Genomic DNA, 127,775 nt, shown 5'->3' with positions numbered 1-127,775 from the left:
TATCTATGTATATGATTTTGAAAATAAACAGTTTAATCAGAAGAAGGAGGAGGAAGAGGAGGAGAAGAGTAAAAAAAAGAGGTGACTTCAACCAGGAGAACATTATGCATAGTAACAGCAAAATTACGTGTGTAATGATCAGCTGTGATGGATTTGGCTCTTCTCAGCACTTGAGGTGATTCAAGGCAATTCCAGTAGACTTGGAATGAAAAATATCAAATATCATCTGCATCCCAGAGAGAGAACTTTGGAGACTGAATATAGGCCGAAACATATTATTTTTCACCCTTTTTTTATTTGTTTGTTCACTTGTTTGCTTTTTCTTGTAGTTTTTTTTCTCTTTTGGTCTGATTTTTCTTGCGCAACTTGACAAATGTGAAAATGTGTTTAAAAGAATTGCACAAATTTAATCTATATTAGATTGCTTGCTGTCTTGGGGAGGGGGAAGAGAAGAGAAAGGAGAAAAATTTGGAACACAAAGGCTTACAAAAATTAAGGTTGAAAACTATATATATTTTGAAAAAATAAAACACTATTAAGAGGAAAAAAAGGATGTGAGTTCCTAATATCACTTTTCCTCAATGAAACATGGGGACATATCTTTATTATGGTTTGAATGCCTCTATTTCCCTGTCTTCCCTGTCCCCAACAAGTCCAAAATCTGGAGTGCCTGAATTATTTATTTGGGCAGGGCTCCCAGTGTCCTTTGAGTCATAGTATGATGTGATGAACTTATGATAATGAATGCTCCATCTTTGCATTACCTCAGGCAGCTTTTCTTCCTGGTGACCCCAGCATCACTCAGTTGCCAGGAAATTCCAAGAAAATACGTATAATTTTACTAGAAATATTGTGCTGCCCAAGTGGTCTCTCTCCGCAGTCGCTCTCTTAACTCCACTGTTTTGCATAATGGCCAGACATACCTCTCTTTGGCTTGATGCTACCAAGCAGGTTTTTGGTTTTCTGTGTCACATGACAATTTCATGACTGTCCTGTTATTTTTATGCTTGTTTCTGTTCCCTACAGCATAATGTCAGGGTGGAAATAAGAGTTAGATCTGCCTACATATGCTGGTTTTACAAAAGGAAAATCAAAAGACAATATGAATGGTGATTATTTCTTGTGCTGGGTTTTTTGGGTTTTTTAGGTATGGGTTATATATTATCTTTGTGAGTTACATAGATCAAATGAATTTAAATTATTTTGAATGAATTCATTCAAATGAATTTAAAAGAATTTTACAAACCTTAAACCACTGTATGTGTTAGTTATTACTTTATTTATAGCCACATGGGTTTGTCTAAGTTTGATTCATAGGGAAATTTGGTACATATCTTGGGAATCTAGTGTACTTCCCTATACAAATGCTAGTTACACAAAAATCATCATAAATACTGAATAAACTCATTTATCCACACAGATAACAAACAGAAATCAGGGAAGAAGAAGAAGTGAATAAACTCTATTTATCGGGAGTGAGATATCTCAGCTCACCCAAATAGAGATAGTGCCATCTCACCCAAAAGAAAATTCCCCAGTCTTGTTGTGCCAAAGTTCCCTTTTAATGTTGTGACCCAGTTTCTCCAATTGTCCTATTTAGTTATTCTGCTTTAGGTTATAACCTTTCCCTCTTAATGTTTGAGATAAAGGTTTTATAGACATTCCTTCTTAATGTTTGACAAGATAAAGGTTTATCCATTTTAGATGTCATTAGAATATCAGTAACCTAGGTTAGTCATTAGTTATCCCCACTAGGTACCTCCACTATATCATTGTTCTTGTTATTCTATAAAAAGCTTGCTGTCCTGATACTTGGGATAGACTCTTTGAGATGATAGTTTCGTCTAGCCCTGGGATCAAACATGGATCTATTGGTCCCAGTATTTCTCTCCATTTAATAAACTATTGAATTGGTCTCTAATCTCTTATCTTGCTCAGTTTCTCTGGCATTACAGTCTCGAGAAGAAATATGAAAATCAGAGACATACTGGGAAACCTTCTTTATCCTATATGTCTATCTTCCAAAGTCTGTTTTATTTTTCTTAAATTTTCTTCCCAAAGAGGGTCTGGAACTACATCTCCTCTCTTGAGGCAGGGGGAAAAAAATCTCTATTCTCTCAAACTCTTATGCCAGCTCATTCCAACACACAATAGTCATAATTCTATCCATCATTAAGGAGAATCTTATGCATATACTCCAGACCTCAACCTAGGGTTACATAAAATTTTATAGATGTAAAGAAAGACAAAAGCTTTTTGATCAATGAGTGAGTCAGAAATCATTTAACAAAAAAGAATAGAGAGATCTCTAGAAGTAAAGCAAAGTTTATTATATGTTCTCGCGAGAATTGGGCGTCCCACCCACCCAGCAATCGAAGGGAGGAAGCACGATAGGGGGTAGGGTCAACGCTTTTAATCCCTAACTCAAATTCCCCCTCCCATCACTGACCCTCATCCTTATTGGCTGAGGATCTTACATTCTAAACGAGGGAACTACCCAAGAAATTGAACTTGACCAATAAGTGCATAGTTGCCCATATTTGGTTGAAATAGGGAGGATAACAAAAAGGGGACTTAAGTATGCCCTTAGGGGATAACAGGGAGGAGACTTTAAGTATGCCCTTGACTTAATGCTTAAAGTCCTTCAGGCCTACTCAAACTTTGAAATAAATGAAGCCTTACTCGATTTTCACAACTGTCTTGAAAGATCTCATCTTATCTCGTTCAATCAGTATATAGTACCAAAGCAATTTAGGCTTTGTTGTTGATAAATATTTCAAATAAAGACAAGAATGAGAATTAAATGAGGAAAGAACAGTGATCTTGCCTCCTTAAGGTTTCTGTTCTCCCAGCTCAAAGTCTTATGCAACTAAGCCAGATATGATTTTGGAATCCTATAAGACTAAGAAACCATTAAAATGTGTTGTTGTTATTCAGTTATTTTAGTTATGTCTGATTCTTCATCATCCTGATGAGGTTTAGGAGAGTAATTTCTAGTTCCAAATGATGTGTTTGGGGCTTAATACCAAATAATGAGGTGTAGGCACCAAGTGTTAGGGTTCGTCATATAAAAAATTCATTCTCTTTGGTAAAAAGCTAGGTTTATTTAGGAGGTTACAAACAAAATGACCAGGTACAAGAGACATCAAGAGAGATAAATATGAAATAAAGTTGGGAGAGCATATAATTAGCAAGGAAAGGGTTTTTTGTTTGTTTGATTTGTTTTTTAACAGTTAACAATGGAGAAGACAAGTTTCCTAGTGAAAACTAGGAGAAAGGGAACACCCCAAGCTTGGAGTATACCCTTAGCTGGCAGGCTAAATCCTAAAAGGAATTTAGCCGAGTTAGTCAGATATAGGGGGGAAAAAAAAGAAGTATGGTGAGAGAAAGAGGGGGGACACCACATGGCATGGGGCAGGGAGGGGAAAGACCCCAGGAGGCAGAGTGTTACCTAAAAGGGGTTCAGCAAAGAAGGCATGAGCCATGGACAGATTTATAGGGGGAAATTTAACCTCAGGAATTTGACATAATGTTGCCTGTGACCTCTACAGGGGTTAGGACTATGATACTAAATTCATGTCTACCTGTTCTTCCTGTACCCTGGCTACCTGCCTCAGGAAACAATTCCATTTATTATTTATTCTTTGCCAAATGTACCCACCCAGTTACAGAGGATGTCATCAACCCCATTAGGGGTTTTCTTGGCAAAGATACTGGAATGGTTTGCCATTTCATTATCTCCAGCTCGTTTTTACAGATAAGGAAACTGAGGCAAACTGGATTAAGTGGCTTGCCTAGGGTCACACAGCTAGTGTCTGAGGTTGGATTTGAATTCATGAAGATGAGTCTTCTTGACTCCAGGCCCAGCATTCTATCTATTGTACCTCACGACAGCCTATATAAGTAAGATTTCAATCTGTAATTAAAATCTGGGATCTCCAGCCTAGATTTAGGCATGGAAAAGGAAACGTCTTTCACAGGTAGATTCTTTCCCTTTAAGGTTTCCTTTCTTTTATTCTGTTTGGAGTAGCTTGTATATACCTATTTGTTTACACATTTCCCTAAACTCCTTGAGGGCAGGATTTTTTTGTAATCTTTGTAATCTTCAGAATTTAAGGGCATCTGACATCTCTGGACTGTCTAAAACCTAATCTTAGTCTAGGGGTACTCTGCTAGTATTTTGTTAATCAGAGAAGACATCAATAAGTGAAAGCTGAATGGTTCCCACTGGAAGGGCAAAATAGTTTCTCTCTACTTCTAACTCCAAACCAGTAGTACTTCAAATAATATGTCTTGGGACTTTATACAAGAGCAGGTCTTAGTGTTACTCTTACAAAATGTGTCAATCTTGTCTTTGAGTCAGCAGTTACCAATTCACTTGAATGATCTTTTCTGGGTTAAAAGTAAAATATATATATATATATATATATATTTCCTCTTGTGTGGTTCAGAAATGGTGAGGGATCACCATTTTAATAATAATAAAAAAAAAAAGCTGGAGAGATCTCTAGAAGCAAAGCAAAGTTTATTATACATTTTTGCGAGAAGGGTGTCCCACCCATCAAGCAGACAATCAAAGGGAGGAAGCACTGTCTAGGGGCAGGGTCAACACTTTTAATCCCTAACTCAAATTCCCCTCCCACCACTGACTCTCATCCTTATTGGCTGAGGATCTTACATTCTAAATGGAACTACCCAAGAAATTGAACTTGACCAATAAATACATAGTTGCCCATATTTGACTGAAATGGGGAGACGCTGATGTCTTGGGAGGATAACAGGAAGAGGATTTCAATCTTCAAAGTCCTTCAGGCCTACTCAAACTCTGAAATAGATGAAGCCTTACTCGATTTTCACAACTGTCTTGAAAGATCTCACCTCATCTCTTCACCCCCAAAGGCCACACCTCAAAGAGGGATTTCCACTCTAGGTCCTCATTTTCATGCAAGTTACAAGAATCCCTAACAAGAGCCAAATGAAAAAAAAAAAAAAAAAAAGCTTAGACTGAAGAAAGCTATAGTACTAGTCTAAGGAATTTAGAAAAATAGCTTATTATAAAGGTATTTTTAGAATTGAACAATTTCAAATTTGGATTTAAATTGGGCTTGAATTTGAAAAAATGTTTATTTGAGTTGTGAGCAGTAATTGATAGTGTTATTTTAAATCTCATAGCTATGAGGATTACATTCAGATATCAGTATGGAGTAAATATTATTTTAAATCTCATAGCTATGAAGATATAATAATTACTCCATACTGATATCTGAATGTAATCCTCATAAGGATGCCAAAATTGGGAAATATGTACATAGAATGCTTTATATATTAATTCAATTAGATTAATGGTATTAGATTGGTAATAAATTTTGTTTTACATTAGTATTTCATTCATAAAATTATTTTATATTGGTACTCCAAATTTCCTACTTTATACTCTTAGAAAATATTATATAGAGTGTATTAATCACATATAACATTAAGAGGTTAGATGCTCTTTAATCTGAAAATAATGATTGATTTGTGAATAAGAGCTATCATATGGTAGAAACATGTCTGGAAGGCATAGTAGGAGGTTCCATTTTATACCCATCAAATTGGTGAAGGAGAAAAAAAATGACAAATATTGGAAGGATTGTGGAAGGCAGGTTCATTCATATATTGTTGGTAAAACTGAATTGATCCAATAATGGTAGAAAACAGTTTGGAACTATGCTCCCAAAATCTATGCTTACCTTTGATCTAGTGACACCATTAAGTGGCCCAAACTCTGAAGAGATCAAGAAAAGAGGAAAAGGACCATATGTACAAATGGAAGCTCTTTTTGTAGTGTCAAAGAATTGAAAATTTAGAGAGTTCCATCAATGGGGAATGACTGAACAAATCATAGTATATCAATATAATGGCATATTATGATAAAAGGAAATGATAAAAGGAGGGCAAGGAAATAAATATATAGTGCCTACTATGAGTCAGGCACTGTACTAAAAAAAAAAGTTTGTTTGGTTTTTTTAATAATAGCTTTTTATTTTTCAAAATACATGCAAAGATAGTTGTCAGAATTCAAACCTTATAAAACCTTGTGTTCCATATTTTTCTTACTCCCTCCCTCAAAAAATTCCCTCTTCTAAATAGCAGGTAATCCAATATAGGTTAAATGTATCATTCTTCTGAACACATTTCCACATTTATCATGCTGCATAAAAAATTTAGACCAAAAAGGAAAAAAATGAGAAGAAAAAAAAACAAGCAATCAAATAACAACAGCAAAAAAGGTAAAAATACTATTGTTTTTTTTTTTTTTTTTTTTTTTTAACATGTGTGGGACTGCCTGCCCTCTAGGGTGTAGGGGTGGAGGGAAAGAAGGGAAAAGTTGGAACAGAAGTGTTTGCAAGGGTCAACGTTGAAAAATGTATGTGTTTATAGCTATAATAATAATTTTTTAAAAAATACTATGTTGTGATTCACATTCTGTCTTTATAGTCCTCTCTCTGGAAGCAGCTGGCTCTCTCCATCATAGGAGTATTGGAAGTGGCCTGAATCAACTAATTGTTGAAAAGAGCCAAGTCCTTTGCAGTTAATCATATAATGTTGCTATTGGCATGTACTATGATCTCCTGGTCCTACTCACTTCACATCATTTCATGTAAGTCTCTCCAGGTCTCTCTGAAATCATTCTGCTGGTCATTTCTTACAGAACAATAATATTCCATTACATACTTATCCCATAACTTATTCAGCCATTCCCCAACTGATGAGCATCTATTTAGTTTCCAGTTGCTTGTGCTAAACAAGTTTTTACAATTCTTATCCCATTTGGTTTCTTGTTTGATGAATAAACCTGTGAATAAGTGTATAAATTAGTGGAAAATAAAGTGAGTAGAGTCAAAAGAACAATATATGCCCAATGCCAACTAGGAAAACACCTTTGAAAGACTTAAGAATTCTGATCAATATAATGACCAGTCATAATTCCAGAGTACTAATGATGAAGAATCATAAACTATCTCCTGGCAAAGAGGTAATGGATTCAAAGTATAGAATGAAATATAAATTTTTGAACATAAGCAATGTAGAAATTTGTTTTATTTGACTATGCATATTTGATTCAAAAGCTTTTCTTTTCTATTTTGTGGAGGAAGATGAGGGAAATTAAGGATAGACTTCTCCAAAAAAGAAATAAAAATTATTATTTATCTTTCTTTTTCCTTAATTTTTATTATTCTTGAAGACCTTGATCTTTTATAAGACTGGCTCATTTTTGACCTGCTATGGTTATTCTTTTACTATTAGATTTGAAATTGTACTTTAGGCAACACAGTGATTACTTTCAGGCACACTGTAATTGATTTCATGCCAATGCTAGATAAGGAAATGTTTTTCTTTGTAGAAATGAAATGGATATGGTTTAGGGTGTATGTGCAGAAGGCAGCCATACTCTTATCTAATGTCATGCATCATTTCCACAAAAACATGATACTAGGTTATAGAGTGCAGTTAATATCAGAACAACTAGGTTAAAAATATGTAATCCACTGAATGAGGTTATGGCAAGTATTGTGACTTTAGGGTAGAGTTAATGCTATTATTATTGATTTTAATGCAAAATGTCGCTAGATTTTGCAAAATAATGTAGGACATTATTCAGGAAATACTCTTGAATATGGATAATCCTCAGATTATTTCCCCTATTTTTGTTTGATTTTTTCCTCCCACATCTTTCTTTTCAAATATGTTTCTTGTCAAGGACATTTTCTAAATTAGATCCTTCTGATTTCCTACCAGTGATAATCGCTAACATTTATGTAGTACAGTGACTAAGGTTTGCAAATGCCTTTATAACTATTATATCATTTTACACTGACAACTGCTTGGGATGAGTGGATCTATTATCCCCATTTTACACATGAGGAAACAGACAGAATTTAAATGACTGCCTTGTGTTCTACAGGTAGTAAGTTTTTGAGGATGAATTTGAATCTAGATCCTTTTTTTAACAATAGATTTTTATTTTCAAAATATGTGTAAAGATAGATTTCACCATTTACTCTTGCAAAACTTTGTGTTCCAAATTTTTCTCCCTCCCTTCCCCCTACTCTCTCCCCTAGACAGCAAGTAATCCAATATATGTTAAATATGTGCAGTTCTTCTATACATATTTACACATTTATCATGCTGCACAACAAAAATCAATCAAAAAGAAAAAAAAGCAAGCAAACAATAACAAAAAAGATTTGATCCATATTCAATCCCCATAGTTCTCTCTCTGGATGCAGATGGATCTCTCCATCACAAGTCTATTGGAATTGGCCTGAATCACCTCATGGTTGAAAAGTGCCAAGTCCATCAGAATTGATCATTACATAATCTTGTTGCTGGGAACAACGTTCTCTTGTGAATCTAGGTCTTTTTTACTCCAGATCTAGCACTCCATCCATTGTACCACCTAGTTGCAATGAGTAAAATTCATATTCAGCTTCATTATTAGCATTTTTATATTCTGTTCCTCTGTCTCAAATGATCCCATTAATGCTCCACACTCATACCTAGCTCCTTGAGACAAGGTCTGTGTCTTATCTGTCTTTGTATTGCTACAGCTTAGTTGTTAACATTGTAGGTGTTTAATAAATGTTTGTTTTATTAAATTAGATTAGTAATCTCTTTTTATTTCCCAGTTAACTCCCTAATCTGGGTTCTGATCAGCCTTCTATCTAGCTTCCCTATCTACAATCTAGTGCCTTTGCACACAGCTACCAAAACAATCATTCTCCAATATTATTTTCATTATGTAATGCATCCTCAAAAATTTAATGACCTTAAAACCCCTACTAGAGAGTGTATATGTTTATATGCAATGTACATTCATCTCAGAGTACCATTCAAGATATTCTAACACTTACCCTCTCTACTCCATCCTTGCATTACTTCTAAATTAATCTACTTCTTTCCAGTGAAGGCCATACTCATAAGCAAGCAGGTATTACAATGGATTGAGTATCTTAGACCTGGAGTCAAGAAGACATCCGATTACAACTTAGCTTTGTGATATTGGGTAATTTACCTTCTCTAAGTCTCAGTTTTTTTCATCTGTAGATGAAAGGTAGAAGGTTGGACCTGATGTTCTCTAAGATCTATTCCAACTCTAAACGTAAGAGCCTCCTCCAAATCTCAATCTTTTTTGACATTTTGTCTTCCTTCCTCTATGACAATTCTGTTATCATATAAAACCAATAAAGATAATTCATTTCTATCTTTCCTAGAACTCAGTGCAGTACTGTTAGGATTATTGGAAATAAGCAGGAAGTGTTGCATTTTGAAGTCATGATATGATCTCCCTGTCTGGGAATTGGCAAATAGATCAAATACAGAAGTTAATTCTATTCAGTATGTGATAGGTCACATAAATTAACTTTGGTACAGAATTGGAATCCAAGTTGCAATTTTTATTTTTAAAAAAGTAATCTAACTTAAGAGGTGATTATATTTGTTTCAACAGATATTATTAAATACTTGGAGTCTTAGCACATTAGACTGCCAGTATTTGTGCATTTCTTAAGAGGACATTTGGTCAAAAAGTATGATTTGGAAGAAAAGAGAAAATTAACTTTAAAAAGGAAGTGAAGAAACCCCTACCATAGAAATCAAGGGTCCTTTAAAGTATTAAGATTTATTATCAACTATCCAATGGGAAATCTGGAACTATTGAAGAATATTTCTATATATGTGAGGAAAACTGCCCAAAGGTGGCAAAGAATTAGAAATTGAGGGGATACCCATCAATTGGGAAAATGTTGAACAAAATGTGGTATACAAATGTGATGTAGTATTTTTGTGCTATAAGAAATAATAAGGGGAATGTTTTCAGAAACACCTGCAAAGATTTATATGAACAGATGTAAAGTGAAGTGACCAGAACCAGTAGATCTAGTTGAGTTACTATACTGGCCTAGTTAATTCTGACCAACAGTACAACACCATCAATACTTGTAGATTCCTTTTAGTGTTGTTTTCTTTTTTAATTAAAACATTTTCCCCAAGTATTTATTTTTCATGTTCACTTTTAAATTCTGAATTTCAAATTCTTTTCTTCCCTGAATCTTTTCCCCTCCCCATTAAAAGGAAATCAATATGATAACCATTAATAATTTGAAGTCATGAAAAACATATTTCTAGATTAGCCATGTGTTAAAAAAATAAAGAAAACAAAGAAAGTGAATAAAATGTTTCAATCTGCACTCAGAGTTCATCAGTTCTCTCTCATATCTAGCAAATCTGTTAATCAAAGGCTATTTGTTTATCCATAGCATAAGGAGGATAGTCAATAGGAATATTCATTAAAAACACTATTGATTCTGTTGCTTCTGAGATGCTTATGACGGTCTGTGGGTCAAGCATGAGGGACTAGTTGGAACTGCTTGGGGCTGTTTATACTCAGGCAATTAAGAAGCCACATTTACAGCTTGAGCCTTAGTCATCAGAACCAATTAAATCTCAAGACTGTTTCACTGCCTAATTAAGGATACAGTTCCCACTACATTTGTGACTGGTGGCATCTTGAATAAGACGATGAAATAATCTGTGCTTAGTATTGCAGGAGCTTGTGGGGTTTTCAGATTGTTGGTATAATTAATTGCTCCAATATTCCCCCAAATTCATGAGTCTGAAAACCAGAATATGTACCTAATAATTGGGCCAGTGGAGTATATTTCTGTAACTCTCTGCCACATTGGAAACTGAGTAAAATCTAAAAGTAGGCCACTTGACTATTATGTTATCATTTATCAAAATACTCATTGGAGCTGCTTTTCAGAATTGCTTTCAGAGCTATTCAAAAAACTACTGTACCATTCTTGGTTTTACTATTTGGTGATCAAGTTCTTTATGTTCTTTATTAGGTTTGGCTACAAATGACTTTTCTCTATTTCAAAAAATCAAATCCATTCTCATATATGCAAATATGTATATTGAAGTTTCTTTATGTGCTATTATCTCTGAAGACATTTTCAAAGGAGTAATTCCTAAAATGTTTCAAATAATGGCAATATCAATGAAATGTGTATGTCCTCCCAAAATGAATTTGTTTTTTAAAAAATGATTTTTACAAGCACTTATTATCTCTGCCTCCTACTGAATCAAAACTGAACAATTAATAAACAACAACAAAACCAAATACACATGATCCAGCAAAATAAATTTCCATTATTAGCTATGCTCCAAAACATATGTCTGATTTTGCATTTTAAGTCTGTTACCTCTCTGGTAAGAGGTGGATAGCACATTTCATCATTTGTCCTTTAGACTCCTGGGTCATCATTACTTTGTTTAGAATTCTAAAGTCTTTCAAAGTTGTTTTTCTTCACAATTTTGTCATTGTATAAATTGTTCTAGTTTTACATATTTTCATTTGCTCATTTTCATTTCTCCTCTGAGATCTTTGCAGTTTCCTAAGAAACTATTCATTTTGCCATTTCTCATGACACAATATTCCATTACATTCATAGACCACTATTTGTTTAGTCATTCTCCAACAGTTTCCATTTTGGAGCTACTATGAACTAGTAAGGAACAGCTAGTATGGTATGTACAATTTATTAACTTTTTGAAATTGCTTTCTAATATGTCTAGACCAATTCACAGCTCTGCCAACAGAACACAGGTGTATCTGTTTTCCTGCCTTTTTTCCTCTCATCTTTGCAAATTTAATGGTTGTGAAGTGGGACTTTAGAGATGCTTTAATCTGCATCCTCTAATTATTAATAATTTGGATTATTTCATGGGTAACTTGGATTTCCTACTTTAAAAATTATCTGTTGACTATTGACCTATTAGGCAATGGCTATTAATCCAAAGTGATTTCTTGGAAGGAGAAATCTTCATTTAGATTATCTATATACCAGAAAGTTCCGGGTTGTTTTTAAAAAGTAGTTGCAAGAAAGGATGCATTGACCCACACCTAACACCATATACCTAGATAAGGTCAAAATGGGTTCATGATTTAGACATAAAGAGTGACATTATAAACAAATTAGAAGAAAGATAGGATGGGGGAATAGTTCATAAAAGGTGAGTGGTTTGAGGAATTTAATGTTTATAACATTTGAAGGAGAATCAGTATACATATTGAAGTCTCCTATTATGGGGACAGGAGTTGTGGAGGAGAAAAAAATTGTAAGCCAGGTATCAAACTATTGAGGAAGGAAGGGGAGAGACCTGAGGATCTATAGACAACAACTACCAGAATTTTGATTTAGTAGTAGATATGAATGGCATGAATCTCAAAAAAAAAAAGAAAAAAAGGTTACTGAGTAATGGAGGAAGGGGGAGAACTTAAAAATGAGGGCAAGGAGTATTCCAACTCCCCTATTTTGACCAATCAGCTGAGAAGTATGAGTGAAGGTGCAGCCAGTTCTGGAAAGAGTGGCCACAGAGATTGTATCAACAGGGGAGCTCAGGTTGTAGAAAGATCTAGTAAATGGAAGGAGTTAGAGAGGAATAGATTTATGATGATGGAAAGCTTATTGTCTACGGAAAAGGCTTTCCAGAGGGCACAGTGGAAGGAATTAAAAATTAAATTTGGGGCTAAGAGGCTTGAGAGGGAAGGGAATGAAGAATCAGATATTAGAGAGAAATGTTTGAATGATGATCTATAAGAGTTCAGAGTCATTGGAATGTGAAGGGGATGACGAAATGTGAAAATATGGCAGAATTTGGGGCCATTACCTAATAAATTTAAGAGTGTATTAATATGGCTATAACAACATGCAACTACATTTTTTGTTTTGTTTTGTTTTTTCTTTTAATTCCTTTTATTCATGATTGGTACAGTATTTCATATAATTGATTATAGTTTACAATTCCTTTGGGAACTATCTTAGAATCCTAGTGTTAACTCAATGGAATTGATAGAAACAATGTTTATGTAATTGGTTCACACATTAGAGCTCACACCTTTAAGAGAGTTTATACATTAGCTCACACATTAGTTCACAAGTTGGGAGATTTCAGGATTCAGTATGAGATATTCAAATTTACACCTCCCACAATTGCACTCTCTCAGAGGAGGTAGTCAACCTTTGGGTTCACACCTTTAAGAACTCATATATAAGAAGCTCTCAGTCTCAGCAAGGGTCATTTGAAGATATTGAGAGCTACAAATCAGTGAAGATTCAGTTGAAGAGACTGAAAGCCAGAATAGTCAGTTGAGGGAATTGAGAAGCCAGGAGTCAAGAGTTGAGCTAGAGGCAAAAGACTAGCAACAAGAGCTCTCTGAACGAAAGCCAACTGGGTTTTGTTTTGTTTTGTTTTAATTTTATAATAACTTTATATTGACAGAATCCAAGCCAGGGTAATTTTTTTTTTACAACATTATCCCTTGCACTCACTTCTGTTCCGATTTTTCCTCTCCCTCCCTCCACCCTCTCCCCTCGATGGCAAGCAGTCCTATATATGTTAGATATGTTGCAGTATATCCTAGATACAATATATGTGTGCAGAACCGAATAGTTCTCTTCTTGCACAGGGAGAATTGGATTCAGAAGGTAAAAATAACCCGGGAAGAAAAACAAAAATGCAAATAGTTCACATTCGTTTCCCAGTGTTCTTTCTTTGGGTGTAGCTGCTTCTGACCATCATTTATCAATTGAAACTCCAACTGGGCTATTTTGGAAAAGACAATAAAAGATTGGATTTTAACTCCTGGCTGTATTTGAGATGATTATTACTTTGAACTGAACCTAAGACTGCCTCCAGAAACCTCCCCAAGAAACCTGCTCCCAGAGAGAACCATCATATTTTAGAAAAAGAAGAACACCACAGAACTATTCTTTTTTTTTTTATTAAAGTTTTTTATTTTAAAAACATATGCATGGATAATTTTAAAACATTGACCCTTGTAAAACCTTGGGTTCCAAATTTCTCCTCTTTCCCTCTTCCCTTTCCCCTAGATGGCAAGTAATCCAATTTTTGTTAAACATTTTTGAAATATATATGTTATATATTAGATTACATGCCATCTAGGGGAGGGATGGGGGAAGAGGGAGCAATTGGAACACAAGATTTTCAAAGCTCATGTTGAAAAAAATTCTTGCATGCTTCAGTCTTCTCCCCCTTCCTATCTATCTTCCATTCAACTATTCTTGAAATATAGGTGCTATCAGGGCAGATAGGTAGTGCAGTGAATAGAGCATTAGCCCTGAGGACCTGAATTCAAATCTAGCCTCAGACACTTAATACTTCCTAGCTGTGTGATCCTAGAAAGTCACTTAACTCCAATTGTCTCAGCAAAAACAAATAAATAAATGGCAAATAAATAAATAGATAAATAAATGTGTGTGTGTGTATGCGCGCGTGCACACTTGTGCGTGCCAGACTGTCTAAGCACTGTTCTCCTAAAAAGAGCAGGCTGCCAGGGTCATACTCACTAATCTTTGGAGCCCACCTGGATAAACACAGAGACGATCCCATCGGGAGGTGCAAGCAGTCTTCTCTTTAATCAGAAATCATCTTAGCAAGTGAGGCAGGAAGCAAGAGAGTGAGTTCAGCTCAAAGCCATCTATTTAGACTTATTCTCTTCTGGATTACCTGTGCCAAGCCACTCGGCATAATGCCAACACAGGGAAGGAGGTGTGTGGAGTTGATGTTGCACCAAAGGAGGAGATCTAGCAAGAGGACACGTCCCTCACCCCCTCAAGGAGCCTATCAGGTTCCTATATCCCTGCATGGCACAACCTCCTGCCTCAGAGCCATACCCTTTCTAATTCCTTAGTCCTACCCTGCCCAAGCTGAGAGGCTACTTGGCTAATCTCAAAGAGAGAAATGTCCCTATCACTCCCCCCTCTTTAAATATTGAGATCGATTGTTCTCATATTTACGAATGAGAAGCTCTTAAGCACCTTTATAGAATTTCTAAGAATACGTATGCAAAAGCAGGCAAAAGCAAAAGAAGCAATAATACAAAAAGGGCAATATAGAGCCCATGAGATATAATAGAGGGGATGGGAAAAGAAGTGTGTTTGATCCAGTCACTAAGGTATTGTACTCTGTCATCAGATTTATGCTGGCGCCAAGTATCTGGTACTTTTTTTTTTTTTGCCACATCTATTAGTATTCTTAGCTCCTTTAGCTCGTCCATAAAGTTTGTGGCCTGTGTGGTGGCAATGGTGCAAGTGTCATTGCACCATGAGGGCTTATATTTATGGTACTTTTTCAGATGTTTCCTGGATCATCTCCATCTCCAGGATCATGCCCCTGATTTAATGGGGGCAAGTTTCCTTGTTCTTGAATCCAGTGGCCTTCCCCAACAGGACCTGCAAGACATAAATATCCCAGCCTTCTCCATAATACTAAGGATGGACCTTGCCAACATCCTTTCTTGTCCTTCCAAAGGACCTTTTGAATGTTCTCTGGTGCTTGAAGGGCTGTTTTCACAGGGCCTAGTTTTCCATCCTGTCTGTAAGATTGTGCCAAATGTATCATCCCTAGGGAGAGGCCAGTATCCATGTCTAGGCACAGAAAATTATAAGTATATAAGGCCTTATCCTCCTGTGTGGGTCATTGGGGATTCTCTCTACTTCCTCCCTCTTTCTGTTTAACAAGGGTGCCTTCAGAGTATGATGGGCTCGTTCCACTAGGGTCTGACCCTGTGGATTATAGGGAATCTCTGTTACATGTTTAATGTCGAATGTGGCGAGGAAGGTGGCTTAGAGAGATAAGCTGGACCATTGTTGGTCTTTATGGTATTAAGAATCCTGTGAGAGAAGAAGCAACTATACAAATGTTTAATGACCAAAGGAAATATTCTCATGGGAGGCCACTGTGGCCCAAAGGAACTTAGAAAAGGTGTCAATACAGATGTGGATGACCACAAGGCTCCCATGTGTCACATCCACTTGCCACAAATCATTGGGGAATAAATCCCGGGGATTAACTCCTTTACTAGGGGAAAGAGGGAGAAACAGAACACACTGAACACACTGCTTCCCTATCTGTTGTGCTTGTTCCCAGGTGGGGCCATAAAGGCAACGCAGAGAATTACAGGATAAGTGGAGAAAATCATGGGCACTTTCAGGAGGTGAGGGCAACCGTGAGAAAGGAGCATTGCAAAGGACAGTCCGCCACCTTATTGCCCACAAATATGCCTCCCACACAGCATTGGTGAGAGTATACATGCAGCATTTAAATGGGATGTTTCCTAGTCTGTAAAATCAGCTGCAAGTTAGCAAGAAGGTTAGCAATTGAAGAGTTCTAAGGTTGTAGAATGGCATTCTCAATGCCTCTGAGGACTCGGATAGCATATAAATTATCTGATATGATGTTAATGGGCTCAGGGTATCTTTTACAGGCCTGGAGATTAGCAAAAAGCTTATTCTTTTGGGTGGAATCATAAGGAGTCTCTAATACCAGAATCAATTGTCTTACAAGAGGGCTGTACCAGAATATGGGACAGCAAGGAAAGGAGAAAGCATGTAGAATGGGGGCTTAGTGTAGCCCATTGAGCACAATATGCCCATGACCAATAAGTTTGCATCATGACTTCTCTAGCTCCTGGTTCAAAGAGTAAATACAGTAAGGATTTTTTCCTGTTAAATGAGAAGCTCTCTTCACCATCTCAAGGGCAATTTCAGTTAGTTTAGTATTTCATTATGGTTTTCAATATGGTTTAGTAATATCTTCTGTGTACACATATTCCAAAATTTTACTACCTTGATGTAATACGCAAAAGGACTTTGTTGGTCTACTAAAGAGACCTCTACAGGACACATGGGGTCTCATTTTACCATTCCAGAGTTAGAAGCAGGGGAAATGATCTTATAAATTGCGTCCTTCGTGGAGGAGGTCCATTTACAAGGAAGGTTTAGATCAGACTCTCCTTTTAGGATGTCATATAAAGGCTACATTAAAGAAATAGGAATAGGCGCACGAGCCTTTAACCATTGAATTTGTCCAACTGGTTTCTGAATTAAGTTCAGAGTATTCACCTTGTCTAATTGTAAGTTAGGTATCTGATTAGTAATTATAGAAGTCTTCATGTGGAGCTCCAGGTAAATGATAGATAGTTATGTTGGATCTTTTCTGGGGCTGCTACCACCAGTTCATGTTGAGCTAGAGCACTCATGATCTTTTTAAGCAGGGCAGAAAGATCTTTCCCACTGCTTATCATCCATATAATGCAGTATCATGGCATGAAGCCACGCCTTCCTAATTGGTTCTGGCACTTGTGCTATGGACACCTGACACAAGATGGGGCTAAAACACATCCCTTGGGGGAGAACTTTCCATTGGTAGCAGATCAGGCCCTGCATTGTTTATAGAAAGAATGGTAAAAGCAAATCTTTTTTTATCCTCTGGGGCCAGAGGGATAGAGAAGAAAGTATCTTGTATGTCTATTACTGTAACTGTGGCCAGACAGTGGGTACTAGATTAGGAGATAGCATGCCAGGCTGTAGGGCTACCATAGGTCCAATAGTATCATTAACGGCCCTGAGGTCCACTAGCATTCTGAGTTTCCCAGATTTTTTTCTTTATAATAAAGACAGGGCTGTTCCATAGTCTGGTTGTTGGTTCTATATTTTCGGCCTTTAACTATTGTTATGATAAGAATAAAACTCTGTATGACCAGAGTGAGTCCTGTAAAATTATGTAAAATCACAAAAAAAAGTCTCCTTAGATCTACAAACCCAAATGGTCTTGCATCCTCTCAGAACAAGATAAGCATTTTTTGGTGGAAGTCACAACTCCAGGCAAGATTTCATATTCACCTAAGATTTCCCTTAGACTCATGCATAAAATGGGTCTTCAGAAAATGACTTTTTATAGATCACTTCTCTCTTGAGAATAATATGCCTGCAAAGAGAATCCCTCTTGGTATTTCTTTAACAATAAAGCTCTTTTACCATAACCTTTGGGTTTAGCAAATTCCTTTGCCTGAACCTGCACCTTGGAGAATGGAACCCCACCCATTATTCCTGCCTAACTTCTTCATCAGTACCCTCATCCTTCATCAGTTGCATAATTTCACGTAAAGCTTGGGCTTTGTCCACTGAGAAAGGCCATTGGGTTACCCAAAGTGGGGTGTTAGATTTCCATGTTAATGTGGATGTGATATGAAAGGTCGTGTCCAAACACCCAATGACCCCAATTAAAAATTCTGTGGAGCTAGTATATAAACTGAGGCCCCACAAGTCTTCAATATGTCCTTGCCCCATAGATTGTACCTGAGATCTGTGACCACCAGGGGTCTGAATACTCCCTGTTTATCTGCAAACTGTCAGGGCAGGTCTTCTGCTGCAACCCATTCCTGCTGTGCTCCTCCCACCCCATTGACCATCATGGCATCTGCACAAACTGGCCACGAAGGGGGCCAGGAGAGCTGTGTGATGACAGACCTATCAGCTCTGGTATTGAGTAGCCCTTTAAATGCTTTTCCTTTGATATATATAGTTGCCCAAGGCTTGCCATGCTTGATATGCTGCATCCAATTAATATCAGACTCTGGCCCATCTAAGAGAGGGAGTGCCTTTGCTGGACTTTTATCTATGAATGCTGGCATGTCATGTGGATTAGTCACCACAATCTGAGGTTGTTCTTTCACAATTACTGTGGTGTGAAGTACAACAGGGGTATAGGATGTCAAGCCCATCACTAGCACCGCATCTGAGTCTAGCCCAGTTACAGGTACTAAGGTTGTATGTCCTGGGTTGATTTGGAAATTTCCCCCACTGTAAAGGAGAAACCCAAACCACTTGGCAGAAGCCAAAGGTACTCCTGCTGTAGTCCTCAATGAGTTGCTGGAGTATGCCTTTCCTCCACCTGATAAGCTTGTTGCAGAGCCCCTCACCCCGTTTCCTGACTTATTTTTGCAACAATCTGTCCTGGTTTATTGCAATTATAGCATGTCACCTTTGGGTGAGTTCCCCTGCTTGCCTGGTGGCACTGGGCCTTGAAGTGACCAGTCTTCCAACATTGATAACATATCTTGGTTTCCCTAGTTTTCATTCCCTCTGTAACTCCTTTAGAAATTGCAGCTACGAGGGCATCCATTTGAAAGGCACTGAAGCCAACATTCTCACATTTCTTTATCATCTCAAGGTTAACATCCCCATCTAAGGAGAGCATGGCTTTCTGACAGGAGGCATTAGCATTTTCCCTAGCTAACTTCTGGATAAGGAGATCAGCGGCTTCTCCTTTGCCCACTGACTTCTCTACCACTGCCTATAGGCAGGCCACAAAATCAGGGAATGGCTCCTCTGGTCCTTGTTTAATCTTAGTGATTGAGGGCCTCTGCTTTCTGGAAGCCTGAATTTTGCTAAATGCTCAGTGAGTACATTGGGATATAGTCACATATTCTGCTGCATCATATTGCATTTGGTCCTCATTCTTTTCATACCTTCTAGCTCCTACTATTTTGTGGAAATCATCTTGAGGAGTGTGGCTCTGCATGTCTCTTACAAAAGTTTTTGCCAAATCTTAAGAGTCATTCATTGCAGGGACTCCCCAGGTTTAAGGCAGACTTTGGCAATAGTTTTCCAATCATTTGGGGTTAGTATATTACTGGAGGCTAAGAGTACTGCTAGTGCCTTAACATATGGATAGTGGTCCCTATAAGTGTTAAATGTCTCCTTCAGTTCCTTAAATTTCTTCCATTCTAATGGGGCCCCCTTCTCTGTTGGCTTTGAAATATGGGGCAAGAGTCTAACCAGACCTTTCCTTCCTTGTCCCCTTCTCTCACCTTCTGTAGCATACATCCTAAACTGGTCTGAGAGTACCCAAAGCCTCCATAAGGGGGTGTATAGGGGGCAGATGGGAAACTTTCTTCCTCAGGGAAGGGGACTAAAGCGGGGGAGGGGAGAGGAAGTCATGCCTCGGATGCAAAAGCAACTTCTTTCCTTTGTTTGCTTTTTTCTCCCTAATTTTTTTCCACCTTCATTTTTTCCACCTCCTCCCATGGTGTTGCTTTTTTTTTTTCTCATTGTCACATTCACTTCCTGATTCTTCATGTTCACTTCCTGATTCTTCCCCACTGCCATTTTTTCAGAGTGGTTAGTTTGTACTATTTTATGGGCACCCTTTTCTTTGTTTCTCAGTTTGAACTCATTATTGATCTTCATAAGGTGCTCCAAATCACCTGGAAAATTAGGTGGTGTTTTTTACGGGATAATGCCTGGACTCTCTTGGTTGTAGGAGGCCATCTGATTTCCTACCACCTTCCACTTATTTAAATCTAGCCCATTATATTGTATCCACGGGCAACAAAGTTGGATAGTGTCCACAAATGCTTGGGATATTTTTATATCAATCTCCACTCTTGCTTTCTTTACTGTTTTCCCAGCACCTCCCAATCCAGGACCTTAATTAAAGCTTGTCCCATCCTACTTCCCAGACCAACTATCAGTCTTGGGGTCTTGTCTCCCTTCTGTGGTAAGACCAGCCAGCCCATGAAGTCCCTGGCCTCAATCCTCTGCCCCAAGTTGGGTGCCACTTGTGCCTGACTGTCCAAGCACTCTTCTCCTAAAAGAAGCAGGTTGTCAGGGTCATACATACCAGTCTCCCACCCAGATAAACACAGAGATGAGATGATTGGGAGGTGCAAGCAGTCTGTCTTTATTCAGAGATCATTTCAGCAAGTGAGGCAGGAAGCAAGGGAGTGAGTTCAGTTCAAAACTGTCTATTTATGCTTCCTCTCTTCCAGGATTACCTGTGCCAAGCCACTCGGCATAATGCCATAGGTGGGACACCGGAAAGGAAACATATATATATATATATAGAAAAGTAGGAAGAAGGAAGATTATAAAGGGATTTGAACACCAAATAGATTATTTTGTACATCACATTATAGAAAGGCACTAGAGCTTACTGAGTAAAATACGACATAATCTCACACACACACACACACACACACACACACATATATATATATATATACATATATATACACATATGTATATGTGTATATATATGTATATATATACATATATGTGTGTGTGTGTGTATATATATATGTATATATATATATATATATATGTATATATATATGTGTGTGTGTGTGTGTGTGTGTGAGATTGTCGTATTTTACTCAGTAAGCTCTAGTGCCTTTCTATAATGTGATGTACAAAATAATCTATTTGGTGTTCAAATCCCTTTATAATCTTCCTTCTTCCTACTTTTCTAGTTCTCTTACTCCCCAACAAATACTCTTTTAATTCAATGACACTGGCCTCCTGGCTGTTCAGTGAACAAGAGATCCCATCTCTCCATTCCAGACATTTCCCCATACCTGAATCCTCTGACAATCTTGAAGGAAGTTAAAACTGTTGGCTAAAATGAGGGATGGCAGCAAAAGAACTTTGGGAAATGAGTTGAACATAGCATTTCTAATCCCTCTATTTTTGTCTGCTTGCATTTTTGATTTCCTTCTCAGGTTAATTTTACATTATTTCAAAGTTCGATTCTTCTTGTGCAGCAAAATAACTTTATGTATATGTGTAGATACAGATATATAGTATTTAACATGTTTTAACATATTTAACATGTATTGGTCTACCTGCCATCTGGGAGTGGAGGTGGGAGGAAGGAGGGGAAAAGCTGAAACAGGTTTTGCAAGGGTCAATGCTGAAAAATTACCCATGCATATAACTTTTTTTTTTTTCCTTAAAGAGATTTTATTTTTTTTTAAAATTTTTTATTTAATAATTACATTATATTGACACTCGTTTCTGTTCCGATTTTTTTCCCCCTCCCTCCCTCCACCCCCTTCCCTAGATGGCAAGCAGTCCTTTATATGTTGGATATGTTACAGTATATCCTAGATACAATATATGTTTCATGCATATAACTTTTTAAAAAAATATTTTATTTTATTTTATTTAATAATAACTTTATATTGACAGAATCCATGCCAGGGTAATTTTTTTTACAACATTATCCCTTGCATTCGTTTCTGTTCCGATTTTCCCCCTCCCTCCCTCCACCCCCTCCCCTAAATATGTTCCATGAATATATCTTATAAATAAAAAGCTATATATATTAAAAGAAGAATTTTGATAAAAAAATTTTTTAATAAAATAAAATGAGGGGTGGGAGATTATGATGAAGTCAGTGAATTGCCCATTTGCCTACGCAGAATGCACTTTTATGGAATCACCCAAATTAAACTAATACTTATTGAGTAGTTACCATATAGAGATTTATTGTTCATGTAGGGATTTATTGGCAGATCAAATAGAATATCCTTGCCCCAAAGGAATTTGTTTTCTAGTTATAAATAAGGAATATATCTAGAAAAGATATAGAATAATTATAAAACAATAGAATAAGTTCAAAGTGATCTGATATACATTAAATTAATAAATGCTGAAGGTAAAGAATGATAGGTTGAAATTAATTGTAAGAAGGCTTCTGTAGCAGATCAGTCTAGAAGTCAGTGATGAACATGGATTGTCAAAAGGAAGGAGCATGTTCTAATAGGAGAATGGCATGAGAAAAAGTATCAAATAGAAATTAGCAAATTAAGAGGACTGCAAACAAATTGACTTGACTGCAAAGTAAGGTTTTATTTTAGGAATAATGGTAGAAAAGTTGAAGAGAATTGTTGGAGATCCTTGAATGTGAGTCTGAGTTGAGTTTACACACATACACACATGTATGTATACTTGGGATTCTGGGGACCACTATAGGCTTTTGAGAAGATGCATTTCCTAATAAAAACACTTTTTGAGAATATTTTTGGAGCTGGATGCAAAAGGAGTAGATTGTAGAGAAGCAGCCTTGTTAGAAGGCTACCAAAGTCTCCCAGACATGGAACAAGAGTCTGGATCATTCATTAAGCACTTAACTATATTCAAAGCTTTGTGCTAGGGGTTACAAATGCAAGAACAGATAAACCACAGAGGACTCTAGTCCTAGTAAGTTAACCAATTTCAGTAAGATCCACACTTACTCCAAGACCATACTAAGTATGAAGAGTGAAAAGGGACTGGTCACTGAGGCAAGAGCAAGATAAACTGGCAGATAGGTAAGTTGCAGTCAGATTATTTAGAACCTCGATTGTCAGCATTACTAATTTCTGCTTTATCCAGTTGGCAATAGAGCCATCAAGGATTTTTAAGTAGAGAAGTAATATAAATTTATATGAAGAGATTGATTAGAGAAGGTACAGAATGGACAAAGAAAACCAATAAGGATGTTATGATAGTAGTGGAGTGTATAGATAAGATGAGATGGAGGGTGATTATAATGATTACTGGAATTGATAATACAGTGAAAGTATTAGAATGACTGGGGAATTCTGAAGGCTCTGAAGATTAAGTACATGCACAAATAGATTTTTTGTTAGGTTTTACCAACTTAAAATATTTTTAAATTTTAATTTTAAATGACTTTAAATTTAAATTTAAAATTAAATATTTTATTCCATAGTGAAATTCACTTTCCTTAATTATTACAGTACCACCTCATTTTCACTGATAAAGTGAGTCTGCAAAGGAATAGCCATAGATATCCTGAAGCAAATAGTCTTTCTGATATCTATCTCTATCCCTAAACTATCTGATTTACTATCATATCTAACTAGCTCAGTGAATTTCTTTACTCCAATATTCTTTTTTAGACATATTAAAGACCATCTTGTTCAATCACAGAAATTCTTCAGGGCAAATATTCTAAATTGAGAAAAATTAACTAGCTCTATTTGCAGAATATGAAACTTGTATACTCATGCAGATAACAGTCTACATTTCTTAAATCTATGTGTTCCTTCTCAATATACCCTATATTTTGTTCCAAGTGGGAATAGTTACTTCCTTTCTTAGATTTATTAACACTGTTTATCAAAAATCCTTTGGCAAGGAATATGTTTTACTATGTGATTTGCATTAAACCCAATATGAACTATATGCCCAGGAATTATTTTTTAATTGAAGTTTTTTATTTTCAAAATATATGCAAGGATAATATTTTTCAACATTGACCCTTGAAAAACCTTGTATTCCAATTCCCCACCCCCTTCCCCAACCCCTCCCCATGTTAAATATGGGGAAAATATGTTAAATCCAAAATAGGCATAAATATTTATACAATATTTTTGCACAAGAAAAATCAGATCAAAAAGTAAAAAAAAAAAAAAAAAAAAAGACAATAAAATTCAAGCAAACCACAACAAAACAAGTGAAATGCTATGTTGTAATCCACCTCAGTTCCCAGTCCTCTCTCTGGGTATAGATGGTTGTCATTATCAGAAGATCATTGGAACAGGGTGCCCAGGAATTATTAAATCATGCTGAACTTTAGGAATACTTTCAAAATTACTCCACAAAGTAGGATGGTCAAATTTCCATGATTTTGGTTTTCAGGACTGGTTAATCACTGCCTCTTCTTTTTCCTTCTTACCTGGAAAAGTACAAATGTACAATTTAACACAAAGGCCAACATTTCTCTTTTCTAATGGTCTGTCAATTCCAGATTTAGGGTTCAGAAAGTAATGTAAGTCAGAGCTCCTTACCAAAGAGGAGCTCTCTCAGATTTTAGTAGCCAATATGCTCTTAGAATAGATCTAGCACAACAGGACAGAGGGAATATTGAATTTCTTGATATAAGATTATTTTGTAAAAATCTTTGTGAACTATCTTTTGTTGTCCATGGGTCTATAATGGTCAGAAATTGAGCATCATAGGAATCCAGAAATGCTGATCAGAACCCTATGAAATCAAAAACCTTAGGAGTATCTTACACTTACGCTAACCCTTGCTTCCTTCAATAGGCTTTGATAAAGAATAGTTGCAATGAAGCACCAAAGATTGCTCTAATCAGCTCAGATCATGAAACAAAAGGGGTAGTATGAGAACTGCTTACTGAAGATTGCTTGAGCTCTCAGACTGTCTAACTTTGACTTTTATGTTTGATTTGGAGGGAAGGATTATATCTACACCAGATGTTTCTCTAGTATTTACTCTACTCTCTGGGACTGTGTTCTAGAATTGGAGACTTCCTGAAAACTACTTTGCTACTTCTGCTATACATGAGAGCTCTTGCTGTTCAAGTTGTGTCTCTGTGATCGCATTTGGGATTTTCTTGGCAAAGATAACTAAAATGGTTTGCCATTTCCTTCTTCAGTTAATTTTTCAGAGAGGAAATGAAGGGAAATAGGGTTAAGTGATTTGCCCAAGCTCTAATAAGACACTAATAAGTGTCTGAGATCAGATTTGAACTCTCGGAGCTGAGTTCTTTCTAAATCCAGATGTGGCACTCTATCCATGTCACTGAGCTGCCTTATGAACATTTCCACAAAGTCTCTATCAACAAGCTTGACAGCCAGTTCTTCAACTTAGGCATACAAGAAATATGATTGATTCTTTGATGAAGGCAAACTAGGCCATCTTTTGCTTCAGTTCTTACCTAGTCTTTAATTACTGAATGGGTGTTGCCTCAGACAAACTAAGACCTAGGAAAGACCCTAACTTAAAAAAGCCAAGGTCTCCCACTGCTTCCAAAGACATTGTCAATCATCTTGACCAATGTCTTGCCACTGGATTCTAAAGATTTTGGAAGAGAAAGGAAGGCTGATGAATTTGAACAGCATTGCCTCATTTAAATTCAATTCACTTGCAAGTCAAAATATCACCTTCCTGATGCCTTGGTCCTCTTCCAGAATGAAGGAAAAACTAAGAATGTCCATGTTATAGTGCTTCAAATATTTTCAAGTGCCATTTTGTAGAAAATGGTGCAAATGTCCAATAGAGCTCCAGAGAGCAGACCAGGGACCAAAGAGTGAAAGTTCTAAGAAGTTCACTTTAAGGAAATCCTAAAACTTAAGGAGTTGTCCAACAACTGAATGGACTGTCTCATGAGATTAGAAATTCTCTTAACAATGAACATGTAGAAGGACTTTTTGTCAAGAGGAAATAGGAAGAAATTGTGATTACCATGAGCTTTTCCAATTTTAAGAATCTTAAATTTTAAGTGTTCCACAAAGAAGGAATTTTGTTCAGGTGGCAAGCTATAATAGAAAGAGTAATAGGAGTCAGTACATCCAAATATTGATAATTGCTAGCTATGAAATCAGGACAAATCATTTAATATTTTTGAACCTTGGTTTGCCTCACACATAATATAGGGCTATCCTTCAATTTTTAAAAATAACATTAAGCATCTTTTCTGTGAAGACCATTTGTTGGATTAAAGATAACAGAAACAATCCTCACCTTCAAGAAGCTTCCATGTACCCAAATATGTAAAGCACTTTACAAACCTTAAAGTATAATATGAATATGAATTATTAAAAATTTATTATAGTGATTCTTGATCATGAAGTACCAAATAAATACCCATGCTTCATTTTAAAATCTAAGCTTTATTCCCATAAGATTTACACCTTCTGCTTGATGAAAGATCCACACCATATGTCTCCGGCACTTGGATAGAAAAGTAAAGCCAGATAATTATCAATAAGCCAAAATCCAGGTGACTGTATGCTGCCTATGCGTATGGGGTAGGGATGGGAGGATTTATCAGGCCTAGAAAGGAGCCAGCAAACTGCACTGGAGAAAAAGGCTGAGATGTTGTGTAATCTTCCAAAAGCAGCATTAGGAATACTAAAAGACTTTTCCAAGGGGCAACCCATCTGCCCAAAACATCTTCTCAGAGCGTGGTTAGCCTCTTCAGTTTGCAGTTCAGCTATTAGAGATTTTCAAGCCTTGTAAACAGCCTCCATTTGCCTGCTAACACATTTAGCTGAGCTTAGGCCACCCTAATCATCTTCTGGTAGCTCAGCCTGGGTCTTTCTGCCCTGAGGACAAAGTCCTACAATCCACGCAGTCTCTGGTCTTTCTGTCTCACAAAGAAATGTCACTTATATTCATCCTTCAATCAGCTATTGGCTTTGTGGGTGTCTTGGAGCCAGCGCAGGACACCTGCCAAACCAGTGCCATCCCGGGCACTGATTTCTGCTGTAGTGATGCACTGCTTGGCACAAGCAATGATATCTGGGAGTCTGATTAAGGATTTCATCTCCTCCAAGGTCATGTAACAGGGCATATCACTGTAGCCAAAACAAATAATCAAAATCAAACCCTTGAGAATATTGCATCTGATTGACAATGGCAATCCTACCTCACACATTCTCAAATATTAACCTGCCCCAACCTTCTCTCTTCACCCAAACATCCTTACATCTTATTGAAGAGGATCAGGACAGATGCATCAACTAGCTGTTCTGCAGAAAGGAGACCCAGGAGCTGGACACAGGATAAGGACAGTTGGGTGGGGTCAGAAGCATCAATCATGAACTGGCAAAGAGGGAGAAACTATTAGTGACAATAACACTCAAGCAGAGAGGACGATGTGGCCTCTGCCAATCACACAGAACCAGGAATGGGCTTAGAACAATGAGACAAAAACTATGACTCAAAGAAAAAATCAAGGCTTTTTAGGATTGTCTTTGTTTTGAAGACGTCTTGGAATTCCAAGGAAAGGCTCCTTGAGTTTACATCACAGACTGGTACTTCCTCAGGCTGGCTTCATTCAGTGATGGGAACACCAAACATAAACTTGCATTGATGGCTGAATAAAGCAGTAATAAAGATTTGATGGATGTTCTCAATCAGAAAGTTTTTAACCTTTTTTCATGTCATGGAACTCTTTCTTAGGTAGGCTTATGGCCCTCTTCTCAGAATAATGTTCATAAACACATAAAATAAAATGCAAAGGATTAAAAGGAAAGAAATTATATTAAAAACAAAATATATTTTTCAAAAAACCCAACAAGTTTATAGACCTCAGGTCAACAGAACCTGGTCAAAATTCTACTATGATTTCATCTGTGTGGAGCAATCTTAAGTACATAAATCCCTTTTATTATAAAGATGTACAACTCCTCTATAACTTATAGTTTTACAGAGTTGCCTGGGATACTGAAAGGTGTGGTCTGGGAACTACTAGGGATTCTCAAGAACCTTTCATGGGATCCTTAGGATAAAAAAAGATAATTTAATTTCTAACATGGTAAACATTGATAATGTACATAAACAGAAGTTCTTTGTTGTTTTGCAGAGAGGACAATTCTCAATAATTTTTAAGATTAAAAAAAGTTTAAAAACTATTTTGTTATAGGCAGGACTATCTAAGTCTTTTCTCTAAGATGATATGCAGTCTCTCATTCTTTATACATTTTTATACAGACACACAAACACACACGCACATATATATACACACACATATACATACTTGTAGTGGGTACATATACATACACACATGAATAGCTTGAGCTCTAAATCCTGCTGAGAAACAAAAAAATTCATATTTTCCAGAAGAAGAAAAATTTTACATAGACTGTGTCCTAAACCAATCACCAAAGCATCTGAATTCCATTCAACATCAGTCTGAAGATGAAATCAGAATGAGGATATATATCTCTAAAGGAAGTTTAACAGACTGTGACCCACCAGGACACAGCGGCAATCTCCATAATAACTGGACCAGATGGGACCCATGCATCCCCCTAGCTCCCTGATAGTCATTTTTTTCTGCGTCATGATGTCAGTGAGATCAGTACCCACCTGTGGAAGAAAAAAAAGTTAAAACTCACAATACAAAAAATGGGAGGAAAAAGCAAACAATTTTCAATTGTTTGACTCCATGGGATACTATGATGCAAACTAAACAGATATGTTCATATACTCTGAGGGCTTCAGTCATCTTTGCTGGCTCATCTTTGCCATGCTCCCTAATTGTAGGTATCCCCATGTCTCTGTAATAGGTCCCTTACTTTTTTCTCTTTATAATCTCTCACAGTGACACAAAGTTTCCTTCTACAATTCATTTAATAGATGATGAAACTAGCATACATGTGTATACACAATGTATACGCTCACATGTAGACATACACATAAACATATGTATAGGTACAAGTATAACATGTGCATACAACATACTTATAAATATGTATCTATAAGTGCCACATATGTATATATTATAAATATCCACAAACATGTGTGTATACATGTGGGTACCAACAGATCTATAAACATGCATATACACATACATATGTACGTGTATGTCTTCTACTAAGTGACCTTATTAAATATTCCTTCTTTTTTATGATGATCTGGCAAAGGGCTTGGTAAATAAATGCTTACTGACTGGCAAATAATAGGTCCTCAATAAATCCCTGATTGATGATTTCTAATAATAACATCAGACAATTAGAAGGGTGAAAAGTATCACACTCACTGATTTTTACAAACACTTTGGGAGACAGATGCTGCTACTGTTTCCATTTTATAAATGAGGAAATTGAGGCAAACAGGATTTTTTTTTTTTTTTTTTTTTTTTTTGGCTAAAATTGCTAGGCAATTGGGGTTAAGTGACGTGCCCAGGGTCACATAGCTAGGCAGTGTTAAGTGTCTGAGGCCACATTTGAATTGAGGTCCTCCTGATTTCAGGGCTGGTGCTCTATCTACTGCGCCACCTAGCTGCCCCGGGTTTTTTTTTTTTTTTTTTTTTAGATGACTTGCCCAGGGTCACAAAGCTCACCAATGTCTAAAGTCACATATTAACTTAGGTCCAGGTTCAACATTTTTTTCCCCCACCGCACCACCTAAGTAAGGTCCCTTCCAGGCGTGCTGATCACCTACCGTGGGCTGGGTGGGGGGTGGGTCACCAAGGTCACTTTTTCCCTCACGGGAGCTCAGCTGTGCGGGTTGGATTAAGGAAGTATATCTGGAGGCGGTACTGGGGAAGGAAGGGGACCGCCCCCAGGTCCCCTCATCCAGAGCCCAGGGCAACTCGCCCAGCCCCGCTCCTCTTGGGTCCGGGGCATCACCCGAGCCCTGAATTTATTTTTGGCTCCTTCCCTCCCTCTGTCCCTGACGCTCGATAAGGATATTCTGTAGCCGCTTCACCAGCAGAGTCTTTCCGACTCCAGTGGCACCCAAAAGGAGACACATCTCTGGCTTGGATGGTTCGGCCCACCCGAGTCGCCGTAGTGACCAAATTCCCTACATCCCGCCCCACCCCGTCCTACCCGCTCTCATTGGACTTGCGTCTCTCTCTTTCGTCTTCTAATTGGTCCTCACCACCGACCATCGTGACAGGTAACCAATCAGCGGGCTTCTCGTTTCGCTTAGGTAGAACGTCTCTGCTCGCTCTTCGATCCCCGGAAGCTGCTATTCCCGAGATTCCAGCGCCTTCTTCGCGGTCTAGTCGCCGTCGGTCTGTCTGTCGGTCGCTCTCTCCGTGACGTGCGCGCTCCGGTGGAAGCACCCGTAGACGGAAGCGGAAGCCGGGGGGCGCGCCTGCTCCGAGTTGGGAGAGCGTCTGTGGCTGCGGGGTTGGGTCTGAGGTCGCCATGGGGAGAGGTAGCGGCACCTTCGAGCGTCTCCTAGGTAACGTGGCCCCAGACGGACAGCTTTCCCCACCCCATCCCCCTCCCCTCCAGCGCCGATCTGGGGCTGGCCAGGCCTGCCTCGTATGCTCTGGGGGGGCCTCGCCGCCCCAGCTCGTTTTCGCCCCTGAGGCGCTGAGTCAGTCGGGCCCCTGGAAGGAGGTGGAGACACTAGAGGGTGGGGTCACGTATGGGGTGGGGGGCGTGTCTCCCTTCCTCCTTCCTCGCCGTCTTTTTTTTCCCCCCCACCCCCCAATTGCCTGCCTCTACCCTCCGCCTTTCTTCCCACTGTCCCATGGGCTGGTCTCTTGAGGTGTCGGAGAGGGGCGCCGCTGTCAGTGCAGCCAAGCAGTATTGGGATTTGGCAAGAAAGGATTGAGGACCCTTCGTTTGCTGTCGTCCCCTCTTGCTGGGACTTTAGCCTCTAACAATTTTCCTCCTTTGGAATTTGGTATGGCATGTATATGCTCAATAGGATCAGTTTCACATGGGGAGCTTTAAGGCATCAATTATTTTTAGGAGTCTTGTGAGAATTGCCAGAAACTTAGGACAGTTGGATACAAGTGGCATCCAAGGAAAGAAGTACTAGAGATTCTTCATCCTCACTGTTAGGTAGCTCACACATGCCCCATTACTTAAAAATTACTTTGGTCTAGCATCTGACAGGTTGGACCAGCAGCCAGAAGTCCTGCAAGAATTGGTGACTAAGTCAGATAAGAATATCGTTTCACCGGAAAGTGTAGTTTGCACTAGGCATCTAGATTGTGATGAAATTCTTAGTTCTGATTCTCTTTAAGCAGTGGAACCAGTTTTCTTCTTGGAATCTACGAGGGCTCTCTAGTGCCGCCATCTTCGGAAAACAAAATAACCTTTTTAGTCTGAGCCCTTACTAACCTTTGCATAACAGACCTGGAGTGCATGCCCAGGAAACCTCAATGGAGAAGAGAGAGATGTTCCCTTCCTTTGAATAAGAGGGATTCAATTTATACTAATAGCTTTATAACTTAGGAACACACATCTTAAGTAAGCAAGTTACTTGATCTCTCTGAGCCTCAGTTTCCTCATCTGTTTTTTTTTTTTTAAAAAGCAATTGAACTATATAATCTCTGAGTTCAAAGATTTTGTTCCTAAGACCCTAGTAAACAATGTATTATATCCTGCTTAGATAGAATGAGAGGTCTTTTTTGGGTACAGTTAATTGTTTCTAACCAACAGTCACATTCACAGTTATTTTGTTTTGCATACCATTTTGGGAGAGATTATACATCTTGGTAATTACATACATCAGTTAAATTATATCAAAAAAACATTGGTGTGATTAGCAAGTTATATGAACCATTTAAAGTGATTCTGCTCTTAGCTGGCTGACCAACATTATCTTTCAAAATGTAATTTACATGTTAACTACCTAGTCAATATTGAAAATGAAGATTTATTATATTACTTTATATATCCCCAGAGAAAATTATACTCTCAAAAGCAGTGAGACGTTATTGTTCCTTCTTGAACCAATATTTTAAAAGGAGTAGAAAAATTAAGTTATGATTCACATGATATAAAATTAATGTCTATGCTATTCATATAGATTGCTTTAGATTAAGTAACCAGGAGTTTATACTATCATTTTTTTATTGTCTCATGTCTACTTATCTTCTAGTTTAATAAATTAGACATTTGAATGAGGAGGTAGTTGAAAGGGTTAAGATGACTAAATTATCTTCTTTTATCATATTTCCTTGCTCTTTGTACTTTTTTTTCTGGGCGGGGGTGGGGAACAGGCAGTTGGGGTTGTGACTTGTCCAGGGTCATAAAGCTAATAAGTATTAGGCTCCTAAGGTCAAATTTGAACTCAGGTCCTCCTGACTTCAGGACCAGTGCTCTATCCACTGCTCACTATCTATCTAGCTGCCCTTGGTCTTTTTTTCCTTTTTGAAACAGGGATAATACTTTCTCCATTTTTTTTTTTTTTTTAGGATTATTGTAGGATTTGGATCTATGTTAAAGTTGCTAAAAATTATAAAAATAAGTCAGAATTAATTCTCTGATCTTGTGACTAGCTTTAGCTGAGATAAATGATCTGATACTTGCTTAAATCCTAGTAAATTAGAGTGAATTCATTTAATGGTTGTTTTTTCCTTGCAGACAAAGCTACCAGTCAGCTCTTGCTAGAGACAGATTGGGAGTCTATCCTTCAGATCTGTGACATGATCCGTCAGGGAGATACTCAGTAAGTGAGCAATGTTTACTTTCATTATAAATATTTTTCGAAATCTCATCATTTTTCAGGATATTGCTTGTCAGTATGATGCCTTTCAGCTTAGGCTGGCACAGGTTGCCTGTCTCAATCCTAGGTTCTGTAATTCTGACTAAATTGGAAAAAACTAGGACTCTGCTTCCAAATCTTTGTCTATGAAGCTCTGACTAATATAGTATCTTATAAGATGTTTGCACTTCATCTGAAAAGTCGGGGGCTTTGGTCATAAAAGACATAAGATTTTATTACATAAAATTAAGATCTTTTGCATGTACTTAAAATTCCTAATAAAACAAAAAAGAAAAACTTGAATAAAAAAAGAGAAAAATGTTTGTATTAAATATCACTAATTAATCCTGATATCTAAGCACTTAGACAGTTGATGCGAATATGTAAGACCAAGAGCCATTTCCCAGTCAGAATATATGAAAGAGTGAAACAACATTTTATTAAGTATTTATTATATGCCAAGAATTATGATAAAGATTGAGTATACAGATATTTTTAAAAATAGACAAAGTCCTTACCTTCAAGGTGCTTACATTCTAATAAAGGATAACAACTTGTTTTGAGGAAATGGAAAGTTGGGGGATGGCTCATGGTAAGATAGTCTGGAGGATTAGTTATGAAATCAAAGCATGCTTGGATATATAGGGTCAGCCTGTAGAGAAAGTGCCCTAATTTGGTATGAGTGGATTAACTTCCCTAGGGATTGTGTCATGTATTCTTAATGAGCTAGTTAAGGTTTTAGGTCTATTTGTGGGGGTCTTGGTCCAGGTGGGGTGATGACTTAGGTAATTGGCTGGATGGGATATGAAATTAAAGATTCAACAATTAAAAAAAAAATTACAAACTCTTCCACAATCACAAAAATGTACTCCAAATCATTATGGAGAAATGCAAATTAAAATACCTCTGAGGTCTTATATCACACCTGAAAAATTGACAGATGAAAAGGGAAACAATCCATGTAGGAAGACTTAATGCAGCAATTCTGAAAAACAATTTGGAGTTATTCAAGGACACTTTTTATATCGAAATTCTATTACTGGACATATACCACAAGGAAGTCAAAGACTGAAGGGTCCAATATATTATCAAAAAAATTATCGCAACTTTTTTTGTGCCAGAGAAAGGTTGATAGTTTATTCTAGAGATGATAGAAAATCAACAGAATCTGTTGAGGTTAGTGACAGGATAAGATCTGCACTTATACAAGATCACTTTGACAGCTTTGTGGAAGATGGTTGGAATAGCGAAGAGACAAGTCTGTGAGGCTTAATTAGGAGACGTTTATAATACTTTAGGTAAGATTGATGAGAGCCTGAATTTAGGAGGTGACTATTCAAATAATGAGCAAGGCAGAATTTTGAGAGGTGTGGTAGAGGTAGAAATAGCAAGATTCCATAACTGACAACCATAAGAGCCTGGAAGGAGGTTGCTTCTGTCAAAGAAGAAAGCTCAGAAGAGAAATGTTAATAATGCAGGCCTTGCACTATGGAGAGTGACTGGAGCTAGATGGGAGTAACCTTCACTGAGACAATAATTAAACCTTCAGGAGCTGGTGAAGTCACCAAATAAAAGTCCAAAGAAGAAAAGAAGGCCCAGTGCAATATATTAACACTTAGGAAGCATAAAACAGATGAACTGGCAAAAAAAAAAAAAAAAAAAAAAAAAATGAAGGACTAGTAAAGATTCATGTCATAAAAATCCAGGGAAGAACTAGTATTCAGGAGGCGATGTTCCTTAGTGTCAGATGAAATACATAAGTCAGGGCCATCAGATTTTATATTTAAGAGATCATTGGTAACTTTAGAGAGAGACAGTTTCCTTTCTGTGGTGAGCCAAGTGGCAAAGATTTGAGGAGTGACTAAGGACAGAATACAGAGACTTATGAACTGAAGTAGAGTGAAATGAACAGAATCAGAAGACAAATATACATAACTACAATTCTGTGGCCCACTTCCTCTTTCCAAAATGGCTCTTCCAAACCTCTTCATCCTCCCTCACACCTCCTATGATTTCTACTCCCCCACTTTTGTCAGCTAAAAAGTTGCCTCATATTTTGCATAAAAAATTGAAAACATTTGCCACAAATTCCCTCTTCTCTCTCTTATCTGTCACTCAGATACCTTCTGTCACTATCTCTTCTCACATGATGAAGTGGCCTTATTCCTTATCAAGCCTTACCCCTCTGTACCTGAGCAAACGATTCCCTTTCATTCCATCTCCTCCGAAAGATTACCTCTTTGGTTATCCTCCCTCTTTCACTTATTTTCAATCTCTTCCCCCTTTACTGGTTTATTTCCAGCTGCCTACAAACATGACTATGTCTTCCCAATTCTGAAAATACTTTCATTTGACCTTTTAAAAATGTCCATTTTTATCCTATATCTCTTCTGCCCTTTGTAGTTAAACTCAAAAAAACTGTCTACACTGGTTGCCCCCGTTTTTTCTCCTCTCTTTCTCTCTTGACCTCTCTTAGCCCAGCTTCTGACCTTATCATTCTGTTCTCTCCAAAATTACTAATTATCTCTTAGTTCTCCAAACCAATGGCCTTTTTAAAATCCTCAGTCTCATTGACCTTGTGCAGCCTTTATCACGTTGATCACTGTCTTTCTCCTTTGATATTTTCTTTTCTCTTATATATCTGATCATTCTTTCTCTGTCTTTTTTAATGGATCCTCCTCAAAACTATTCCCCATAACCCTAAGAGTCTCTTTAGGATTTTGTCCTGGATCCTCTTCTTTTTTCCCTCTATACTACTTCACTTGGTGATCTCATCAGCTCTCAAATATTAAATTAACATCTGCGTGCTGATAATTCTCAAATCTACCTGTCTTGCTCCAAACTCTGTTGACCCCCGATTTTACATCTCTACCTTTCAAGCATTCTGAACTGAATTTTTTAACTTTAACATAATCAAAACTGAATTTAGTATCATTTCCTCTAAACCAGGAGTAAGGAACATCTGCCGTGAAATCATTGCCCTGGTCCTACCAAAGCAATCGCAGGCAGTGATGAGTTGAAAGCTAGCTACAACAGCCTCTCACTGCTTGAGTTTGTAAGTTGATAATTTTGTATGGCCCATGATGTTATAAATATCCAAATGGCCCTTAGCAGAAAAAAGGTTCCCCACCTCTGGTCTAAACTCTTATTCTGCTCCTACCCTCTCTATGACTGTAGAGGACACTATCCTCCCAGGCTTCAGGTTTGAAGCTTAGAAGTTACCCTGGATGCTTTCTCCCTCTTCCCCTAACCTCCCTTCTCTCTGTCTCTCTCTCTCTCGTCTGTCTCTCTTTCTTTCCCTCCCTCTTTCTCTTTCCCTCTTGTTAAAGCCTTTTAATTTCCCACTTCTCTAAGACTGTTTTTCCTCTAGTCTAGACTCTCATCGTCTCATACCTAACTTATTACAATAGCCTACTACTTACTAATGGATCTGCCTACTTTATCTTTTTCTCCACTCCAGTCCATTTTCTATTCAGCTACCAAAATGGTTTTCGTCTGACCAAAGTACAGGTCTGACCAAGTCATTCCTCTATTCAGTAAACTCCAGAATCAAAGATAAAATGCTCTGATTGCCGTATAGAATTCTATATAACTTAGTCCCCTCCTACCTTTCCAGTCTTCTTACCTCTTACATCCTGCTATTTGATCCTCCATTTAATGAAACAGGTTTCCTGGCTGTTCTAAGAAGTCTCTACACTTTAGATATTTTCTCTGGCTATTTCTTTTGTCTGGTTTGTTCTCCTTCTTCAGCTCTGCCCACTGATATCCCTGGGTTTCTTAAAATTCCATCTTCTACAGGAAGCCTTTCCCCATCCCTCTTAATTCCAATTGCTTCTTTCTCCAACATTAGTTATTTCCTACTTAGCCTATATATTGTTTGCTTTGTATGTATTTATTTGCATGTTGTCCCCCCCTTTATGGCTTAAGCTTTTGGAAGTCAGGGAATGTCTTTTGCTTTTTTTGTATCATTAATGCTTCGCATAAATATTACTGACTGATTTACTGACTTATGTAAAAGAAAGTAACACTAAAAGGAAGCTGGATTCATTTTAGTATTAATAACAAGTTTTGGTCCCAGAAAATTTATGATAAAATATGCACAGAAGACTATACAGACAGAATATTACTTATTTTTTCATATATGATGCTATTTTTGTTATTTTTGGTCAACTATTTGTTTCAAAGGGAGATCTGTTTCTTGAGTTTGACAAGAAGTTGTCAGTCCAGAAATGACTTATAAAAACAAAGATATCAATGTTTTTATTATTTAATATTTTTTCAAGTTACAGGCAAAAATAATTTTAACATTATTATTTTTATTTTATTTTATTTTTAAAATTAGTATAGCTTTTTATTTACAAAACATATACATGGGTAATTTTTCAACATTGACTCTTGCAAAATCTTTTGTTCCAAATTTTTCCCTCCACCCCCTCCCCTAGATGGCAGCTAGTCTAATACATGTTAAATATGTTAAAATATATGTTAAATCCAACATGTGTGTGCATATTTGTACAGTTGTCTTGCTGCACAAGAAAAATCAGATTTAAAAAAAAGAAAAAACCTGAGAAGGAAAACAGAAACGCAAGTAAACAATAACAGAAAGAGTGATGCTATGATGTGGTCCACACTCAGTTCCCACAGTCCTCTCTCTGAGTGTAGATGGCTTTCTTCATCATTGAGCAATTGGAATTGGTTTGAATAATCTCATTTCAATATTGTTTTTGAAAGATTTTAAATTCCAGATTTTCTCCCTCTTTTCCTAAGATGACAAACAGTCTATTATAGGTTATACAGATATAATCATGCAGTAAACTTTATTTAAAAACAAAACAAAACCTCATGCTTTTCTATGCTGGTGCAATTAAAATATTGGGACAGTTAAAACTAATTCTTCTGGTTTTTAGCAACACTGATGAAAACTATAATTGTATTGTAAACCAGGTAGATAAATGTTTCTAGACTGTTGTTGCAATTTCTTTAGTTGCTAAGAATTTGGAATTTTTTTTCTTATTCCTGTTCTACTTACTTAATGTCCTTTTCTTTCAGAGCAAAATATGCAGTAAGTTCCATCAAGAAAAAAGTCAATGATAAGAATCCACATGTGGCCCTCTATGCTCTAGAGGTAAATAGAAATAAATATACCTCAGTGAAGTCTGACCTAGGCTTTTTAACCACATACAGTAAGATTTCTTCTTATCTTTTGGAAGGCACAGAGATGAGAAAAGCCTTATGTTTGCTTCATTGTCTCTGCGAGGCCTATAACAGAAAGCAGTTTTTTTCATGAGCACTAAGACATGCAGGAAAGAATAAGTTCTGATCTTAGCACTGCCACTTACTTTGAAACCTGCAGGGAGGGGAATTATTTTCCTTTCTTGTTTTCTCCAGATATAACTTGTAAATAACAGGCCTGTTTCTAGTAATAAATACCTATGAGTTGATTCATGTGGGTTTTCTTGCTAGTACTATAGGGAATCAGTGAGAATTCTTGCAGACATCGTATGACTGCTGAATCCAAAGGAATAAAATTACTGTTTTGGCCTCTCACAAACCTAAAGAAAGAGGATTGGTAGGAGTTTGCCTTTCAATCCACTGGGCCTTCAGGGGAGGAATTTTGTGGGTTTTGTCTTAATGAAATATTTCCTTCCCACTTATGGGGCTTCTTTCTCATGACAGGTTATGGAATCTGTTGTCAAGAACTGTGGTCAGACGGTTCATGATGAGGTAGCCAATAAACAGACAATGGAAGAGCTCAAAGAGCTGCTCAAGGTAGGAGCTTCCTTGAGAAGTATTGCTAAAATGGGTGCCCTGTTGCAGGACCTGAATGCTATAACTTTTTATAAAGGTTTTTATGGCAAAGTTTTTAGCAGGCTACCCTGATAGATATTCTTTGTAGTCAAGTATTCTACTTCTGATGATAATTACTATCTGACTTAGAGGAGAGAGGGAGGAGGCAATTGTGCATTGTCTGAGTAGCAGTTCCCTGTATACACATGTGACATGTAGGTAATCTGTATTCCACTTTTGTGACTGATTCACAACCTCCAACCTAGAACTGGGCACCATGCTAACGTAAACTGGTGGCAGCTGAGCTCTCGCTGCAGTTCACTTAACATTTGGTGAATATTGTTTACAAGGCACTTGCATCACAAAGACAAAAACAAGACAGGGAGCTTATGGTCTGTAGGAGAGAAACTACACTTACAACCAAAGAATCCATTCAGTTAGTCTGGCAAGAAGAGGTTACTAGTAACTGAGTATGAGAAAGGCCATTTGTATGTAGGGATAATAGTTAAGCTCTCCTTTGGAAGAAGCCAAGTTTCGATTTCTGTGGGGTTTTGGGTTTTTTTTTTTCCTTGTCAGTGTTGTGAGGAAGAAGTGCATTCACACCTAGGATCTATCTGTGCAGAAGCACAGTAGTAACAGGTACAGGGAACAGCTGGCAGGGCAGTTTGACTAGGACAGAGTCATTGAAAATAAGACAGGAAAAGTTCTTAACCTGGTTTTTATGAACTTTTAAACAATATCTGGACAGTTGTGTTTGGTATAATTGGTTTCTTTTGTAATTCTGTATGTTTTATGCATTTAAAAACATTCTGTTAAGGGGTCTGTGACACTAAAGAGGTTAAGAACCCTTGTCCTAGATGTGATGGAAAGACACTCAAGACGTTTTCATTAGAATTACAGAGGCATATATATGTTTTAGGACAATCAATTTAGTAGCTGTATAGAGGATGAATAGGAGAGGGAAGAGCAACTTGAAACAAGGATACCATTTTTGAGCCTTTTGCCCAGACCTGAGTCTTTGCTACCTCCATTTATGATTACAGTCTTATAATGATAATGCTTCGGACATTTTTGATGTTATCAGGTTTTGATTTGGTTTAAGAGACTGGAGTTTTTGACTTGACTCTTCCAACTAATTGTGTATTCTATTTGCATTGAGTGTCACCTAGTAAGTTTGTATACGGAGGATTTTCTTACTGAGCTAAGAGTTTCAAAGACTGGGACCCAGGTTGAGGTTTCTTGTAGTCCCTCCTTGAAGCCATTTCTCATGCTTCTTCACTGCTTCAGAATTTCAAGCTAGAAGCATCTCCTTGATAGTTATAGAGACTGAAGGTTTGGCTGTGCTGTGTGACCTGGTTGAAATTGGAGCTCTCAGCACTTGGCACTTGTTCTGTTTCCTGGGGGAGTTTCCAGAACAGCTGGTCATGTGGTATGCAGTGATGATGCCAGGATCAGCTGATGATGGCAAAACCTCTGTCTAAGATTGGCTCTGACTAGAGGGAAGTAGGAAAAAAAAACACTGCTAAGCACTCCGGGATGTGGAAGGCTGTTGATCCTCTCTCCTTGAAGCTAGCAGCTCAACCTTGGAGGTTCAGTTTTATTGATGTAAAACTTGGTCGGGTTGGAAAACTCTGTGTTAGAAGTCTGAAGTGGTGAAAGATTGTGGGGATGCTGATGAACTGAGAAATTTTAGTGTCTGGGCAGGATCCCATTGGAAATTTCATGATTGACTTTTTTAATGACTGAGTGCTGAGATCCGAAGAATTGAAGCAATTGTTTGGGAATTGTCTTGCTGTTTGAATAGGATTTGGATACTTGTCTCCTTTTTATATATTCATAAGACAAACCCTGAGGGAAGTGCTTAAAACAACTGGACATTTCTTGTGATAACTATCTGTCCCACCTTTGTTAGATCTGTAGGAAATCTCCCTTCCCCTTTCTTCATTTGTATAGTTGCATTCATTTGGAATATTGGATTTCTCATCTACTTCTCTTCCCTGAAGCTTCTTCCGTGGCATGCTTCATTTGTGTTGCTTTTACTGATCTCTGTCTCCTCTTTTCTCTGCAGAGGCAAGTGGAAGTAAATGTTCGTAATAAAATCCTTTACCTGATCCAAGCTTGGGCTCATGCCTTCCGAAATGAGCCCAAGTATAAGGTGGTGCAGGACACCTACCAGATCATGAAGGTGGAAGGTAAATGATTATCAGGAGACGTGTGGAGATTTAGATTAAAAGATTTTTAATTTGGGAGGTTTAAGAAAAGTGGGGATACATTCCAAATTAAAACCACTGGGAGGAGGAAATTTTGGAATTAAAATGATATGGTTGTGGGAAGGGGATATGGGGTGCACAGTGAAAGCAGAAGAGTCTCTGTTAAGGAGCAGTGGGAGAACAGGTAGGGTGGGCTGGTTTATGAAAGGTCTTGAATTGAGGTAGAATTCAAATATGATATGGTGATTTAGCATCTGTCATAAGTCTTGAGTCACTTTTCAGTTTTGATATGACAGTCGTGTTATGAAAAATAGTCTGATAGTGATTTGCTGGAGAGTTGGAGGGGTGAGATCCTGGAAGAAGGAGGAACGGTTTATTATAAGGGGAAGGAAGAGAATAAGCATTTTATAATTCCTTTAATATGGGGACTATTTCCCCATTTTACTTTTGAGAAAACTGAGACAAACAGGTTAAGTGACTTGCCCAGGGTCAGTATAGAGGCTGAATTTGAACCTAGGTCTTCTGACTCTAGGCTCAGTGCTCTCAGCATCATTCATTATAAAACAGAAACCTAATTAATGCCCATAGAAAACTCTTTGGGCATCTATGTCACACATGCCTTCTGGAATGGGGTACTAAGTGACCTAATTAGGAGAAGTGTACCCTCTATATGCCAAGGGCAAGAACAAAAGAAGGACTCCCAGCACACTCAGCAGGATCATGGCAGGAGCTGAGATGGAAAGTGACTTACTGTAGGTCACACATAATATAGCAGCTCATGTGGCAAATCTTGGTCTTCTGATCCCAGCCTTTGCTCCATAAAGTTACTGTTGGGGTGTTTGGGGTGGGGTACGGGTAGGGGTATGCAATATATATTCTCATTTCTGCAGGTCACGTTTTCCCAGAATTTAAGGAGAGTGATGCGATGTTTGCTGCAGAAAGGGTGAGTTCTCATATCTAAACCTTGGCTGGATTGAGAAGTGTTGACTCTTGGAATTGGGAAGCAAAATGGGGAGTGGGATGTGTGTGTTGCTTTCATTTATTATTTAACATGTATTGGATTACTTGGTGTCTAAGGGAGGGAGAAAAAATTTGGTGCACAAAGTTTTGCAAGGGTGAATGTTAAAAATTATCCATATATTTTTAAAATAAAAAGCTAAAAAAAATTTCTAAGAGCTATAAAGAATATTAAGGAGAAGCAGATACCTTGGCCAAATCATAATAGAACATGCAGCTGTTTTAATCTCTTTATAGCAGTATAATAAAGAATTATGATAAGATACCATACAGAATCTATGGCTCTTATGAAATTGTGGCTAGTGGTATTGTGGTCTGGATTCTAAATTAAAATTTACTCAGAGCTCTAAAATGTCTTGAATTTCTAATTTTTACAAAAAGAAGGAATCTTTTGAATTTGGTTTTTTTTTTCTCTTCTAAAACATAATTCTTCAGGCCTCAGCTACTCTGCCTTTCTCCTTAGGCTGCTGCTTTTAGTTGGCAGTAGTAAACAATCCTTTTGCTCGTTTAACTGCCATTTCTGCCTATACTCTGAATTTTCCACACATTCTTTTCTAACTTTATTAGGAATTAAGAGGTTTCACCCAGTCCTGTTATTTTAACATTGGGTGCTAAATTTGGTAGAGTAGGAAGAGGGATGGGACCATCTAGTTTTGTCACTAACTCTTTCTTCTTTCCTAGGCTCCTGATTGGGTTGATGCTGAAGAATGTCACAGGTGCAGAGTGCAATTTGGGGTGATGACACGTAAAGTAAGTGTGTTCTCAGCTGAGAAGATGGCCAATTTGTGCTTTTGTGTTGGGTAAGATAGGGAAACACATTTCTGATGTTCTCCTCCCCTCTTATCTGTACAGCATCACTGCCGGGCATGTGGGCAGATCTTTTGTGGGAAATGTTCCTCTAAGTGCTCCACCATTCCCAAGTTTGGCATTGAGAAGGAAGTACGTGTGTGTGAGCCCTGCTATGAACTGCTGAACAAGTGAGTCCCCCATGTTCCTATGTGTCATATTCTCATGAATTTCTTCCTTCAGTAAGCTGTTATTAGACTTTGAGAGTCAGTTTTTGCCTAGAACTTGGTTTTCCTCCACAACAATATTATGGAAAATCATGAAAGATCCCTGAGGCATCACCTAGTTTTAACTCAGTGTCCTCATTTTATAGGTGAGGAAACTGAAAACAAATTGCTACTTCCTGCGAAAGGTGTTTTCATCTTGGCTCTCAGGAACTCTCTGAAACTCAGGACGGGATTGCCTGTATTTACTGTAGTTGAACAGCATGAGGCTTATAGTAGGGAAGGCTAAGACTTTCCTTGGAGCAGAATCCCAATTCTAAATCCAATTTTAAATCACCATTTACCAACCATTGGCATAGTTTTATCCCTCTAGATGTGTCTGGCTGAATGTAGCTTAGATTTGTTTATCTAACATTGTGTATCTAAGATTGTGTTTGTGTGACCTACCCACAGGGATTCTGTCCTGTAAAGGCTCAGAAAGAGTAGCCCTGGGGAACAAAAGCAGAAGAGTTAGATCAAGGTGTAGAAAGAGCCCCTAGACAGAATGTTAGAAGACTTGGGTTTTTGTTCCAATTCTGCCACTAACTTGGTGATGCTGATGAATTGAGGGAAATCTTAGTGGCTGGGCAAGTTCTTTTAAGAGGTTTAATGATCAATTCTAATAACTATGAATTCTATTAGTATGACCTGGGATACATTACCCTTTTGCCCGTTTCCTCATCAACTGTCCCTGTACCAACCACTCAAGTGCAAAATGAGAGAGTTTGACTTGTTCTCTAAGATCTAGATCTTAGGGTCTTTTGCCTCAACTTGGTTTTTAATTCTCCAGGTAACAGGTATTTTAAAAAATTATTAATCTGTCCCTTCCAATGCCACTAACACGTCCCCATTTGCCTCCCAACTGAGCAAATTTTTTAAAAAGAAAAGAAAAAATAAATAAATTCCCTAACAAACATCTATCTGGTCTGGCAAAACAAATCCCCACATTGGTCACATCCAAATTTGTTCTGATATAAATTATTCTTCTTATAACGTTCGCTCTGCATCAGTTTATAACTAGTTTCTTTGACATTGTTCATTTCATCATTTTTTATGGCACAATAATCTTCTCTTCTTTTGTCACAATTTATTTAGGAACAGACGTAAGATACTATGGAAGTATAAGATACACAATTCAAAATAGTAATATTATTCTAGTTATTCTTTCATGTACAGCTTGTTTCTCCCAATAAGACAGCCCCTTAGTTTTAAATTTTTGATGACCATAAGAAGGCTACTATAGATACTGTACATTAAAATCCCTTCATTCTTTTTTTGATTTTTTTTTGAGGGTATAGCTACTGGTATAGTTGAGTCAGGGTAGGTCTGCATATTGTGAGAACTTTGTGGACTTAGTTCTGAATTGCTTTCTAGAATAATGGGATCAATTAATTCTCATTTTCACTAGAGCCTTGTCATATATCTGTATTCTCACAGCCCCTCCAACATTTGTTCTTAAATATGTTTTTCTCTGATTTTTAGTGAGATCATTTTTTCATGATTTTTGATAGTCTTGATTTCTTCCTTAACAAACTGCCTATTCATATCCATTGACTTTTTCTTTTAGGGAAAATCTGATAGAGTTGAATTAGGTCCTTATATATCTTGGAAATGGGATCTTTATCAAATAATTTTTTGAAAGGATTTTTTCCCTCTTTAGCTTCTTATTTTTATTACATTGTGTATGTGTATAATTTTATGTAATCAATATTTTCCATATAACTTGTGTAATACTCTTTATTACTTGTTTAGTCCTGAACTTTTCCCCTACCATTGGATCTGAAAGGTCATTTCCTTCTTCCTCTAATTTATGATGTGACTTTTTATATTTAAATATAAAAAAAATTTTAATTATATTTAAATAAATTTATATCCATTTGGAGCTTATCTTAATTTTTGCCAGGCTATTATCCAGTTTTAGTGTCAGTTTTGTCAAGTAATGAATTCTTTCCTTAATAACTTGGTTACTGCATTTATTTGTTTCATTATGTTTTTCAATTAATTTTATCTTTTTTTTTTAAACCAGAACCATATTGTTTTAGTGATTACTGTTTTGTAGTTTGAGATCAGTATATTACTGATACCCCAAATCATTAAAATAATTGAAATAAAGGTACTTTGAAAAACTGTCACACAGTAACCATATCCTTCAGCAAATCCATTATCCTTTTAAAATTTTAGACTTGAGAATACTTGTTCTGTGTGTCTTCTGGATTGTTGTCAACAAATAATATAATGTATATAAAAGCATGTGAACAAAGGTAAAATGCTCTACAAATGTGTAAGGTAATTGCTGTTGTTCTAATTATTCTTCTGTGACTATAAAGTAATGAGTCCAATTGTCTTGAAGAATCTGTTTCACTCCTTTCTGATCTTACCTAATATAACTGAAAACCCCTAGGAAATATATTGTTGGGAATTTGGTTTTAGGGGTGACCCCATCTTAGAAGTTAAGGAATTGCTACTTTGAAGAGTGTCACATAACATTTTTATCACCCAGTAACCTTTCATGCTATTTTTCACTTAGGAAGGCTGAAGGTAAATCTAGCTCCACGACAGAACTGCCTCCAGAGTACCTGACCAGTCCCTTATCCCAGCAGTCTCAGGTACAAAGGTTCCCCAGTGGCACCCTCTCTTGACAACCTGGACCTGGGAAGCAGCAGAGTTTCTTCCTCCCTTCTCTACCCTCCTTCCCTTCTCTCCCCCCTCCCGCCCCTCTTCCCCCCTTATTTCCCTCTGCTTTCCCAGAGATCTTGTATGGTTTATCTACCCTGGACATTAAATGTCTCTTACTAAGCTCTCTCTTTGCTTAGTTGCCTCCCAAGAGGGACGAGACAGCTCTGCAAGAAGAAGAAGAGCTTCAGCTGGCTATCGCCCTGTCGCAGTCAGAGGCAGAGGAAAAGGAGAGAATGGTGAGTGACTGGCAGAGTCCTTTACCTTCGAGGCCCTGCTTTGACACAGAAAAAAGGAGGCACTGTTAAACCAGTCCCTGCCTAACAAAGTCCTCAGGTTTTCAGTTGATGATTCAGCATGGGGTAAAGGGGCCAAGGTTTCACTTGTTCAGAGGTGTTAGGCTAAAAGAAAGAATTGTCCATTTCCACTGTTTCCTAATTACTCTTTTCTAAAAATCCATGCTTTCCATTTTATTTCAGAGGCAAAAAACAACATATACCATGTATCCAAAGGCAGAGCCCACACCTGTGACCTCATCTGCCCCACCTGCTAGCACTCTGTACTCTTCTCCCGTGGTAAGATCCCACTTACATAATTCTACCATAAGCAGACCCTTTTGAAGCTTTTTCTTCAGAGTTAGGAGGAGGGTATATTTAATTTATATTTTTAAGATGGAATTTGCCATCTTCCTTAAAGAGTTATCTTCAAAAGGACAGGTATTTGTACCTCACAAAAGGAGTACGATTATTTCTGAGTCACCAAATGTGCCCAGACTTTCATCATTACTGAACCTGATTGCTCTTTTTTTGTCATTCATGGGAATCAGGATTTTAGATTTGGAAGGTACCTTAGAGATTTAGTCTTCTATTATACTACAGGGATATTGTGTTAGGATTCATGGGTACATGCAAAGAATAAGTCAGGAAGGGAGTCCAGGATGGTTCCATGAAGATGATTTTTCATTTGGATCTATAACTCATTGTTTGAGCCATCACCTGGGTCAGAATGCTGCCCAGGGACCTCTGATGGGAGAGTAGGGGAGTAGTGGATGTGAAGTGCTGAGCTTGCCCTCTGGACCTTCTGTTGAGCGGTCTTCCATTAATCTTCTATTGTGGGTATTTAATTATGATGGGGTGCCCATTTTCTTTATAAGGAATGATTCTCAGAATGTCTTCTTTTTATCCCTAGAATTCATCCGCCCCCTTGGCAGAGGATATTGACCCTGAGGTAGGGGCACAACTGCTTGTTCTGTCCTGTCGCTCCTCCTTTTTCTTGACCCACAGAAGTGCATTTTCCCTTCTATTCCTTCTTGCAGCTTGCTCGGTACCTCAACCGGAACTACTGGGAGAAGAAGCAGGAGGAAGTTCAGAAGAGCCCCACACCATCTGCTCCAGCTCCTCTGGCAGACTCTGCTCCCCAGCCCACAGAGGGACATGCCACCCCCGTAACCATGCTAGAGGTAGCAAGGTGCCCCGCCCCCTTGCCCATGTTCCTGCCCTGGGGGTGGGGGTAGGGGGGAAGGTTTAAGGTGACAGGCCCCCACTGAATCTCTGGTCTCTTCCAGACTCCCCTCCCGGAAACAGACTCTCAGCCCATAACTCCCTCCGGTGGCCCCTTTAGTGAGGTAAGCTGTTGCTTGGCCCAGCCCCTAGGCTTCATAATGTTGTCCTCAAGGGGCTGTTCAGCCCCATCTCAGGCACCTGGAAAATGGCTCTGAAGCTAATAAGCAGGAGAAAAATACCACAGTCAAGGGAATGCCCTGAACATCCGCCATGGCTTCTCTCTAATCAGGAATGAGCTGATTCCAACCCTAGGAGTGTGATCTAGGTCACTTAGTGATCCAGCATTTCTAACTGGATGCCAGAAAACTTGACCCCAAGGACCTGAGGGAGGTGGGTCTGGTGTGAAAGGCAAGCTAGTGGTGGTTAGAGTAGATACAGACTGTCACTTGTGTGCTGGAGACTATAGAGTTAGCTTGAACTCACCCTGGAATGAGCCCCAGTGTCCAGATTGTGTCTAGAGTTACCCCAATGGAAGTGGAATATTAGTTCTTAGGTGTTTGTTCCATGACAGTCACCCCCTAGCACTCTGGGTTTGTTAGACAACAGAGCAAGAGCTGGGGCCTTATAGAGATAAAAGAGGCTCTCTGCCACCTACTATGGGGAGATGAAAGAATTTATCATAAAACCTTAAAAGAAATTGACTTCCCTTCAGTGTTCTAGTGCTCTGAAGATCTGTTAGATAGAATGGTCCTCTGCCCTGGGAAGTCTGAGACAGTTTAAGTCTTAGCTTAGGTGTTTGTAAGTAGTACTTGGCAATCTCCTGTGCTTTTTCTCCAGCAGCAGTATCAGAATGGGGAGTCTGAAGAGAACCATGAGCAATTCCTGAAGGCCCTACAGAATGCTGTCACCACCTTTGTCAACCGCATGAAGAGCAACCATATGAGGGGACGGAGCATCACCAATGACTCAGCTGTGCTCTCCCTCTTCCAGTCTATTAATAACATGCATCCTCAGCTGCTGGAGCTGCTTAACCAGCTAGATGAGCGAAGGTGTACGTACTTCTGGTCTCTCTTGAGCTCCACTCCAACTGTTCCTTACTACCCACTGTGACCTGAGGCTCCAGTATCCACACCATCCAACATTTTGGAATTCCTTTTTGTTGGAAGTCACATCCGTAGTCTTTTCCATTTTATTTGTACAGTCTAATAGAAATTAATAATTTTATTTCCAATTACCATGTCAGCTCTAACACAGGTTAAATGAGTTTTGCTTCTGGAATAGTAATACAGGGCAACTCAGCCTCCATCACCTTGAGGGGCATGCCCATGATATACCTCTCTAAAACTGTCTTTCCCTTCTCATCTTCCCTGGGAGCAAGGACTGAGTGGCCCCCATCCCAATGAGACTGGGTTAGATTGTTGCCATACCCTCTCTTAACAATAACCAGTTTTGCCATGGGTGAAAAAATGTTCAATTAACACATCATATATGAATATGAATATGAATTCTAGTAATTCTTTAAATCCAGTGCTCAGCTAAGCCATATATATTCTGCTGGGAAGCACAGTGCATACAAAGTGGACAAAGATACAGTTCTTGTGAGCAGGAACTTAGGGCCTCTTGGGAGTCCTCTCTGCACTGTGAGGGTCATTAGAGCAAGTTAGAGAGATGGAGCTCTAATGACTTACAACTGCTCCAACACTTTGGAACACCCTGTGTTGGCTGCTGCTGTTTCAGAGGGGCCTCGACAAAGGCTTAGACACCAGAGTGTGCTGACCTGCAAGGTCAACCTGTACTTTAGGGAGAGGATGGAGAGGAGCCGAGCTAGCCAGGTATTGGCTCTGTCTTAGTGACAGCATAGAGTAAAGCGGTCGAAATTCTGGGAGGGTTCTGCTTAGCATCGCTCAAGATGGGAATTTTTCCAGTTTGTGCAGAATGGAAATGACCAACAGCACCCTAAGAACAGCCATAATTGGGGGGGAGGGGGAGTCTTCACATAAAGGGGAGTTCATCTTTTTACCCCTCCTCCATAGTGTATTATGAAGGACTCCAAGATAAGCTTGCCCAGATCCGAGATGCCCGGGGAGCACTCAATGCCCTCCGAGAGGAGCACAGGGAGAAACTGCGTCGAGCAGCTGAAGAGGCTGAGCGTCAGCGCCAAATCCAGCTGGCCCAGAAACTGGAAATCATGAGGCAGAAGAAGCAGGTGAGCAAAGCTACTATTCCTTTTTTTTTTTTTTTTTTTTTTTTTAATAACTTGTTATTGACAGAACCCATGCCAGGGTAATTTTTTACAACATTATCCCTTGTACTCATTTCTGTTCTGATTTTTCCCCTCCCTCCCTCCACCCCCTCTCCCAGATGGCAAGCAGTCCTTTACATGTTAAATAGGTTACAGTATATCCTAGATACGATATATGTGTGCAAAACCTAACAGTTCTCTTGTTGCACAGGGAGAATTGGATTCAGAAGGTATAAATAACCCGGGAAGAAAAACAAAAATGCAAGCAGTTTATATTTATTTCCCAGTGTTTTCTTTGGGTGTAGCTGCTTCTGTCCATCCTTGATCAATTGAAACTGAGTTAGATCTCTTTGTCAAAGAAATTCACTTCCATCAGAATACATCCTCATACAGTATCGTTGTTGAGATATATAATGATCTCCTGGTTCTGCTCATTTCACTTAGCATCAGTTCATACAAGTCTCTCCAAGCCTCTCTGTATTCATCGGCTGGTCATTTCTTACAGAACAATAATATTCCATAACATTCATATACCACAATTTACCCAGCCATTCTCCAACTGATGGGCATCCATTCATTTTCCAGCTTCTAGCCACTAAACAGGGCTGCCACAAACATTTTGGCACATACAGATCCCTTTCCCTTCTTTAGTATCTCTTTGGGGTATAAGCCCAGTAGAAACACTGCTGGATCAAAGGGTATGCACAGTTTGATAAGCTACTCTTTTTTTTTTTTTTTTTTTTTGAAAGCTACTCTTCCTACTATTTCCCTCAGAGGATTGTTTAGATGGAGAGGGCCAGTCCCTTTCTAAAAACTGGATGTGTTTAGCGTAAAGAAAAGACAGAAGGGAGTCTTTCACTGGTTAGTTAGTGGAAGAAGTAGCCATGCTCTGCTTTGCCCTGAGGGGCTTGGGTTCAGGAGTGAGGGCTGTGTATGCAGAGGCAGGATGAGTTCTCTCTAGAGGACACAAAAGTTTGGAGATGTTAAAGTGGTTGGTCTAAGATGTCACAGCCTGAGTCAAAATCAGATCAAGCTCTTCTGATTCCAAGTAGTCTTTCCAGCATTTGTGCTGTGACTCCTCATTCCTAGGAAAGAGACTAATAGAGTGCCTTGTCAATCTTGCCTTTCCCTTTCAGGAATACCTGGAGATGCAGCGGCAGTTGGCCATTCAGCGCCTACAGGAACAGGAAAAGGAGCGGCAGATGCGCCTGGAACAGCAGAAGCAGACAATTCAGATGCGAGCACAAATGCCTGCTTTCTCCTTGCCTTATGCCCAGGTATCTATTTACCTTCTCGTTCTGGCTTCAGTCAGACATTTTCTTTTTCTGTTAACCTTCCTAATTCTAATAACCTCTTATTTTTCCTTTTGCCAGCTACAGGCCATGCCTCCAGCAGGTGGGGTAATATACCAGCCTTCTGGCCCTACAAATTTCCCTGGTACCTTTAGCCCAGCAGGTTCAGTGGAGGGCTCCCCTATGCATACAGTATATATGAATCAGCCAACACAGGCAGGCAGTGGACCCTACCCTAACATGCCAGTGGCTGGAACAGGTAATAGGATATGGGCACCAGAGGATAATTAAGCTACTGAGCCATAACAAAGAAAGTTAAACTTGGAAATCTTCCCTTTTTCCCTGCCACAGATCCTAACATGGTGAGCGCCTACATGTATCAAGCAGGAGCAGGTGGTGGGCAGGCAACTCAGCAGGGGCAGCCTGTGCCCACCACAAATCCAGCCTATTCTTCCTACCAACCAACCCCCACACAAGGCTATCAGGTACGTTGATAGAAGGTAACTACCAATCAAGTAAAAGTTTAGCTCTTTTTTCTTGGTAGCAAAGTCAGAGCCAACATCTCATTATCCTTTGAGTTCCTGGTCATGAAGAGAGAAGAGAAAGAGAAGGAGAGGGAAATGGAGAGGAAAAAGAAGAAGAGAAAGGGAGGGAGAGGGAGAGAAAAAGGAGAAGAGAGATAGATGATTGGGATACTTGCCTCACTTTACCTTCCCTTTGCAGAATGTCGCCTCTCAGGCCCCACAGAGCCTCCCACCCATTTCTCAGCCTCCACAGTCCAGTACAATGGGCTATATGGGGAACCAGTCTGTCTCCATGGGATATCAGCCATATAGCATGCAGGTGAGAAGAGGTTCACTAAGTATTAAGGTCTTGGTTTGTAGTTTAGAAAGGGGCACTCCACAATATCTAGAGGAAAGTGGAGGATTGAAATAGGCAGGAATACTTTAAAGGCCTAGGAAAAGGGCTATAGCTTCAGTAACTGAAGACATTTGTGCAGCTGATGAACCATAGTGAAAGGCAAGATTGACAAGGAACCATAGTGGCTATGGGCCATCACTTTTTAAAGAAACTATCTTGAAGTGAGCAAAGTGGAACATCTTTTTCCATCTGATTGTTTTTTCTGTACCATGTAATGTTTCCTCTTCCTACTTTTGATTCTTCTTGATCATATATTTCAAAACTTCGGACATCTTATTTCATTAATGCAGCTACTTTCCTTCCACTGAGATAGTTCAGAACACTAAACCATCTGTGAGCAGTGTGGTGGTTAAAAAATTAGTACTAAGGTGGGTGATAGAACCATATTCCGTTTTCCTTGGGCTAATACTCGAAACCCTTCTAGTCCTCTAGACCCCAGCTTCTTAAACTCTGGGTAGTGACTCCATATGGAGTCTTACCAACTGTATGTGGGGGGAAGAGGGTGTCAAGAAATTATGATTTATTATCAGTAAGTGTTTGATTTGTATATCTGTTGTATATATCTGTGTACTATAAAAGTTTATTAGGCAAAAAGAAGTAGGCAGTAGAAAAAGTTGAAGAAGCCCTGCTCAAGTCCTTGGTAATATTGGCGTAGGATGCTTCCACACCATTCAGCTGATTTCTTAAGATCAGTATTTCCTTTATTCATCCGTAGAATCTTATGACTGCTCTTCCTGGCCAGGATCCAGCGATGCCACCCCAGCAACCCTACCTCTCGGGACAGCAGCCTATATACCAGCAGGTAAGTCTTTTTCGAAGGTTTCTACCATTTTTTGACTGGCTTCGTGACCTTGAAAAACATTGTTCTAAGAATGAATTCAAAACCTCATTGGATTGGGGGTACAAACAAGAGTATTCAGGCTATCAAATGAAAACAAAAGCCAGTCTGCTCTGAAATTTGTCAGCAGTAGGTCTTGGGCTGGGCACAGGTAAGCACTTTAAAGGTTCTTCATCAGACAAGTGAATATCTTGGATCCCAAAGTCTATGCAGCCTAGTGGGCTAAAGAGGATTGAGTAAATCATGTTTTGTAAGTGAACAAGTTTGTAACAACATCTGGTTTTCTTTCCTCTAGTTGGCACCTCCAGGAGGCCCGTTGCAGCAGCCGCCACCACCGGTGCCTCAGCAGCCCCCGTCACAGGGTCAGCCAGCTCCAGGAAGTGGAGAGGCACAACTCATCTCCTTTGACTGATCTTTGGGAAAGGGTGATTGGGTTGGGGGATCACCGTACCAGTATGACACTATGGTTCATCAGAAATTACTTCTGTACTTAACTAGCCATTATTCTGTCAACTTATTCTCTGCCTGTTGCCGTGTAGTCCTTTCTCTGTACAGGATGGGAGAAGGGGAATCTCAAAAATGAAGGTGGAACTATTATGTTCAGTCAGCAACATGGTTTCTGGACATCTCCCTTTCACCAAAGCCACCTCCCTTTCTGTCTTCCTGCAGTTTCTTAATTTCCCAGGCCCCCATCACCATCATTCATCTCATTGGTGCCATGTTTCTGGAAACGGACTCATTTTCCCAGGCCTGGCTCCTGTGAAAGGAGAGGGTGGGGTTATAAGAGGAGGAATAACACCTTGCAGGTGAATTCTGGCCCTGATATCCCCCACGAAAGAAGAAAAGACCTATTTGACCCCTTCTGGGGATTGGGTTGGATTATGGTTTCTTCAGCTTCAGATGCAGTTCTTATTTTGTGAGATCGTTGAGTGTATCCCCAGCTGCTGTGGAGGCCATAAGGGAACATGTATGGAACTTATAGTATAGACCAAAGCTGGCTCCCTTCTCAGAGAGGTTAGCTCCTAGGAGTCACAAGCCCCTCTCCATAGGACCTGGCCAAAGTTGGGGGTCCGAATACCCCTGCTTCTAAGCACTCATCTCTCATATTTAGTGTCTTTAGTAAACTGACTGGAAACAATAATAAAAATGCATTTTAAAAGTGAATGAATGCAGCATTGTTCTGATAGCTGAAAGAGGGATTTTTTTTTTTTCCAATTCTTATAATTACATTTTTTTTTGTTAGAGGGCAGATTACAGTACTGGACACTGGAGGGTACCTGCCTCCTCCTCTGAGCAGAAAGTTGTATTGTGCCCATGAGTGGCCCTCACACCCAATCCAACAAGAATTTCCTAACCTTGGCCTTTTATCACCTCCTACAACATAGGGCCCTTACTAGAATCAGAGCTAGAAAGGACGGGTGATGAGGGTGTCATGGAGTCCAACTAGAATGAAGGATTACCTTTACTCCACAGCTAACAAACATTTAGTAAGCATGTAAGGGCACACCCCCCTCTCCCTCCAGCAATTGGTAATTCTCCCACAATTTGAGCCCCTTCCATCGGGAACCGGAACCTCTGCAGATTTAGACCAGGGTGGCCCAATCTGGTCACCTGGTGACTGGTACGCTTTTGAAATGGGGTGGGTATTGGGGAACCCTCGGACTTGGGGCCCACCTCCACGCACCTGTCACGTGCGCCCCGGGGCTCGGCAAGGCGGTTGGCCATCGTCTGCGCCGCCCCTCCCCCACCCTCGAACGTAGGAAGGGTGGAGCACCTGCGGGGCCTACTACCCCCGGAAGGCTGGCACTGTGGGAGGCCTGGGCTAGAGGAGGGTCTGGTGGACGCCAGCATCCCGCACGGCCTCAGGCTGACACTTCACCTTCCTTTTATAATTGTTTTCATTGCAACTTCACTCAAGTGAATCGGTTTTTCAGGTGAGCAAACAGGCCCTGGGACTCTAACCTTTCAATGCCACGCCCTGAAATTTGGCCTGTCAAATAATTCTCGGTTGATCAATAAAAGCATCCGCCCCAGCTCCACGACCTTATTGACTTAGGGGAGCCCAGAAGGTCTGGGAGAAAAGGGGATACTCCCCCATCAATTACCCCACTACGGACTCCCCGGAGCTATTCTCAATCAGTCCGTGCTGCAGCTTCTCTTCCCACGCCTAGGAAAAGGAGGACGGAAATCCCCCGCCCCCGAAAAACACTCTCTGCCCCGGTTGTGCCTTTTAATTTTATTTCATTAGTCTAAATATAGGGTAAGGGGAATCAATAGAGGTGGGAAACACCAGGCCAGTGGCCCAAGACCACCCCAACGTCTAGGGAATGTTTCTTTCCTCTAAGCCCCACCCCCATTCCCACCGTTCCAGCATCTGATTAATTCAGTTAAAGGTTCATGGACTGCAATGACCGGGTCATACTATCTCCAGGTTGGACCTTCCATGTTTTTACTGTGAGCCTAACAGGAACTCATCTTGGACAATTTGGATTTTAACTGCACTCTTAACTGATGACAACGGCCCAAGATTATAGAAACCTCATGCTGTGTATATATACATGCACATAGATATATAGATAGGTACAGATATATGTGTGTGTGTATTATACACAAAGATATGTAGATATACATAGCTATAGATGGGTGTGTGCATGGGTATGTATATATACACATACAGATAGGGATACATACATGTGTATGTATATTATACACAGATAAATAGATATTCCTATAGATGTGTGTATATGTATATAGACCATAGAAGGGTATAGATACTTGTATATGTATATTATACACAAAGATGTATATTCATGTATATAGATGTGGATATGCATGTATACACATATAAAGGTAGGTATATATACGTGTAGGCATGTTGTATTATATACAAATATCCTGATGGGTATACATATAGATGTGTATGAATAGATGTATGTGTATAAGTACTTATAGATATATAAATAGATAGACCTAGATATAGATATGTGTGTATAAACTTATAAAAATTCTTGGTTACCCACTTTTTTGCTATATGCATCATTAGTGCTATCCCTGTTCTACTGAATGTTGTAAACTGCCTCTTAGGGACACAGTGTTTTAAAACCTGAAGTGGAACTTGGGAATTCCTAGCTTGTACTCCCTTGTCCATATCAAGTCTTCCTCAATCACACTGCATTGTAAGAATGAACCTTTCAATATGAAGTATCAAAGAGCAAAGGTAAGAGGTGGACTGAGGTAGACACTTGCTCCAGGCAAGAAAGGTTTTAATTGTTTGGTCAAATTTATCTGAAATGAATTGTTAAGAAAAAAATAGTTTATTATCACAGGGCTTGATTTCTGAGTCTCCCTGCTTATTCTATAAATCCTGTAATTACTTGAAACCAGAAAGAGAGGATTTCTAAATAACTACATGGTTTGGTAGAATGAGCACTGAACTCAGAAGACAGGTTTGAATGCCAGTTCCACTCCTTAACTCCACTTATTTAATCTATGATTCTCAATTTCCTTTACTATAAAATTCTCTGATTCTCAGTTTCCTCTTCTATAAAATTCTCTGATCCTCAATTTCTTCTATAAAATGAGAATAATTCTTGTGCTGTTTATCTTTTTTTTAATAACTTTTTATTGATAGAACCCATGTCAAATAATTTTTTTACAGCATTCTCCCTTGCACTCACTTCTGTTCCGATTTTTCCCCTCCCTCCCTCCATCCCCTCCCCCAGATGGCAAGCAATCCTTTACATGTTGAATAGGTTACAATATATCCTAGATACAATATATGTGTGCAGAACCAAACAGTTTTCTTGTTGCACAGGGAGAATTGGATTCAGAAGGTATAAATAATCCGGGAAGAAAAACAAAAATGCAAGCAGTTTATATTCATTTCCCAGTGTTCTTTCTTTGAGTGTAGCTGCTTCTGTCCATCCTTGATCAATTGAAACTGAGTTAGATCTCTTTGTCGAAGAAATCTACTTCCATCAGAATACATCCTCAAACAGTATCGTTGTTGAGGTATATAATGATCTCCTGGTAAGTCTTGCCAGTCCTCTCTGTATTCATCCTGCTGGTCATTCCTTACAGAACAATAATATTCCATAACGTTCATATACCACAATTTACTCAACCATTCTCCAATTGATGGGCATCCATTCATTTTCCAGCTTCTAGCCACTTACAAACAGGGCTGCCACAAACATTTTGTTGTGCTGTTTATCTCACAGGGTTTTCCTGTAAATACTCAAATGAAATGATGTATGCAAAACATTGTAAGCATGAAAAGCTCTAGAAATATAAATTATTGCTATTTCTTATTATTTTACAGATGAAGAAACTGAGGCAGCAAGATTAAGTGTCTTGTCCAGGATTACACAGCTAGTAAGTGAGGCCAGATTTGAACTCAGGAAAATGAATCTTCCTGACTCTGACACTATCTACTTTGTCACCTAGCTGCTCAGGCTATCATCATTATATGATTTTTTTAAAGCTGTAAATCTTGTGAAGTGATTAATGGCAAATATCCACAAGGCATATTTCAATTAATACCTGGATATAACAAATTCCTAGATCTATTTGTCTTGTTTTGAAAAGATTACTAGAGGGGTAGCATGAGCACCAGCCCTGAGGTCAGAAGGACCTGAATTCAAATTCAGCTTCAGAAACTTAACACTTCCTAGCTATGTAACCCTAGGCAAATCATTTAACCCCAATTGCCTCAGCAAAAATAAATAAATAAGATCACTAGTTAGAGGAACTAAAGAAGATTTGAGTACAAATTTGACCTCTTACATGTATGTATGATCCTAGATAAGTCATTTAACTTGTTCAAACCTTAGATTCTTCATTTGTAAAAGAGGGAGAATAATACTTCTCATGTTCCTTACATGATTATCATGATATTCAAATGAGATAAGATGTAAAAAGCTCTTTGCAGAATTTAAAATGCTACATAATGTCAAATTTTAAAATTATAATTATTGTTCTCTATTAGCAATGTTACCTTGCATTTTTTAAGTACCCACTATGTGTTAGGCACTCTACAAAGTTCTGGGATGCAAAGAAAAGCAAAAAGTAGATCTTGCTCTCAAGGATCTCACAATCTAATGGGACAGACAACATGCAAATAACCGTGTACCAACAAAGTATATCCAGTATAATAAATAGGCACTGACATTAAGGAGGACAGGGAAAGGAGTCCTACAGAAGGTAGGAGAACATATGAGATCTATATACATACAGGTTCACTTGATCTAGTATAAGTCTTATAATCCTCCCAAATGACAATGTTTTGTTTTTTCTCTTTTTTTTAATTATAACTTTTATATTGACAGAACATATGCCTGGGTAATTTTTTACATTATCCCTTGCACTCACTTCTGTTCCAACTTTTCCCTTCATCTCCTCCCCTAGATGGCAAGCAGTTCTATACATGTTAAATATGTTACAGTATATCCTAGATACAATATATGTGTGCAGAACTGAACAGTTCTCTTATTGCACCGGGAGAAATGGATTCAGAAGGTAAAAATAACCTGGGAAGAAAAACAAAAATGCTAACAGTTTACACTCATTTTCCAGTGTTCCTTCTCTGGCTGTAGCTGCTTCTGTCCATCATTGATCAATTGAAACTGAGTTAGATCTTCTCTTTGTCGAGGAAATCCATTTCTGTCAGAATACATCCTCATATAGTATCATTGTTGAAGTATATAATGATCTCCTGGTTCTGCTCATTTCACTTAGCATCAGTTCATATAAGTCTCTCCAAGCCTCTCTGTATTCATCCTGCTGGTCATTTCTTACAGAACAATAATATTCCATAACATTCATATAACACAATTTACCCAACCATTCTCCAATTGATGGGCATTCATTCATTTTCCAGCTTCTAGACACCGCAAAAAGGGCTCCCACAAACATTTTGGCACATACAGGTCCCTTTCTCTTCTTTAGTATCTCTTTGGGATATAAGCCCAGCAGTAGCACTGCTGGATCAAAGGGTATGCACAGTTTGATAACTTGGCATAATTCCAGATTGCTCTCCAGAATTGTTGGATTCCTTCACAACTCCACCAATAATGCATCAATGACCCAGTTTTCCCATATCCGCTCCAACATTTATCATTATTTTTTCCTGTCATCTTAGCCAATGTGAACAGGTATATAGTGGTATCTCAGAGTTGTCTTAATTTGCATTTCTCTGATCAATAGTGATTTAGAACACTTTCATATGAGTAGAAATAATTTCAATTTCATCATCTGAAAATTGTCTGTTCATATCCTTTGACCATTTATCAATTGGAGAATGGCTTGATTTCTTATAAATTAGAGTCAGTTCTCTATATATTTTGGAAATGAGGCCTTTATCAGAACCTTTAACTGTAAAAATGTTTTCCCAGTTTGTTGCTTCCCTTCTAATTTTGTTTGCATTAGTTTTGTTTGTACAAAGGCTTTTTAATTTGATATAATCAAAATTTTCTATTTTGTGATCAATAATCTCTACTTCTTCTTTGGTCACAACTTTCTTCCTCCTCTACAAGTCTGAGAGGTAAACTATCCTATGTTCCTCTAATTTTTTTATAATCTCATTCTTTATGCCTAAATCATGGACCCATTTTGATCTTGTCTTGGTATATGGTGCTTAGTGTGGGTCCATGCCTAATTTCTGCCATACTAATTTACAGTTTTCCCAGCAGTTTTTGTCAAATAATGAATTCTTATCCCAAAAGTTGGGATCTTTGGGTTAGGTTTGTCAAACACTAGATTGCTATAGTTATTGAATATTTTGTCTTGTGAACCTAACCTATTCCACTGATCAACTAATCTATTTCTTAGCCAATAACAAATGGTTTTGGTGACTGCTGTTTTATAATATAGTTTTAGATCAGGTACAGCTAGGCCATCTTCATGTGATTTTTTTTTTTCATTAATTCCCTTGAACTTCTAGACCTTTTGTTCTTCCATATGAATTATGTTATTTTTTCTAGGTCATTAAAATAGTTTCTTGGGAATCTGATTGGTATGGCACTAAATAAATAGTTTAGAAAGTATTGTCATCTTTATTATATTCGTTTGGCCTATCCAAGAGCACTTCATATTTTTCCAATTATTTAAATCTGACTTTATTTGTGTGGAAAGTGTTTTGTAATTTTGCTCATATAATTCCTGACTTTCCTTTGGTAGATAGATTCCCAAATATTTTATGCTATGGACAGTTATTTTGAATGGAATTTCTCTTTGTATCTCTTGCTGTTGGATTTTGTTGATGATGTATAAAAATGCTGAGGATTTATGTGATTTATTTTGTATCCTGCAACTTTGCTAAAGTTATGAATTATTTCTAATAGCTTTTTAGTAGAATCTCTGGGGTTCTCTAAGTGTACCATCATATCATCTACAAAGAATGGTAGTTTGGTTTCCTCATTACCTACTCCAATTCCTTTAATCTCTTTCTCAACTCGTATTGCCGAGGCTAGCGTTTCTAATATAATATTGAATAATAATGGTGATAGTGGGCAACCTTGTTTTACTCCTGATCTTACTGGGAAAGGTTCTAGTTTTTCCCCATTACATATGATGCTTACTGACGGTTTTAAATATATGCTCCTGACGATTTTAAGGAAAAGTCCATTTATTCCTATTCTCTCAAGTGTTTTCATTAGGAATGGATGTTGGATTTTATCAAATGCTTTTTCTGCATCTATTGAGATGATCATATGATTTTTGTTAATTTGGTTATTGATCTAGTCAATTATGCTAATAGTTTTCCTAATATTGAACCAGTCCTGCATTCCTGGTATAAATCCTACTTGGTCATAGTATATTATCCTGAAGATGATTTTCTGTAATCTTTTTGCTAATATTTTATTTAAGATTTTAGCATCAATATTCATTAGGGAGATTGGTCTATAATTGGCTATAATTTTCTTTCTCTATTTTCAACCTATCTGGTATAGGTATCAGGACCATGTCTGTGTCATAAGAGAAATTTAGTAGGACTCCTTCAATACCTATTTTTTTCAAATAGTTTATATAACATTGGAATTAATTGTTCTTTAAATGTTTGGTAGAATTCACATATAAGTCCATCTGGTCTTGGGAATTTTTTCTTAGAGAGTTGGTTAATAGCTTGTTCTATTTCTTTTTCTAAAATGGGACTGTTTTGACTATTTACTTCAACTCTGTTAATCTGGGCAAGCTATGTTTTTGAAGGTATTCTTTCATTTCATTTAAGTTACCAAATTTATTGGCATAAAGTTGGGCAAAGTAACTCCTAATTATTGTTCTAATTTCCTCTTCATTGGTGGCTAGTTCTCCCTTTTCATTTTTAAGACTAACAATTTTATTTTCTTCTTTCCTTTTTTTAATCAGATTTACTAAGGGTTTGTCTATTTTGTTGGTTTTTTTATAGAACAACTCTAAGTTTTATTAATTCAATAGTTTTTTTACTTTCAATTTTATTGATCTCTCCTTTATTTTTAGAATTTCATATTTAGTATTTCACTGGGGGTTTTTAATTTTCCTTTTCCAGCATTTTTAGTTGCAAGCCCAATTCATTGTATTTTACACAAGTAGGCCTCTAGAGATATGAAATTTCCCCTTATTACCGCTTTTGGCTGCATCCCACAAATTTTGGTGTGACATCTCATTATTGTCATTTTCTTGAGTGGTTATTAATTATGTTTATGATTTGCTGTTACAACCAATCATTCTTTTGTATGAGATTATTTAGTTTCCAATTATTTTTTGGTCTATTTTCCCCTGGCTTTTTATGGAATGTCAATTTTCTTTTTCTTTCTTTCTTTTTTTTTTTTTGATAATAAATTTCAAAGAAATTTATTTTAAAATAATTCCTTGGAATACACATAATTTTTTTTTGTATTTTTTTATTATAGTCTTTTATTTACAAGATATATGCATGGGTAATTTTTCAGCATTGACAATTGGAAAATCTTTTGTTCCAACTTTTCCCTTCCTTCCCCCTACCCCTTCCCCCAGATAGCAGGTTGACCAATACATGTTAAATATGTATAAGTATAAGTACAATATAGGTACACATGTCCAAACAGTTATTTTGCTGTACAAAAAGAATTGGACTTTGAAATAGTGAACAATTAGCCTGTGAAAGAAATCAAAAGTACAGGTAGACAAAAATAGAGGGATTGGGAATTCTGTGTAAGGTTCATAGTCATCTCCCAGAGTTCTTTCACTGGGTATATTTGGTTCAGTTCATTACTGCTCTACTGGAACTGATTCCATTCATCTCATTGTTGAAGAGGGCCATGTCCATCAGAATTGATCATCATATAGGATTGTTGTTGAAATATATAATGATCTTCTGGTCCTCCTCATTTCATTCAGCATCAGTTCATGTAAGTCTTTCCAGGCCTTTCTGAAATCTTCCTGCTGGTCATTTCTTACAGAACAATAATAATATTCCATAATTGAATGTAATTTTCATTGCATTGTGGTCTGAAAAGGATGCATTTACTATTTCTGCCTTACTGCATTTGAGTTTGAGGTTTTCATGTCCTAATATATGGTCAGTTTTTGTATAGGTTCCATAAACTTCTGAGAAAAAAGTGTACTCCTTTTTGTCTTCATTTAGTTTTCTCCAAAGATCTATCATATCTAACTTTTCTAGTATTCTATTTATCTCTTTGACTTCTTTCTTATTTTGTGGTTTGATTTATCTAATTCTGAAAGTGCAAGGTTGAGATCTCCCACTATTATAGTTTTGCTGTCTATTTCTTCTTGCAGCTCTTTTAATTTCTCTTTTAAGAATTTAAATGCTATACCACTTGGTGCATATATGTTTAATATCGATATTGCTTCATTATCTGTGCTACTCTTTAGGAAGATATAGTGCCCTTATCTCTTTTAATTAGATCAATTTTTGTTTTTGCTTGATCTGAGATGAGGATGGCTACCCCTGCTTTTTTTTTTTACTTCACCTGATGCATAGTAGATTCTGCTCCAATCTTTTACCTTTACTCTGTATGTATTGCCCTGCTTCAGGTGTGTTTCCTGTAAACAACATATCGTAGGATTCTGGCTTTTAATCCATTCTACTAACTGCTTCCTCTTTATGAGGGAGTTTACCCCGTTCACATTTATGGTTAAAATTACCAATTCTGTATTACTTGCTATCTTGTTAACCTCTGCTTATCCTTTTCTCCTTTCCTTCTTTCTTATCCCTCTCCCCAGTATTAAATTTGTGAGTACCACTTGCTTCTCACAGCCCTCCCTTTTTAGTATCCCTCCTCTCACTTTAGCATTCCTCTCCCTATCTTACCCCTTTTCCTCACAATTTCTGTATTCTCTTCCACTTAGCTTACTCCTTCCCTTTTCCCCTCCTACTTTTCAATGAGGTGGGAAAAGTTTCACCATAAATCGAAATGTCTAATATTTTTCTCTTTAAGCCAATTCTGATGGCAGTAAGATACACACTATGTTCATCCCCCTCCATTCTTTCTCCCAGATATAATAGGTTTCCTTTGCCTCTTCGTAAGATGTATCACACAATCACACAAAGATGGAGTTGAACTGAGACTCTTTGATCAGGAAGTTGTTCAGTCATGTCTAACTCTACGCAACTCCATGAAAAAGGCTATGGGGTTTTCTTGGCAAAGATAATAAAGTGGTTTCCCATTTCCTTTTCCAGTGTGTACCCATTTTACAGATGGGGAACTGAGGCAAAGGGGAAAGGGGTTTTAATGATTTGCCCAGGGTCACACAGTTAGATTAGTCAGTATCTGAGGCTGGATTTGAAGTCATATCTTCCTGTCTCCAAACTCGGTGCTCTATCCACTGCATCACCTAGCTGCTCCTGATAAAATCTTGAAGATTCAGGTTCAAATCAAAAAAACACATGTATACTTTGTTCTAAAAACTAGAGGTAGAAAGGAAACTGTGTTCTTTATATATCTTTATAGTAGAAATATAGTTCCCAAGATTTCTTTTTACCTTTTTAGGTTTCTGTTGAGTTCTGTATTTGTAGATCAAACTTTTTGTTTAGTTCTGGTTTTTTTCATCAAAAATAGGATGAAATTCACTTATTTTGTTGAATGTCTATCTTCTTCCCTGGAAAAAGATGCTCATTTTGTCTGGGTAAGTTATTTTTGGCTGCATACCAAGTTTCTTAGCCTTTCGGAGTATCATATTCCAGGCCCTTCAATCCTTTAATGTGGACGCTGCTAGATCCTGAATAATCCTTATTGTGGCTCTTCTATATTTGAATTGATTTTTTCTAGCAGCTTGCAGAATTTTTTCTTTTGTCTGATAGTTCGGGAATTTGGCCACTATATTTCTTGGTGTTTTGATTTTAGGGTCCCTTTCAGTAGGTGATCAATGAATTATTTCAATTTCTATATTACTCTCTTAACTTCTGGGCAGCTGTCTTTGATAATTTCCTGGAAAATAGTGTCCAGGCTCTTTTCATCATATTTTTCAGGAAGTCCAGTGATTCTCGGATTATCTTTCCTAGATCTATTTTCCAGGTCTGTTGTTTTCCCAAGAAGGTATTTGACATTTTTTTCCCATTGTTTCTTTTTTTTTTTTTTTTTTTTTTTTTTGGTTTTGCTTGACTGATTGCTTTAGTGTCTTGTTGAACCATTCAGTTCTTCCATTTGTTCAATTCTGATTTTCAATGAAGTATTTTTTCACTCACTTTTTTTATATCTTTTTCTAATTGTCCAATTGAGTTTTTAAGTGAGTTGTTTTGTCCTCTCATCTGCTCACCTGTGAACTGCCTGCCTTAGCTCTGTCTGCTTTGGTGCCGCTGCCTGCCTTCGGTTTGTGCCTGAACTAGCTGTCCTCATCCACGAGCAAAAACAGACCTTTTCTGGTGAATTTTGAGGATATCTTCTCTTGGTAATTATTTGTGTTTTTTTTTTTTTTTTCAGTCAAGCACTAATTCTGAGGCTTGTCATGAGATAAATTATTCTGAGAGAAAACACGGAGCAAGATGTGTGTGTCCTCTCCACCATCTTGGCCAGAAGAACTCTTCAAGTTTTTGAAGGCTTAGGTGCCTCTTCCTGAGGGCCTCTGGGTTACTCTGGCAGGCAGAGTGCTACATGGAGGTTTGACTTGGAATCCTCGGATCATAGGACCATAGATTTCTATTTGAAAGGGGCCTTGGCCTTAGGACCATTTGAATGGTCCACAATCACACAAAGATAGAGTTGAACTGAGGCTCTTTGATCAGGAAATTGTTCAGTCATGTCTAACTCTACGCAACTCCATGAAAAAGGCTATGGGGTTTTCTTGGCAAAGATAATAAAGTGGTTTCCCATTTCCTTTTCCAGTGTGTACCCATTTTACAGATGGGGAACTGAGGTAAAGGGGGGGGTTAAGTGATTTGCCCAGGACCACACAGCTAGGCTAGTCAGTATCTGAGGCTGGATTTAAAGTCATATCTTCCTGTCTCCCAACTCAGTGCTCTATCCACTGCATCACCTAGCTGCTCCTGATAAAATCTAGAAGACTCAGGTTCAAAACCTGCCTGTGACACTATTTGTGTGACCACAAGCAAGTGACTCAGCCTTCTGAGACTGTTTACTCATCTGTAACATAGGGTTACTGCCTTTAGTACCTACTTCCCCTAGTAGTGGTGAGCCATAATCACTGATTAGGCACTGCCACATTCAAACTGAGACCTGTTGAAGACTTGAGCTAAAAAGGCTGAGGCCTCCCACTGCATCCAGGCCCGTAGGCAATCTTGGTCTGTATCTGGCCATGAGACCCGGATGGCTCAAGAGGTGACCTTGCACAGCCTGTCACTCTTCCATAACTTCCATAACTAAGGATTAACAATGAGAGTGTTGCATTCATTCAGCAAGCATTAAGTGCCTAGTTAAGTGCCACTCATTTCTGGAGAAACTCTTATTCTCTTTGTATTCCAAGAGATCCTGTGGAGAACATTTCCTCAGCTTTCTCAAAATGGTCCGATTTGCCTCTGTTATGTCAGCCAGTAAGCCTTTATTAGGTGCCTGCTATGTACTAAGCTCTGGGGATACAGGGAAAGGCAAAGCACCACCCTTACCTTCAAAGACCACCATCTAGTATGGTCAGGCACTGTTCTGGGGCCTCTTCCCAGGCTCACTGCTGCTCTCCCATCTTGGCAGACCAGTCTGGGTGATAGATCATATGCACCTCCCAGAGCTACTGTGTAGTAGAAAAATGAGTAAAATGAGATGGTATTTGTAAATCACTTTGCAAACCTAAATCACTATAAAATGCTAGCTATTGTCATTAAAGCACAGCTGAGATACTGCCTCCTACGTGAGGTCTTTACGGGTCTTGGGTACCATAATCCAGAGTAGGACTTTTCCTCTCTTCAGATTACTTTGTATTTAGTGGTGTGCGTAGTGTGTTATGGTAATCTCCTTGAGGGAAAAAAGTCCTTTGAGGGCAAGGCACCTTTCATTCTTGTCCTTGTAGACCCAAATGCTTGTTGCCAGGTGAGTAGTAGGTATTTGACAAATGTTTGTATAATTGAACTGAATTAACTATCTAATGTTCATCATAAAACTTTATCTGTTTATATTGTCCTTCTCTCCCCTTCCTTTGTACCTATTGCTGCTCTGACTGATTGATTCCATGTATCTTTTGAACCCTTCAGATACTGGTTCCAAGGGTTTTCTGTAAGTCAAATGAGCAGGTGCTAATGGAACAGCGGACACCTGGCCAGTGTCCTGTGGGCAGTAGCCCAATGTGCAGCCTTCCCAGATCTATCAGTTAACATAGAATCCCTGAACACTTCAGCATACCTTCTTCTAACTACAATGTGAACAATCTCCATCACTTTACTTCCTTGAGCAGAAGTGTGTGGCAGCTGTAACCTTTGATAGAACTTCTACAACATATTGATAGTTATTGTACCCAGAGCCTGTGGAAACCTTCAGAGCAACAACATGAGCAAGAAAATTGCATTTCGCTGGTACTTTGGGGGACTGGCTTCTGCTGGAGCCACTTGTGTGACCCATCCACTGGATCTGATTAAGGTGAGTACCAACTTTGCCATTGCAAGGAATAAGTGAAAATGAGGTGGTCTAGAATTCAAGCATTCATTCCTCAGAAATCCTTGGGCTAGTGTGTAGTATCTAAAATTCCTTGATGTCAGGAAAACTTGGTTCATAGTCGTATCTCTGATATCTACTAAATGCCTGATCTCAACAAATCTTTCAAACTTTCATTGTCCCCAGCACTAAGACTTTTTAAGTTTCAGATGAGCTATTGATGTGTATTGGTAGAGAAAGTTCCTAATAACAACAAATTTATAGGTCCAGAAAAGGGAAGGGGGGAAGCAATGAACTACAGCAAATTCTGGGAGAGAAACAAAGGATTAATAGGACATGATCCTTGCAGTAAAAGAATTTACAAATCTTATAATAGACAAGATTCACCGAAAAAGAGCGATACTTAGTCATGTTGGTACTTCTCCATAAATACAAGTCACAATCCCTCCGTAACTTAGTCTATTCTTGTGCTTTAAGGAGCTATAATTTTGTTGTGTGAGCATTCAGGTGTTTTTTAGTAATGTCTGACTCCTTGTGATCCAATTTTGGGGTTTTCTTGACAGAAATACTGGAGTAGTTTGCTTTTTCCTTCTCCGGTTCATTTGGCAGATGAGGAAATTGAGGCAAACAGGATTAAGTGACTTGTCCAGGGTCATACAACTAAGAAGTGAGTGTCTGAGATCAAATTTGAATTCAGGAGTGTCTGACTCCAGCCCCAATCCACTATGTCACTATTTGTCTAGTTAAATTTTGTTATGGGTAGATATTATATCCATTTATAATAGTTGCTATGACCAAAAATTTCATCACTAATTTGGTGATGATTCTCTAGGGCATTCCTCAGACAGCACACACACAGTTTATCACTAGGTTTTTCAGTGGACAAAAACTGTATTTTCTTTCTGCTACCCTCCTCTAAAGAACAAAACTCTTGTAGTATGCATAGTTAAGCAAAACAGATTCTCATTGGTCATGTCCAAAAGGTATATATCTGTTTCATTCTGTACCCTGAATCTGTCATCTTTATGTCAAGATGTGGGTAGCATGTTTCATCATTGGTACCCTTGAGATTATGGCTGCTCATTGTGTTGATCAGTATTACTAAGTTTTTCAAAACTTTTTCTTCATGGTGGTGTTATTGTCTAAATTGTTCCTTCAATTCTTCTCTCTTCACACAAGCTTTCCCAAATTTCTCTGAACCGAATCATTCCTTTGAATGATTTAATTAGGACATGGTAGTATAAATTCCTAGTCCTATACCATAATTTATCCTGCCATTCCCCAATTGAGGGGCATCCCCTTAGTTTCCATAATCTTTGCCACCACAAAGAGAAAATAGAGTTAACATTGTCATTAGAGATTCTTAATTTTTTTCCAATAATGGATCACTTTGACTGAATCTGGTGAAATCTATGAACCCCTTCTTAGAATGTTATAGAATACATACAATTCTTAAGATTACCAAAGAAACCAGTTATTTTGAAGCACAGTTATCAGAATATGAAAAATGACAAATTCATAGATTCCAGATTAAGAACCAAGCCAGGGATGTAATTGCCAGGACTCATTCTCAGGTCTTGCTTCCAGTCCTGTGTTCTAATAAACTCTACCACTTACATCCAGAGGGGCTGTGTGCTCTACTTCCTGAGCTATACCTGAAGGACCACTATCCCTGGAGTTTGTTAGAAACTGCCTGGAGTTTTTAAAAACATTGTATAAGGAAAACAAAGGGGTGGAAAAACTGACAAATTTCTAGTGAAGGGTTTCTGGCTATGTCCTTTTAACAAATGAGATCCCTATCTCTCTGGGCCAAAGTTCCTTAACTGCCTAAGCTTCCTGCTTTTGATAAATGTGGACAGAATCCACTCCTAAGACCTAGTTTCTTTGCTGATCTCATCCTATCCTGTTTCTCTAGATCCTCTTTAAAAGAAATGTTTTTTTGAATTTAAGGCAATTACTACCCCAAAGGAGAAGCTGGCCTTGAATTCAAGAAGGTCTGCTTCTGACTCATATCTGTTGTGTGATCCTGGGCAAATAACTAACTTCTCATTGTGGCCAGACTAGACCAGATGCCTGTCTGTGTTGGTTTAGCTTCCTCAACCTGAGCTCTGCTCTCTTGTGATGTCACAGATCCAGACCAAAAAACCCCAAGAAACCCAATGCAGCCACTGAAGTGTGCTCAGTAGTTACTTAATTAATCTTGGTGAATCACTTTTTTTTAGCCACTGCCCAAAGGTGTCTCTGAATTCTTTTTCTAGATGTCCTTGTTCCCTTTCCTCTTAAATGGTCATAACTCCATAGACTTTCATTGAGTACAGGTTTTTGAATTAGGAAAACTTGCATTTACAATCCCAATGCTAAAATTCCGTTTGTGAACTTGGACAAATTGCTTCCCTGGCTCAGTTTCCTCATCTGTAAAATGAGTGAGTAGGTTGGATTGTCTGTTCATGTTCCACAGTGGAATCCTCCTGTCCTTTCTACCAGATTTCTATATTTGTTCTTGGGAGGGCTGACTGCAGCCTTTTCCTCTGCCTTAGAATTTACCTGAATCTTTTGACTTTTTTTTCCCCTAACACTCTTAACCATTTACCTCAGGGATGGATCCCTTTTGGGATGACCTCATCAGCTTAGGTATTTACCAAAGAGAAATTTTCCCAGAGTCAGCCTAATACTACATTTTTCCAAAATGATGTCTTTGGCCAGATCCTGAGACATATGAAACCAACAAATAATTTCCACTAAAGGAAGAGGGTATGTTATCTCTTTTCCTTGAAATACACAAAATTTCTCAGGGAATATTATAGCTGTGTCTGTGTCTGTTTTTTGATGAGGCAATCAGGGTAAGTGGCTTGCTAGTAAAACAAACAAATAAATAAGCAGTAAGACATCTCTATCAGGAGATCCATATTCTCTTACCTGACCTAGTTAGTTGCTGTCCAAATCTAAAAATATTGTGATTTTTTTTTCACAGTTTGAGTACTTCCTCTACCATCCTGGGTAGGATGGGAGGGGGGGAGAAGGGGAGGGGCAGTATTCCAAAGTTCCTATGGACAGTTTGCCCATACCCACCCTCTAATCCCAGCCATGCTGATGATATGCCTCTGAATATAGTTGGGCTGGTTCTCAGATCTAAGGTATACATCCCTTTTTCTGGGTCTGTTATGAAGGATTTTCAATGCAGTGAGACAAATAATGTATTTTGGACCCCTTCTCTGTTTCAATCAGTATTAATCAATTGATTAATGATAGAATCATTTCAAAGTTCTATATATAAGGCCCCAGAACTATAAGATGCAGATTCTAAGTTCATTAAGTTAACCATAGGAAATTAACTAAGGCCCTCCACTCTTGATTTGACTTATGATGTTGATCAAGCTCAGCTTGGCAGAAATGATAATACATGGAAAGTCCCCCAAAATATTTTTGTATCTCCAGACCAATCACTTGTCCAATAGGAGGCAGATGACCATCTTACAACCACTTAGGACACTGTAATAACTTGTATGATTTCCTTCTGATCAAATTAGGGAGAAGCTTGTCCATGTTAGGGCTATATTCTTTGTTCCACCCAACTTGTGACCCTGCTGACATTATTTTGCTTATTCAGTGGAATTATTCTGTACTTGGTATAGTTGTTTTGGAATGACTGGACATCTAGCCCTATAGGAATAGGGCCCTAAAAGGAAGAGATTGTGAGGATCTGAGGTCTGCCTCATTAGAAGGGACCAAGTACCATTAGCTCAGACTTCTGCCTCAGTTTCTCTTATTGTAAGTGGGATAATTTTAATATGGCAAGATTTGAGAACCCTGGCTTCTCTGTACATTGTCAGTTATCCCACAATGCAGCAGTTCCATGTTCATCTCCACTTGTCTCCCTGATGTAGGTCCATCTTCAAACTCAACACAAAGCAAATATTGGCTTTGCTGGCATGGCAGTGAGAGTGATTAGCGTCAGTGGCTTCATGGCACTTTACAGTGGGCTCTCTGCTTCACTATGTAGACAGGTAGGTGACAGATGGGGACCCCTACTATTTTGTCCTCTGATTCAAGATATCACCTTTCCTGGATCCAGAAAGTGATCTATCTAGTTGACATTGTGACTATCACAGAGTTTTGACTTAATTCTAGGATGACATTTTTAGACTTGGCTGTTATCCTCAACTCCTCATTCTATCCCCAGTATCTCATAGCTCATAGTGGGTGCTTAACAAATGTTTGCTGATTGAATGATCTCTCTGAACTTCCTTTTACCATCCAATAAAATATAAGCTCTTTGAAGGTTCCTTAATGCCTCTGAATCCCTTAACTAAGTCAGGGTTTTACACATAATAAAAGTTAACAAGTTCTGTAGCTCAGAGGGTTGTTTTTGGTTTTTGGTTTTCTTTTAAATCTTGCCTGTTCATCCCAGGATAATAGCGTCAAGGGATTGCTACTTAAGATATCTCTTGGATGCCTGAGACATCTTTCTTTTTGAAACTTTCTGTCTCTCTATCAGCTGACATATTCTGTGACTCGCTTTGCCATCTATCACTCACTGCGGGACCATATAATACATGGCAAGAAAAGGCACCTCCCCTTCTATCAGAAGGTGTATCTGGCAGCCCTGGGAGGTAAGAGGAGCTGAGCTTGCGATTGATAGGGAGCAGCTGGCTGGCCCAAGAACCAAAGAGCATTAAGTGCATTGTTCATTTCCCCTGAGAGGGATATTGGAAGTAAGAAACTGTGGGAGCTGAGAGAGTGAACAGTCCTGGAGTTCCATGGAATTTGAAGCAGGCTTGTAAACCTTATGTCCTTTTCCCTCTGATTTTAGGTTTCATTGGAGGGTTTGTGGGGACCCCAGCAGATGTGGTGAATGTTAGGTCAGTTACCTCCCATGTTGTTCTCCCTCCCTTTTCTCTTGCTCCCTTACTTAGGGGCATATTTCTCTCCACTATTTTCCTCTTAGCATCTCTTTTCCTCTGAACTTCCCACATCCCTGTGTCCTATAAGGGTAACCATCCCTTCTAATTGTTGGATCTTATTTGGAAGTAGGATGCAGAATGATGTGAAGATGCCAGTGCACATGAGGAGAAAGTAAGTCACAAAGGAGAGAGAATGAGTTCATAATTTATAGAAACTCTGAATTGGAAGGAACGTTAGACATCATCTCATCCAAATTGAAGTCTAAAGTTCAATTGAAGTTAACACAGAGCTAATGGTCTTTTAAATGATCCTTGAAACTCAGAGCTATTCCTTAGCTTTGTTTTGAGGAGTAGAGAGGGAACTAGCAGATTCATGTTCTACTCTTCTTGAATATATATGATGGGATTATATTTCCTTGCTATCTTCCACTAGCTGTCATTAAAACCCCAGGGACACTGAGACCTGCTCCAAGTCACTGTGGTAAAATAAAATGCCCAGGGAAATTCATAAACTAAAGAATGGAACTTCTGATGATTATTATGTAGAAACTTAGTGGAATTCCAATAGAGCAATAATGAACTGAACCAGCTACACCCAGTGAAAGAACTCTGGGAGATGACTAAGAACCACTACATAGAATTCCCAATCCCTCTATTTTTGTCTGTCTGCATTTTTTATTTCCTTCATAGGCTAATTGTACACTATTTCAAAGTCCAATTCTTTTTGTACAGCAAAATATGGACATGTATACATATATTGTATTTAACTTATACTTTTAACATATTTAACATGTATTGGTCAATCTGTCATCTGGGGGAGGGATGGGGGGAAGGAGGGGAAAAGTTGGAACAAAAGGTTTTGCAGTTGTCAATGCTGTAAAATTACCCATGCATATAACTTGTAAATAAAAAGTTATAATTAAAAAAAAGAAGAAGAAACTTAGTGGAAACAAAAGCCTAAAAAATGGGAATCTAAAGAAAGCTGAAAATGAATTTGCTAATCTACATCCAATAAACCATGCAAAAAGTTGCAGAATTCCCCTGAAATAAATAGCAGTAGGTCTTACTGTTACCAGATGGCAGCAGTTGCCCAAGAAATGTGTTAGTTTTGAGCAGGGATGTGAAAAGGAGTAATTTGGATTTATAAGGAAATAGAAATAGCCTGAATAAATGAAATTCACAGATGATCCCTGAATTCTACTTTAGTCTTCCCCCACAATACCCAAGAGATGTACAAATTAAATAACCAATCTGGAGACATAAGTTTGTGTGTGTGTGTGTGTGTGTGTGTGTGTGTGTGTGTGTGTGTGTGAATGTGTGTATACGTCTATTTTATCTATATATTTTCTGTCCTATAGTTATTCCCATGTGCTGAATGGATTCACTCGTATAATTCAGGAAGGTAGGTTCTCTTAACAAGGAAAAAAATAGAAATTCCATTATTGTTGTTTTGTTGCTGTAATTATTTTTTGAATGACATTTAGTAGGACAAAGTGTGTCCAAAGTGCCCACCAAAATAAAGCCTCTGAAAAGAAGGGGCACATAATAAAGAGTTTTCATGAGATCTAACAGCCCCTCTTATGTTCTAGATGAGAAGCCACATATACACTAGCTCTGTGACTTTGGACAAGTCACTTAAACTCTCAGGACCACAAGCAATTCCCTAAGACTCTGAAGTTCAGCATTCCTAGGCAGCTTCTTTATAAATCTAGATCCCCAAAGCAAAATAGGTAGGGAACCATTCTAAGGTATACAAAGCTGAGATAATAGTTCCTGCTTTCAAGAGACCTAAATTCTACTGAGGGGCATCATCTGAGGAAGGGAAGAGAGCAAGTGATGATGGGGACCAGAAAAGGCTGTGGGGGTAGTCTATGGATGGTGACCTTTTTTTTTTTTTTTTTTTTAAACCTATGCCTTGTATTTACTTTCTGTAAGCACAGTCCTTCCCTTAATGGGAAGTGTAAACTCTTGGAGGACAGGGATGATTTTCCTATTTGTGCCTCTGATGCCCAGCACCTAAGGGGGAGCTTAGGGAAGCTCAGGATTCTCTGAGGAATTCTGGAGGTTCCCCAGGTTGCTTTTCATCTTTGTAGACCAGCACTTGCATCCTCACCTACTGAGGGCATGATTTGGGGCCTTTTGAACTGACCCCAAACTTAGAGGCTGTAAGGTAGTTGTCCTACGGGCCCCAAACTTGCTCAGGGGCATTCTGTCTGCCTCCCTGCCCCTCTTCTTTCCTTCAGAGGGGTTTTCGACATTATTCTCCGGGGCTACTCTGGCATCAAGTCGAGGGGCTTTGATGACGGTGGGACAGGTAGGCCATGTTCCTTCTCTCAGATCTCCTGTTCTTTGCACCTATTGGCTGTGAGAGTGTCTGGAAGGAGGCCACAAATGAAGCTTTCAAGGCTCTCAGACTATTTCAATGTAAGTCTCGCCTTTAAAACTCTAAAAATACTGTTGAATCCTATTCATATACTTTACAGTTACAGATTTGAAGAAAAATGTTTAGAACTGCTGCCTTAGGGGAAGGGGTTTGCTGAAATGAGATAATTAATAATTACCTTAACATTTATGAAATGCTTTAAGATTGATAAAGGGCTTTTCTCACAACAGCTTTGCAAGAGAGAAAATACAAGTATTATCTTTTTTACAGATGAAGAAACTGAGTCTTGGAGACGTCAATCAATTGTCCATAGCCACACAGCCAATAAATGTCTGGACTAGGATTTAAACCTGACTCTCTGGTTACAAGACCAAACTTCTCTCCATTATGCCATAGTATACAATTATTGTTGAATTCATACTAAGCTTCTGTGCAGAGTCTCTGATGGACAGAGATGATAGAGAGGAACAGGCATAAAATTCAGCTTGAGCTTTAAAGTCGCTGACACAACTTAATCTCCTTCTGCAGGCATCCTTCTATGATGAGATCAAGCAATTGGTGCTCACCTGGCAAATTTCCTCAGACAGTCTCAGCACCCATGTTATGGCCAGTTTCATTGCTGTAGGTTCTTTTTAGACGTTTCAAGGGATTTTCATGAAATTATATGACTTTGTGTACTGGAATGCATATGTGTCATATGCTTTCTCAGAATGCTTTTAATACATCTTGGGGAAATCTCTTCAAAATATCAATGTGGTTTCACTGGTACTTCCTCTCTCATTAAGATCCACAGAAAAGTTTTCCCTATTTCAAGATACTGTTGGGTCAACACTCATTCAAAATATTTGCCCACAACCCCTCCCCCCCAACATGTATATTTTTATCTATCTGCCAGATGGTAAAGTTCAGAGCAAAAGGTACTTCATTAATACCATGGCAAATAAAAGTGGCAAAGGAAGATTTCATACTTCTCTCTCATGCACATATGAGATATATAGAGAAAAGCTCACATTGCAAAGAATGCATGTGACCAGGGAACTTGGGTAAAAAGATAGTGACCAAAAACCCAAGGACATAATAGAGTACACGTGGCCAGGGCACTTAATGCCCCTAGTAGTTCACCCCTTAGATGTTGCAGAGCTGTCTTGTCTCATCTCAAGATATCATTTCACTGTTCTCTGATATCTCTGCCTGTTTCTGTGCTGTGCATCTCCTTAATTTGCGGGTCTCTCCTGTCTAGTGGAATGATTAGAAAGTCTTGCCAGGAAGCTTGAATCACCTATACTGAATCTCCATATTTAACCAGTAAGCCAACAAAAGCCAGTGGAATGCTGACAATATTTTTTTCTTTGTTTTTATTTTTGGTGTACTGGGTTAGATCTTGTTTTAAAGTTTGTATTCCCAAACAAATATCTCAAGATTAGGAAATTTCTTATATTTCATTCTGATTATGAATTTGTAGCTCCAAAATATCCACTGGTATTTTGTGGGGACTGGGGTATTGAAGCTCATCTTACTCCTAAGGTCCTAATTTTATTTGTATTCAGATGAAGATAAAGTTAGTACTGAAGGCTGGGGAAAGAGCCTGACCCATCCCCAGTGCCCTTTGCTGGACATTCTTCAAACTGCGTCCAAGTGCAGTAGCCATAGCTTAATGTCGCTGTAGAAAGGAACATAATGTAGTTTATTTGATGAAGTAGCTTAAATCTGATGTATGATGAATACATGCTTAATTTTATTCAATTGAGCTTTTTTCTACTTTGAACTTTGGCTCCTCTGCATTTGTTCTGATAAAACAGCATAGAAATGGATTTCTGTTAATCAATAGCAAGCTAGTTACTAGAATTCTGAGTTTGAGCCATATCTCTCCTTCCCTCTCTCTCTGGCTCTGTCTGTCTCTCTCCATACCTCTTCCCCCTCTCTTCTTCAGTGTTTCCTTTCTATGTTTTTTTTTTTTTTTTTTAAGACAACTACTGTTTTTTCTTGTGGCTAATATTTTTCCTGAGTTTTCCTTCCTGAGACTTTAATGTAGTCTTGAATAAGTTTGATGTGCTTCTTACTTGTATTTGAAAAGTTTCTTTATGTCCATTGACATGATGAAATGATGTAATAAGAGAATACCAAATAATTTGGTGGGACAGCATAATTGTTCAATTTGATATGAAACAATCATGTCAGATGTTTATCACAGGTTACAAAAATTTGCCATTATGTGAAATACCTCATGGGCTTAACCAAATGTGACTAAGCAAGGTAGAATCATAGATGATTAAGTACCATACTTCCTATTAAGAGACCTTTAAAGTCTCAGAGGAGAGGGGGAACAAGGGTAGGTCTGAGGAGTAGGGGGAGAAGTGTGGGGGAGTTAGGGAGGAGGAGCCTAGTTGAGGACAAATTCAAATTATTAGATATGTAATGAGGTGGTTCAGATTATTTTTAATATGCTGACAAGTCTGGGAAAACTGACTTCATTTTGTGTGCAATTAGGAATGATAACAATTATGATTGATAATAGGAATAGAATGGGTTTTTTATAGGATTCCCTGACTAGAGAGACAGAATGAGCTTGTTTAGCGTTCACATCAGTGATAAATTCATCCTTAAATCATAGATTTATTATCTATGCAAATTTAGATTGTCTGATAATACCCACTGAACTCCAGTTAGGACTTCTAGCTATAAGTAAGCCTTTGCTCCTTTATCACACAAGGTCAAGATTTCTTTATTCTTTCCTCATGCATGATAGGTTGTCAATTTCTCTTGTAATCTTAACTCCTATAATTAACAGCACCAAATCCAGTCAAAACATCTGACTGGATGTTTTGATATGTATAGTCATTTTTGGTGTCCAATACAACTGTATTATTTGGTTGACCACCAGCCCATTCATCCTTTCAAATGCTCACTCCCATATGCCTTGAATAAAGAGAAGAAACTAAGGATGCAGAGCTAGATCAAATCAGCAATAGTTCCCCCTCACTCCCCAAAAAAATTCTCTCAAAACCAAGTTTGTCTTGATGCCATGGTTGGGAAGGGCACACAAATTTTTGAGGATAAAGCCTGCTCTTGGACAGAAGCATTTTCTTCTGTGGCTTTTATTGAAGAATCTGAAAGTCAACAATTGGTAGATTAGGGTGATAACCATGATGTCATGGTTTCTGAAATAGGAGGTATGGTGGACAGTGTGGTAAATCATATCCATCCACTGAGTGACCAGTTGGTTCTCAATGCACCTTGAAGATGATACTTAGTTTGCCAAAGCACTGAGAGATTTACATGAGAAAAATACCTAGAATAGTCAAAGAAGAAATAACCAGTGAATGAAGGCAAGAGATCTTTTATCCCCTGTAATATCAAAGTTCTCCCTCTCCCTAGGGTTTATGTGCCACATTCCTCTGTCAGCCCTTGGATGTGCTCAAGACTCGAATGATGAATGCACAGGATTATGATGTGAGTATATAGAACTATTTATCTTAAAGATCTTTCCTCTGAAATGTCATAACTATTAAGAATTTTAAAAATTAGTATAGGCTATTTTTGACCTATAGGGGATAACTTTAATTTTTTAAAATTCAGACAGTGCAAAAGCTTTCTCTTCAAATAAAAGTGCCAACTTGCCTGACTTTGTCTAAAATCATAAAGTTGAGGAGAGAGAGCTGCACGTAGAACTAGACTGTTGAATGTACTATCTTTGGGAAATTGTGTTTGTTGTTTCTTCTAGGGTATCATTCATTGTGCATCAGAGACAGCCAAATTGGGACCTTTGGCTTTTTACAAGGTACCTATACCTATTCTTTTTTTTTTTTTAAATAACTTTTTATTGATAGAACCCATGCCAGGGTAATATTTTTTTTTTTTACAGCATTATCCCTTGCATTCACTTCTGTTCCGATTTTTCCCCTCCCTTCCTCCACCCCCTCCCCTAGATGGCAAGCAGTCCTTTACATGTTGAATAGGTTACAGTATATCCTAGATACAATATATGTGTGCAGAACTCTACAGTTTTCTTGTTGCACGGGGAGAATTGAATTCAGAAGGTAGAAATAACCCGGGAAGAAAAACAAAAATGCAAGCAGTTTATATTCATTTCCCAGTGTTCTTTCTTTGGGTGTAGCTGCTTCTGTCCATCCTTAATCAATTGAAACTGAATTAGCTCTCTTTATCGAAGAGATCCACTTCCATCAGAATATATCCTCAAACAGTATCATTGTTGAGGTATATAATGATTTCCTGGTTCTGCTCATTTCACTTAGCATCAGTTCATGTAAGTCTCGCCAGTCCTCTCTGTATTCATCCTGCTGGTCATTCCTTACAGAACAATAATATTCCATAACATTCATATACCACAATTTACTCAACCATTCTCCAATTGATGGACATCCTTTCATTTTCCAGCTTCTAGCCACTACAAACAGGGCTGCCACAAACATTTTGGCACATACAGGTCCCTTTCCTTTCTTTAGTATCTCTTTGGGGTATAAGCCCAGTAGAAACACTGCTGGATCAAAGGGTATGCACAGTTTGATAACTTTTTGAGCATAGTTCCAAATTGCTCTCCAGAATGGCTGGATGTGTTCACAATTCCACCAACAATGCCTATACCTATTCTTTTAAGAGTCTTAAGGACTTGTCATTGGTAGGATTTTAAGAAAGGGACTTTACCCTGAGAAAAAGTCAAAGAAGAATTTATAAATCATATTTTAAAAATAGTTTAACAAAGAAATTTTAAGAATCTACCAGTTTCATACAAACTCTCAAAAACTTAAAATGTTTTTTAGTAAACATTTAATCCACACTTGTCTGTTATGGTTATACTATCTTTTTAGCCCCAAATAGACTTTAGGAAGAAGACAGAGATAATTTTTGTGCTTTGTCTTTTTGTTCCCAGTACATAGTATTTAATAAATGTTTATTGAATCAAAGTTTGTCACTAAGAAGAATTTAAATTAACAAGTAGACTTTAGATGATATAAAAAAACAAACTATCAAAAAAAAACCTTTGTTTTAAAAATTGAATGAATGAATAGCCAATTATCCTCAGTGCCAGGGATGATTATACCCACCCATCTCACAAATTAAAACCTGGTTTGTTTGTTTGTTTTGTGTGATCAATCATCAATCAACAATCACAACTTCATGAGATTGTGTAAAAACCAGGATTATTACAAGAGAAATGAACATATATGTTCTTAGAGTTCCCAGTCTTTACAAAATTTTACATTTTTATAATAGCAGGACAAAGGGGAGGGAATACCAAGAAGGACTGTTACATGAGAAGGGCAAAGGAAGGAAAAAAGACAAGAACATTCCTCATGGGGAGAAGCAACCGGATGGCAAAAGCCTCATTCTTTTCCTTTGGGAACTTAGAGATCCAGGGTCTTCTTATCTGCAAAGGACTCCAGCTACACACGCTTTACCCCATCCTGGTACAGACTGTTTGGCACCTGTCTTGCCTCCCAAGGTCACACAGGGGGTCCAGTTTGGAGTGCAACAACAAATGATTTTACCTCAGGAGGAGCTTCATCCTTGACACATTCAGGGCCTCTTGCAGCTCTGGAACCAGTGTTTCTGCAAAATGTAGCAACTCAAAAAGACAAGTTCAGGGAATCCCTTAACAACCCTTAACAATGGTCTCACATACCCCAAATTACCTTGTACCTTAGGGCAGTTTTAAATGCCTTAAACCATTCCCCCCCAAAAAAAAAAAACATTTAAAATGCCACTAAGACTTTTGGGACACTCTTAATTATTTTGAATATGTGTTGTATGTAACTCAACCGCCACCTAGGGAGAATGAAAATTCCTTAAGAGCAGGAACTGGCAATTTTGTTCTTTATAGCTCTAACACTTGGCACACTGGTTTGCACATTGTTGTTCGATCATTTTTCATTCATGTGTGACTTTCTGTAAACCCCATTTGAGGTTTTTCTGGCAAATATACCTGAGTGGTTCTTTTCCTTTTCCAGCTTATTTTACAAATGAGGCAAACAGAGTAAGTGACTGGTCCCGGGTCACACAGCTGATGAGTGTCTGAGGCTGGATTTGAATTCAGGGAGGTGAAGCTTCCTGACTCCAGGCCTGCTGTTCTATCTACCAAGCCATTACCTGCTCTTGCCCTTGGGGTTTGGGGACATATCCATAACTTTATAGGTATAGGCAACTCTCAGTGTGAAAATTTTGCTACTCCTGCAGATTAGCAACTCATCTCTAATGCAAAGCCTTAGTGAGTTTCCCACCCTCACGAAACTGTTCTGTGTGAAAGGCTGAACCCAGGGCCTTCTGGGTCCTAGGATAGCCCTTTATTCACTGCCCCACACTATATGACATTTAGATTGGCAGAAATAATGGGCATTCCATTGCCCATGGGCATTCCAGTGACTAGAGCACTAACCTGGAGTCAGGAGGACCTGAGTTCAAATTTGAGTTCAGACAAGCATTAATCATTTCCTACCTTTTAAAATGGGGGTGTTAATAGAACCCAGCTCTGATGGTTGTCATTAGGATTAAGTGAAATAATATTAGTAGAATGCTTTGCAAACCTTAAGGTGTTATAGAAATACTAGCTATAATAATAACTCTCTTTATGATCCTTCTTAGGGAGTTTTCCAAGCATAGATACTGGAATGGTTGGCCATTTCCTTCTCTAGCTCATTTTACAGATGAAGAAACTGAGGCAAACAGGTTTAATTAATTTGCCCAGAGACATAAGCTAGTAAGTGTCTAAGTCCAGATTTGAATGAAGGAAGAGTTTTCCTAACTTCAGGATTGGTACTCTATCCATTGTACCACCCAGCTGTTCAATAACTATTATTATTATTATTATTCCAGAGGAAGTAGATAGCATGAGCAAATTTGAAGAGGTATATATGCATAGAAAATATTTAGGATACAGTGAGCAGACCAATTTGACTGGAGTGACACATTATAGAGAAGAGGGATAAGATTGGAAAAGAAACTCAGGCCCAGTTTATAGCAGGCTTTGTTTAAATATAAGAATAAAGAGATTGGAATTTATCCTGTAGGCAGTGGGAAGCTACTGAAAGACTTTATCATATTGAGAAACAAATTTGTAAAACAATGCTTCAAGTAGATGGATGTGACAAAAGAATCTTAAGTGGATTAGAGGTATTAGGATGGGACCTATTAGAAGCAGACTAGATAGTGACATAAAGAGATGAATAGAAGTCATGGTGGATGGAATACTTGGAGATGGGTCAGCCTAGGTTAAAATTCTGCTTTAGACACATTAGCTATGAGATGCTGTCAAATAACTTTATCTCTTTGAGCCTTTGTTTCATCATCTGTAAAAGGAGGATAAATAGCTTTTATCTTACAAGTCAGTTTATCAAATAAGATAACATTTGTAAAGTGTCCTATATTAATGTCAATCATTATTATACATTTAAAAACTCTGGATATGAGATTTTAAAAACTTGAGGTTGAATCTTACCTTGGTAACTTACTACTTGTGTGATTTTGAGCAAATCACTTAACCACAGGAGGCCTCAATTCTTCGTCTATAAAATGAAGTTACCATGCCTTAGCCTGAGCTCCTTGCTATTGTTGCTTGCATGGCCACTGCTGCTTCTCCTAGTACTAATTATTGTTTGGGGAGCTGAGAGACTACTTGCTGCAGCCACATCTTCCTACAGGAACTGCCCTTCTGCCTGCCTGCCAGCATGCACACCCTTAGCATCTTGAGCTCCATCCAGCCTGATGCACCTCACTGATAAGGAGCCACAGGTGAAGGCACTAGCAGTAAGGCTATCAATCTCAAGTCCTTGTGCTCACCCAAGACAACCACCAAGTGCCACAAGGGCCCAGTGTCTTCAGGTGCTGAAGCATTTTTTTCTAATAGAAATGCATCAATGAGATTGGTGAGTTTCAAAGCAGATGAGTGCTAAGGTACCATTGTATGTAAAGAATTAACATGATCAGGTGACTGACTATAGAGAAATAAAGATGACATAAACTGACCGAAATAGGGAGAACAATTGTTTTGAAGGTGATGTTTGACTTTAGATATCTATCTAAGTTAGTTAAGGTATCAACTGGATGTCCAATTGGAAATATCTAGTGGACAACTGAAAATGTTGGACTAGAACTTGAGAGGTCAGGGATGGGAGATAAAAATTAGGGGGCCATCTGATAAAAATACTGGCTGAAACTGTGAGAATGGATGTGTTCTCTGAGGAACAGAATTCCTAGGGAGAAGAAAGTCCAAGAATTGAACATTAGGGAGGGTCCACATTTAGGGGAGTGAAGGATAAAGTGGAGCCAATAAAGAATAAAGGAAACAGGTAGAAGCAGTCGCTGTGATTCTCATGGAGCATGGTGGTCAAGAGGGCAGATTTTTAAGAAAAAGAGAAGGTGTGATAAACTACAGAAAAAGACAAGGAGGAAAAAATTCCTTATTTTGGCAATTAGCCACTGGTGACTTTCAAGAATTCCGTTTCAATGGATGGATAGGAATAGAAGCCAAACTCTAGGACTTTAAAAGACTGAAAAAGGAACAAAGAAATGGAAGTCATGAATATAAATCAATTTGGGGGGAAGGTTATCATGAAAGGACTATAGCCAAGAGTTAAGCATATTTAAGGGAAGGTTTTTTTCCTTTGTATGTTTGTACTCCCAAGAGATAATGGAGGGAAGAGATAAATGGTGGAACAAGGTCATGAGGGAGAAACTAAGAGCTGATCAAGTCTTTATTTGCCTTCTTCAGTTTTTTGTTGGATTTTTTTTTACTTGTGTTTGGGTAGGTAGAAGTTGACAGCTGACTAAGCCTGTAGTCCAGGGTGTAATTATAGAAAAGAAAGATCATATAATAAATTGTTAAACTAAGTGCAATGACTTTTATCCCTTTATGAGGTATGAAAAAGGTCTGGTAGAATTAGAAGGGCAACTGGTCATTGAGATATGATTAACCATGCTATGGGTGGTCCCTAAAAGGCCAGCCTAGAATGAGTGCAACACAAGAGTTTCGTGATGGGAACTTCAAAACAGCAGTTCTGTGGACCCTTAAGCCCTTGTCCTCTAGCAGAGGACATGTCCTCTCCTTATCGCAAGTCCATTTGCCATAGCTCTTTATAATAAAGAGTCTGATCCATGAGGCACCACAATAGCAGGGAGCACTCTCTAGACAAATAACAGATGTAGAGAGCAGCATTTAAGGCTGCATTTAAGTTATTCCCCTAGCTGTTGAGAATCGAGCTGCAGGGAGGAGCAGAGATGGGGAATTCACCCAGAAAAGATACTGGTCTCAATGGGGAGAAAAGCATGTTGGAATACAACAGGACCAGAGCCATGAGTTTCCCTGCTCGTGTGTGTTCTCTTGTGTGTATACCTCACCAACACGTGTACTCAAAAGTTTATGTTCATTTTTCCTACTGCATGAGTAGGAGAATGTACCTCAGGTTTGAAGGGAGGGGGGAATCTGTTCTTACTATGTTGGGCACAGGATATGTTGGAATCACAGCCACCCCTTTCCTTGCCATTAGGACTAGAAATTAAGTTTTACATACCATTGTGTCATAAACTCTAGATGCTCTATTTCAATCTTGCTAGGATAATTCCCCCTCCTTTTGAGCATTGCCTTGTCTCCTATCCACGACTACCTTATCTTGACCCCTATCCTGTCAGGATTAAATTATGATCCTTTCCTGGAATTATGGCTTGTCCATCCTCTCAGTGATTTTAATCCCCCCTTATCTGCTTTTGTTTCCTCTATTAACCACTAGTTAGCTAAAACCCTATGTGAGTTCCTTGCCTCTTGTTTATCTGGGCAGAATGCTTTGGACAAGAATCCCATTCAGGTCAGCTAGCCTAAACTCTCCACATTGAAGTTTAAAACCAATCTGTCTGCCTCAGTTTCTCTGGTATTACAACTATACTATGCCCCCTTAGTAAATGACTTTGCTTTAAACTAAATGTATTTATGCAGAAGTCTGTTGTGGCTCCCTTAAAAATGAGCTCACCCATAGGACTCATTTTAGTACCATATGTACATATAGTATCTTGAAACTATAAACATCACTACCCTTTGGAGGAGCCAATCTGCAGGTCTGAGTGGGGTACACTTGCAACAGGCAAGTTAGAGGCCCACTACTTGGGTGAAAGTTTAGTTCAGATTCTTCCCCCTGGTACTTTCTAACTAAGGGACCTTTATATGCTTCAGGCAATCCACTGCCAATTGTTGTTTGTAATCTAATTGTAATCCTATTTTGAATTCAATACTTATTAAAAGTCTACAAAGACTTCCACAAGGAGCTAGGAATGCAAAGGAAAAAACCCTCCTGGCTGGAAAGTTTACATTCTACTAGAAGTAATACAACATATAATAAGTGATTTCAAGAAGGGGGGAGGCAGGGAATCAAATGGAAGAAAGTGAAGAAAGGAGTGAGACCTAGATTAGACTCTGACAACTAAGCTGTGCTTTGAAGGAGTCTAGGAATTCTCAGCTGTGTGACTTCACCCTATTTGCCTCAGTTTCCTCATCTGTAAAATGAACTGGAAAAGAAAATGGCAAATCACTCCAATATCTTTGCCAAGAGAATGCCCCCAAAAGGAGTCAACACAAGATTGAAAAATGCCTAACCAAAACAAACAGGAATTCTAAGATGCAAGTAAATTCTGGCCATGAAAGATGACTTATTACAGAGGTGGGAGATTGACTAGCCAGCTAGTTTCACCTGCAGGAAGTGTTCAAAGGTAGGAATATGCAATAGATTAGAAAGGCAGGTGGAAACTGTCATGCAAGGATTTTAAGTACCAGACTGAAAATTTTTGTGTTTTATATAATTCTACAGGTAGGTCATAGTCGCCTCATTGCATTTGTGTTTTGTGCCCTTGAAGGGTCTGGGTCCCCTAGATTATTATCAAGGATTCTATCACATACCTGAACAGCCACTCCAGTTTCCACCTCATCTTTTGCCCTTTTCATTTCAGGGAATGTTCCCTGCTGCTATTCGCCTGATACCACATACCGTTTTAACCTTTGTCTTCTTGGAGCAACTTCGATTAAACTTTGGCATTCCAGTGAAAAGTGATTTGGGTCAAGATTGAGGTTCAGCAGAGCTTTTGGACCCAAGTGTGGCAAAAATTCCATCGAAAAGACCAAGGGGGTCCTTGGATACTTCTGACGTTGCCATTTCAGGATGTAAAGAAGGTCATTGACCTGCATGATTTCCCATGTTCTTGGCTTATGCACTCCATTGGTATACAAGGACACTATTACAGTCTTTTAGGGGAATCTGTGGTGTCTGTTGATCCTTCTCCCCTTCTCTCCCTCCTCAACCTACTTATCTACTCACGTGAGCCTTTGTAAGCCAAAGTTCCGTGTAACCTAGGGTGCCTGTGATATAGACCAGAGAACAATATCATATTCTGATGTAAAAAGGTTGATTGATTTCTGGTAGTCCAGAGTCAATAATAGAGATAAGTTGGTTCTCAAAAATATGGTCTGCCCTGGGGACTTGGTAGAGGGTGCTCTTAACTTGCCCTTCTTAATGCCTTTTTTCTCCCCCACTCCACCCCATCTTCAGCTTGAGTTTCTGCTGCCCTCAGAGGTTGTGAAAATTGAATCTTGGCTGCCATGATTGGTCTCATCACAGTTACAGCATATTCAGAGCTGCCTTTGATCTGGAGGCAAAAAGTGTGAACATATTTGGGTAATGGGTAGGGGCAGAGATAGATGGAGAAGGGGGAATGCAAAACTCAGAATTGTTTGAATTTTAAATACTCACCTATGACATTTGAACCACTTTCATTCTGTATATTCTACCATTAAATATATTTTTCTCCAAGTCCTTGTATGTGTTTGTTATTGTTGGATTGTGTCCTAAAGCAGATTGGACAATGGCATACTCTTTTAAGGCTGTACTTTCTGCCTAAATTGTCTCTGGCATTTCTTCTTGGTGTGAAGGTAAAGTGGACTTCTGGTATGATACTCTCCTGCCCAGACAGGAGGCAAATGGGCATAAAAAAGAGCCTAAGTTCTTCAGTACTTTCTGGGTCTTTTAAGTCAGTGTTTTCCAAGAAACATATAGTATGACCCTACTTGCCAATTAGCTTATACAAATTAATTTGATCTAATAGCATATGCCTTTCATCAATGAACTTGCTAGAACTTAATGATTTCACCCCCTTTCCCTTTAAGGACAAGTTCATCACACCAGTAACTGTTCCATTAATTCATGGATTTGAATATAATAAAGAAAACTAAGTTCAGGAAAATTGGGATTTGCCCATATTCACACAGTGAGACAATAATGCCAAGATTTTAACTCAGAACTGGTGACCCAGTATGTCAGAGTAGAAAGGGTACTGAATTTGAAATGGAGTTCCATATTTCAGATCTGATGCCACAAGTTTAAAGTGTGAACTTTAGCAAGTCATTTCATGTTTTTTCACTCGATAAACTAAGGGAGTTAGACTAAATTCATACAATAAGCATTTGTTAAGCACCTGCTGTACACCAGATGGGGTGGACTCTGGAAATATGGAAACAAGCTCTAGGATCCCATGAACATCTGATGCTCCTACTCTGACAATAAGATTGGCTAACGGATAGGCTAAAAGGCTAAAGGTAACCCCTACTCTGACAGAACTCAGCCTGATTGGGAAGGCGATATGTAAGCAATGATGTGCAATAAGATAGAGACAAGATAAATAGGGAGTGGTCTCAGAGGGAAGGCAATAAGATTGAGGAGGACTTGGAGAGCCTTAGCTTCTCAGTCTGTGACATGGGGATGATGAATCATTTGTACAACTCGCCCTCATAGAGCTATTGTGAGAACCTAGTGAGATCAAGTATAGTCAAGTTACTTTCACCCCTCAGAGATCAGTCATCTGCTTTGCCTTTCCCTTTTGCAAGACTTTCATGAAATAACCCCTAAACCTTTTAATCCCCAAACACTGTGATGACTAAGATTATTCTCTCCTTTCCCTAAACACTATGAGCTAATTTGGTGCCGGAAATAAATCCATCTGTGGTCTCATATCCAGGACTTTGAGTAATTTTTTTTAAAAAAATAGCTCAAAAACTTTGTCTCTGGAGCCATGAAAAAGCTATATAGTTTTGTCAAGATTGCACTGAAACTTCTTTAAGGGTCTGGCTGTTCCAGAGCTGGTCATCTCTGGAGAGGAGGGAACTCATACTGTCTGGTAGAGGAGAATTGAACAATGGAGAACTGGAAGGGAAAGTAGAGAATAATAAATCCGAAGGATTATGGGTCCGAAGGAGGACCCATAATACTGCCAGAATTGGAAAACAGCAAGAATAGGACACCAACAGAGAGTAACAAGTGGGGGAAAGTACTGATTAAAAAAGCAATGTACTCCTAAACATGGATGTGAAGTAGCAAACCCCAGCGCCACTCCTATCTTGCAGGGAATAATAATGTCTCAAGAACTGTCCCCTTTCTTGGGGGAAGGACAGCCTGGTTGGCAACAAAATCTTTTGATTATGAGCTCAAGTTCTTCCTGTTTCCCTTACATGTAAATCTGTTCTGTACCTCAAATACTTATAAGAGAAACTGGTGGCTCCCCTCGAAATACCAGACATGAAGTTCCCATGTTGCACCTGGATGAGCGCAAAAAAAAAAATAAGAATTAAGAGGTTACCAAAGTAGTTTAACCAAATTTTTATGTGAGGAAGGAGTTTCTGACATAAGCTTTGTCATTATAGTGACTATTAATTATGAATCAATATTCTTTATAGAGCAGTTGAGACTTTGGCAGATATGAAGTGTATAAAATGAAATGCAGGATTATATGACTGCTGGTTTCCCAATAGATGGTGAATAAAGATCAAAGGACCTGTTTTCTAATTCCTTTTATAGTATTTAATTTAGCACATTAACTTGTGTTAGGCACACAGTGGTACTCTGTGAACAATATTGAATGACTGCCAATGGGACAGGAACTGTTTCTAGCTTAAAAGTCTAAAGGATGATAATAGATCTGAGGGCCATTATTTTGCAGATGCTCCCTGGATTTGCTCATTTGATTTCATCAGCTTCATCTCAGCCTTGATCATATGTTCTAACAAAAGAGATAATTTAGCATCAGCTGTTACGATCCCTCTACTTCTTAAACAACTAAAAACAAATAAGCAAACAAAAGCACTTGCCCCCAGCTGGCCCCAAAACACTCAAAAGAGATTTTTAGAGGGGTAGCCTTAGCTTTCTAAAGAGAGGTTTTGCTTATTGTCAGTGAAGTAAAGAGAATCAAGGTAAAATGTATGACACAATAAATGCTTATCAATTGGTGAATGCCTGAACAAATTGTAGCATATGATTGTGATAGAACACTATAATTCTATTAAAAATGTTGAGCAGGATGGTTTAAAAAAAAAATCTGGGGAGACATAAATGAACTGATACACAGTGAAATGAGTAGAACCAGGAGAACATTTCACATAGTGTCAGCAATAGTATAAGGATGAACAACTGATGTAAACTTGAAACTAGCTTATTCTCTTATCAGAAAATGCTAAAAAAAAAAAAATCCATCCTGTTATTAATCATATTTGCATACAAAAAGGAAGCTAGTTCTCCCAGACTGTCCTATCTGTGTAGAATGATATTCTCCAACCTTGATGGAAACTTAGCTTTTCCAAGGCTGTCTAGTTGGCATCTTTAAAGATGGTCAAAACCAACTTTGAGACAGCCTTGATAGAAACTTGTTATACCAGGCTATCTTTTAGCTCAATATAAATGCTTGTTACTCTCTAGATCCCACCTTTTATCTCTCCTTCCTCTTAAATTATAAAAATCACCCCCTTCCAAAACATGTCATGAAATCATCTTTGGATTTTATCATGAATAAAGGTACCTTTAGGCAAAGAAAATGCCATTGTGATTTCTTCATGTATTCCTCCTCACTTTTAAAACAAGGAATTGCTCTCCCAACTCTCATACTCTGATGTAGACAATGTTGATCCAACACAATTCCAAAGGACTCATGATGATAATGCTATCCATCTCTAGAGAAAGAACCAATGAACTCTGAGGATAGATTGAAGCATGCTTTTTCCACTTTATTTTTAATACTTTTATATAGCTAATATGGAAATATGTTTTACATGTATAATTTATATTGCTTGTTTTCTCAATAAGTGGGGGAGGGGTTAAAGAAGAGAATTTGGAATTCAAAACTTGGTAATTCATATGACTATGAAGGCATTCAAAAAAACTGGTCTGCCTCAGCCACTTTCTTGTGGTCTCGAGAAAGGACCCTAGTCCTAGTCTCTGTTTTGTTCTTTGTCCTTTTAAATGATAGATAATAGAACCATGAAGCTCATCAATTCAAGAGGTGGGAGGTGGAGGGCGAGGGCAGAGAATGGAGTTCACCAGTAACTTTGTCCTAGAGTCTAGATTCTAGCACCAGGGCAGGAGACAGTTAAGGGGTGCAGCAGATAGAAAGCCAGGAAGAAACTTAACCTCAGACACTTTTCCTCAGCTGTAAAATGGATGTGATAACTACCTGCTTCCCAGAGTTGATAATATGTTATGAAAAATATTGTGATCTTCATATGATAACGTGTTATGAACTTGCCAGAGATGCCTTTTCTGACTTGGGAATCAAAAACTAACAATGCAGCTTAAAATTATCACTCTGATAATGGCTATATTATCATAATATATTACATTATTATAATGGCTATATAATTATGTTATAATTATATTTTATATTATGGTACCTATGTATAATGAGTGAAGTATACAACATCAAGAACTATAGAAAACTGTTCCTGTCACAAAACTCTGGTTCTGTGCCCTGAGGAGAGAGTGGTCACAACCCTCAAGATTTAGAAACAATTTAATAATTGTTATATTGTCTTCTAAACCCAGGAATGATCGTATTGTAATTCACCTTCTTCCTTCTTTCCTACTTGATTTGTACTTGAATTTTTACCTTTCCTGCAACAAGTGAGGTCTTCTGTCCAGGAGGGCTTCTATCTAGTTTGCAAACTGCATTTCTCATTCTGAAAGTGATTCATTTAAACTTGAATGGCATAAACTAAGTGAAGTTTATCTGAATGGACACATGGGAATGTGGCCTTAACCTATGTCCTTAATTGTGACTTGAGACTTTGAAATAACAAGTTAGCTATAGCTAAAAGCAGCTGGTGTTTGATTATCTTAGATAAACATTTCCCTCCTACTCTCACCTCTACCACCTTTTCATTGGCATTAAGTATTTAATTAAGTAAAGAGTGTGTTATTGACTAATATTCTTTGTTTTGGTGGTCCGTATTTAGTGTCTAGTTAAATTAGAACTCCCCACCCAATGAAAGAAAAGGTGTGTGGCAAGGTAAGGGCTTCTGCCTTAGGGTCTATATATAATCCTATGTTTGCAGTTTGTGCTTTCCACTATTCTGCTGACACCTTGTCTATTGGGAGTTGTCTTTTCTTGGGAGATCATAATAAATCTCTTTTTTCTTTTTACCTTGAGAGTCTGATTTTTAATTTGATTAAGACCCATTGCCCCATACAAACTGCTCCTTGATTTGTAAAATCCTGTCTCTAGGCCTGCTTTGTGTAACTGCATTCATTCAGAGACCAATACAGTGAAATTGTGTTAACATTGTCAAGTGCTTAGCACAGGATCTGGCAGATGATAAGCATTATATAAATGTTATGTGTTGTTGTTGTTGTTGTTGTTGTTGTTGTTGTTGTTGATGTTGTCTATTAATACTGGCATCAATTCCCCAAAGAATAAGATGTAATCTTTGGGACCCCAGTCCAGTACAAACTGATACAAAGACTCATCACCTTTGGACATGAACTTAGTGGGATCAGTGCTATTGAGAAACTGAGCCAGATTCCACCAAAGACTCTTTTGGGGGAGAAAACATATTGGGAAGAAAATGCCATCTGGAGCTGGGGTGCCAGTTACTGGCCCTTGCCACAGGTGTGTACAGGTTGAGAGTAAACCAGATTCCTGGCCACTATTCTCTGCAGTCTCTGGTTCTCCATTCCAAAGGGGAATAACAGAGCATCTGTTTGAGCTAGGTTGGCCTTAGACATTCTCCTGAGGTTTGGCTCATAACCAGGTACGATAATGAACAATACACAATAAATGTTGACTAGGAGTAATTATCTCATAAATCAAGACAATACCTATACAAAGTTTAGAGAACCAGTTCTCCTTAATAAATCCTAGAACAAAAATAGGTTTTACAAAAAAGGAACTAGAAAAAAATTCAACAACTCAATAAACTTTGCAAAGGCTTTGAAATATATTGGATAATCAGGAAGAACCATGTTCAGGTCATATTTCTGAGGCTTCCTGGAGCTGTGTGGCAAGGCTGAGTAAACCTCTCTGAAACTTAGTTTTCTTCTCTGTAGAATTAATAGCACCTACTTCACGGTGTTATTATGAAGATCAGATGAAATCATAGATATAAAGTGCTTTGCAAGCTTTAAAGTACTGCATATATCTACTTTGATAGGATATTATGCAAAGTACTGGGGAAATAAAGATGAAAAATTAATCTAATGGGGAATTAGGATGTTTATGTAAGTATGATTCCAGGTAGAAGATGATTAAGTGCAAAGGAAAAGTTTTAAGAAATTTGAGGAGGCAATCACTTTTAATTGAATTGTATCCATTGTCACTTAATGTCCCTCAAATTTTACTTCTGTAGACTCATCTTCTGACACTGCGGATGTTCTTAGATCCCTTAGATCCCTTTATCTAGGAATGTAAGTCTGTGGGAATTGAATGACTGACACCGGCTCCCACCTTGTGACTCAATTCTGGATTTAGCTCAGTTCCCTTGCATTCACTTATAGGTCTAGTGCAATTTCTGTCTTGTGAGAAAACTTTATTGCTAGTCCTGAATGGAGACTTTTTTTTTTTTTTTGAGATTTTGAAAGATTTTATTTTTTTTCCCATTTACATGTCAGGACAATTCTTAACATTTCATTTTTTATAAAATCTTCATAAAATTTTCTAACTTTCTCCCTAAGATGATAAAAAAAATTCTATATGTATTATATATGTATAATCACATAAAACATATTTTATATTAATCATATTGTAAATAATATACTTTGATCTGCACAGAGACACCATTAGTTTTTTTCTCTGGAGGTGGGTAGTATTTTTCATTGTGAGTTTTTTGAAACTGATCTGGATCACTGTACTGCTGAGAATATCTAAGCCAGTCATAGCTGATCATTGCACTGTGTTGCTGTTACTGTGTACCATGTTCTCCTGGTTCTGCTCATTTTACTTTCTATCAGTTCTTATATAAGTCTTTTCAGGTTTCCCTGAAACTATCCTACTCATCATTTCTTATAGCACAACAGTATTCCATTACATTCATATACCACAATTTAGTCAGCCATTCCTCAATTGATGAGTATCTCCTCAATTTCCAATCTTTTGCCAGCACAAAAGAACTGCTTTTTTTTGATCTCTTTGGGATACAGACTTACTAGTGGTACTGCTGGATCAAAATTTATGCACAGGCTGGTTGTCCTTTGGGCTAGTTTCAAATACTCTCCAGAATGGTTGATCAGTTCACAACTCCACCAACAATACATTGATGTCCTAATTTTCCCATTTTCTCCAATATTTTTGATTTTCCTTTTCTGTATGTTAACCAATCTGATAAGTGTGAGGTGGTACTTCAGAGTAGTTTTCATTTACATTTCTCTCATAGTTAGAGTATTTTTTTCCATATAACTATGCATAGCTTTTACTTTTTTTTATATGAAAACTGCCTGTACATATCCTTTAACAATTTTTTATTTGAGTGACTTGTATTCTTATAAATTTGACTCAGTTCTTTATATATTTGAGAAATGAAATCTTTATCAGAGACATTTGCTATTAAAAATTGTTTTGCAGCTTTCTGCTTTCCTTTTAATTGACTATATTGATTTTGTTTGTGAAAAAACTTTTAAATTTAATTGAACGAATTGTCTATTTTATATCTTATTATGCCCTTTTTCTCTTGTTTTGGTCATAAATTCTGCCCTTCTCCATAGATCTGACAGGTATTTTTCTGTATTCCCCTAATTTGCTTACAGTATCATCCTTTATGTCTAAATCATATACTCATTTTGATCTTATCTTGGTAAATGGCATAAAATGCTAGTGTATAACTAATTTCTACCATACTATTTTCCAGTTTTCCCAGTAGTTTTTGTCAAATAGTGAGTTTTTATTCTAGAACTATGATCTTTGGGTTCATTAAACATTAGATACCTTGGTTATTTACTACTCTGTCTTGTGTACATAATCTGTTCTACTGATTCATTACTCTATATGATAGCCAGGAACACATAATTTTGGTTAATATTGCTTTACAATATAATTGGAGTTCTGGTACACCTAGGTTACCTTCTTTTGCTTTCTTTCTTTCCTTTTATTAAATACCTTTGATATTCTTGATATTTTTCCAGATGAATTTTTAAAAATTTTTTTAGCCCTATAAAATAATTTTTGGTAGTTTGGTATAGCACTGAACAAATAAATTAATTTAGATAGAATCGTCATTGTTATTATATTGGCTTGGCCTACCCATTAACAATTGATATTTTTCCAATTGTTTAGATCTGACTTTACTCATGGGAAAAGTAACTATGTTCATAGTTTCTAGGTTTATCTTGGCAAATAGACTTCTAAGTATTTTATATTGTCTGAAGTTCTTTTAAATGGACTTTTATCTTTTTATCTTTTGCTGCTGGGCTTTGTTGTTAACATATAGAATGCTTATGATTTATGTAGATTTATTTTATAGCCTGCAACTTTGCTAAAGTTGTTAATTATTTTAAATAGTTTTTTAGTTGGTTCTCTAGCAATCTCTTAAGTATCCCATCATATCATCTTCAAAGAGTATAGTTTTGTTTTCTCATTACCTATTCTAATTCCTTTAATTTCTTTTTTTAGCAGTTCTAGTACATATTGAATAATAGCAGTGATAATGGGCATCCTTGTTTCACTCCGGGTCTTTTGGGGATGGCTTCTAGTTTATCCTGATTACAGATAATGTTTGCTGATGGTTTTGGATAGATACTACTTATCAGGAAACATACTATGCTCTCTAGTGTTTTTCATGGGAATGGGTGTTGTATTTTGTTAAAAGCTTTTTCTTTATCAATTGAAATAATCATATGGTTTCTATTGATTTTGCAATTATCTGGTCAGTTATGCTGAGAGTTAGTTTTCCGAATATTCAACCAGTCCTGCATTCCAATTTAAATCTCTCCTGTGCATAGTGTATGATCCTGGTGATATATTACCATAATCTCCTTGTGAGTATTTTATTTAAAAATTCTGCATCTATATTCATTAGGAAAATTGGTCTAATCATTTTCTTTCTCTGTTTTGGCTTTTCTTGGTTTAGGTATCAACACCATATTTGTGTCATAAAAAGAATTTGGTAGGCTTTTTCTTTGCCTGTTTTCCCAAATAGTATATATAGTATTGGAATTAATTGTTCTTTAAATGTTTGGTAGAATTCATTTGTTAATCCAGCCAGCCCTGGGATTTTTTTCCTTAGGGGTTTCATTGATGACATTCAATTTCTTTTTCTAAAATGGGGTTAAGTATTATATTTCCTCTTCTGTTAACCTAGGAAATTAACATTTTTGTAAATATTCATTCTTTTCACTTAGACTGTCTGATTTGTTGGCATACAATTGGACAAAATAGTTCCCAATTATTGCTTTTATTTCTTCCTCATTAGTGGTGAATTCACCTTTTTAATTTTTGATACTGATAATTTCATTTTCTTGTTTCTTTTTTTCTTAAACAAATTAACCAATGGTTTCTCTATTTTATTTTATTTTTCATAATACCAGTTCTTAGTTCAATGGTTTTCTTAATTTCAATGTTATTAATTTCTCCTTTGATTTTCAGGATTTCCAATATGGTGTTCAATTAGAGATCTTTAATTCATTCTGTGTGAGACCTCTTACCCAAATTTACTACTCAGAGGCATCTTCAGATATATAGAGGAAGCATTTATTCAGTCCTTACAAGGAGAGGCCCAAGCACACCTGCTGAGGAGATACAGATTCTTTCAGCTCTCATCTCTCAACATCATTCCTGGCAATGAGCTGGAAATAATAAATTGGTTAAATAGCAAAAGAGCTGGGTTTATTGGATGGATTGAAAAGGAAGTAACCATGGACCAATGGTCAACAATGCTGTCTACTTCCTGTGGGACACATAACTTCCAGAAGCTTAGGCCTAGGGTCTGACCCACTCCATCTCATAGACTTTTTGAGAAATCTTCACCTAGTCCCATTCAATTCTTTTTCTAGCTTTTTTAGTTGCATGGCCAATTCATTGATCTGCCCTTTTTCTACTTGATTCATGTATTATATATATATATTTCCCCTAAGTACTGCTTTGATTGCATTCCATAAATTTTGGTATGTTGTCTCATTATGAAATTATTGACTGATTCTATGATGTGTTCTTTGAATCACTCATTCTTTAGGATTACATTATTTAGTTTCCAATGAATTTTTGATCAGTCTTTTTATGGCCCTTTATTAAATATAATTTTTATTGATCTAAAAAGGATGAATTCAATATTTTTACCTATCTGGATTTGATTATGAGGTTTGTCTGTGCCCTATAATATGGTTAGAAACAGTGTCAATTTCTTCATCTAAATATTGCCTGTTCATATCCTTTAACCATTTATCAATTGGAGACTTAACTTCTTTCTTATTTATTTTGTGGTTAGATTTGTCTAGTTCTGAAAAGGAAAAATTGAGGAACACCTTTATACATATTTTAATGTATAGTTTTACTGCCTATGTCAACCTATAATTTTATTTAATTTTTTTGGAAATTTACATGCCATACCAGGTGTCTATATGATTGGTATTGATATTATTTTATTGTTTATGGTACCTTTTAGCAAGATGTAATTTTCTTTTTTGATTAGAGTAATTTTTGCTTTTGCTTTGTCTGAGATCATGATTACTTCTCCTGCTTTTTTTTTTTTTTTTTTTTACTTTAGCTGTAGTATAAAAAATTCTGTCTAGCCTTTTACCTTTACTATGTGTTTGTTTGTTTGTTTTTGCTTCAGATATGTTTCTTGTAAACAACATATTGTAGGATTCTGATTTTTAATTTACTCTGCTATCCACTGCCATTTTATGGGAGAATTTATCCCATTCACATTCACAGTTATACTTACTGTTGTCAAAATATTTTCAAGATGCTCTGTCTCCCAGAACTAAGGCCCAAAAAACAGGCTCTATATTGATTTTGGTATAACAACAATCCTTTGTGCTCTGGATGATCTCGCCCTCTGGCAAAGTGTATTGCTTTGACTAGCATTAGGTATTTACTGAGGGATTTGGCTTCCCCTATTTCCCAGGGACCTGAGAACCCATATCTATCACATCTCTTGATATGTCCACAATTCCTGTTCCTTGTAACTACCAAGTGAACTGAACCAGTTATTCTACATCTTGTTCCCACTAGTAATGTACCCTTCTATAAGACAATTAATTTGAAGACTATTCCCACTGGACCTAGGAATACTTCATTGTCCATTTAAGAGCTTACCACAGGAAATGCTACTCAAGACTTGAAAATGATTGTCATTCACTTGTGTTTTGTTTTTTTTTAATGTATATAAGCACTCATAGGAGGGTGGACTTTTCACTTTGAAGTGCTTTCCTCAATTTTAAATTAATGAAACTTCTATTACTGTCTTGACTCTCCTATTTCTAGCCTGCTCTATGGGGCTCTAGCCATTCCCAGATTAGAGATCATTTCATCTAGTTGGATACAGTGTTTTTACCTTGTTTGTCCCCTGTGTTTGTCCCCCTTTTGTACTTTTCATTCTTTTTCTTTTTATTCTGTCCTTCCTCACCAGTGTTTTGCTTCTGACTATCAACTCCCTCAATCTCTCTTGTATTATTCTCCTTTCCTATAAGAAAAGAGAAATTTCTATATTCAACTAAGTGTGTATTTTATTCTCTCTGAGCCTAATCCAATGAAAGTAAGAGTCAAATATGGCTTACCCCTATTCCTTTTTTCTCTCTGCTATAACAGGTCTTTTGTGCCTTGTCAGGTGATTTTAAAGCCAGTTGTGGTCCCTTTAAGAAGCTGTATTTCCTATTGATCTGTGATCCCTTTCAGATTTTCAGCCATTCCTGGGGAAGGCATATCCTCCCCAGATATGTTATATTTCCGGGATGCCAGGGCCTTTGATGCAATTAGAAATCCTGGTCAAAAAGCACCCCTTTGAATTGTTGTTAATTCCAATACGAGATTCAGGCTGTCCCAGCCCCCACTGGTCTGACCTGCTCCTCTGTCCCAGCCCCCACCAAGACACCCAATATGATAGCTTCCATCAACGAAGGTCTTTTGCAGATGGACCTCTGCAGCTCACTCAGCTGCCAGGACCTTCTGTCCACTGAGAACTGCATTCTCAATGCAAAACTCCATTTTCCATAGATCTGACACTATAGAAGTTAGTCTCTTGGTAAACTGATTTCCATCTAACAATAAACTTTCATTTTGCAACTAATAATTTGGGAATGAGCGAATTCTTTCACTCCTAAAACCTGTAACCGATTTAAAGGAGATTTTTAACAACTCTCTTATAGCCACTAATCCAGATCATTCAAATAGCATAGATATAATTTACAATTCTTCTGCTTTTATACCTTTTCAGGTGATATAATTTCTTGTCCTCTTCTTTCCTCCTTTTCTTCCTCCTCCTCCTTCTCCTCCTTCTTTCTTCTTTCTTCTTCTGCAATTGACTTGCCTAGGGGGTCACACAACTGGTAAGTGCTAAGTGACTGAAATTGGATTTGAGTAATTTATTTATTTGTTTGTTTCCCCAATTACATTCAAAACAAACAAAATTTTTTTACACTTCAACAATTTTTGAGTTCTAGATATTCTCTCTTATCCCCAGCCACAATTAAGAAACCATATGCAAAGTTATGCAAAGCATTGAATTCACTCTGTTGTTCTATCCACTGTACCATCTAGATGCCCCATTTGCAATTCTTAAGAGTTATAAGTATCATCTTCCTGTGTGGAGATATAAATAGTTTAATCTTATTGGATAACACTTGTTTGGTTTTTTTTTCTTTCCTCTTTACTTTTTATGCTTCTCTTGAGTCTTATATTTGAAAACCAAATTTTCTGTTCAGCTCTGATCTTTTCATCAGGAATGTTTGAAAAGTCCCCTATTTCACTGACTGTCTATTTTTTCCCCTAAAGATTATGCTTAGTTTTGCTTGATGATTGATCCTTGGTTGTAATACAAGCTCCTTTGCCTTCCCGAATATCACATTCTAAGCCCTTTTTGCAAAGGCTGTTTTTTGAAATATAGCTCTGGAAAAACAAACAAACAAACAAAAAAACCAGGCTTTGAAAAAGACCACTGTGATTCATTTGGTGCTACTAGACTATTCTTTAAATCCAAATCACTCTGGCTTTCAAAACTAATAATTCTAGGTACCAGCCCCAGCTTCATTTGCTCATTGTTTGAGTTTTGATGGCTCAGAGTGCATGCAAATAGCAATCGTTTTCTGTTTCTGGCCAAGAATTCTCAGATTGATTATTTTGAGAGAGCAAATAAGGCTATCTTGTCCCAGTTCTCACCTAGCTTTTAATTACTGAATGGGTAATTCAGAGAAATCTGTAAAACACTTTAGCTTAAAAAGCAATTTTTCAGGGTTATGGCTAATTGGCTTGACTTATGCCTTGTCACTGGATGCTGATGATTCTGGAGGACAGAGTAAGTAAGGCTGTGGAATCTAATTCACCTGCAAATCAAGCTATCAACCCCCTGATGTCATTGTTCCTCTTTGAAAATGAAAGACAGAGTTACAGATAGAGAATTCCATGGGTGAAGCCAAGATGGCTGAGATGACACATGTTTCTTTTTGATCTTCTCCTACAACCTTCAGACTAATTAGCAAATCCAGCCTCTGAATTAGTTCTGGACCAGTAGAACCCACAAATATTGGGAGTGCAACAAATTATCAGCAGAAGATAATTTCGAAGATCTCCAGAAAGGGTCTGTTTCAATTGGAAACAGGAGGGAGGCAGCCAAGCACAAGCAGGCTGAGCACAGATGCCAGTGCAGACAGGAGAGAATCCTGGAGTGATTCGGATTCCCTGGGGTTATACAGACTTCGCATGGTGGAGAATCTACAGCAGCTGTATTGGCCACTCTGCTCTGGTTGCAAGCCAGTAGATCAGCAGAGAAGTTATAAAACATCCAACATGAACACAAAAGGCAAATAGGGAACCTGAAACATCTGAGTCTCTTGGGACCTGACCACGCCCACCAAGCACTGGGAGTGAGTCAGCACTGACCCAGTGCAGCCATGACTGCTTATAGAGGAAGCAGCTGCTTGTAGAGGAAGCTTGGAAAACCTCCCCTGCCCTAAAAAAAACTTAAAAAAAATTAGTAAAGAAGTAAAGAGGACTCAAACAATTGACAGCTTTTATGGTGAAAGAGGCTTGAGGAGACTAAAAGAAGAATGTCTCCAGATGAAGCCCCAAAAGGTGATATAAGCTGGTCCCCATAACACAAAGCTCTTCTAGAAGAAATGATAAAGGATCTTTAAAAAGAGCTAGAAGAAAAATGGGGAAAGGAAAAGAAAAATTTGCAAGAGGATTTGGAAAAGACATATAACTCATTGAAAGGTAGATTTGATAAAATGGAAAAAGAAAACAACTCCCAGAAAAATAGAATTTGTGAAATGGAAAAGATAAATAACTCCTTAAAAAACAGAATTTGTAAAATGGAAAAAGAAAATAACTCCTTAAAAAACAGAACTTGTGAAATGGGAAAAAATTCCATATAACAAAACCACTCATTTAAAAATTTAATTGGCTTTATGAGCAAAACTACAAAACACTTTCCACACAAATTAAGTCTGATCTAACCAATTGGAAAAATATTAAATGCTCTTGGATAGGGTGAGCAAATATAATAAAGATGACAATACTCCCTAAACTAATCTATTTATTTAGTGCTCTATCAATCAGATTCCCCCAAAAAATATTTTAATGACCTAGAAAATATAACAAAGTTCATATGGAAAAAAAAAAAGGTCAAGAATTTCAAGGGAATTAATGAAAAAAAAATCAAATGAAGGTGGCCTAGCTGTACCAGATCTCAGTGGAATACGTTAAGTGCATAGCACAAAATAATCAATGACTATAGCAATCTAGTATTTGACAAACCTAAAGACCCCAGCTTTTGGGATAAGAATTCACTATTTGACAAAAACTGCTGGAAAAATTGGAAACTAGTACAGCAGAAAGTAGGCATAGACAAACCCACACCTAACACCATATACCAAGATAAGGTTGAAATGGGTTCATGATCTAGACATAAAGACATATTATAAACAAATTAGAAGAACATAGGATAATTTACCTCTCAGATTTGTGGAGGAGGAAGGAATTTGTGACCAAAGAAGAACTAGAGATTATTATTGATCACAAAATAGATAATTTTGATTATATTAAGTTAAAAAGTTTTTGTATAAACAAAACTAATGAAGACAAGATTACAAAGGAAGCAATAAATTGGGGAAACATTTTTGTTGTAATGCAGGAGCTACCTGACAGTGGCTGCTGGAGATCCAACCCAGACTTGCAGAATGGATCTCCTCATGTAAGAGGATGATTCAAGGAGACTTAGAGGTTCTTGTGTTGTCTGACCTCTCTCCTCTTCCCTCTGCCTCCATTTATCTCATTCCCAGTCTGCAACACCTGTGTCAGCAAAGGCTGCCTTGCAATTCATTCATATGTTATGATTCACAGCTGTGGAGGCTCTCGGAGAATTGACATGTAACACATTTTAAGGATCTGGTAAAGGCCTTATTTCTAAGAGAACTAGCTCAAATTTATAATAGTTCAAGCCATTCTCCAATTGATAAATGGTCAAAGAATATGAACAGACAATTTTCAGATGAAGAAATTGAAACTATTTGTAGTCACATGAGAAGGTGCTCCAAATCACTATTGATCAGAGAAATGCAAATCAAGACAACTCTGAGATACCACTATACACCTCTCAGATTGGCTAAGATGACAGGAAAAGATAACGACAAATATTGGAGGGATGTGGGAAAACTGGGACACTGATGCATTATTGGTGGAACTGTGAATGAGAGAGCAATTTGGAAATATGCTCAAAAAGTTATCAAACTGTGTATACCTCTTGATCCTGAAGTGTTTTTACTAGTATTATATCCAAAAGAGATCTTCACAGAGGGACAGGGACCCACATGTGCAAAAATGTTTGTGGCTGCCCTTTTCATAGTGGCTAAAAACTGAAAACTGAATGGATGCCCATCAATTGGAGAATGGCTTAATAAATTGTGGTATATGAATGTTATGGAATATTATTGTTCTGTAAGAAACAACCAGCAGGATGAATACAGAGAAGCTTGGAGAGACTTACATGAACCTAATGCTAAGTGAAATGAGCAGAACCAGGAAATCATTATACATGGCAACAAGAAGACTATACGATGATCAGTTCTGATGGACGTGGCTCTCTTCAATGTTGAGATGATTCAAACCAGCTTCACTTGTTCAGTGATTAAGAGAGTCACCTACACCCAAAAAGAGAATTGTAATAACAGAATGTGGAACACAATATAGCATTCTCATTCTCTCTGTTGTTATTTGCTTCCATTTTCTTGTCTTTCTCAATTTTTCTTTTCCTTTCTTTTTGATCTGATTTTTCTTGTGCAGCAAGATAACTGTATAAATATATATACATATATTGGATTCAACATGTATTTCAACATATTCAACATGTATTGTACTATCTGCCAGCTAGGGGAGGGGGTGGGGGGAAGGAAGGGAAAATTTGGAACAAAAGGTTTTGCAAGGGTCAATGTTGGAAAAATTACCCATGCATATGCTTTGTAAATAAATTAATTTAAAAAAAGAAAAGAAAATGAAAGACAAACAACAAAACCATTCCAAGCCCCATAATCACACAAAATTTTATGTCTGACCAAGGGCTGAAAATTTGAATATGCCAGTAACTGCCTTCCTATCCCAAGCTATAAAAACTAATTTCCTTGTTCCTTGTTGCATTAAAAAAAAAAAATTTAGACAACAAAAAAATTCTGTCCAGGCTCTTTTATTGATCTTGGCTTTCAGGTAATCCAATACTTCTTAGATTATCTCTCCTGTATCAGTTTTTCCAATGAGGAATTTTACATTTCCTCTATTTTTTTCATTTTGTTTCATTCTTGATGCATTTATAGATTTTTTCATAGTCATTAGCTTCCACTTGTCCAAGTCTAATTTTTAAGGAATTATTTTCTTCAGTGAGTTTTTGTGCCTCTTTTCATTTGGACAATCTACTTTTTAAGAAGTTGCTTTCTTCAGTGAATTTTTGTATATCTTTTTCCATATGTTTGTGCTTCCTTTAACAAGCTATTAACTCTTATTCAATATTGTATTAGAAACACTAGCCTCTGCAATAAGAGTTGAGAAAGAGGTTAAAGGAATTAGAGTAGGCAATGAGGAAACCAAACTATCACTCTTTGCAGATGATATGATGGTATACCTAGAAAACCCCAGAGATTCTACTAAAAAGCTATTAGAAATAATTCATAATTTTAGCAAAGTAGCAGGATACAAAATAAATCCCCATAAATCCTCAGCATTCTTATACACCACTAACAAAATCCAAGAGCAAGAGATACAAAGAGAAATTCCATTCAAAATAACTGTTGATAGCATAAAATATTTGGGAATCTACCTACCAAAGGAAAGTCAGGAATTATTTGAGCAAAATTACAAAAAAGTTTTCACACAAATAAAGTCAGACTTAAATAATTGGAAAAATATTAAGTGCTCTTGGATAGGCCGAACGAATATAATAAAGATGACAATACTCCCTAAACTAATCTATTTATTTAGTGCTATACCAATCAGACTTCCAAGAAAATATTTTAATGATCTAGAAAAAATAACAACAAAATTCATATGGAACAATAAAAAGTCGAGAATCTCAAGGGAATTAATGAAAAAAAAATCAAATGAAGGTGGTCTAGCTGTACCTGATCTAAAATTATATTATAAAGCAGCAGTCACCAAAACCATTTGGTATTGGCTAAGAAATAGATTAGTTGATCAGTGGAAAAGGTTAGGTTCACAAGACAGAATAGTCAACTATAGCAATCTAGTGTTTGACAAACCCAAAGATTCTAAATTTTGGGATAAGATTTCATTATTTGACAAAAACTGCTGGGATAACTGGAAATTAGTATGGCAGAAATTAGGCAAGGACCCACACTTAACACCACATACCAAGATAAGATCAAAATGGGTCCATGACCTAGGCTTAAAGAACGAGATTATAAATAAATTAGAGGAACATAGGATAGTTTATCTCTCAGACTTGTGGAGGAGAAAGAAATTTGTGACCAAAGATGAACTAGAGACCATTACCAATCACAAAATAGAAAATTTTGATTATATCAAATTAAAAAGCCTTTGTACAAACAGAACGAATTCAAACAAGATTAGTAGGGAAGCAACAAACTGGGAAAACATCTTTACAATTAAAGGTTCTGATAAAGGCCTCATTTCCAAAATAAATAGAGAACTGACTCAAATTTATAAGAAATCAAGCCATTCTCCAATTGATAAATGGTCAAAGGATATGAACAGACAATTTTCAGATGAAGAAATGAAAACTATTACCACTCACATGAAAGAGTGTTCCAAATCACTATTGATCAGAGAAATGCAAATTAAGACAACTCTGAGATATCACTACACACCTGTCAGATTGGCTAAGATGACAGGAAAAAATAATGATGAATGTTGGAGGGGATGCAGGAAAATGGGGACACTGATGCATTGTTGGTGGAGTTGTGAACGAATCCAGCCATTCTGGAGAGCAATCTGGAATTATGCCCAAAAAGTTATCAAACTGTGCATACCCTTTGATCCAGCAGTGTTTCTATTGGGCTTATACCCCAAAGAGATACTAAAAAAGGGAAAGGGACCTGTATGTGCCAAAATGTTTGTAGCAGCCCTGTTTGTAGTGGCTAGAAACTGGAAAATGAATGGATGCCCATCAATTGGAGAATGGCTGGGTAAATTGTGGTATATGAATGTTATGGAATATTATTGCTCTGTAAGGAATGACCAGCAGGATGAATACAGAGAGGCTTGGAGAGACCTACATGGACTGATGCTAAGTGAGATGAGCAGAACCAGGAGATCATTATACACTTTGACAACGATATTGTATGAGGATGTATTCTGATGGAAGTGGATTTCTATGACAAAGAGACTTAACTGAGTTTCAATGGATAAATGATGGACAGAAACAGCTACACCCAAAGAAGGAATACTGGGAAATGAATGTGAACTATTTGCATTTTTGATTTTCTTCCCGAGTTATTTTTACCTTCTGAATCCAATTCTCCCTGTGCAGCGGGAGAACTGTTCGGTTCTGCAAATATGTATTGTATCTAGGATATACTGCAACATATTTAACATATATAGGACTGCTTGCCATCTTGGGGGGGGGGTGGAGGGAAGGAGGGGAAAAAACGAAACATAAGCGATTGCAAGGGATAATGTTGTATAAAAATTATTCTGGCATGGATTCTGTCAATACAAAGTTATTATTAAATAAAATAAAATTTAAAAAAAAACAAGCTATTAACTCTTTTTTTTTCATGATCTTCTTGCATAATTCTTGTTTCTTTCCCCAAATTTTCTACTCCTTTATGTAATAGGACTTTGTATCCCCCTGATCTTTGTGGAGGGTGGTCTGGGGAAATTCCTAAAAATTATCTCCACTCACCTGAATCTTCAGGCTCTGGAAAGCTACCTGGTTCCCATGGAAACTCCCACTTCCAATTGATGTGGGAATCACTTTGGTCTGGAAACCAATCACCACCCTTATTGATTTGGAAATTAGCCCCTAATCACTCTCTAGCCTCAAACCATAGAAGGCTAAATAAAAAACCAGACTCTGTACCCAAATCTTTGCCATCTTCCTAATCAGGAAGCAGCCCACTGAGGGAAAGAGTTTCTCAGTGTAATAAACTCATTTTGCCAAAAATCTGGCTTGTAGAACTGGGATTGCGAATTCTTTCACAGAACCCATAATACCAGTCTGGGGATTCCCATGCCTGTTGGGGTATCTCTTATCCCTCAACACTCTTATTTGATTTTTAAAATCTTTTTATGAGCTTTTTCCAGGAAGACTTTTTGGACCTGAGACCAATTCATATTTCTTTTTGAAGTTTTGCATGTATGGACTTTGACACGTCCACTTTTGAGTTGTGATTTGTTCCTTTTTGTCACCCTAGGATCTTTCTATAGCCAGGGATTTTTTTTTTTTTTATGCTTTGCTCATTTTCCCATCTATTTTGTGACTTTTAACATTGAGCTTTGTTCCTGAGTTACAGGGGCTCTGTCCCAAGTGTTTTGCTCAAAGGATCCAGTGATCTGGTTACTGACTTGCTGGGCCAGGGTGTCTAGAGCTGGCTTCTGATCTGTGACACTGGGCTGGCAGCCTCCTAGCTGGCCTGTTGTAGTGCTGGCCTGCTGAACTGGGACAACAGGGTTTGGTTGCTGATCCGTGCTGAGAGTAGCAGCCTCCAAGTGGTTTGCTCAGGTATCACCTGCACTAGAGTGGTGATCCCCTTTTTCCCAAGTGAGAAAGACTTTTTGCTTAGTTCTTCTAAGTTAAGACTGGGCTAAAAAATTGTTCCACCCTGATCTTTTGAGAGTTTTGTCACTCCAGAATTTGTTTTGAGGATTGATTTAAAGTTATTTCGAGGGAAGCTGGGGAGAACTCAACTTCCTGCTTTTTCTCTGCCATCTTTTAGACACTGAGGACATAGGTTATGCTGACCAGAAATCCAATCAGATCTGAAGATTGATGCAAACAAGGAGTTTTCTCACAATTATACATTCAGGCATCTCATATCTTACTGAAAATTAGTCTCACACTGGTCATTCAGATGTTGCTTCATATGTTCCTGAGGGATATGAGACACTCTTTTTCTTAGTTCAGGGAATTGCACTTGTTTGTTCTTCACCTCTCAATTTGGAAAGTTTCTAATCTTTCCTCCAGTCAGAAATCAGATGACCTGATTTAGTATACTGGTTGTTTTCTTTTAATTAATTGATCTTATTTGATTAATTTTTACTGAACTAAAAAACTAAAAATCTGTCTTTCACTGTATTAAGGGTTTAAAGCCAAATCTGAGGAAGCTTGATCCCAATTTATTTTACAAATAGAATGCATTACTTAATAATTAAATTAGTTGGCAAGCTCAAATTTTTGTTAATTCAATCATTTTACCTCCTTCCCTCTCAGTTATACTACTATTTATTTTGAATTGCAGAATCCTGTAGCACATTTATATTTTCTTGCTCAGGATATGCATTCCCCTGTTTAATCTGAACTGACATCTAGGGTGATCCTGCCAGAAACATGGGAAAATTTCTCAGAAAATTTTTCCAGATTCCCTGTCATTCCACTCAGCATCAAAGGTATACCAGCTCTGTAGAGGCATCCACCAAGTCAAAGATGCCGAGGAGTGAAGATACATCAGATTAGTGTGTGGCAAACTATGACCCAAGGGCCAAATCCTGCCTGCAGTTTGCACACACATGTGGGCAATGCATCTCTACTATGGCAATATGCTAGGAGCTCCCAGATATGCTACAGGACTGAGTCCAGGCCACAGGTTCACATGGATCCCTGTCCCTGAGCTGTGACTCTGGCATTTGCCTTGAGGAATCAAGACATGGTAAAGATTGAATTGTCAACAGCAAAGGAGATTTGGGAGGCTCTGGAATATATAGTTTCTTTTCAATAAAAACAGCCATTTTTTGTTGTCATTAAGTTCTTGGTTAGTTCAAGGTTTGAGACATTTTCAGATTAATACCCACTTTAAAGGACAAATTTTGTTTGTTTTGTTGATTATCTTCAATTTATCTGTACTTCCAATTTATTTGTACTTAGTTGGTTTTCTTATTATCTCTTCCCATTAGATTGTGAGCACCTTGAGAACAGGGACTGTTTTATGTTTTTTCCTTTTTTGGGGGGATGGTTTTCTTTGTATCCCATGCTTATTGTGGTGACTGGAACATAGTAGACACTTAATTACTTAGTTGTGTTGTAGAATCAAGATAGCAGGATAAGAAGCATTTTTGCCCAGTTAATCCAGTACACTTCTGCAACAACTCAGAAAAGACACTAGACCAAATTCTAATTAGGAAAGTCAAGAAAAAATCATAATGAATCATTTTCCATGCTCAAGTCAACTTAAAGAGATAGAAAGAGAAGTCTGTGAACACCAGAGCAAGAACTAGCCAGGAACAATCATGATGGTAGAAGTAGTGTGAGGAGTATTCCAGAGCCCAGTGACTAAAGAAAATAACTCCTTTAAAATTATAATTGGCCAAAGGATAAAAGAGGTACATTTACTGAAAAAAAAAAAAGATCCTTAACAATAAGAAATGGCCAAACATAAACTAACGATTCTATGAGATATCAAGAAATAATAAAAGTCGAAAAACTTTTTTTAAAAGTGCAATATCTCATAGGAAAAAACTGACCAAAAACATTTCAAAAAAAGATAATTTTTAGCTTATTCATTTTTAATACACATTGTTTTATGAATTATGTTGGGAGAGAAAAATCAGAACAAACAGGAAAAATCATGGAAAAGATAAAAAGGCAAAAAAAAAAAATAATTGAATTCAGTCTCCTTAGTTCTTTTTCTGGTTGCAGATGGCATTTTCTGTCCAAAGTCTATTGGGATTCCTGTGGATCAGTGAACTATTGAGAAGAACCAAGCCTTTCATTGTGGATCATTACCATTCTTGTTATTGTGTACAATGTATTGCTGATTCTGTTTGTTTTGCCTAGCATCACTTCATGTCAAAGAAAGATAAGTTAAAAATCATTGTACTTGAAAGTCATGACCAAAAAAAAAAAAAAAAACCCAAAGCCTAAGCACTGTATTTCTTTCTTTCTTTCTTTCTTTTAGTTTATTAAAGCTTTTTATTTACAAAACATATGCGTGGATAATTTTTCAGCATTGACCCTTGCAAAGCCTTCTGTTCCAAATTATCCCTTCTTCCCCTCCTTCCCCTCCCCTAAATGGCAGGTAGTTCAATACATGGTAAATATGTTAAATCCAATATAAGTATATATATTTATACATTTATCTTGCTGCACAAGAAAAATCAGATCAAGAAGAAAGAAAAAAAGAAACTGGGAAAGAAAACAAAATGCAAGCAAACAACAACAGAAAGAATGAGAATGCTATGTTGGGTACTCACAGTTCCCACGGTCCTCTCTCTGGGTGTAGATGGCTCTCTTCATCATTGAACAATTGGAATTGGTTTGAATCATCTCCTTGTTAAAGAGAGCCATGTCCATCAGAATTGATAGGCATCGTATTTCAATAAAATATAAAAGTGCACAGGTAGCTTAGAACCAAAGGACAAAGTATAAATTGAAAAAAAAAAATCCATTAGTTATCATCTGAAACTCCCAGGAAAATGATAGCCAATATACCCCAAAGAGATACTAAAGAAAGGAAAGGGACCTGTATGTGCCAAAATGTTTGTGGCAGCCCTGTTTGTAGTGGCTAGAAGCTGGAAAATGAAAGGATGTCCATCAATTGGAGAATGGTTGAGTAAATTGTGGTATATGAACGTTATGGAATATTATTGTTCTGTAAGGAACGACCAGCAGGATGAATACAGAGAGGACTGGCGAGACTTACATGAACTGATGCTGAGTGAAATGAGCAGAACCAGGAGATCATTATATACCTCAACAATGATACTGTTTGAGGATGTATTTTGATGGAAGTGGACCTCTTTGATAAAGAGAGCCTTAATTGATCAAAGATGGACAGAAGCAGCTACACCCAGAGAAAGAACACTGGAAATGAATATAAACTGCTTGCATTTATGTTTTTCCTCCCGGGTTATTTATACCTTCTGAATTCAATTCTCCCTGTGCAACAAGAAAACTGTTCAGTTCTGCACACATATATTGTATCTAGGATATACTGCAACCCATTCAACATGTAAAGGACTCTTGCCATCTGGGGGAAGGGGTGGAGGGAGGGAGGGGAAAAATCGGAACAGAAATGAATGCAAGGGATAATGCTGTAAAAAATTACCCTGGCATGCGCTCTATCAATAAAAAATTATTAAAAAAAAAAAAAAAGAAAGAAAATGATAGCCAAAATCCAGAGGTCATAAGTTAAGGAAAAAATACCAAAAGCACCCAGAAGAAAAGAATTCAATTGCCACAGAAGTATTATCAAGATCACTCCAGAATTACTAGCTACAGACTTTTAATAGCCACTATCTTGGAAGATGATATTCCAGAAAGAGGGATTGACAAAACCTTTCTGTAAATGATGGAATTTTAGTTGGGATTTGAAGGGAATGTACTTCGCTCATCCTCATCAGATTGGTTAAGATGGCAAAAAAAGGAAAGGAATAAATACTGGTGGAAAACAGGCTCACTAATGCATTATTGGTTGAATTAATTGGTGGAATTGTGAACTAGTCATACCGATGAGGACAGTAATTTGGAACTATGGTCAAAAAGCTATTAAATTATACATGCCCTTTTTTGTCAAGAAAACTCCCAATGGGATTATGAAGAATAGGACACAACTGAACAATAATGCTTCGACTTACTGATATCTTGCTGGTTCTATATATAATGGAATGGAGCCCTTCATTCTCAAAGAGGACTAATGACATCAAGAGGTCATTTATCATGTTCTTTATCATGACTTAACTTATCATTGACTTGGTGATTTGAATTTAAGTGAGGCAGAGCTGTGCAAAATCATTGGCTTCACTCTTTCCTTCACAGTCATCAGAGTTCAGTGAGAAGATATAAGCTAAGATGACTGACAATGGCCCCTACTTGAATGAGGGGGGCCAATCAGAGTTTATGATAGTAGTTTAGGAATATGGTGAAAGAGCCTACACCAGAATGTAGTGATGGGGCCCTTGGTCTGTAGCTGGTGGGCATTAATAGCAGAGAGCCTCACTGTCCAAGCTACTCCCTGAGGCAAGCAAGAAGAAGCACTTATAGCTTTATATCTTTAAGTGGGTCTTTTGATTTTGATTAGGCCTAAATAGACCTTTATTCAATAAGCCTTGGTTGAATTCCTTAATTCTTTGTATAGACAAACCCTACAATTTACCCCCAGTCAGAGAGTCAAGCTATGATGTCAACCCCTGAGGTTATTTTTCCCCTATAAAGGAACCTATCTGTATCCTACTAACTTCTTCTTTTTAGAGTACTATGTCCTTTTAAAAGTTAGCCAGCTAGTCAATGGCATGATCTTCCAGTTCTTTTCAAGTTCATTAGGAATGTTTTTCCCGACAGAAAGATATAAAGTCTTGTTAGGGAAATAGGTGAGAAAGAGATAAAAGAGGAGGTAACACTGAAAGAAAATATCATTTCAGCGGGCAGAAGGTTGCAGCTTATGTCAAGGAGAGAGATTTCTTGGCATGACATATAGGTCCTCTGCAAGAACTAAACCCCAAGTTGGCTCATTTTATGGCTAGAAGTTGGGGGCAGGTCTTGATGGGGGCTGGGTGCAGCCTGGGCTGGAATCAGAATAAAAAATCTTGGCATTGAATGGGTGTCTCTGGGCTGATCTTCAATTCAATAGAGTTGGAATCTCCAGCCCCATCTAAAGAACAGAATGACTTTATCTTGATTCCCTGGGGCAGATTTCTCAGAGGAGAGGTTCTCTGAGAGAGTTCCCAAGCTTTCTCCACAAAGTCAGAGAGAAAGAGAGAGAGAGAGAGAGAGAGAGAGAGTATGTGTGTGTGTGTGTGTGTGTGTGTGTGTGTGTGTGTGTGTGTGTGTTTCAGGACACCCTTGGTCAGGATGGTTTTTGGGAAGACATATTAAGTAACATAAAGTGAAATGATCAAAACCTGGAAAAAAGTTATATAGTAATAGTAATATTGTAAAGATGATCAACTTTCAAAGACTTAGTAACTCTGGTCACCATAAAAACCAATTATAGCTATAAAGGACTCTGATAAAACATGCTATCCAATTTTCAGAAGAGATCTGATAGATTCAGGATGCAAAATGAAGCATGTCCTTCCATACTCCTCCCTTTCTCTCAGAATTTATCTTGAACAGCCCTTCAGTTTTTGTGAATTTCGTTTTCTTCCCTTCCCAATGGTGATTCAAAGAGGAAGAGAATTTGGAATTAAACATAAAATAGTTTTAAAGCCAGCAAACCAAAGTTTTTCATTTTCTCAATCTTAGGCTGTGAGCTTCTTCAGAGCTTCCCCTTCCCCCACCCTTTTTCATTCTTAAAAAAAATAAATAAATAAAGGAGAGGAGTCAACCTTTGTATTCCCTTGGTATTAGGACCGTGCCTACAATATAGTAGGCTTTTGCTTAATGCTATTTTTGACATATACGAAGTAGTTTGTGGTGATGTCCTCTTAGAGCAGGGGATCGTTTTCTGGCCGGGGTCGGGGTGTGTTACCAGGGCTTAGCACAGTACTTGGCATGTGGCAGGCCTTTAAAATATGGTTGTCTGAACCATTTGCCCAAAGTAGCAGATTCCCAACTTTATTACATTTACTTTAATCTAAGTAAAAAAATATATGAAGCAAAATTATTCATATATTTTATCTTTAACATAACATTTGGCAGCAAAGAACCCAAGGCGCAGCTCTGTAACTAAGCACGCTTAAAACTAAGAGCATAATTTATTAGTCTCCACTTCCTCTGAACCTCCTCGGATAGCGGGGGAGTTGTGGGTAATCCTTAAGCAACGAGACGAAGGCTGGCCCTGGCAGAGCGTCCCTCGCCTGTGCACTTCCGGGTCAGCGAGAGCAGCTTCTGGATGGGCTAGAGTGTCGCCTTCCGCCTGTGCAGCCGCGTGAGTGACCTTCTCGCGCCCACTACGATGCTGGCCGCGGCTGCTCACCCCTTGCGGGGTCCCTGCTTGAGGTTCCGGGCCGCGGCCCTGCTCCAGAACAGGTACCCGAACCGGGCCGGGATCGGTGGGGTTGGGTCTCCGGTATTCTGGGCGAAATAGGAACCGCGGCCTGAAGGCATGAGGCCGGGAAGGGTGCATTAGGCTGCTCACTCTCTTGCCGGGGGAGGTTTTTCTCGGAGCCTGCGGCCTTTTGTCAGGAACTCATGTATCCTCCATTCAGGAGCCTGCAGACCCCAATCTGGATCCCCTCCCCATGATGGAGCTCGCGCCCCACCCCCTTCCCCCCATGAAGTGGGTCCTCGCACCTCCTAAAAAGGGGATGGTGACGTTTCCCCTCTGACCTTTGTACCACTCTTACCTGGGTCCTTACCAAGCCCGGGGTTTCTGGTAGGAAGAACAGGTTCTAGTCTCTGCCCGTGTGACCTTGGGCCACTCACTCTTTCCAGTCGGTTAAGGGGTGGGGGAGATGGAAAGGTACATCCGTCTCATTCACTCCTCTTACTAATCTCGTTTGGTAGGTGCAGTTTTTATTTAAACTTTTTAGTGGAGAAAACTTTGGCAGACTCTGCTTGAATGACTTGGCGAGTAAATGCCTGAGGCTAGATTTGAATTCACGTTTTGCTTACTCCAGCCAAAGGCTACCTTAAGTCTCTGTAGGATGTAAGATAGTGATTGTAACTTTCAATGCTTTGCTTTTTGCTTTTTTTCCCTCCTGAGTAACATGAGGGGGTTGAAATATCAGGTTTTTAACCCGATGTGTACATTAAGATTTCAAAAGTTTTCTCTTCATTGATGGGAACATTTTTTTCTGTTTTATTCCAATAATTGGTTTCCTTTGTAACCAAATATATTTCAGCAAGTTATCATTTATATAGCACTTTTTATTCATGCATTTATTGTTTTGTTTTACATTTGTATAGCTATTTAAGATTTTCAAAGAACTTTGCAAGTATTAACTTCATTTTTACAGTTAAGGAAACTTAGGCAAACAGATTTAAGTGACTTCCCAGGGTCACACACCTAGGAAATATCTGAGGCAGGATTTGAACATGACTCCAGGTCCACTGCTACCTTGTATATCATATAAAACATTCTGAGGAAGGGACTATGGGTTTCACCAGATTGCAAAAGGGTCCATAATACAAAAGCTGTTTTTGGACTGGGTGTTTATAGTATCTCCTAACTTTTAAGATATGTTTATAATACCATTGTTGGGTTCCAGCTCTACAATTTCCCTTTGCTCACTTGCTGGATTGTGACAGTCTCTTATTTGAATGGGGTTGGGTGTAGGCTGCCATTATTGGGTGTTTGTGCCCTGAGGCCCATGAGAACCAGCTGTCATCGAAGAAGAAGTGATACTCTGGCTGAAGCCACTCTGGACAATGCTCCCAAGCAGTACCCTCCTAAGATTCAGCAGTTAGTACAGGACATCGCTGGCCTTACTCTACTGGAAATCTCTGATCTCAACGAGTTACTGAAGGTAATAATAAGAGTTATAATTTATACAGTGCTTTAAGGTTTGCAAATCATTTTCTTTATTTCATCTTACAACAACAAAGTGGTCCTCATTTTACAGAAGAGGAAATTTGAGGCAGAAAAGTTATGTGACTTTTCAGAGTTGCATAGCTAGTGAGAATTTGAGGACAGGATTTGAAGTTGGTTATCTTGCTTATTGCAAGTCCAATACTCTTAGCCAGTTAGCTCTATTAGCCTAGACAGTGGAGAGTCATAGATTTGTTGAGTTGGATATTAAATCAGTGTCTTTTTCCAGACATGAGTGGGAGAATATCAGGTTTTGAGTAAGTTTCTCCCATCAATACTTAGTTTAGACTATGAAATGCCAATTGTTTGATTTTACCCCTTATGTTCCTATAGAAAACATTGAAGATTCAGGATGTGGTGCCAATGGGTGGCATGGTACCAAGTGCTGCCACTGCAAAGGTAGTTCCTGAGGTAAGTTCTGGAACTGTTAAAAAGGTAAATTCTCTTTCTCTTTTTTTTTCTTCCAACTTTTCTCCAACTCGGTGTCATGAAGATATTTCAACTCTTGAAATATCCTCATGACATTGTATCATTTTACCCATCATTTTACATTTCCCCCTCCCATTATGTCCCGTGGCTTAGCAGCACTATATGAAACAATTTGATATGGATTATACATTTGCAGTTATGTAGAATGTTAATTCCATGTTAGTCATGTTATGAAAGAAAATGCAGAGCACCCCCCAAAAAAAACCAAACAAACAAAACACTAACACCAAACCCCAAGAACAAGTTTTTTTTTAAAAGTATGTTTTGATCTGCATTCAGATTGTTCTTTCACTGGAGAAGGATAATATTTTTTGTCATAAGGTCATTGTATTGCTAAAAAAACACTTTAAGGCATTCACAATTGATCATTGCACAGTATTGCTGTTATTGTATACATTGTTTTCCTGGTTCTGCACAGTTTGCATCAGTTAATATAAGTTTTCTCAGATTTTTCTGAAAGCATTCTGCTTGTCATTTCTTATAGTATAATAGTATTCCATCATAATCATGTACCACAATTACTTTAGCCACTCCCCAATCCTCTCAGTTTTCAATTCTTTGCCACCCTAAAAAGAGTTTCTATAAATATTGTACAAATCCTTTTTTCTTTGATCTTTTTGGGATATAAGCCTAATAGTGGTATTGCTGGGCTAAAAGTTATACAGTTTTATAGCCCTTTGCCCATAGTTCCAAATTGTTGGTTATTGCTGGATTAAAGGGTATGCACTTTTTTTTCTTGAGAGTTTGTTTATTGGGGAGAGATCTATGGGGTATTTTTGCAGCATGACTTTTATGGAAATATTTTGCATAACTTCATGTGCTCAATGGGGAGGAAGAGTCTGGGACATTTAAAAATAAATGTAAGAATGTTATTTTACATGTAGCTGGGGAAAATGTTAAAATATATACATATTTTAAAAGATAAGAATTCTGAATAAATTACTATGCATGTAAACATGTAAAGGCTCTGCAGTTTTCTAGCACTTTGGGCATAGCTCCAAATTGCTTTCCAGAATGATGGGATCATTTCACAATTCCATAAGTAGTGCTTTTTGAATCTTGTCATCCAGTTTATTAGCTATTCCTTTCTCCAGTCCTCTAATACCTCTTTTGGTTGAAGAAACTAGGTATGCTTAGACTGGAGAATAGAAGACTCAAAAGAAACATGATGACTTTTGTGCAAAAGGAATTAGACTTGTTCTCTGTTGGGTTTTTAGGACAGAACCAGGAGAGGCAAGTTAATGTTACAAAGGGGCCAGTTTAGGTTTGATGTCAAAAGAAACATACTAACAATCAGTGTACCTTAAGAGGAGAATGGGCTCCTTTGAGTGTGTCCCTGCTTTAGAGAAAGCTCAGATAGAAGCTGGATACACTGGGAGTCAGGAAGACTGACATCACATCCAGCCTCAGTCATTTAATAGGTGTAAGACTCTGGATAAGTCACTTAACCACTTTTGCTTCATTTTCTTCATCTTTAAAATGAGGATAATAATAGTACCTATTTCACAGGGTTATTATGAAGATCAAATGAAAATTTTTAAAGTGCTTGGCACATACCAAGTAATATATAAATGTTACTATCTACTGTGTAAGTAGTGATATCATTTGGACTAGGTGGCTGCCATGGTACCTTCTAGCTCTCTGATTGTGTGACCAAGTCATATACATATATATAAATACTCTTCCCCACCCCCACCCCACATATATAGATACATCTTCCCCAGAATTTAGCACACACAGTACTGTAGTTACAGTAGCAAACTTTTAATGCTTTCTGTATTGATTTGAAATTGAATTGAGCAAGACGAGAAGAGATGTTGGAATGCGGAATCTACCTAAATCTTTTTTTTTAAAAGTTCATTTGTCAAGCTCCTGCCTTGTATTAGAACAAAACAAGATAATGGGATTACAAAGATAAATAATAAATAATTTGGTGTTGGATTTGGAGTTATGGCTGGTTTCACATTCTAGCTTTGTTTTTCACTGGTTGTGTGATTTTGGGGGTAGCAGCTCCTGGATTGTTTCTCTACCTATAAAAGAGTGAGTTGAACTAGACCAGTGTGTGTCAGACTTGAATAGAAATTAGGGATGACTGATCCATACATCAGAATCCGTGCAGGTTGCTTATTGACTTAGTTTTTAAACATTGACTTTAGTTTTAAACAGTGTGATCTATGTATCTCATATTTTAATTTCATTAAGTATTTTCCAATTACAGTTTAATATGGTTTTGGCCACATTCCAGAGAAATGGTGTGGGCTATATGAAGTGAATAAGCTGTGTGATTGACACCTTTGAAGTGAATAACTTCTAAAACTCTTCTAACTTTAAATCTATGATTCTTCTGGGGAAAGAATATTGCATGTTTATATAACATTAAAGTTTGCAAAGCATTTATTTGTATTTTATGAACTATATAACAGTTGCCATTCCTCTTTCATATGAAGAAAATGCAACCCAAATAAGTCAAAGTATTTTCATATGGTAACATAGTTATTACTATGTGTCAGAGAAAGGATTTGAACCCAAGTCTTTGGCTTCATAAAGTCTTGGCATCCTGTCCATTAATTCATCTCACTCTTCTCTTTCAAAATTTTATTCATATTGTCAATTTAACAGAAATGAACATTTCAGTATGCTGAGAACAGAAAAGGGGATTATATGTGCTGCATTGCTTTTCTTTCTTTTTTGTATCATTATCCAATATTTCTCTTGTATCACCCCCTCCAGTAGAGGTCCTGCCTTATTACCACCTCTTTTGTCATCTTTGCCAATCCAGTGGATATGAAGTAGAATCTCAGAAATTTCCTTTTTTTTAAAAAATGATTTAGAATTTTTTTCATGATTGTTGATAGCTTGCATTTTTTTTCTTTGCAAAACTGCTTGTTAAATATTTTGACCATTTATCTATTGAAGAATGGCACTTGTTCATATATATTTATTTATATTAGTTCTCTAACATCTTAGAGATAGATCAAAGAAACTTGCTGCAGATTTTTTCTCCCATTAACTTTCCATTCTAATTTTAACTTGTGTCATATCTTAAATGAGTTTTGATGCCTTTTCAGGAGGAGCAGTTGAGAATGAAAATGACAGAAAAAAGTGACAATATACCTTATAATTGCTAGAATTGCAAATTTTTTCATTTATGATCCTCCCTATTTGTCTAGTTAAGAATTGTTCTCCATCCAGTTTGAAAGATTTTGAAAGTTTTTTTAATCTTCTAGTTTATTTGTGCACACACCCCCCCCCTTTTTTTTAAATTTTCTCAACAAATTAGTTAACATTTTTTTTAAATAGCTTTTTATTTACAAGTTATATGCATGGGTAATTTTGCCAAACCTTTTGTTCCAATTTTTCCCTTCCTTCCTCCCACCCGCTCCCCTAGATGGCAGAATGACCAATACATGTTAAATATATTAAAATATAAATTAAATACAAAATAAGTATACATGTCCAAACTGTTATTTTGCTGTACAAAAAGAATTGGACTCTGAAATATAGTACAATTAACCTGTGAAGGAAATAAAAAATGGAGACAGGCAAAAATACAAGGATTGGGAATTCAACGTAATGGTTCTTAGTCATCTCCCAGAGTTCTTTCACTGGGTGTAGCTGGTTCAGTTCATTACTGCTCCATTGGAACTGATTTGGTTCATCTCATTGCTGAAGATGGCCAGGTCTTTCAGAATTGATCATCATATAGTATTGTTGTTGAAGTATATAATGATCTCCTGGCCCTGCTCATTTCAATCAGCATCAATTCGTGTAAGTCTCTCCAGGTCTTTCTGAAATCATCCTGTTGGTCATTTCTTACCGAACAATAATATTCCATAATATTCATAGACCACAATTTATTCAGCCATTCTCCAATTGATGGGCATCCATTCAGTTTCCAGTTTCTGGCCACTACAAAGAGGGCTGCCACAAACATTCTTTGTGTGTCTTTTTATATGATGATCATATATCTTATTGGAGCTTATTGTGGTATGATGTAAGATTTGGTCTTATTTCGGCCATGCTGCTTTTCTGGTTTTCCTAGTAGTTTTTGTTGAATGGGAAATTCTTAGCCCAATAATTGTTGTCTTTAGATTTAGCAAACCCTATGTTTAGTTTTAATTGCTTTTGGGTCTTACTTTTCCACTGATCAATATTTATGTTTTCATAATTTGTATAAATACTACATTTTGATTGATGATTTTTTGATAATTACTTTTTTATATTACATTTTAAGATCTAATCCTGGAAGGCTGCCTTCCCACACTTTTTTTTTTCTTCATTATTTCCTGTGAGATTCTTGATCTTTTTTTGTTATTGTTCTTATTCTATTTATATAACTCTTAGTTTCTTCATAGATTTGTAAATTTGTTTAGAGTAATTTATTTATTATATTGTCACAGCAATTATGAGAGTGTTTTGTAGTTGTCTTCATATAAGGGTAAGGTGTGTCTTGGTTGATGAGTGCCAGGTATTTTATACTTTTTGTAATTATTTTGAATGGGACTTCTTTTTTCTGTTCCTGATTGTTTTGTATCTTTTTTTTTTTTGCTGAGACAATTGGGGTTAAGTCACTTACCCAGGGTCACACAGCTAGGAAGTGTTAAGTGTCTGAGACTAGATTTGAACTCAGGTCCTCCTGACGTGGGCTGATGCTCTATCCACTGTGCCACCTAGCTGCCTAAGTTATTTTATATCTTACTACTCTACTGGAGTTATTTCATTTAATTTTCTTTGAATTTGTAAGGTTTTCTAAACCATGTTATTAGCAAATAATGATAATTGTTTTTCTTTCCTATACTATTTTTTTTTTTTAATTTAAATTCTCTTATTGCAAAGGCTAGCATTTCTGCAACTATTTCAAATAGTAGTGGTAACAAGGGGCATCCTTGCTTTACAATGGATCTTGCTGGACAAGTGAAATAGCTGAATCTTTGAGTTCTGTATACCTCTAAAGCTCTGGGGCTTAAATAAAAATAATGTTATAAAAATTGGCAGTTATAAAATCACTTTTTTGTATATTATCTCATTTGATCTTGAGGTCCCTTAGCTAACTTTCTTTTAGAAAGTAGGCAGGGGGATCAGGCTTTCACTTTTCCTTTTCCTCTTCTCATTCTAGGCAGCAGAAGAGGAAGAAATGCCCAAGCAGAAGGAACGAACACATTTCACTGTTAAGCTGACAGAAGCCAAGCCTGTGGATAAAGTGAAACTAATCAAGGAAATAAAGAATTACATTCAAGGCATAAACCTTGTTCAGGTATGAAGATCTTATTCAAGGACATTATAGGCCTCTGATTAATGGTTTCAAAGTTAAGAGACTCTATATTTTCTGCACCTTCACAAATTTTCCCTTGGAGTCCTTGTGCCATGATCATATGCCATAATGATGCAGTTGCCCCAGACTTGATCCTCTAGCAAAGAACCAGGCTTATTATAAAGACTCACAGGGCTTTTATGGTTGTAATTCTCCACTTCTCTTCATTTCAGGCAAAGAAGCTGGTAGAGTCTTTACCCCAGGAAATCAAAGCCAATGTTGCCAAATCAGAAGCAGAGAAGATTAAAGCAGCCTTGGAAGCAGCTGGTGGCACTGTGATTTTGGAGTAGGAGTTTGGTGCTTTGAAGGACTTGTGCAAAGTGAGACTTACTCCAGTCCAGTCTGACCACTTGGGCAGTAGCCCCATGTGTATTACTGCTGCCTGCAAACCTGAACAGATGCGCTTAACCATTGTGGGTAGTTTTGAGTGAGAACTTTCTCAGCTTTTCAGGGAACTCTGTTCTGGGAGGGAAGGAGGAGCCCATCTGTCCGAGGCCCTTTTAAAAGGCTACTATGAAGAAGGACACTGTGAAACATAAGAGTGGGGAGCAAGTTTGTTCAAACAGTAGCCTATGAGGAAAATATACTATTACCCAGAATTCCAGTGTGTTTAGAATTGTGTGCTGAAGACCAGTGACAGGCAGGCAGCCAAGAATTGACACAGCAATATCTTTAACTACCAAAGTTAGATGTTGGGGGATAACCTAGGACTGTGGGGTGGTCCGGGCCCTAAATCTACCTGCCTGTTCTCTTTATTGTGTTGCCAGTTATACACTGTTTTTCTCAAGTCCCTAAGAAATGGTACTGATCTCTCATTTTCACCATTTCATTGTGGTGTCTATAGTACACGGACTATATGATGGTACTGTTGGTTTAAAGAAACAAAAACTCAGACACCATTGCCTCAGCAAGCTAATATTCTGATTGGGGGGACGGTACATGTACATAGATGTTTAACAGTATAAGGTATTATAGGAGATGGGACAAACAAGTAACATAGGATTTATGAAAGCTTGCTCATCCAGAATATAGAAAAAGGTTGTCTGGCAAAGATAGGGTTCAAGAAGGACTTTAAAGCAAGGATTGGGTTTATGGAAATGGAGGAAGAAGGCATATAAACAGGAACAATAGTGGGAGCAAAATAGGAGCAAAAGTGTTCTGGATGTATTTAGGGAATAATAAGTAAATTAGATTGGCTGGGAAGCTATGTACAGCATAGGGAAAAGGCTTTAGAAGGCCTTGAATCCCAAGCTAAGGAATTTGGGTGTTTAATTAACCCACAAATGTCAAAACCCAAGGGAATGGGAGATTAACTTAGCTGAGCTCAGCTTTAGGAATGAGCCCTGTATGGGGCTTCTCTAAACTTGGAAGGGATTAGAACCAGTAATACTGCATACTAATCATCCAGGCTAGACCACTGCTTGTCCGGCTTAAGATAGAGCAGCATGTATCTCACAAGGCAGTAGGGGGTGTAGGGGGGAGGTGCGTAGTGGACACTAGTCCTCTTGTCAGGAGGCCTTAATTTAAATTTGGCCTCAGACATTTGATACTTACTACCTATGTAATCCCAATTGCCTCATTAACTCACCAAAACAACAACAACAACAAAAACCCCAACACACAAGCCTAGGAGGTTCAGCAGACATGTGCTATGGGAATTAGGAGACATTTGACCACCTCGTATGTGTGGAAAGAAGTCTTTAGAGGACAGAAAAGGTGATCTAAAACTTCCTAATCTCAGGGGCCTTCCCCAGACTTTTCCCTTGGTTTTGCCTATGTAATTACTGAAAAGTTAATGATTTGCCTAGGTGGTCTTGGGGCATCTGATCCTTCCCTGAATCTTCCTGTTTGCTCTCTGGGGTGTAACGGTCTCCTTGCAAGGTGATTGCTCAGAGCAGGGGAGAAGCTAATCATTTTCTAGCATCCATTTTCTGTGCCATTTATCCCCAGGAACAGAGATAGAATCATAAAAATCAAAAAAATTGAAGGCTTATGCCCAAATCTCTCTTTTTTTTTTTTTAAAGTCTGGAACAGAATTTATTATACTTTTTCTGAAGTAAAACAAAACAGAATTAGTTATTTTGATCTAAGATAGAGCAAAACTAAAAATAGATCTTATTAAAAGAGATAAGGAAGGAAAGTACTTCTTTTTTATGCCCAAATCTCAAGCCATTCTATGTTCTGATCCTACCTGGTTACAACTGTACTTCTTCCTTTTCTAAACTCAAGTCTCTGGTAATACAGTTATATGAGATATTTTTGACATTTTTACTTTTAGCCCTAGCCTTTGAATGAATATAAAAAATAGTCTCGGTTTCAAGACTATTCTAACCTGAGCAAGAATTCCCTCTACCATATACCCAAGAAATAGCTCTTATTTAAAGATTGGAGAGAAAACCTGCTACTTTCCAAAGAAACTCATTTTACTTTTGGTTAACTTAATAGTTGAGATTTTTTCCTTATATCAAACCTAAATCTTTCTTTACAACTTTAAAATTACTACTTTTGGCTCTCCCCCTCAGGCCAGGCAAAATAAGGCTTATTCCTCTTTCAAGTGACATACCTTCAAATATTGGAACACTAGCTCTTTTGTTGCACCTCACTAACTCACTGAGCCCCTTGTGTCACATTTTCTATTAGGCTTAGCATCCCTAGTTCCTGCAGCTGATCTTCGTATGCCATAATCCTGAACAGTACTTTGGTTCTCTTTCAGACTGTCTAAAGCAGAGATGGGGAACGTCTGGCCCTTGGGCCATATGAGGCTTGCAAAATCATTTGGTTCAGTCCTGCCAAGGCAAGTGCAGGCAAAGATGAGCTGAAAGCCAGGCACAACAATCTCCCACTGCTTGAGTTTTAAGTTGATAATTTTGAATGGCCTGTGAATGATGTTATAAATATCCAAATACTCCTTGGCAGAAAAAAGCTTCCCCACCCCTGGTCTAAAGCATATTAGTGGTCTTTCTAAAATATGCCCATAACTCAACATAATACTCCACAAATAGTCTAAGTGGGAGGAAGAGATCCTATATTCAGTAACAACATGGCTCCCTTTATGTATTGTAAGCTAACATTAGCTTTTTGGGGCCATAATTACATATTTAAGGAGCTTGTTTTTAATTCAAACTCTCAGATCTTTTCCATCACACATCCTCCATTTTTTCTTGTGAAATTTGTCTTTTTTTTAAAGTGTAAGAATTTATTCCTATTAAAATTCATCTTAGTAGATTGGCTCACATTCTATCCTTTACACATCTGGGATCCTGATTCTTACCTAGTTAGATGTCATCTTCAAATTTGATAAATTTGGCATATGTGCTTTTAGTATAGGGCCAAGCATAAGTTCCTTTTTCTTTTTTAAAATTAAAGCTTTTTATTTACAAAACATATGCATGGATAATTTTTCAATATTAACCCTCCCCAAATCTTGTGTTCCAATTCCTTCCTCCCTTCCCCTACATGGCCCAATGTATATTAAGCATGGTAAAAATATATTTAAATCCAATAGATGCATACATATTTATACAATTATCTTGCCGCGTAAGAAAAATCAACTCAAACAGGAAAAAAATGAGAGAAAATAAAATGCAAGCAAACAGCAACAAAGTGAAAATGCGAACTACACACAATTCCCACAGTTCTCTCTCTCTTCACAAGAACTTTGGAACTGGTCTGAATCATCTATTATTGGAAAGAACTACGTCCATCAGAATCGATCATATAATCTTGCTATTGCCATATACAAAGATCTCCTGGTTCTACTCACCTCACTCAGCATTAGTTCATGTAAGTCTCCCTAGGACTTTCTAAAATCATCCTGCTGTGCTGATGGTTTCATATACGACAATAATATTCCATAACATTCATATACCATAACTTTTCAACCATTCTCTAATTGATGGACATACACTAAGTTTCCAGTTCTTGTCACTACTAAAAGGACTGCCACAAATATTTTTGCACATGTTAAAATTCTATTAAGTTCGTTAACCTTATTTGGGGGAAAGGAGAGAGAGGGAAGCAAATAAGGCTGATTAATTTGGATGATGCCATGCTGAAACCTTGAGATCATTTTTTTAATCAAAACAGTTGTCTGCCAATCTCTTGGCATACCTATTGTTTGACTATCTCCAAGCTCATTTTGGGTAACAACTCTATTCACTATTTTCATTATATCTTTTTGAGTTTAAAATCCATATCTAGTCTCTATAGTTTTCTCTGGATGCAGATGGCATTTTTTATCAGTTCAGTTCTTAGAAAGTTCTTTCTCATGGAGCTGAAATCTGTCTCCCTTTAATTTTAACTCTTTGGTCCCTTAAAAGACACAGAATTAATCTATTCCCTTTTCCTCATTACTTCTTTGAAATAAAGAAACTATCACATTTCCTTCCCCAAGCTAAGTATAATTCATTTTTTTTCCTATGGCATTTCTTTTCAAAATGTATTCAGCATTGAAAAGAGCATGGCTGAAGTGCTCTGATCAGTCAGTACAGGACAACTATCACCCTTTTTGTTTTGGACAACATACATTAAAGCAGCCTAAAGATTGCATTTTCTTGACAGCTCTAGCTCTTAGCTGACTCTTAAATAATGAAAATATAATCAAAGAAATTTGATCGCATTTCTATTTTCTGTTAAATTTGATAGTTGGGGTCTTTCTCTGACCTGGAATCTATTTTGACTCAAAATCTTGGCTTCCAGCCTTATTAACTAACCTCAGCAGTACAATGTGCAGATGTGAGAAAGCATTCCTATGTCAAGAAGCTTGATATAGTAGGAAGAGATATGGAATTTACAGGAGTCAAGAGACTTGGCTTCATATACTAGTTACAGGCAAGATGTGCAATAACGGTCAAAATCAATGACCTTCAACTGTCCTCATCTACAAAAAAAGACCATAATATTAGCACTTTCTATCTTACTTGCATGATGATTGTGAGCTTTCTTGGATATTTAAATTGTGTTGAATGGGATAAAACTAAGAATGGAGACCTGAAACATTCTTATCTGAAACAGCTAATCAAAATTTAAAATGCCTTCTTTTTCTGACTTTAATATAGGGGTTTTTTTTGGAGGATAAATGTCAGGTTATTCTGAGCTTCATTGACATTATTACAATTCCAGGATTTATCTGTTTTCAGTAATAGTGACTTTCCATCTTTGTTATGTTCTTAAAGCTAACTTTATTAGAGAGCACAATAGCTATCCTCTTTGATTTCTTTAGATCCTTCCTCAGCTACTCTGCCATGGCTTTCTTTTTTAAGAGTTGTCCAGCATCTGAGATATTTTGAGAATCTCTGACTATAGGATCATACCTGTCTTTGCCCTTTGAACTTTATTACTTATATTCTTAGTATTGGAAATGTGTGCACATCAATACAAAGAATATGAATATGTAGAGGGTGTGTGTGTCCATATATATGTATTCTGTATATGTATTATATAGGATGTGTTTATATATGTGTACATATACATATGCCATAAGAATTTTTTCTAGCTTGCTTTCCTGTTTTTTTCTCCTAAACTCCTATGGTTGTTTTTTGTGTGCCATACACATTTGTTCACTGCTGTCATCTGGTTTAATGATTTTCTCAGGTTTTTTTTTTTTTTTCTTCCCATCTTTTTCAAAATTTTTAGTTTCTAGTGTTCTAACTCTTGTCAGGATCCCACCATTCTTATAACGTAAAGCTTGGTTCAGATGAACAAATCTTATCAACCTTGACTACCAGTCTATTATTTATACCTTATGTTGTCCTTCGTCTCCTAAAATCTTCAACTGATGACTTCACTGTGGAATCCTAGAGATTAGCAGTGTGAAGAGCTCTGCTTCCTCAGAAATTGCCCACCAGGGGCATGCTTAGCCATATGGGGCAGCTGGATTAGCCAAATAAAAAGCTGATTTTTGTACAAATAGTTCATTTCTTCACTATCTTTGTCATTGCTAAGTCTGTGGAGCTTTAGTTCAATGTTTGAATAATCAACTAATGGAACAAAATTGGACTAGCCCACTTCTCCTGGTCTTCATTTTTCTCATATCTAGTACAAGGACTAGATGATTTCTTATGATTTCTACCAGATGTGATATGATATAGTTTTATGACTGGCATGGTTGATAGAAAGTGAGCAATGAAGTTGCAATCTATGTGATCCCTTAATCACTTAACCATAAAGTTCTCTACGCACTTACAAAAGAGACACCAAAGTTTTCTCATCTGGAAGTGTCATATCCAATCAGTCCTTATCCTCATCTTCCATGATTCTTATAGTATAGGTCTACAATTTAAAGGATCCTAGAAAAGATTACCTAGTTACCTCATTGCAAAATATACTTTTAATAATTATCTAGTCCATTCACTTTACTTTGCAAATGAGGGAATTAACCAAAAGTTTAGTGATTTGGCTAATACAACACTGCCAGAATTGAACCAGTTCACTACTACTACTATTACTACTATTACCACCACCACCATCACACTTCCTTAAGCAAGCTCCATCATTTTACAGAGGAAGATAGGGAAGATAGAGAAGTAATATGACTTGTCCACAGTGATTGCAGTATCTTAATTTTTTGCTCAGAAATTATTTGCCTAATGCACCTTATAAACTAATTGCTATGAAGGAGAGGATTTTCTGCCTTAAGAATAAGCACTATCATTGTTATGATGGCTTCAACCGTACTTGACTCAATCATATATTCAGGAAATCTAAACTCTTCAAATCTCAACTTAAGCCCAAAGAGTTTTTGAGAATTTTACATTTTATTTAAGTCTAATTCTTTGAGGATAGACAGTCTTTAATTCCTTGTTCTTTATTTAGCAAGAAGAAACAGATTAGACTAAACAGATTCTGTGATCAGAAATTCCATCCATGTTTGGGCAGATAATTACTTTAGCCTCCATTGAAGGGGCCACTTTCTTGAATGGCTAGATAATTTTGCTACTAATCTATCTCCTGCCTATGGATTTCCTCAGAAGTTTTTTATAAATTAATTTGGCAGTACTGAAACTCAACAATGACTCTTCATAGAGGCAGATAAGTTTAGGTAAGATATAGGTTACCTATTAAGGTAGCTATACACTGAGCTTTGACACACTATATTACATTAAAAAACTGTGATTCTCTAATAACCTGGAAGAGATGAGAGAATATCTCAGAGAAAGTGACCTTATAGTTGGGTTCTGAAGAATGGGTACCTTAGAATTCTGCAGTCACTGTAGGCTAGGTAGGGATGTCAGTTTGTTTTCTTGGGGTAGGACATAATGGCTTGGTACACAGAGTCGTGTATTTGCTGGGGTAGTATCCCCGAGTACAGTTTCAATTGTATTTGACTTAGCCTGTGACTAATTAGTGGGGAGTTTCTTTTAGAAAGGAACTGTAAAAAGACAACCTTGGTTGCCACAGCCCTCTTCATGATCTCAGACACAAAGCACTTAGGCGTATTTCCTGGTACATCCTGGTAATCTTTTAAATTCAGCTTGACATTTTCAATATCCAGAATTTATTTGAGGTCCTGTAAAATAAGGGGCCATAGAATTTAGAATAATTTAATGTTTTTAATTTAATAATGTCAGAAATAATAATATGAGCAAGACTGAAATGTAAATTAAGGCAAAGCTCAGTGTGTTAACAGTGCACATGGAAAGTAGAGGTGGATGGGGAAGTAGTCTGCTTGGGCTAGCTGAGCCATAGGTAAAAATATGCACTATTAAAGGTAAGGTGAAGACTTACTAAAAATTGGAAGATAAGAAAGGAAAAATTTCAGTGAAAGATCAAGTACTGCCCCACTGAGGTTTTCTAAGATGGAATAATAAAGAATAGTTGACATAAATACATTTCAAGAACTGATTTTATTGGTTTGGTTCATTACTTCCACTTAGGCAAACTTTGACTCTACATCATAGAGTACTTTATCAAGAATTGATGAAAATTATCTGGCAATCTGTTGATATCTGGTGATGAGCCTTTCCAAACTTAAATGGGTGTTCACAGAACAGAAACATCACTGACCTGTATTTGGTCTTCTGTATTTGAAGCCTTCTAGTGGACCTGTTCTGGCACAGGTACTCTTCAAGAAGACAACTTTATTGGACACAGTGGGGCAATGGAAAAGAAAGAAAAGGCTTAGCACTGGAAAGAAACTTAGGCATCATCTATTTTCAGCCTTATTTAAAAAAAAAAAATCAATACTTTATTTTTCTCAATTACATGTAAAACAATTTTTTAATTTGTTTTTAAAACTTGACCTTCAGTTTCTCTCTTTTCCTCCCCACTCCATTCCCCATTATAAAGGCACTTGTGATGTTAATGCAGCATTTCCATAAACGTCATATTGTGAAAGAAAACATAGATCTTTCTTCCTCTTGTCCTCCCCCAAAATAGGTTTCAATCTATATTCAGACACAATCAATTCTTTCTTTGGGTATGGATATCTCTTAAGTCTCATTCTATAGCTGAGGAAACATGTCCTTCATGTAGTGAACTAACTACAGAAAGTAGGACTCAATCTGGAAATGTAGGACTTGACAATTTAACAAAGTGCTTTCCTCCTAACCCTAGGAGCAAGGATTTGCAAAAGAGGAAATAGTAAGGTGGTGAAACCCAGGTTCATATCAAACATTTATTAGGTCCCTGCTATGTGCCAAGTAAGCACTGTGCTTGCCAATGGGGATATAAATATAAAGAATGAAATCATTTCTATTCTCTACTAACAAGTTGTGAAAAATGACAGGACTAGAATTACATTATTAGTTTAAATTCTGGTTTTTTTGTTTTGTTTTGTTTTGTTTTTGCACTACCTCATATATTTCTGTTCTATGTTGTTACTTTCCTGGGAAATCTAGAGTTTAAACTACCAGTACAGTGTTCCTGGTAGTGGAAGAGGCACTGAAAAGAGGTCAAATCAGATATAGACATTTAAAGCTTTGGAACACCTTAGAGGTCACCCTTCTAGCCACTTCCATTTCATTTAAGGAAACAGGTACAGAAAAT

At 37.6% G+C, this 127,775-nt stretch overlaps 4 protein-coding genes across 7 annotated transcripts; 3 read left to right on the top strand and 1 right to left on the bottom strand.

The window, feature by feature from the left end:
* Positions 1-23,895: 23,895 nt before the first annotated feature.
* ARL16 (ADP ribosylation factor like GTPase 16) lies at positions 23,896-30,030 on the bottom strand. 2 transcript variants are annotated; one of them, XR_007953382.1, is made up of 7 exons: positions 29,870-30,030; positions 29,619-29,677; positions 28,428-28,541; positions 27,157-27,272; positions 26,360-27,025; positions 25,911-25,984; positions 23,896-24,378 (listed from the first exon to the last, which is right to left on the bottom strand). XR_007953382.1 is itself a non-coding variant. In XM_051995379.1 (5 exons), the coding sequence occupies exons 1-5, from the start codon at positions 29,928-29,930 to the stop codon at positions 26,854-26,856; spliced, it is 522 nt and encodes a 173-aa protein (XP_051851339.1). In that variant the 5' UTR covers positions 29,931-30,030; the 3' UTR covers positions 26,319-26,853. The 2 variants fall into 2 exon arrangements, 1 of the variants encoding a protein (XP_051851339.1); XM_051995379.1 differs by lacking the exons at positions 23,896-24,378; positions 25,911-25,984 and having other exon boundaries at positions 26,319-27,025.
* Positions 30,031-30,242: 212 nt separating this feature from the next.
* On the top strand, positions 30,243-53,325 carry HGS (hepatocyte growth factor-regulated tyrosine kinase substrate). 2 transcript variants are annotated; one of them, XM_051995373.1, is made up of 22 exons: positions 30,243-30,368; positions 32,510-32,594; positions 37,680-37,755; positions 38,307-38,399; positions 40,486-40,609; positions 41,518-41,570; positions 42,326-42,394; positions 42,497-42,621; positions 45,221-45,299; positions 45,507-45,605; positions 45,846-45,941; positions 46,555-46,593; positions 46,682-46,825; positions 46,931-46,990; positions 47,709-47,919; positions 48,902-49,074; positions 50,247-50,387; positions 50,484-50,661; positions 50,754-50,887; positions 51,126-51,245; positions 52,039-52,125; positions 52,457-53,325. In XM_051995373.1, the coding sequence occupies exons 1-22, from the start codon at positions 30,332-30,334 to the stop codon at positions 52,571-52,573; spliced, it is 2,340 nt and encodes a 779-aa protein (XP_051851333.1). In that variant the 5' UTR covers positions 30,243-30,331; the 3' UTR covers positions 52,574-53,325. The 2 variants fall into 2 exon arrangements, with proteins under 2 accessions (XP_051851333.1, XP_051851332.1); XM_051995372.1 differs by having other exon boundaries at positions 47,706-47,919.
* A 79-nt stretch (positions 53,326-53,404) lies between these two features.
* On the top strand, positions 53,405-85,258 carry LOC127560639 (mitochondrial dicarboxylate carrier-like). 2 transcript variants are annotated; one of them, XM_051995375.1, is made up of 12 exons: positions 53,405-54,095; positions 65,777-66,158; positions 70,058-70,177; positions 70,669-70,783; positions 70,984-71,032; positions 71,205-71,246; positions 72,433-72,476; positions 73,318-73,388; positions 73,986-74,078; positions 76,833-76,907; positions 77,179-77,235; positions 84,402-85,258. In XM_051995375.1, the coding sequence occupies exons 2-12, from the start codon at positions 66,069-66,071 to the stop codon at positions 84,516-84,518; spliced, it is 873 nt and encodes a 290-aa protein (XP_051851335.1). In that variant the 5' UTR covers positions 53,405-54,095; positions 65,777-66,068; the 3' UTR covers positions 84,519-85,258. The 2 variants fall into 2 exon arrangements, with proteins under 2 accessions (XP_051851335.1, XP_051851336.1); XM_051995376.1 differs by lacking the exon at positions 77,179-77,235.
* Positions 85,259-111,347: 26,089 nt separating this feature from the next.
* MRPL12 (mitochondrial ribosomal protein L12) lies at positions 111,348-122,172 on the top strand. The gene is made up of 5 exons (XM_051995378.1): positions 111,348-111,489; positions 112,739-112,928; positions 113,324-113,401; positions 118,596-118,733; positions 118,964-122,172. Exons 1-5 carry the CDS (start codon positions 111,416-111,418, stop codon positions 119,078-119,080), a joined length of 597 nt encoding a protein of 198 aa, XP_051851338.1. The 5' UTR covers positions 111,348-111,415; the 3' UTR covers positions 119,081-122,172.
* The last annotated feature ends 5,603 nt before the right edge of the window (positions 122,173-127,775 follow it).

This window comes from Antechinus flavipes, chromosome 4 (genome assembly GCF_016432865.1).
Source record: "Antechinus flavipes isolate AdamAnt ecotype Samford, QLD, Australia chromosome 4, AdamAnt_v2, whole genome shotgun sequence".
Taxonomy (NCBI): Eukaryota; Metazoa; Chordata; class Mammalia; order Dasyuromorphia; family Dasyuridae; genus Antechinus; species Antechinus flavipes.
The sequence above is the reverse complement of the archived record's forward strand: the minus strand, read 5'-3'. Positions and strand labels throughout refer to the sequence as shown.

Excerpts from the sequence above, each read along its gene's own strand:
- ARL16 (XM_051995379.1), bottom strand. The coding sequence starts at position 29,930 with ATGTGTCTCCTTTTGGGTGCCACTGGAGTCGGAAAGACTCTGCTGGTG. Across the intron at positions 27,273-28,427 it reads GAGATTGCCGCTGTGTCCTG|TTCATGATTGATGCTTCTGA; the intron begins GTGGGTCACAGT and ends CCTCTTTGCCAG. Across the intron at positions 27,026-27,156 it reads CTGATCCTCTTCAATAAGAT|TGATATGCCCTGTTACATGA; the intron begins GTAAGGATGTTT and ends TTTTGGCTACAG.
- HGS (XM_051995372.1), top strand. The coding sequence starts at position 30,332 with ATGGGGAGAGGTAGCGGCACCTTCGAGCGTCTCCTAG. Across the intron at positions 37,756-38,306 it reads TGGCCCTCTATGCTCTAGAG|GTTATGGAATCTGTTGTCAA; the intron begins GTAAATAGAAAT and ends TTCTCATGACAG. Across the intron at positions 50,662-50,753 it reads CATGCCAGTGGCTGGAACAG|ATCCTAACATGGTGAGCGCC; the intron begins GTAATAGGATAT and ends TCCCTGCCACAG.
- LOC127560639 (XM_051995375.1), top strand. The coding sequence starts at position 66,069 with ATGAGCAAGAAAATTGCATTTCGCTGGTACTTTGGGGGACTGGCTTCT. Across the intron at positions 70,784-70,983 it reads GTATCTGGCAGCCCTGGGAG|GTTTCATTGGAGGGTTTGTG; the intron begins GTAAGAGGAGCT and ends CTCTGATTTTAG. Across the intron at positions 77,236-84,401 it reads GACCTTTGGCTTTTTACAAG|GGAATGTTCCCTGCTGCTAT; the intron begins GTACCTATACCT and ends TTTTCATTTCAG.
- MRPL12 (XM_051995378.1), top strand. The coding sequence starts at position 111,416 with ATGCTGGCCGCGGCTGCTCACCCCTTGCGGGGTCCCTGCTTGAGGTTC. Across the intron at positions 111,490-112,738 it reads GCGGCCCTGCTCCAGAACAG|GCTGCCATTATTGGGTGTTT; the intron begins GTACCCGAACCG and ends GGTTGGGTGTAG. Across the intron at positions 118,734-118,963 it reads AAGGCATAAACCTTGTTCAG|GCAAAGAAGCTGGTAGAGTC; the intron begins GTATGAAGATCT and ends TCTTCATTTCAG.